The 121,896-nt window shown below is 41.5% G+C and overlaps 2 protein-coding genes across 5 annotated transcripts in view; one reads left to right on the forward strand and one right to left on the reverse strand.

The window, feature by feature from the left end:
* fah (fumarylacetoacetate hydrolase (fumarylacetoacetase)) overlaps positions 1 to 49,666 on the forward strand; it is a 105,591-nt gene extending 55,925 nt beyond the window's left edge. For 2 of the 3 annotated variants that reach the window (XM_060941107.1, XM_060941109.1), the window contains 9 exons: positions 14,303 to 14,400; positions 17,470 to 17,522; positions 20,773 to 20,872; positions 26,605 to 26,735; positions 29,143 to 29,218; positions 29,336 to 29,382; positions 41,763 to 41,864; positions 44,572 to 44,689; positions 48,192 to 49,665. In XM_060941107.1, coding sequence (XP_060797090.1) covers positions 14,303 to 14,400; positions 17,470 to 17,522; positions 20,773 to 20,872; positions 26,605 to 26,735; positions 29,143 to 29,218; positions 29,336 to 29,382; positions 41,763 to 41,864; positions 44,572 to 44,689; positions 48,192 to 48,268 — 802 coding nt within the window. In that variant the 3' untranslated portion in view covers positions 48,269 to 49,665. Of the gene's footprint in view, positions 1 to 14,302; positions 14,401 to 17,469; positions 17,523 to 20,772; positions 20,873 to 26,604; positions 26,736 to 29,142; positions 29,219 to 29,335; positions 29,383 to 41,762; positions 41,865 to 44,571; positions 44,690 to 48,191 lie in introns of all 3 variants that reach the window. The other variant, XM_060941108.1, reaches the window with a different exon arrangement.
* Positions 49,667 to 60,068: 10,402 nt separating this feature from the next.
* On the reverse strand, positions 60,069 to 119,184 carry LOC132898809 (cortexin domain-containing 1 protein). 2 transcript variants are annotated; one of them, XM_060940476.1, is made up of 5 exons: positions 119,091 to 119,184; positions 74,150 to 74,401; positions 73,703 to 73,729; positions 71,538 to 72,152; positions 60,069 to 60,119 (listed from the first exon to the last, which is right to left on the reverse strand). In XM_060940476.1, the coding sequence occupies exon 2, from the start codon at positions 74,339 to 74,341 to the stop codon at positions 74,162 to 74,164; it is 180 nt and encodes a 59-aa protein (XP_060796459.1). In that variant the 5' UTR covers positions 74,342 to 74,401; positions 119,091 to 119,184; the 3' UTR covers positions 60,069 to 60,119; positions 71,538 to 72,152; positions 73,703 to 73,729; positions 74,150 to 74,161. The 2 variants fall into 2 exon arrangements, with proteins under 2 accessions (XP_060796459.1, XP_060796458.1); XM_060940475.1 differs by lacking the exon at positions 73,703 to 73,729.
* Between the last annotated feature and the right edge of the window lie 2,712 nt (positions 119,185 to 121,896).

Consider the following 121,896-nt stretch of genomic DNA (forward strand, 5'->3'; position numbering starts at 1 on the left):
AATCAATTTAATCTTTCCTGAAACATGCGGCTTCTCAGATCATTCTTAAGCGCTCTGCTGTTGGCTTGTGCACTGTTAGACATGAATAACTTTCCAAAGTAATGTAATTAGACTGACCATTTGCAACTTCTAAGTCACCTGATGAAATCAGATGCATCCTATTGAATATATAACATTTCACAGACTGCCCAGATCTCTATGAAATCAGGAAAAGCATTGATTACTTTTCCAACTGCATAAAATTTTAGCACAAAATAGTGCAATATTTCATGAGGAAATGGTCTCGGTTGAATGTAACATTGATGCTTAAAGGAACAGTCCACCGTACTTCCATAATGAAATATGCTCTTATCTGAATTGAGACGAGCTGCTCCGTACCTCTCCGAGCTTTGCGCGACCTCCCAGTCAGTCAGACGCGCTGTCACTCCTGTTAGCAATGTAGCTAGGCTCAGCATGGCCAATGGTATTTTTTGGGGCTGTAGTTAGATGTGACCAAACTCTTCCGCGTTTTTCCTGTTTACATAGGTTCATATGACCAGTGATATGAAACAAGTTCAGTTACACAAATTGAAACGTAGTGATTTTCTATGCTATGGAAAGTCCGCACTATAATGACAGGCGTACTAACACCTTCTGCGCGCTTCGGCAGCGCATTGATATCTGAGCTCCGTATCAATGCGCTGCCGAAGCGCGCAGAAGGTGTTAGTACGCCTGTCATTATAGTGCGGACTTTCCATAGCATAGAAAATCACTACGTTTCAATTTGTGTAACTGAACTTGTTTCATATCACTGGTCATATGAACCTATGTAAACAGGAAAAACGCGGAAGAGTTTGGTCACATCTAACTACAGCCCCAAAAAATACCATTGGCCATACTGAGCCTAGCTACATTGCTAACAGGAGTGACAGCGCGTCTGACTGACTGGGAGGTCGCGCAAAGCTCGGAGAGGTACGGAGCAGCTCGTCTCAATTCAGATAAGAGCATATTTCATTATGGAAGTACGGTGGACTGTTCCTTTAAGGTACAACAGATTATTCCGTGCGCCATATGGAGCCCCATTGGACTCCCAAGGGGACACTGTGGAACAGAATTTCTTCAAAGGAATGAAATTGTTAACCGAAAATCTCTCCTGCTTATGCGTACTCCTTGTAGACATGCTCCATATACCGATATAAAAAATGACAGTGTATGTTAAATACATGTAGTAATTTGGCATTATTATCCCCCTGGATAATACGGGGGGATATAGCGATCGCTCTGTCCATCCGTCTGTCTGTCCGTCTGTAAGCATTTTAGTTTCTGGAGCATAACTCAAAAACTATTAGGAATTTTTTTTTTTTTTTTTCATGAAACCTGACAGTTATGTTAAGTGACCTAGAGGAGTTGTGTCTTTTAACATTTTGGGATTTCTGTGATTTTTATTTTTTCCATATTTCCATGGCACCCAATTCAACTTAGGAAAATTTGGAGTGGGGTTTCCTGTAGGGGCCGGAGGGATACATCGTCATCTGATGACTGTTTTCTTTTATTCCAAATCACCAGACTTTACACTTGACCTGGCTTTCAAGCATTAGACAAATACGTATGAAGATTGTCTGTGCTGCATTAGAGATTTCAGTGTATGTAATTAACAGACTTTTTTCATGTTGCTTAGGCAAACAATGAAACTGTCAAATGGTGCAAAAACCTACTGTTTTTAAAATGAACATTGTTGTGCACAATGCAAGACTTCAGGTTGCCAACATTTTTATAAACGTTAGCTACTGACTAATATTAATTAAGGGTTAGGTACTGAAGTGCAGAAAAACACACACACACACACACACACCATTCACTTCATTAAGAAAACCTGTGCATCTGCTCATTTGTGCAGTTATCTAATCCAGAGGTGGACAAAGTACCCAAGTTCATTACTTAAGTCAAAGTACAGATCCCACTGGTTAAATATTACTCTGATACAGGTGAAAGTTGTACAGTCAAATTTTTACTTAAGTACTTGCTTTTAAAATACTTAAGTACTAAAAGTACATTTTCTGTCAATGCATTGTTGTATTATTGCCACAATGCTTACAAAACTGAATGCCTCTGAAGCAACCAACTGGATTTACTGACTAACTTGTAGAACCTGTAGCGCTGAAGCTCCACCTGACATGCTAGCAAACTCTTTTCGTGATTTTATACAGTCTATGGACGTGACCCTAGTGATTACTGATAGACTGTCTCAGTGTCACATGCGAAAAAACCAATCACGTTTTATAAAAGAAAACAAAAAACATCCACTTTCAAAGCTGCTTCAGAGTAACGAGGAACTTGATAGAAATGTAGTGGAGTAAAAAGTACGATATTTGTCTTTCAAATGTAGTGAAGTTAAAGTCATAAGTTTCCAAAAAAATACTCAAGTAAAGTACAGATACTCAAAGTGTACTTTAGTACAGTACTCAAGTAAATGTACTTCATTACTGTCCACCTCTGATCTAATCAGCCAATCTGGTGGCAGCAGCTCAATGCAGACACAGTCAAGTCAATTTTATTGTCAATTCTGCCATATATACAGGACATGTACGGGACTGAAATATCATTTCTTCCAGACCCTCGGTATAAACATAAATGCACAAACAAAACGAGTATAAAAAAAAAAATCTATATGTAATAAAATACAGTTCAAGAAAGGCACACACATACAAAAACCACACAAGCAGAAATAACTTGAATTAGAATTGTTTTTAATGTACTTAATATACTATATTTTCTTTCTTTATTTATTTATTTATTTATTTTGTTTGTTTGTTTGTTTATTCATTTTTAACTTGTAAAGATTTACAATATTTTATAAATTTTAGGATCAATGGCAAAGCTAATAAAATAAAAAATAATAATGGAAATGGTGCAGAAGGCTGAACAGATATGGGAATATCTACCATGTGCAAATAATGTTTCGTTTACAGGTTGAGTCGTGAGCAGATGTTTTAAAATAAAAAAAAAGGTAAAATGGCAAGTGCCTGATTTATTTAACAAGAGTACAGATGAATTGCAGTAACAGTCTGTGTTATTTTGAGGTGGGGGGAGAGAGAGAGAGAGGTCAAGCGCTTCACTTCACTTTCATGTCAAACATCTGGATGAAGAGAAAATGTAATCTCTGTGAATTTAATCCTGGCATGGTTGTTGGTACCAAATGGGCTGGTCTGAGTATTTCATAAACTGCTAATCTCCTAGGAATTTCATACACAACAGTCTCCAGAGTTTATACAGAATGGTGCAAAAAACATTGAAAATAGACAGAAGGATATAGTAACTCAAATAATCACTCTTTACAACTGTGGTGAGCAGAAAAGCATCTCGCCATGCACAGAATATAAAAATTTAAGGGGGATGATCTTCAACATTAAAAGAAATCATCAGGTTCCAATCCTGTCAGCTAAGGACAGGAATCTGAGGCAATGACGGACACAGACCCACCCAAACTGGACAGTTGAAAAGTAGGAAACAAATCACCTGGTCTTTTTCCAGTCTTCAACTGTCCAGTTTCCCTGAGCAAATCTCAAATTACTGGAAAAAAATTTACTTGGGTGTATAACTGTTATTTGCTGCTTTATGCTCCCTTCACTTACAGTGGTGCTTGAAAGTTTGTGAACCCTTTAGAATTTTCTATATTTCTGCATAAATATGACCCAAAATATCATCAGATTTTCACACAAAGTTTTTTCACAAGTCCTAAAGGTAGATAAAGAGAACCCAGTTAAACAAATGAGACAAAAATATTATGCTTGCTCGTTTATTTATTGAGAAAAAGGATCCAATATTACATATCTGTGAGTGGCAAAAGTATGTGAACCTCGAGGATTAGCAGTTAATTTGAAGGTGAAATTAGAGTCAGGTGTTTTCAATCAATGGGATGACAATCAGGTGTGAGTGGGCACCCTGTTTTATTTAAAGAACAGGGATCTATCAAAGTCTGATCTTCACAACACATGCTTGTGGAAGTGTATCATGGCACGAACAAAGGAGATTTCTGAGGACCTTAGAAAAAGCATTGTTGATGCTCATCAGGCTGGAAAAGGTTACAAAACCATCTCTAAAGAGTTTGGACTCCACCAATCCACAGTCAGACAGATTGTGTACAAATGGAGGAAATCCAAGACTGTTGTTACCCTCCCCAGGAGTGGTCGACTAACAAATCACTCCAAGAGCAAGGCGTGTAATAGTTGGCGAGATCACAAACGACCCCAGGGTAACTTCTAAGCAACTGAAGGCCTCTCTCACATTGACTAATGTTAATGTTCATGAGTCCACCATCAGGAAAACACTGAACAATGATGGTGTGCATGGCAGGGTTGCAAGGAGAAAGCCACTGCTCTCCAAAAAGAACATTGCTGCTCATCTGCAGTTTGTTAAAGATCACGTGGACAAGCCAGAAGGCTATTGGAAAAATGTTTTATGGACAGATGAGACCAAAATAGATCTTTTGGTTTAAATGTGTAGCATTATGTTTGGAGAAAGGAAAACACTGCATTCCAGCGGAAGAACCTTATCCCATCTGTGAAACATGGTGGTGGTAGTATCATGGTTTGGGCCTGTTTTGCTGCATCTGGGCCAGGACGGCTTGCCATCATTGATGGAACAATGAATTCTGAATTATACCGGCGAATTCTGAAGGAAAATGTCAGGACATCTGTCCATGAACTGAATCTCAAGAGAAGGTGTGTCATGCAACAAGACAACAACCCTAAGCACACAAGTCGTTCTACCAAAGAATGGTTAAAGAAGAATAAAGTTAATGTTTTGGAATGGCCAAGTCAAAGTCCTGACCTTAATCCAATCAAAATGTTGTGGAAGGACCTGAAGTGAGCAGTTCATGTGAGGAAACCCACCAACATCCCAGAGTTGAAGCTGTTCTGTACGGAGGAATGGGCTAAAATTCCTCCAAGCCGGTGTGCAGGACTGATCAACAGTTACCGGAAACGTTTAGTTGCAGTTATTGCTGCACAAGGGGGTCACACCAGATACTGAAAGAAAAGGTTCACATACTTTTGCCACTCACAGATATGTAATATTGGATCATTTTCCTCAATAAATAAATGACCAAATATAATATTTTTGTCTCATTTGTTTAACTGGGTTCTCTTTATCTACTTTTAGGACTTGTGTGAAAATCTGATGATGTTTTAGGTCATATTTATGCAGAAATATAGAAAATTCTAAAGGGTTCACAAACTTTCAAGCACCACTGTATGTTGCTAAGGGTGGAATTGGAAGTGGTACTGCAGCCAGCCTCTAGATGGGGTCAGAGACATTTTAGCCATCAGTGACAATTGCTGTAATGTCCATCACATGCAGTCACTGACAAGAATAAAACGATACAAGAACAATACATATAGCAAAGTAATAAAACAGTAAAAAAAAAATATTAAATACACTCACCGGCCACTTTAATAGGAACTTGTTCTTGATTCAAAGATTCCTGTTCTTGGCTGGCAGGAGTGGAACCCAATGCGTTCTTCTGCTGTTTCATGCTGAGATTTTTTTCTGCTCACTGTGGTTGTACAGAGTGATTTATACGAGTTACTATATCCTTCTTGGCAGCTTAAACCAATCTGTGGTGGGTTTCCCAAAAGCCTCTTAACGCTAAGAGCATCTCAACTAGGAGAGAGAGTGTGTTCATTATCCTGCTCGCACTACCATTTAACGATGATCTTTGTGCTACGGTGCTTTTGGGAAACTCGGCACTGGCCATTTTCCTCTGACCTCTCATCAACAAGGTGTTTCCACCCACAGAACTGTCGCTCACTCACTCAGTGTTTTTTGTTTTTCGCACCATTCTGTGTAAACTCTACAGACTGTTGTGTGTGAAAACCCCAGGAGATCAGCAGTTTCTGAAATACTCAAACCAGTCCATCTGGCTCAAACCAACACCCATGCCACAGTGAAAGTCACACTTTGAGATCACAATAATTTTTCCCGTCCTGATGTTTGATGTGAACATTAACTGAAGCTCTTGATTTGTATCTGCATGATTTTATACATTGTGCTGCTGTCATGGGATTGGCTGATTAGATAACTGCATCAAACAGCAGGTGGATGGGTGTGTATGAATCATATCAATAATTTCAAATATATGAATAGGGTAGTATCTGAATATTTTTTGTTTTTAGCCTGGATAAAAAAATTGTCAGTGTCTGAATTTTAGTTAGTAGATTGTTCTATCATTTTGTAACAGACGCCCAAACTGCAAGTTTAGTTTAAAAAAAAAAAGTGCATTATATTATTATTTTGACTGAATGATTTATTTCAGGCGGCACGGTGGTGTAGTGGTTAGCGCTGTCGCCTCACAGCAAGAAGGTCCGGGTTTGAGCCCTGTGGCCGGCGAGGGCCTTTCTGTGCGGAGTTTGCATGTTCTCCCCGTGTCCGCGTGGGTTTCCTCCGGGTGCTCCGGTTTCCCCCACAGTCCAAAGACATGCAGGTTAGGTTAACTGGTGACTCTAAATTGACCGTAGGTGTGAATGTGAGTGTGAATGGTTGTGTGTGTCTATGTGTCAGCCCTGTGATGACCTGGCGACTTGTCCAGGGTGTACCCCGCCTTTCGCCCGTAGTCAGCTGGGATAGGCTCCAGCTTGCCTGCGACCCTGTAGAACAGGATAAGCAGCTAGAGATGATGAGATGAGAGGATTTATTTCAAGATATTGTCATTATTCCGATTCAAAATCTTCACAGCAAAATTCCCCCATGTTGAATTAGCATCCAGAGTGTTGATTTAATACTTTCATGGTTCATTTGTACCCAGTTGGACATATATAAACACTACAGGGTGATAGATACTTCAACATCTGGGTGTTAATTCAATACTGAAGATTTTGCTGTGTTGGTATTTTAAGATAGTGAGTCCTTATTTTTGTCTTAATATCTTATTTTAACTTAGTAACACATTATTTTAAGATATGAAGCCATTTTGAGTTATTGTCTCATTATTTTTAGATGCTATGTTAATTTATTTCTTATTATTTTGACATAAATCGTAATTTCTACTTCATATATTATTGTGATTTATTATCTCATTATTTTGACTTCACATTTAACACCTTATATTATCAACATGACTAATTTATCGAATATTAGCTGATAGTAATAACGGTTGCTATTCCTTAAAATTAAATCCATACAGTTCTTTCTGTATCCCTACAGATCTTTCTGGGCCAAACTGCATCGTGTTCAGGTTTTTATCCCCATCGTTCTGTCATTTTAGGTGTTTGGATTTAAAACCTTGACCATATATTGAATTACCAATCATTTAACTATAGATTAATTTATCACAAATTCCCCCTTTCTGCACGTGGCATGCTCCTGAGTACAGCAATTCATGCTTTGTTTTGAGTCCCTGTCCATGTTTTTTCATATTGTCATGTGTTCTTTGGTTTCATGCAGTCCTTGTCACTGCCCCTGTCCTGTTATTGGTTTATCTCTGTGTCATTATTGTGCCCACCTTTTCCCCGTTTAGTTCATGAAGAGTTTGTCTATTTACAATTGTGGTCAGAAGTTTACGTACACTCATCGTGTACATGAATGTCATAGCAATATTGAGCTGCCAAAGCTTCTGGCAGAATTCTAGTTGGACATTCTTGGTAGAGGAGTGGATATGACTACTCTTCTTGGCAAAATTAGTAAAGTACAATTTGTGTGTTTCCTGGTTTGGCATGGACCTGACTTTTAAGCACAGTCCATATATTTTCAATAGGGTTGAGGTGAGGACTTGAGGAAGGCCATTCCAAAAGCTTAATGTAAGCCTGCTTTATCCATTCCACAACCAGAGTTGATGTGTTTGGGGTCATTGACTTGTCGGAACACCCAAATATGTCCAAGTTTCAGCCATCTTGCTGATTGATTGATTGAGGTTATGCTGAAAAATTCTAAGGTAGTCCTCCTCCTTCATTATTCCATCCACTTTTTCACAGTTGCTGAACAATTCTTCAACAAGTGTTCTTGGGGATGAAGAGGAACCCTTGCTTTTACTCCTCCAAACATACCTCTGGTCATGGTGGCCAAATAACTCAATCTTGGTCTTATCTGGCTGTAAGATTTTCCACGAGAAGGCTTTTTCTTTGTCCATGTAGCCAGCTGAAAAGTTTAGTCAAGCTTGAAGTTGTTGATTGTGGAGCAGGAGCTTCTTCTTGGATCGTAGCCTCTCGGTCCATGGTGATTTAAAAAATGCTCGGCTGTAGACAGCGACACTGGTGATCCAGCAGCTTCCAGTTCATGGCAGGCCTGTGCTTTTGTGGTTCCTGACCATCTGAACCAATTTCCTCTCAGCTGAAGGTGACAGTTAGGATCTTCTTCCAGACGTTGGCAAAGTAGTTACATCTCCAAATAACTTGTACTTGTCAAACAAACCTTTGTTACTGATTGCACAGAGAAGCTTCCAGCTGTGGTCAATCATGATCACTAGCAGGAAGTTAAGAGGCCTTGGACTTGGCAAGTTAAAGGAGAACTGAAGTCATTTTTAAACTTGCTTTATTTCTTAACGTGTTATTCAATTACGTTTTCGGTTTTAGTAACCTTTATATCGTGACTCGTATTGGCAACTAATTGCAATTAAATATTATACTTATCGGCCTGTTTGGTTTTTAGCCATGTTGAATTTAGTTCGTTTGGTCCACGGCAGGCGTCGCTTATCCACGCGATCTTCACGAGACTTCGAAACGTGAAGTGTCAGCCAGGTGTCGGTGCCGCCATTTTGAAAACCATTTTCCAAATGAAATATTGCACAAAAACGAGTTTAAATGACGATTACTGCCTACTTTTTCAAACTTTCCTGATCGCTATTAAAACAAACAAAACTTCCGGCTTGATTATATCAGCATTCAAAAGAGGGCGCGCGTGTCTTTTGACAACCCCTGTGTCCAAAATCACTCCCTACTCACTATAGAGGGCACTATATAGTGGCGACGCCATTTTGTAGTGCTGTCCGAAACCTCATTGAGGATTATTTACACCCTATATAGTGCACTCAAAGTATCCCACAATGCATCACGAAAAGTAGCGTACAACCAATGGTCACTAGCCAAGCAATATATCCCATCATGCATTGTGGTCACGCTGAAAGAAATCAAATTAAAAGCATCAAATTTGATTTAATAAAAGGCAGCGGCAAAGAAGAAATTATTCAGCCTTGGTTTTAAAAAAGCTGAAAGATGCAGCTACTTTGTATTGATTAATGTGGGAAATATGCTCAGTATAATATGGATTTATCACAAAAAATGCATGCATGTATTTATTATTTTGAAAACCCACCAGCCGACTGATCTGGCAAGTTTTAATTGTGTGACAGTAATGACATAAATACCAGCGCGACGGACTAGTGTCCAAAAGCTTTTTTTTTTTCCATTTTACCAATGAGCTCACTATATAGTCCTCTATATAGTAATTCCCTATATAAGGAGTAGTGAGGAGTGAACAAGTGAGCGATTTCGGACACAGGGAACATTGGCAGATGTTGGTCGCTTTGAGTTCCGCTGTAAGTTTTACTTCCGTCCTACGATGTCTCGCACAGGTCTCAACGAATCTCGTTTATGGCCATTGCTTTGACATATGGACTGATATATCACATAGCATATTTCAAACACTCATAACTTGCTATAGCAGTGACAAAATAGCTGTCAGAAATGCATTCCTGTATTTAATAAAATGAGAAATAGAATTTCGATAATAAAAAATTTGCCTTCAGTTCTCCTTTAAAAGACATTTTGGGACTTTCAACACCACTGAATTAATAAGTAGCTGTGCATGTGCAGTATACAGTATTTTTGACTCTATGTATAATTTTGACCTTGTGTTGACTTCAGAAAACCCACAGTAATTAAAACTTGTGCACCAAATTCTTTTTTTTTTTTTTTTTTTAAATTTATGAAAGATGTATGTTGTACAATTATTCTACAATAGAGAAAGAACAGTTCAAAGAAATCAATGACAGCAATCATGTCCACGATCATCTGCTTCCTTCGGCTGCTCCTGTCAGGGGTCACCACAGCAGATCATCATAATCTGCATATTTGATTTGGCATAAGTTTTTACACCTTCCTGATACAGCCCTCCCCAATCTATCCAGGCTTAGGACTATGCACTGGCTTGTGTAACCTCAGTGGCTGGGTATTTAACCAAATCTGCATGTCTTTGGATTGTGATGGAAACCCACACAGACACGGTGAGAACATGCACACTCCACACAGGAAGGCCCCTGCTGGCCATGAGGCTCGAACCTGGAACTTTCTTGCTGTGAGGCAACAGCACTAACCACTATGCCACCGTGCTGCCCAATTCATGTCCGTGATGAGTGTATGTAAACCTCTGAGCACAACTGTATACTCTTCAATGTCTTTGTTTCATAGTAAAGACTCGTCATTATATACATGCGTTCCTAAGCTTGTGATCTTCATACATATAGATGCGTTCCTAAGCTTGTGATCTTCATACATATAGATGCGTTCCTAAGCTTGTGGTTTCTGCATCTCCTGTTTCCTAGTTATTTCCTGGTTTTGATTTTTACTCATTTTTGCATCTCCGATTATAAATTACTCTGGTTTTTTTGTTGTCTGCTTGTGATCTAACCCCTGCTATGGACTTTGACGATGATTTATGGATCGCTCTTAATAGACAGCATGCTTACATCCTGCCTCTCATCACCACATGTTACAGTATTAATTCCACTGAAGCACTGAAGTCTGGCTTACTTACTATCTGAGTAAAAAACATGCAGAATAATTTAGTATTGTTTTCATTATTAAGTTTAAACAAGGGCGGCACGGTGGTGTAGTGGTTAGCGCTGTCGCCTCACAGCAAGAAGGTCCGGATTCGAGCCCCGTGGCCGGCGAGGGCCTTTCTGTGCGGAGTTTGCATGTTCTCCCCGTGTCCGCGTGGGTTTCCTCCGGGTGCTCCGGTTTCCCCCACAGTCCAAAGACATGCAGGTTAGGTTAACTGGTGACTCTAAATTGACCGTAGGTGTGAATGTGAGTGTGAATGGTTGTCTGTGTCTATGTGTCAGCCCTGTGATGACCTGGCAACTTGTCCAGGGTGTACCCCGCCTTTCGCCCGTAGTCAGCTGGGATAGGCTCCAGCTTGCCTGCGACCCTGTAGAACAGGATAAAGCGGCTAGAGATGATGAGATGAGATGAAGTTTAAACAATGACATATTAAGTCAGAGAAATGGCGTTTTTATTTTCACAATTTCAGGGCTTGCATATTTTGGGGCTCTGTAAGAAAATGTCTAACATTGCTTGAGAGTTGTTTCCACCTCACTAAAAATTTCAGTCTTGACGTAGTCTTGCTGCTTTGAGAGAGAGAGAGAGAGAGAGAGTGTGTGTGTGTTCCATATAATATACTCGCATATTTTCCCTGCTATGACAAAATGTCACCCTGCTGTGACTCATACCCAGGAAATGTGCAACACTTTTTGGTGTTATTTACATGCCCCAGAGCCCTTTTGCAGTTATTTGATGTAGACAGCAAAATTATGGAGTGATGAAGGAACAAAGGTTACTGAAATAATTTGGTTCTCTTTTGGGTCTCAGCACCCACTGTGCCAACCCTAGGGGCCAGTAAACCTGCCAGTGTTTTTGAAAAGTGCAATGTTTCATTTGGAAGGAAAAAGTCAAGGTGTTTCTCAGTATGTCAGTCGATACTTGTTCTTTTTCTGGACTTGCTTTTGCACTCACCAAGTTCAGTGAAGTACCACAAGCATTCTTGATACTCCAGCAAAGCAATGACTGACATGACGAGTCCATGCTATGCATGTTTTCAGTTCTAATTTTAACTGCATGGTCCTTTATTTATACCAGAAATTTTGTTGTACACTGATCAAATATTTGGTCCAAGCAACACCTCACTGACTTTTATTCTTTTTCTAATTTGACAGTTATTCCATGAAATTGAGTCGTACATGACCTTATAAGCCATGTACGATGAGATTGAGTGGAATAACTGTTGTATTCTATCCACATTCACTGGATATTGAGAAACGGAGCATTTTTATTTTTTGCAAATTTGATAACTTTATACAAAACGTCCAACAAAATAATTTCCACTTCGAATGTAAACAAACCAGCAAAATGACCGTAGCAATTTGATGATGGTTTATTTCGAACATGTAAACAAACGATGAATAAATAAGCAGAAAACAAGAAAAGCAAAACAGCATTTGCAATAAGAACACGTAAAAAGCCACTAAATTAGAAAATAAACCATAAATAATATAGGTAATAATAATATATCAAAACAAAAGAAAACAAAACAAAAATACAAACAAGGACGTACTAAGCAGTTTTGAGTTTACATGTCTGAAAAGGAGTGGGCTGAAGTAAAAACTTATTTAATCCCACCCCTCTTCTTTAGTCAATATAAATTGATTATCTAGCTTCCTTTTTATTTATATATATATATATATATATATATATATATATATATATATATATATATATATAACTATTCAGATATCAATTCTCTTTGACTATGTCATATAATTAATTATATATGTCTATCCATATGTCTACACAAGTTTACTACTAATACCACGCTCACAATGGAGAAGAACAAGATAAAAACAAAACAAATAGACGATGACTCAAAAAAGAACAAAATTTAAAAATATACAGTAAACAGCCAGTTATGATTAATCCCCTTCATCCTTACACCTTGTGAAAATAAAATTTTTATACATCTTTTTAAACTGCTTCATGTCTGGACATCCCTTGAGCTCTTCATTTAAACTGTTCCACCGCTTCACCCCACAAACAGAAATGCAAAAACTTTTCTTGGTTGTGCACACCCTATCATTTTTTAATTTAAATAAACCCCTTAAATTATAACTCCCTTCTCTTTCAGTGAACAGTTTTTGAATATTATGTGGTAGTTGATTATTGTTTGCTTTGAATAATATTTGTGCCATTTGATAGTCCACCAGATCTGCAAATTTCAGTATTTTTGACTGTAAGACTAATATATTTGTATGATCCCAATAACCAGCTTTGTGTATAATCCTTATTGCTCTTTTTTGGAGAATGAATAATGAATGTATTGTATTTTTGTAATTATTGCCCCATACCTCTGCACAGTAACTTAAATAAGGTGAAACCAGGGAAATTTGTGACAAATGCTATTATCTCATCTCATCTCATTATCTCTAGCTGCTTTATCCTGTTCTACAGGGTCGCAGGCAAGCTGGAGCCTATCCCAGCTGACTACGGGCGAAAGGCGGGGTACACCCTGGACAAGTCACCAGGTCATCACAGGGCTAACACATAGACAACCATTCACACTCACGGTCAATTTAGAGTCACCAGTTAACCTAACCTGCATGTCTTTGGACTGTGGGGGAAACCGGAGCACCCGGAGGAAACCCACGCAGACACGGGGAGAACATGCAAACTCCACACAGAAAGGCCCTCGCCGGCCACGGGGCTCGAACCTGGACCTTCTTGCTGTGAGGCAACAGCGTTAACCACTACACCACCATGCCGCCCCTAATAATAGTAGTAATAATAATAATAATAATAATAATTCTTGAAAAAAAGATACCATCAAATACTTTCATTCCATTTTTTGTTGCTTTTTTTTGTATTTTTGGGGGGTTTTGTTTTCAAGTAGAGCTTTTATTTCATCCTCGGTTGGTTCAGCAACATGCTCTGCCATTTTGTTTTTCTCTACTCACGGTATATGAGCTGATAGCCTCGTAGTAGAGTAGCCGATCAGAGCGTGCGATTGCACATATCCAGTGAATGTGGACAGAATAAATTAAGTTAGCTAGTTATAAACAGGTTGCAGCAACTTGCTGTGGTTATTTAGCTAACTAACCAAGTTAGCATTAAGCTCTTGCAACAGAAGTGCCAAAGTAAATACAGAGAAGCACAGAGATCTCATACTCTGTTCTAGTGTCCTGGTGAGTTTGTTCTTACAAGGTAACTTTCAATCATATGCAGTCATTGACGATACCCATAATCCTTTTTCTCTTCTATTAATCTCTGAACATCCAGGCACACTGCACTGTTTCCTTCATTGTAGATAGCGTTCTTAGTAAATCTGCCAAGCGCCTACAGCCTCAGGCAAAACCGGGTCTCTGTGACACTGGCACAAAATTTACTGCTTGCTAACTTTAAGAGAAAGATGACAACAGATGGAGGAAGAAAGATTATTAGAGTGCATGGTCCTGTTCCTTGAACAAGCAAGAGTGGAAGGTAGAAGGACGAATAGATGGATGATGAATGTGTGGCTTAAAATAGCAGGATGGATGGATGGAGCGAGTGATGCTGTTTCATCTCCTCAGGCTGAGGCTGCCGGTTGGCTATCATGGCCGAGCTTCATCTGTGGTCATCTCAGGAACTCCAATCAGAAGACCTCAAGGCCAGATGAGGCCAGATGCAGGTAATTACACGTGTGTGTGTGTGTGTGCACGCGCGCACTGCCAGGATATCTTTTACTATTTTAATCATAATATTCAAAGAATTTGTCAATACAGTGGGACCACCATATCCACTAACTCGGCAACCATGGTTTTATTTATCCATGGTTTACGCCAGGCTGAAAATATTAAACAGAAGCATAAGACTCCTGTTAGAGAGAGAGAGAGAGCATCCACATAACAATATACTATAATAAAAGTTATAATTGTTTAATTGTATTTTTAATTCCTTTTTTTGATGTGTATAATTTCTAAATTAAACTTTATCATAGGTATGGATGTACATAAGATTTAAATATGGTTCTCTACTATCTGCGGTTTCGTATCCCCTGCAGATACAGCAGTCCCAGTGTACTATAAAATTCCAGAAAGGTCCGAGTCCTCTCCAGAGATCTGGGTGATTTCGTTGCTTTCGCTCTGTCGTTTTAACAAAAGGCTTCAAACATCTCAGTCATCTGAAATCGGTCCACACAACCAACCTGATCTTTTCTCATGAACTTAAAGAGAATCACAAAGTGTATCACAGTATAAAATACTTGCAATAAAGCATTTCATCCTGGCCTAACACACGCTCGTTCACTTTGAAATATTAGGAGTGATTTTCAGGTTCCTAAATAAATCTTATTAATAATCATCACAAACCGTTGTCTTGTAGTTTATATTTTGGTAAAGGAACCAATGCAGTAATGGTATTTTAATGTAATAACATGTCACAGTCAGGGATGGAGTAGTATAGGCTGAATAAACCATAAATGTTTGGGTAAACATACAAAACAAAACCTGTTTCTTTATCATTATCCCCCGCTGGCTGAAAGGCCCGAAGGGGGATTATGTCTTGGCGATGTCCATCCGTCTGTCTGTCCGTCCATCCCGGGAAGGGTACCCACCTTCTGAAATCAACTCCTCTCTCAATTTTTGGAGGAATTTCACAAAACTTGACAGGATTCTTTGTTACATGTTGGTAATACGCATATTGCAATTTCAATTCGGTCGAATTTTTTCCAGAGTTAAGGCCCATGATTACCAAACTTGTACTTTGACAATTTCATGAGAGTGTATTACGCATTTTTGCATAGATATAGTTGCCAGCGGGGGATATTGTGCTCTCAGCGCACTCTTGTTCTTTATCCAATAACATACCACAAATAGTCTGTATCTTAAATAAATAAGTAAAACACATTTCGCCTACAGTACCAGTCAAAAGTTTGGACACCCTTACTCATTCATAGCTTTTTTTTTTTCTGTATTTTGACTATTTTCTACATTGTAGAACAATACTGAAGACATCAATACTATGAAATAACACATGGAGCATATATGAATTATGTGGTAAACAAAACAGTGTTAAATAAGTTTCATACTTTAGATTCTTCAAAGTCGCCAGCATTTATGTTGGTGATGCTTTGCACACTATTGGTATTATCTTAACCAGCTTCATGAGGTAGTCACCTGGAATGCTTTTCAATTAACAGGTATGCCTCGTCAATAGTTAATTAGTGCAATTTCTTGCTTTCTTAATGCTGTTTGAGATTAAATAGTAAATAATAAAAATACAGTAAATAGCCCTATACCGCAATTGTAGTAATCCATATTATCATATGACCCGTACGGACCCGCGCGCACGCTCTTAATAAAACCATTGGGAAAAGTCGCATGACTGGGTAGATACGGATTTTTTTAATCCGGTCCGGAAAAAGGCGTATGCCGCCCCAGACCTGTTCCCTCGCTTCTGCTGTTTTCATTTTGCTCTGAATTGTTACTGTGAAAAATGAGTGACACAGCTGAGCACAGTGAAAGTGAATTTTATTATCCAGATGATTTATCAGGCACAGACTTGATGACTCGACTGCCGACTCGACTCTATTTTGTTTTCAAATCAGCATTCTTTTGTGTAGAATTAACAGGCTTGCACTGATGTCTCCATGACCTGACTCAAGTTTGAACTGACTTTTACTAATGATGTTATCTTAAAATCGTTTTCATTTCGAGAGAACGGTAAAGTCAGTTGTATTTTATAGAATTCGAACTGTTATTTCAAACTTGTGCAAAGGTGATTCAGCATATAAATGGCTTGCTGTCAATCAAATAAAAATTGATTGGTTCATTTTTCGCACACCGTTGTTCATTGTTTTCCACTGTGCATGTTAGTTTAAAAAAGGTCATACGATAAAATGCTTACTGACTGACTTGGGTTGGGCTGGATGGGAAAATATTTGGCTCGAGGTCATGCCGTACGGGCCAAGCACAGCGAGGGCTATACAAATGACCAAGAGCCAAATATTTTCCCATCCGGCCCCTTCACTCAGTCAATAAGCACATATTATGTCAAGAACCGCTCAACTAAGTAAAGAGAAATGACCTCCATCATTACTTTAAGACATGAAGTGTCTTTTAATGAATAAAAATAAAGAAAAAACATTGAATTAGAAGATGTGTCCAAACTTTTGACTGATACTGTATGTAAAAAGTTACCTAAACAGCACTTGCATGTGTTTGCCAGTTGTTTTGGTCAGTTGAGACCCAGTCACTTGATAAAGTGGCTCTTAAACAACCTTATATTATTACGAAGATGTACTTGCCAATCATCTGGATAAAATGAGGTGCTAAAGAATAAAGGTGACTGTAGTAATGATATAAGGTTGTGATTCTTGTATCTGATGTTAGCTTCTCAGATGCAGCACAGTCAGGCAGCAGCCACATCAATAGGCTTTAATTGCAATGACTGCAGTCGTGAGACACTGACTCATCGCAAGAATCTAAAGGAAATTTGCTCAGAGCACTTACATCTGAGGGTATTTTACTCATTACATACCATGATGCTTGCCTTTGATCAGCTTTTATTCATTGTGATCCATTGTGCTGACCATTAGAGGAGTCCTGACACTTCAGGACCGAGCGCCGAGTCCCAGAGAGGAACATTAATGTCCAGGAGATTTTCTGTCTTCTCAACCAAGATAATGTAAATGGTAGAAATGTTGTCATTTTTGTCATTTTTTTCCCTTCTCTTTCTATTTTTCTTGTCTGTTTTTCAGCCAAGCCTCCTGTGTTTGGGCCATCAAAGCAACTGGACATTGAGCTGGAAATGGTAAGAGTGCTTTTGTGTCAGCGATTGAGACTTTGACTTGGGTACTTCATTAAAAATACTTGTCTCGGGGGCGTCGTGGCTCAGGTGGATAAGGCGCCATACCATAAATCTGGAGACCCGGGTTCGATTCCGGCCTGAGGTCATTTCCCGATCCCTCCCCGTCTCTCTCTCCCGCTCGTTTCCTGTCTCTACACTGTCCTGTCCAATAATAAAGGTGAATAAAGCCCAAAAAAAATCTTACAAAAAAATACTTGTCTCGGTGGCTGTCAGAATGATGCTCTTAGACTGGGGCAGATCTAATGTTGTGTAAAACTTTTAACACCATTACAACTATAATTAAAAAGACAACACATCAATGATTTTTAATGTAACAATAATCAGGATTTGAATGGAAGCTGAAAGGGCTTCCTTCTATAAAGTCAATTGTTTAAGATTTCATGCCATTACAGTTACAATCTTTAGGTACTTTTAATATGAAATGCTTCATTTTAATGAATAGAATAGGCATTTCGACACAAGTAATTTCTATTATGATAATAATTGTTGCTGATAAATAAGCGCCAGTGATTTTGCTAAGTTCATATCGTTCAGTTTAAAGAAAGAAAAATCGACAATCCTCTGCTTTTTGTAATGCTTGGCATGTTGTATAAGAAATATGACTGGGTATGTGGTTATAGGGAAATAATCAACCTTGTAGTTGATTATTTTCCAATAACCACATGCCCCATGATTTATAGCGCAGTACTTTGCTAACAGTTAACTTTTTGATTTATTAAAGATTGTCATATTTTTCCTACATTTGTAGTCGCATTTAATTTTGCGGAATGTCTGCAAAACAAATAGTCACTCGTACTGTAACAGCTATAAACAGTCATTCTCTCTCCAGCCTCTCTTTTCTTGATGTCATAAAGCTCTTCAAGCTAATAAGATGAAAAAAATGCAGCTCGATAAACAACTAAGAAACTGAGAACAGAGAGCAAAGCCATCCTTCCTGATGACATTCCCCACAGCTGAAAATGTAATTGATCAGCTTTATGTCAAAACACTTTCTGACTAAAGCCTTCTTTCATAAATATTAAATAAACTTATCCTTCCAGAAAGCTTCACTGGGGCAATCAGTATACATGTTTCATTGTTGAATATTGCTAATTAAAAAAAAAAACTTTGTTATAAGGCTTAGAATACACTGTGTGCACAATTATTAGGCAAGTGAGTACTGTGACCCTACCATTATTTCTATGCATATTTTCCAACCCCAAGCTATATACACTTGAATGCTAATTAGATTTAAGCATTCTAAGATGATATTTGTGTAATGAGGGAGGGTATGACCTAAAGTCATTAACACCCTATATTAAGGTGTGCATAACTATTAGGCAGCTTCTTTATCTCAGGCAAAATGGGCCAAAAAAGAGATTTAACAGACACTGAAAAGATGAAAAATTGTAAAATGCCTATTAGAGGGATGCAGCACTCGTGAAATCGCCAAACTATCGAAACGTGACCACAGAACAATCAAATGTTTTGTTGCAAATAGTCAACAGGGTCGCAAAAATCATGTGGAAAAGAAAAGACGCAAATTAACCACAAAAGACTTGGAAAGGATTAAACATGAAGCTACCAGGAACCCATTATCCTCCAGTGCCACCATATTCCAGAACTGCAACCTACCTGGAGTGTCCAGAAGGACAAGGTGTTCGGTGCTCAGAGACATGGAAGGCTGAAACACGACCACCACTAAACAAGACTCACAAGTTGAAACGTCAAGATTGGGCTAAGAAATATCAGAAGACCGATTTCTCAAAGGTTTTATGGATGGATGAAATGAGAGTGACTCTTGATGGACCAGATGGATGGGCCCGTGGCTGGATAACTAATAGACACGCAGGACCACGTCGACTCAGACGCCAGCAAGGTGGAGGAGGGGTACTGGTATGTGCTGCTATTATTAAGGATGAGCTAGTCGGACCATTTTGGGTTGAAGATGGACTTAAAATCAACTCCCAAACCTACAGCCAGTTTCTAGAAGATACATTCTTCAAACAGTGGTACAGGAAGAAGTCTGCATCATTCAAGAAGGCCATGATTTTTATGCAGGACAACGCACTATCACATGCATCCAAGTACTCCACTGCTTGGTGAGCCAGCAAAGGCCTTAAAGATGAGAGTAATGACATGGCCCCCTTCCTCACCTGACTTAAACCCAACTGAGAACTTGTGGGCTCTTCTTAAACATGATATTTACAGTGAGGGAAGACAATACACCACTCGGAACAGCATTTGGGAGGCCGCGGTTGCTGCTGCACAAAAAGTTGATCGTCAACAAATCAAAAAACTAACAGACTCCATGGATGGAAGGCTCATGGCAGTTACTGAAAAGAAGGGTGGATATATTGGTCACTGAATATTTTTGAAATGCCAAAAGTGTTTATTTCTTAATTTTGAGTTGTTTATTTGTTACACTTATTCTAAAAATTAAAATAAGTGAGATGGGAAAATTTTAGCTTTTCATTTAGTTGCATAATTCTGCACACTAAATATTGCCTAATAATTATATATTCCCCTGAGAAAGCCTGAACTCCCTTTTCCTTTGTTAAACGTTCGGGTTTTAGGTTTATTAACAATTTGGATTGACTGAGAGCACTGTATTTGTTCAACAATAAAAATTAATCCTCAGGAATACAACTTGCCTAATAATTGTGCACACAGTGTATATGAAGCTTTGCCATACAAGTTCCCATGAGTGAGTTGTTACTATAGAAACTGTAATATATTATAATAGATTTATTAAGGTAAAATTACATGCATGCAGGACAATACTAATGTACAATTGAACTTAATGACATGAAACTAAAACCAAGGATAGCACAACAAAGTGTAAAACACTTATTTCCATTGTGGTCCGAAGAAAAGCTTCAGGAATGCATTAATATACCTGTTATTTGACCCACAGCCAGGATTACAATCGGAGCCTTCCTGTTCAGAAAATTAATCAACACCTTCCGACCAATCATGTTCAAGATTGGTATAAAAGGGAGATAATATACAGTTAAATAGTAGACTTTTCTTAATTTTGTTCAGTCTTTTAAAATATGAGGATACGCCATTGGTCATTTCCAATACTATCAAATTTTGTGCAATGTACTTAAACATAACCAGACATAATACTGATATCAGACTGTCTGGTCACTGTGTGTGTGTGTGTGTGTGTGTGTGTGTGTGTGTGTGTGTGTGTGTGTGTGTTTTGTAGGCTTTCTTTGTGGGTCCCGGGAACAGACTAGGAGAGCCGATTCCCATAGAGAAAGCACATGAACACATCTTTGGTATGGTGCTGATGAACGACTGGAGTGGTGAGTATCATTTTCCTCCCTCTTCCTTATCATGAAGACATGGCCAGGTTAGTAGGTCCACCTACCCTGTAGATACCTGTTAGTAATATCTGGTCAGTCATGGCCCTGAAATCCCTTTCCATTAAAGTGTAACATTAGATTAGTAAAAGATGGGCTACAATCAAACATTGTATACATATACAGTGACCTACGTTCTAGCTTTACCTGGTTAAATGACTAATAAATGTAGCTACAAGGTAGTATATGCCTTGCATCCTAGAGAGCTCAGAGGAGAATGCTCAGACTGGTTCAGGTAGACAGGAAGGCTACATTAAGTTGAATAACCACTCTTTAAAGTGGGCCAATTTCATGTTTTTTTAATATGAAAGTATGTCCCTTTACACACTCATCCAGAAGGGTAATTTTGCACAAGGCCATCTGTCTACAGCAGAAAAAAATAAAATAACAAAAGGCGTCTGGAAAAATCCCAAGGGAGTCTGGAGCCAGAATCGTGACGACATCTGCGGAAGCGCCAGCAGGCTGTGCGAGCTTTGCACGGTTTCAGTGCATAGCCTGTGTAGACCAAGCGCTCCCATTTCTCTCTCATTGTCCGGTCTTTTGGAAAATGATGAGTACTAATCTCATCAAGATTGGTGTTGCTACACCCTCCTACGATACATCTGTTAACCATTTTAATAATTACGCGATAACGTTGAAGAAATTTGCAGAAAACCACCAGGTCGTTTTCTCATAAACAAACCAGCACTGACGTAGGATTCAGAAGGAGGCGTCCCGCAGATGATGTCATGAAAATCAATGTTTCCCGGGAAATTCAAATGCCAAGTTTTTTCAGAGGTGGACCAATTCACCTCAAATGGCTTGATTTCAACTGAATTTTTCTGGTATTGCGCAAGGTAAAAAAAAAATTGCAGAGAATGCAGAATGTTACAGATATTTCAAGTCAAGTCAAGTTTATTTGTATAGCGCTTTTAACAATAAACATTGTCGCAAAGCGGCTTTACAGAATTTTAACGACTTAAAACATGAGCTAATTTTATCCCTAATCTATCCCCAATGAGCAAGCCTGTGGCGACGGTGGCAAGGAAAAACTCCCTCAGACGACATGAGGAAGAAACCTCGAGAGGAACCAGACTCAAAAGGGAACCCATCCTCATTTGGGCGTTATATTTGACAAAGTTTAATATAAAATAGGAGAAGTACATTGATCTTGCTCCTGAATTTACCCGTGATATGCACTTTAACCTACTCTTTACATGGTGAGCAGAAAAGCAGGAGTGGAACCTGAGATGGTATACAGGTGCTCCTATTAAAGTGGCCAGTGAGTGTATACACTGTGTAGAAGTGTAATGTACATATAATGAAAGTTTATTCATGCCAGAGTGATATTTTATTAATTTTATTTTTTTACCTTTATCAACCCTGTTGTCTTCAGGTGAACCACACAGAAGGGGAAACTGAATGTCGCCTCATGTTCATGTCTGAAATATAGACACAACTTCCTTCTCTTATGAAAGTTTAGAGAGGCCATCTGAGACGGCACTGACATGGGCTTGATTTAGTGCTGTTTCCCGGTCAGGGCAAAATGGCCATCTAGAGTAAACACTGCTATCAATTTTCTTTATTATTCTGTCACACCGCTGGTCGACGACGCTACCTTCCACAGCATGCTGCGACCCATATTGCTTTTTTATGAGACCTACACTGGGTTCTGTGGAGCATCGCATTCCTGATTGCTTGGCTTCTGTCCATAGCAGATTTGGATAATGTTGAGTTCAAATATTCACACAATGTTAGTTCATCTTGATGTGTGGAAGCTTATTCTCATCTCATCTCATTATCTCTAGCCGCTTTATCCTGTTCTACAGGGTCGCAGGCAAGCTGGAGCCTATCCCAGCTGACTACGGGCGAAAGGCGGGGTACACCCTGGACAAGTCACCAGATCATCACAGGGCTGACACATAGACACACACAACCATTCACACCTACGGTCAATTTAGAGTCACCAGTTAACCTAACCTGCATGTCTTTGGACTGTGGGGGAAACCGGAGCACCCGGAGGAAACCCACGCAGACACGGGGAGAACATGCAAACTCCGCACAGAAAGGCCCTCGCCGGCCACGGGGCTCGACCCCAGACCTTCTTGCTGTGAGGCGACAGCGCTAACCACTACACCACCGTGCCGCCCCTGGAAGCTTATTCTTATGATAAATTTATTTTGAAGGTTACTTACAATCTTGCTTCATTAGTTACCCCACATTTCCTGCTTTATCTGAACCAATTCATCTCATTCCCGTATAAGGCCAACATTCAATACTAGTGGTCCAAGAGTTTTCTCGGACTTTTATCAGGACCAGCTTCTTCTTTGTCTTCCCATATGGAAAAGAAATAGAAGAAACTTATTAAAAAAAATATAACTTTCCATCACCTTCATTTTATGTTTCATGTATTGTGCATCATATAAGGAATATGATTTACTCCTGAAAGTGGCCACTTTGCATTACTGTCATATATTGTTCTGATAAATACGCAAATCATACAAGTTTCATTTTGTTCAAATTTACTAAGGATCTTATATCTGGTTTCACTGTTGTATGCTTTACATACAAGTTTCAGACAAAGAACATACAAATTTTATAAGATTTATCTACATCTTTTCCATATGGGTTCATTCAAGTGTTCCAGAACATTCAGTGTTTAAAGACGACAAGACTGTCAGTTTTGCATTTTGTAACAGAAGTAAAGAGTCCTTTGAAGTTTTCTGACACAGGAAAGTCTTCAGGACGAAGGGCTTTGCAGTTTCTCGGTAGCAAGACAAGCTTCTTTTTTTTGTCTTATTAACTTCAAAAGAGGGGAAAAAAGAGGCTGGTGAGGATGTGATTCTTTATAGCTTTGATATTTTGAGTGACAATAGGAATGAACTTGTTTCATGAGGGACAGTGGCACGGTGGTGTAGTGGTTAGCGCTGTCGTCTCACAGCAAGAAGGTTCTGGGTTCCAGCCCAGTGTCCGACGGGGGCCTTTCTGTGTGGAGTTTGCATGTTCTCCCCGTGTCCGCGTGGGTTTCCTCCGGGTGCTCCGGTTTCCCCCACAGTCCAAAGACATGCAGGTTAGGCTAATTGGTGGCTCTAAATTGACCGTAGGTGTGAATGTGAGTGTGAATGAATTCAGTGGACACTCTGGACTCTTGCAGTGGTGCTTTTGTGGCTGGGGACTGCAGTTGACTTGCTGACTTTGGGACTGCGGTTGTCGTGAACGGTTTTGCGCTCGGGTTTCTGTCGGTGGTGGGGGGTTTATAGCAACAACGAAGCTGACTTTATGCTAAGACTGTTAATGTTATAGTCATGTTGTCTGTTGTTGCCCGGATGGGGATGGGTTCCCTATTCTAGTTAATCGGCTTGCATGGCCTGAATCCCTTTTCCGTAAACATTGTTGGAATATTTGTTGTTGACACAGCATCGGGTTTGATTCTAACGCAACCTGCATAGCCCAAGAGCTCGGCCTGTAGATTCCTTTTAAAGCAATCGGGTCCTGGCAAACAACAGCATTTCTACTAAAGCAGAGTGTTTCTAAAGTGTGACCTGTTCCCAAGTTCTGTAGCCAACGTTTAGCAAGTCGTTTACATTACTCAGTTGTCAGCAATGGAGCACAGAAAGAAAAAAAACGCTTTCCTGGTGCCCTGTGTCTGGTCGGAGTTTTATCGCACCGCTCCTGTGAAGGACGGCCCCATGAAGACAGTTGAGGTTTATACCTGGAGGATGCTCTGGACTCTTACAGTAATGCTTTTATGGCTGAGGACTACAGTTGTCTTGCTAACTTTAGGACTGCAGCTATCATGAACAGTTTTGCACTCAAGTTTCCATCAATGAAGAGTTATAACATCAACGAAGCTGTCTTCATGTTAAAACTGTTAATATTCTAGTCAGGCTGTCTGTTGTTGCCCAAATGAGGATGGGTTCCCTTTTGAGTCTGGTTCCTCTCGAGGTTTCTTCATGTCGTCTGAGGGAGTTTTTCCTTGCCACCGTCACCACAGGCTTGCTCATTGAGGATAGATTAGGAATAAAATTAGCTCATATTTTAAGTCATTCAAATTCTGTAAAGTTGCTTTGCGACAATGTTTATTGTTAAAAGCGCTATACAAATAAACTTGATTTGAATGGTTGTTTGTCTATGTGTCACCCTGCAATGACCTGGCAACTTGTCCAGGGTGTACCCTACCTCTCGCCCATAGTCAGCTGGGATGGGCTCCAGCTTGCCCGTGACCCTCCGCAGGATAAGCGGTTACGGATAATGGATGTATGGATTGTTTCATGGGCATTGCACAACATTAAATGTAACTATATATGAATAAAAAGTATGGCCTCTTGTTTAATAAATGAATTGTTCGCATTGTGCTGATATAAGAGGAATGAAACCCTTTGAGACACACTGCTATAGGAAAATAATCAACATGACCCCTTAACCCGGGAATAATGAGAATTTACGTTATAAAGTTCACCAAGGCAGAAGTAAATTGCTTTGTGGTGTTTTTTTTTTTTTTTTTGTTAACATAAATGTAATTCAAGATTGTGCTGTTCGTGGGGTTGTATATTCTACTTTTTAAATTCCTTACCTTGTTCTTTCTTCAATCCTTCATTTCTTCTGTTTATCCATTCCATCTCTGCCTCCCTCCTTTTCTGACATCTTCCCTCCTTACTTCCTTCCTTCTTTGTTTCCTGTTGTCCATTTATCTCTCTGTATCCCTCCCTTTTTTCTTCCTTCTTGTCTTCCTTCCATCTGTCTAACTAATGATCTTTCTCTCCCATCCACCTTCCATGCTCCCACTATTCATCCATCCCCGTTTTGTTTCCTTGCAATTTTCCTTTTTCATGGTTCTTTCCTTCCTTTATTCTGCCGGTCATTATCTCCCTTCTCCTTGTTTCCTTAGCTCTTTCTATCCATCTGTGTCTGTCTTTCCCACTCGCACTCATTCCCTTTCTTTCATTTTCATTCCTTCCTTCCTTTCTTGCTGCTTTACCCCTTCTGATCAGCTATCCATCTTTTTCTCTCGTCACCCTTTTCTTATTTATTTTCCACCTGTACTTCTTTCTGTCCGTCTGTCCATCTGCTCACCCATTAACTCTCTCCATGCTTCCTTACTTAATTTCTTCTTAATGCTTTCATTCTAAACTTTCTTCCTTGCCTCCACCATTCTGTCCATTCACACATCTCTCCTTCCTATGCTTCTTTTTCTTCCTTCTGTCTCATCATGTCTGTGTTCTTCCCTTTTCTTCTCTTTTTCCTGTCTTCAAAGACATGCGGTTAGGTTAATATGGGACGGCCTTGGGCTGAGGTGCCCTTGAGCGAGGCACCCCTAACTCCCAACTGCTCCCCGGGTGCTGTTAGCATGGCTGCTCTGGGTATGTGCGTGTGCTCATTGCTCACATGTGTGTGTTCACTGCTTCAGATGGGTTAAATGCAGAGAGGAATTTCACAAGCATGTGATGAATAAAGTTCTTCTTCTGATCATGTTGATTTCCCAACATTTTTTCGCCTACTCATTTCTTCTTTCCTCTTGTCCATTGTTGTTTTCTTTTCATCCTTTTTTCCATTCCTCCATCTCCCTCCCTCCCTTCTTTCACCCGTTTATTTTCTTCCTTATCCTTTCATGTATAATTGGCTCCTTAATTTCCTCCTACTGGATCACATGTAGACTGACACTCCTCTCTCTCTCTCTCTCTCTCTCTCTCTCACAGCAAGGGATATCCAATCATGGGAGTATGTGCCATTAGGTCCATTTCTGGGGAAAAATTTTGGGACCACCATCTCTCCCTGGGTCGTTCCTATGGAGGCTTTGATGCCCTTTGTGGAGCCTAACACAGTGCAGGTAAGTGGGATTGAGCTGAAGTGCTATCAGGAGGTATGTTCTTGCAAATAAAATAACCATTTGCTTTGGTTAGTGCCTTTAATTGGCTAGAAGCGTGGGGTAGTAAGTGCTGAAAGAAACTTCTAAAGCTAGCATGTTCCCCTTCAGTTAACGTTCCCCTTTAGCTGCCTTTGTACATATGACGCAATGTTTGTTATACTTTTGACTTAGACCGTATCAGCGGATCATCAGATTAACGTTTTTAAAACGATTCGCGTGCACACAGCAACGCCAATACACGGATACGCTTGGCTCCGCAGGCATCCTGCGCTCCAAATCACTCCGCCCTGAACAGCGAGTGCCCTCTGGAGGGTGCGCACTCCGGCCCTGCGCAGCTCACAGAGCGCGCGAGTGAAGCGCATGAGCAGTGATTTGGGACTGAGCCGCTGTGTGTGTGATCTCAGTGCATATCGGGCATGCGCGTCACTTACCACTTGCAAGTGGAAGGATGGCAAGCCTAAAGACAATCATAACTACACAATGGGCAGTATTTGCATCAGTATTTGCAGTATTTTCATACTTTTATACTCTTTAATGAAAGATGATACAAGGCGGAAGTCCGCGCCGTTTTTCAGCAGTCGCATCACATGACCAACGCCAGCGAATCAGGAAGGTGGATGTCACAGTGACGTTGTCCAATGACGACGCCAGCTAGAGCTCAGCACAGCGTATCCGTGTATTCTCAATGTTTACACAGCACCGGACCAGACACGATCTGGATTGAAGACGTGGACCCTGGCGGATTCCCGTTTCCCGGCGTTTCCAGGTGTTTTAATGTAAACGGACAGTGCATCCGCGAAGAAAACGAGACAGATACGGTCTAATGTAAACTTGGCCTAAGTCTCTCTCTCTCTCTCTCTCTCTCTCTCTCTCTCTCAAACCAGGGAGTGTAGTGTACGTTGATTGATTGATTGTCATGTGTATTGATTTTTGACTACTATATCAGGCAATTAAAAATGTGACTTTTTTTCTAATTTGAAGCAGATCGAGCTTTGTAAATCCATGTAGTTATATCGTAGACAGTTGATTTAACCATAGACTTATTCTTTACACCTTCATTATTTACTTATCAAGAGGATGTAGATGATAGGTTTGTAGCCTACATAATATTTTGCGATCGCCAACCATAATAAGGGAATAAAACACTAAAAGTTGATAGCAGTTAACACTAGTGTTGCCTATGTACTGTATATGGTATGAACATGGTATCCAACTTGATTTCAGGCTTTTACAAGATGTACCGTACTATTTTATCCTGTTTGTGTCAATGCCACGTTTTAAATCGAAACACATGAATCGGACCTGTATTTGTTGGTATAATTGGTTTCTGACCAGTGTCAGCATTATTCTGAAATACATATCAGACAGGAAGCTTTTATATTATATGGACATTAGGGTTTTACTGGGAAATACACCACTCGTATTTTTCATAAAAGCTACATCAAGGAGAGAACCAAAACTGTGACATAAATCTCTATATGTCGCTCGTGAGGAAATCAAGGAAATGTTCTGATAAATTTGGGTACTTTTTTTGTGAATGTGTCTATATAATAAAAAGGAATTCACACATTGGCTTGAAGATATGAAGTTTAGCATTTTTCATACGAAATACAGCGTAGATCTGATATTTCGCTCTAATGACGTCACTCCCAGTGTTTTCCCACTGACTGGATGCGTGTTGTTAATGGTGAACTGGTCCAAAATTAAAATTCTTTTGATTAACTTCTGTATTTTTTAATTATTTATTTATTTTTGTGGATGTGTCCATATAATATAAAGTACATTACATGGTGGCGTAAAAATATGAAGTTTATCTTCTCATGTTGAAAACATTTTCACTTGTTTGCTTCACTCACTTGTGAATATGTTCACCACTCGAAGATAAACTTCATATCTTCACACAACCGTATAATATCCTCTAAGTATGTATATATATATATATATATATATATATATATATATATATATATATATATATATATATATGATACTTTTGAGAGAAAACTGTGCATTACCTTTCTGCCTCATTCCCTCCCCTTTTGTATTTTCTTACAAGTTGTAATGAAAACCAATGAATGAACACCAATGTGGCTGAAAGATGGCTTAATGATGGCATGCAACTGGCTTAAAATTATAATCTGTCTCTGTTCTGCCTGACCAATAACATCACCGGTGTCGAATTTACACGCCTGTGTGTGAATGTGCATGCTTGTGCATATGCCTTGAACATGGCCTTGAATTGAGACATATATCTTATGCTGTTATTCTCAAAAGTGCTAGAAGTTTCCAAAAATCATATTTTTTCTACATAATTTATAATTTGGTATGATTGTGCTTTATCTCACTGTGGTACAAACTCTTGTTTTAGGACCCAGAGCCATTACCATACCTTCGCCACCAGGACCCATACACATTCAACATAAACCTCTTTGTCACCATTAAAGGTGAGCAATAAAAGTTAATTTAGCGCTATAAACCAGTCAATAGAGATAAAGTTGGTCAGGTAGGCGACCATCATGTCTCCCTAATAAAATTTTACTAATTATTTTACTGTCCGTCAGGCGAAGGCATGAGTGAGGCAACCACCATCTGCAAGTCTAACTTTAAGGTAAGTCCCTGGTTTGTATTGCGCACCACTTTTGAGCTCCTGTCTCTTAGTGGTTTTTGTACATCAGCCTCCTAGCGGATGATAAACCAGCAGAGCTGGAGAAATGAGTCCTCTGTTTGGTGTCACATGTCCCATTCAGATCTCTGCAATACACAGTGACGCATCCTTTCACACAGCAAGAGTTGTACAGTCCCCACTGCATAGACTGTGGTGTCCAAAAGTCTGAGAGCACTAGTGATCGGGCATCTATTTTGCATTATTTTCTAATTTAACACAACAGTTGTCATTACAAATATCATTGACAATAACTTGAGTGAAAAGTGGAATCTTTGAAATTTTGAGTTTCTTTGCTTTAAAATTATTGTGCACTCGAGCTAGCAACAGAGCACCCTGAGGAAACCCACGCAAGCACAGGGAGAACATTCAAATTCCCCAGTCAGCCGTGAGTTCAAACCCAGAACCTTCTCGCTGTGAGGCGACAATGCTAACCACTGTACCACCATGCTGCTCCTTAAAGCCTAGGTCACAACCGGCCGTACGTACTCCTACGGCCGGTCTACGTGCAAAAAACGCAAGAAATGCACGGAGGGCGCGTGTGTGATGTGCTGATTTTCGAACTGTAGACTGGCCGCAGACCGGCTGCAGAGGTTCTTTGTCATGTCAAACAAACTCTACGGGCGCTTACGTTTTTTTCAGGTTGCAAGACAAACTTACGGCCAACGTGCTTCTTTCTCCACGAACAAAAAAAACGCAGCGATTTGGGGAAACGGCAAAAATCGCACGGCCAAAAAATCGTACGTCCGGTTGTGACCTAGGCTTAACATGGTCCCTATCACAAATTTGCCTACGTTTAAATAGGGACCTAGAAACAATGCAGAGACTTGAATATTAAATATTCCGGATATGGAAAATTTAGTTATTTTTTTAAATTCTAAAACCATTTTAAACAGAAAAGAAAATCCCAGATTTTCACAGACTTTCAGATGCTTGGACTTTTTGCACTGAGAGCTTAAACTAAGGTCTCACATAGCTGGAATCACTTCACGGTAGACATCGGTAGATGATTTTGAGCCTTCCGGGGGTCAACCGGCACATGTTCCGTGCCCGGAGAGCCAGAGAGCTACCTTGACAATCGGGAGGGCGTAGCTTCCATCCCCGGAAAGTTTCGCTGTGTTGAAAATTGTCATGGGTCAAGTGCCAGATGAATTAATCTGTCGCAACCATGAAGGCATACATGAGCATCCTTGAGGCATACGTGGGCTACCAGAGGTTGCCATAGCATTTTGTCGCAACCATCGAGCTCAAAATGTTCACGGAGCAACATTCTGAAGAAATTGAAAAGTTTGCCTTGGGGGTGTGGCTTATTTTGTCATGCTGTGGCTATGTTGTATTGCAGCTGTGAAAACCGTACACACTGCCATCACTGCCATAAGGCCATATGTTGCTATACATCGTTGCCGCCATTGGTTTATTTGCATTGTAGGGCTGGGCAAAACGATTATTTTTAAAATGATTAATCTAGCGATTATTTTATCGATGCATCGATTAATCTAACAATTAATTTTTCGATTCGATTAACGATTATTTCCCCATTACTTCACTTATATAGCCATTTATACATGTTGATTTACATGTCTGAATGAAAAAAACACAAATTCCTTAACATTGCAATGCATGTTTATTGCTCTTGAACTCAAAATTCCAAAATAAAATTCAAGTAAGAATATATAAATGCAAAATTACGTATTCTGTGTCTGAGGTAGCATTCAATATAAAATAAAGAGGTCACCCAGAATACTTTCTTAGAGCAACTGGAAGAATACAGTAACTAATGTAAACTTGAGTGCTTTAAGCTAATACAGTAAGTGTTTTTCCAACAACAAAAAAATAAAAACAAAAATAGCGGCAGTGGGAGCCAGCAGCTTGTCATGGTGTCCTTTCTGAACCAACAGAATTTAACATTTATGTTGAAAACGTAGGTCTAGCTTACAGAAAATAGTGCATCTTAATTATTTATTCAGATGAAAATAACAACTTATAGTAATACACTCTGCCACTCACCTTTTTTCTTAAACTCAAAATTCCAAAATACAATTCAAGTAAGAGTCTACAAGTGCAAAATAATGCATTCTGATGTCTAGCATTCAATAAAAAATAAAAAGGTCACCCAGAATACTTTCTTAGAGAAATTGAAAGAATAGTCTACAGTAACTAATGTAAATTTGGGGGCTTTAGGCTAATACAGAAAGTGTTTTTCCAGCTTGCAGTTGCAGCTGGCAGCCCACCATTTCCTCAACCAACAGAGTTTAACACACAGGCCTAGCTTACTGAAAAAAGTGCATCTTCATTCACATGCAAATAACAACTTACACTCTGCCACTTTCCTTTCACCTTAAGAATACTATGTGTGTGTGTGTGTGTGTGTGTGTGTGTGTGTGTGTGTGTCATTCAAGACTTTTGAAACTTTGAAGAGCCACTCGTATCACTACTACTCTCCGGTGCCGCCATCTTTGTTTTGGGTCCGACACATCGGCACGCAAATCAATGACGTCGATGCATTGCCCCAGCTCTATTGCATTGTCTTCATTTGCATATTTACTCCACCCAACTCTGAGACAGCTCACCTTCAGAATCTGCCAGAATGGCCATGGTAGCCCCAGTCATGTGTCTCATGGATCAACCAGCTATGTGTAACCTTCGCTTTAAGGGCTCAGAAGTTAGCTAGAAAGGCCAGAGAAATTACCAAGTGAGAAATTACCTCCCCAAAGTACCAGATTTTACTGGTTGAGAATCACCCACCAGCATCATCAGTTGTAGAAAACATGGATGATGTGGCTTCATTGCCTCCCATTCTATAGAAATGAAGCCAAAGTCCTTTCACCATGTTGTCAGATTTGGAGCCAGAGTCTGTGCAGTAGGGATTTTCTGCTGTCAGAGTCTACACAGAAGTGACAAGAGTTGAAGTCTACACCCACTCCTTTGGTAGGCCCACCCCCTTCTCCCAACGTACAGTGGTAGAAATGATCACACGAATTTGGGCACATTCTCAAATTCTCTTTATTAGATTTATCCAAAGAGTTTAAATAGTTTCAGCTGGAGATATTTCATTAATATGGATGTGTCTCGGAAGGACATTTATCACATAAACTGGAAATTTGCTGACACTGATGTGATTACCCATTCATCACCAGTGAGTTAATAACTCATTACTTGGGACACACTGCTCGACAGAGTGCACTATATACTAATTAGAATACTCATAAAATCTGCTCTAATGTTATTGGTAATGTATGCGTTCACTGAAGAACAAATGCCTTTTGTGCAAATTTCAATAGCTGGCTGGCTGAATGTCATTAATAATGAAATAATATAGCTATTGAGGTGGCTAGGTAGCGAGCATGATTAAACTAGGCTTTTCATATTAAACCTCTCAATGTTTCAAATGTTTTTAATAGAAATGCCTAATGGTTTGTATGAGTGCATATGTTCTAAAAAGTTCAAATAAGTAGGCATATGATGATAAATTCTGTGGTGAAGTTAGCTGGCTGGCTGGAGCTGGTCTCTTCCAGCCAAGGCTGTCAGTCACTTTGTTCCCAAGCACATCCATGCCTTCTCATGATATAGTAAAAATAACATTTAAAAAAAATTCTGGGGGAAAATAAAAATATTTATTTTTTTTCGTGGTGTGGTTTCCATCAAATCCTGCGCTCTGATTGGCTGGCGAGAGGGTCCGTATCCTACGATACAGACCCCAGTTATGGACCCCGGTTATGGACCTCTGGCGACTCGTTTGTTCACAGCAACAAACGTAGTAGCATTTTTTTTCAACATTTATCTTATTTTTTTAAATAAGATTTATTTATAAGATTATCAAAAATCTTATAAATTTTTGCCAGCATTTCTCAGGAGAATAGCATTAATTTTACAGCATGGATAGTGATAACGACAGTCTTCACAGCGAGTTTTACTACCCTGAGGAAGAAGAAATAAAAGAAAACATTTCAGGAGAAAGCTAAAAACCTCTAACTTGCTAACACCGAGCAAAAACGTGGCTGAATCCTGAATGACTCAATTTTGTATAAATAGGGGACGACATAGGCGGCAAAATGTAGGGGGTTTTTTTTCTGCCATGGAAGTGCACTTGTATACCAAGGAGGAAGCCGTGCATTACAGCCGTGAATGAGGATTCAAAATGGCGGCTCGGCTCGGGTTTCCCTTTCGGGGGCTCTCGTTTTCTGTTAGAATTTGGTAAAGAAAAAATTAATATATTATTTACCAGCTTAAAGTCAGTCCGTGTGGTGAAATACCGTGACCTCGGCCTTGAATACTGACCTCGGCCCAGAGGGCCTTGCTCAGTACTTTTCAAGACCTCGGTCACAGTATTTCACAATACGGACCTCCCATAAAAAATGTGTTTGTTTGTTTGTATGTATGTATGTATGTATGTGCAGATATCAGTATAGGGGAAACTAACTGTCTGAGTTAGACACCGAAGAGTAAAAGATAGTTTAGACAAGAAAAGTGACATGAAAAAAAAAAGGTTATTTTGTCATTGAAACACATGGGGATGGGCGTGGCTAAAAATTGTACTGCAGCCAGCCAGCAGGGGCGCTAGACCTGTGGGGGCTTCGCTTTTTATAAAGACCATAATGCTGTCCATGTTTTCTACAGTCCATGACTCTACCCAGGCATAGGTGGGGTTGATTGCCTCAGATTATAATTAAGACGTGCTCTCTGGTTCTTCTGGGAGCAGAAGCTGGCCTACCAATGTTTCTGGTTGCTGGTGATGGCACAGGGCAGAACCAGCAGTCCTGTTATTTAATTGACAAAAAAAGACCAAGCCTTTTACAGCCTTCTAAGGTAACTGGGGGAGTTGGTGTGTCATCTCTGATTAGCAAGGAATCACTTTTGTTCCAGGTGATCCAAGCTGATGAGACTTTGGAGTTTGTGGAGAAATTCATTTAGGTGTCTTTCATCTGACAATACCAGTGACATCACCGTAGGCCAATAAGTTCACCATTACTTCCTTTCCTGTCATGAGGAACTGAAGAAGTACCATGGAGCTGTTATCTCAGGGCCACCAGCAGAGACTCTAATGCTAGAAGAGTATAGTAGCCCTGAGAGACCACAACCCTGATGTATTGCTATACTGACTGGGAAGGGTCTGGTGAGGCTTCCCTTTACTGTGAGTAGGCTGTAACTATCAGTGCCAGGGTCCCCCCATTCAATCCTGAGTTTCTCTACATGTTAGCCCTGTGTCCATGCGGCTTTCCTCTGGGTTCTCCGGTTCTTCCCATCTCCTAAAAACATGCCAGTAGGTAGATTGGCTTAGAAGAATTGCCCCGAGGTATGAATGTGTGCATGTGCATGGTACCCTGTCGTGAACTGGTGTCCTATCCACTGTGTATTCAAGAGAGCGTTATTGTCAATACATCTACATACAAGTACGCAGAGCATTGAAATACCGTTTTCCTCAGGCTCCCCATGGTGCATTTATAAAGAAAATAGAAGTTTACAAAATAAGGTGTATATAAATAACTATCTATAGCTGTCTAAGTTCGATAAACAACATAAATAACAAAACAAAGACCGGTGCAACGCGAGTATTGTGCATTGTGTACAAATGTTCATTTTAGTGCAAGAATACATGAGAATGCAGTTCAGTTTGAAGAGTTCAAGTTTTTCCAGGATATTAAAACACAACAAGAGCAAAGTCATGGGGAACCCATGGCCTAATGATTAGAGAAGCAGCTTTGGGACCAAAAGATTGCTGGTTTGAGTCCCTGGACCAGCAGGACTGGCTGAAGTGCCCTTGAGCAAGGTACTGAACCCCCAACTGCTCTGGCAAGAGTGGTGGCATACCTTATGCCTGACTAGCCAAAGAAAAGCTGATGATGTGATCATCAGTTCGGGTGGTGCCCGACTGAAACGGAAAAAAAAAGAGCAATGTGAGCATTGTGCATATGTGTGCAAATGGGCAGTGTAGTGCAAATGGATCAGAAGTGGATGAGAAACTGTAGTTTCAGTTTGAACTGTCAGTTCTTCGTGAATTTCTGCCTCATGCCCAGTTTTCCTTGGAGCCCCTGCAACCCTGCTGAGGATAAAGCAATTACTTAGTCAGTGAGTACATAAGATTGGAAATATCAGTTTTATGTGTAGTGGTGCTTGAAAGTTTGTGAGCCCTTTAGAATTTTCTATATTTCTGCATAAATATGACCTAAAACATCAGATTTTCACACAAATCCTAAAAGTAGACTAGACAGGGACACTCTAACGAGTGCAAACCCCGCCTTTTCCCTATTAAAATACATTGGGCGAAAATTTCGAAGTTCTGCCATGACCTTTGACCTTTGACCTCCAAAATTTAATGGTTTCCTTCCTGGGTGATTGGCAACACATGTACAAAATTTGGTGTCCAAATCGATCCATTGGTTCTTGAGATATCTTGCAGACACACAGACAGACAGACAGACAGATACACACACACAGACTGACGCAGGTGAAAATAATAACCCCTCCGACTACTGTCGGCGGGGTTAATAAGCCAGGATGGCTTGCCTTCATTGATGGAACAATGAATTCTGAATTATACCAGCGAATTCTAAAGGAAAATGTCAGGACGTCTGTCCATGAACTGAATCTCAAGAGAAGGTGGGTCATGCAGCAAGACAATGACCCTAAGCACACAAGTCGTTCTACCAAAGAATGGTTAAAGAAGAATAAAGTTAATGTTTTGGAATGGCCAAGTCAAAGTCCTGACTTTAATCCAATCGAAATGTTGTGGAAGGACCTGAAGCGAGCAGTTCATGTGAGGAAACCCACCAACATCCCAGAGTTGAAACTGTTCTGTATGGAGGAATGGGCTAAAATTCCTCCAAGCCGGTGTGCAGGACTGATCAACAGTTACTGGAAACGTTTAGTTGCAGTTATTGCTGCACAAGGGGGTCACACCAGATACTGAAAGCAAAGGTTCTCATACTTTTGCCACTCACAGATATGTAATGTTGGATCATTTTCCTCCATAAATAAATGACCAAGTATAATATTTTGTCTCATTTGTTTAACTGGGATCTCTTTATCTACTTTTAGGACTTGTGTGAAAATCTGATGATGTTTTAGGTCATACTTATGCAGAAATATATAGAAAATTCTAAAGGGTTCACAAACTTTCAAGCACCACTGTATATGAGAAAATTTGGGCCAAGGAAAAAGTATGAAGAATTTCAAAGATATATTCATAGATTAACTGTCAAATGCTTTTTCTTGGTGCAGAGAAACATGCAAAATGAAGATCTTGTGCTGTGAAAACATGAAAGCAGGTTCCAAACTACAAAAAGCTTTCAGAAATTGAGCAGCCTGGAATGCAGAAGGACTGATCAGCATGTCCTGCTTTCCTGCTGTCCTGGTGATTTTACCAGGAGACTGCTGCTGAACTGGTAGAGTGAGTTCATCAAACGTTACAAACATCTACAGTTCAGTCCTGATCATAGTCAAGCCTGCAGTCGATGGTCTGTTGTTGCTTTGTCAGGGTGTCATGCTATATAAAGGCTTTTGTTTAAAAAAAACAAAAAAAAAAACAGTGCATGTGATATACAGTAATTGCTTCTTTGTTTAAAGTGTTCCTGCCATCTGAGAAATTTGCTTTGACTAAAAATCAATTTCAACACCATGAACTGTATTAAATTTGAACAAATTAAATAATAAGAGCAAAAAAGGACAGAAAATTGTTTAATTTTGTGAAGATGCCTACTCTCTTTATATTGTTTGTTTTTTCAATTCTATTTTTATTTTTATTTATTGCATTGCCTGTTTGCACCGTGGGTCAGAGAGGACTGAAATTTCATCTGTGCTGTATGTCGAGCATGTATAGCATATTTGACAAAGTTGACATGACTTGACTACTCTCCAACTACCTGCTCTCACCACTATACCAGTATTCCTCTCTCTACGAGACAGAGACCAACCTGGAAGTGGTGGAAACAGGGTTGCACTTCTTAACACACTGCCCCAAATACACTTCAATTAGAAGCACATTCTACCAGATAATGTACACGATCGCTACTAAACTTCCATATAAAGTGGTGGAAGAAATGTGAAACAATTCTACAAGCAGCCAAATTTGTTGCATTCTGCCATAGTTTTCCAGACCAATAAGGCAAGTTTTACAAATGATTTGTTCACAGGTTATTTCCCTTTTCATCTGCCTTTTTTTTGGGGGGGTTGGTTTATCTTTTGCTACTCGCCCTTTCTGATCAATTGCTGTATACACCCACTGGTCCCTTTATTAGGAACACCCATACATCTGCTGTTTGATGCAGTTATCTAATCAGCCAATCCCTTGACAGCAGCACGATGCATAAAATCTTACAGATACAAATCAAAAGCTTCAATTAATGTTCACTTCAAACATCAGGACGGGAAAAATTGTGATCTCAAAGTGTGACTTTCACTGTCAGTACGTTTACATGCACATCCAAATCGAGCTACTGTCGGTAATCGAGCAAAGGGTCCCAGCAGGGGTGCCAGAGAAATCCAATCCTACATGCACACAAGGAAATCCAGCTATTGTGTGAGGTACATTGTGCACCCGAGCCACAGGTGGCGCTACACGCCCCATCGTGTTGGTACACTTCCGGTTGTCATCATGAAGAGGAGCTATTCAAGAGTGTAAACAAAGTTATCAGTTCCGTGTTCTCCATTGCGTGTTTTTCTCCCGTCCATGAATTTTAATATATTCAACTCCTTAAGCTGAATGAGCATGAACTCTGTCTCCTCATTGCTCCAGAAGTGCACGTTTCTGCTCGCCATTTTCTCTTCTTCGTTTGTTCCTCCTGACCTCTTCTGCTGCTCGCTACTACTGTTGTCATGCCGACCAAGGCTGTCGTGTTTCCCGCTTGTGGTCTCGTCACTCGTCACTTCCGGAAGGGGCAGTGCTGAAGTAAGTAGCTCGACTACGTAGCTCGATAGGGTTTACATGCACTAAGTAGCTCGGCAAAAATCACATAATCGTGTAGCTCGATTACGAGAAATCAAGTTCGGTTCAGTTTCAGCCTAGCTAAGGTGTTTCCATGGCATTTAGAACTTCAATTTCAGTCGAGCAACGGCAGAAATTCGATTTTCTCTATGTGCATGTAAACGCACTGTGTGGCATGGGTGTTGGTTTGAGCCAGATGGACTGATTTGAGTATTTCAGGAACTGTTGATCTCTTAGGGTTTTCACACAACAGTCTGTAGAGTTTACACAGAATAGTGTGGAAAAACAAAAAACATTGAGTGAGTGACGGTTCTGTGCGTGGAAACAAACGCTTTGTTGATAAGAGAGGTCACAGGAAAATGGCCAGATTGGTTCGAGTTGCCAGGAATGATGCAGCAACTCTTTACAACCGTAGTGAGCAGAAAAGCATCTCAGCATGTGACAGCAGAAGACCACATTAGGTTCCACTCCTGCAGCCAAGAACAGGAATCTTGGAATCAAGAACAAGTTCCTATTAAAGTGGCCGGTGAGTGTATGATATGTGTGATAAAGTAGAGGAAATATCATGCCGTCCACAGCAGTGCATTTCGGATAGGAGTAAGGAAACCAAATTAATTTAAATGTGCAGACTGGTCAGAGGGCAAAAACTGTAATTCCAGTGCTAAGAAATGTCACTGAAAAAAATCTGATGTATTATTGAATGTTTTATTAATAGGCACGTGACACGAGAGAGAAAGAGGAGAGAAAGGCAGGAGCACATTGGCAGACTTGGTGCGCTATACATGCACACACAGCACTCTTTTTAGTTTGCTAATCTATTACTTTTATCATTGTTTTCATTTCTCTTTTCCTCCATCTTCCTGCTTGCTTCTCCGTGTCTTTCTTGTACTGGGCCTCTGTCTCTGTAAGTCCTGGTGAGTGAGGCGTGGCCTTTTTTTCAGGCCCGGTAAAGGTGACGTGGTCTTTATGCTGAACTTGCTGACCTCTTCTGCTCCTCGGACCTGCCTGATCCATCCTGGTGCCCTATGTCTGGCTGGAGTCTCCTCACATCGCTCCTGTGGAGGACGGCCCCAGATGGACAGTTGAGAGTCACACTTGGAAGACGCTCTGGACACTTAAGGCCTCTGCATGCTCATGCGACAAGGCTTTCGCAGATAGCTTTTCGCAGACAGTTGTAATTTATCGTTGAGCGGGGAGTAATAGGCGTGCGCGATGTTATTCACCGGCACAACGCAAGGGGGCGCGAAGTCGCTAGGAGTAGTTGGTGGGTGTGGTTAGTGGAGTGTTTATCCTCCAGTTACTTATAATGACTAGAACTTTTTTTTTTTATAATGACTAGAACTGGAGTCGTATAGATGTACGTACTTCCTCACTTCCTCAATCAACCGCTCTTCATGCTGCTCCATCTTCGCTCGTGTTTTTAAAAATGCCGGTCGTGAAAACAAAACAAACCGGGAAAGTAGGGAAGCGGAAGTGCGTGTACAGCGGATGTAGAGTGGACCAATCAGAGCCCTCTTGTCTGCGACGCTGTCTGCGAGGCTTCTGCGGTGGTCACAATTTTTGGGAGGTGCGCGCAGAGCGTCTGCGAAGGTGGGGGGGCTACGCAGACACTGTCTGCGACACCGTCTGCGAGGACTGGGTTGTCAGCATAAATTGGCCTTTACTGTACAGTAATGCTTTTATGGCTGAGGACTATAGTTGACTTGCTAACTTTAGGACTGCAGTTGTCATGAACAGTTTTGCACTCTAGTTTCCATCAATGAAGAATTATAACATCAACAAAACAGACTTCATGTTAAAAATGTTATCACATTGTCTGTTATCACCCAAATGAGGATGGGTTCCCTTTTGAGTCTGGTTCCTCTCGAGGTTTCTTCCTCATGTCGTCTGAGGGAGTTTTTCCTTGCCACCGTTGCCACAGGCTTGCTCATTGGGGATAGATTAGGGATAAAATTAGCTCATGTTTAAAGTAATTAAAATTCTGTAAAACTGCTTTGCAACAATGTCTTGTTAAAAGCACTATACAAATAAACTTGACTTGAACCATGTAATGCAGCTTCAAATGGTATGATGTTTAATTAGCGGCTGGATACAAAATCAACTGTTAAACATCTGTAGTGGCCTGGAAGTACAAAACACCAAAGAAGCACAACAAATCATAAATCACGACAGCAAAACAAAGCAAAAATAAACCCACATTAACTAAAAGTGGAAAGGTGGTGCAGTCACAGCAAGGTTTTGAGTTCAAACCCCGCAGCTGATTGGAGCCCTTCTTTGTGGAGTTTGCATGTTTTTTTTTCTCCAGGTGCTCCGGTTTCCTCCCAGAGTCCAAAGATATGCAGATTAGGTCAACTAACTACTCTAAATTGTCCATACGTGTGAATGTGAATGGTTTCTGTGTTAGCCCTGCAACATATTGGCAACCTGCCCAGGATGTACCCTGCCTCTTGCCTGCAGTCAGCTGGGATTGGTTCCAGTTTCCCCCACGACCCTGACAGATAAGCGGTATAAATAATGGATGGACAGATGGAAAGAGCAGATCCTTATTGAACATCACATGCTCTTTGGTGATGTATCATGCGTCAGTCTGAGATTGCGGAACTTCTAGAGCCAGAGGTTGTTTAAAAGGATAAGCAGTATGAGTGTTAAATAAATCTCCTTTTATCTGGGCTTATTTTTATCAAGGGCATTCATTCATGATGTTATTTGAGATATGCTGTCAACTTTGCACATTAATATGAGTATGAGAATGCTGCAAACCTGTCTAAAGGGAGACAGGTTATTCAGAAGGTTAATCAGAAGAAATAGCTGAAGAACTAAAAGTTATTCAGAAGAAATACTTACTCCTCACTAGAATCCTATAAGTACATTCTCAGTAAGGGCAGCACGGTGGTGTAGTGGTTAGCGCTGTCGTCTCACAGCAAGAAGGTCCGGGTTCGAGCCCCGTGGCCGGCGAGGGCCTTTCTGTGCGGAGTTTGCATGTTGCCCATGTGGGTTTCCTCCGGATGCTCCGGTTTCCCCCACAGTCCAAAGACATGCAGGTTAGGTTAACTGGTGACTCTAAATTGACCGTGAGTGTGAATGGTTGTCTGTGTCTACGTGTCGGCCCTGTGATGACCTGGCGACTTGTCCAGGGTGTACCCCGCCTTTCGCCCGTAGTCAGCTGGGATAGGCTCCAGCTTGCCTGCGACCCTGTAGAACAGGATAAAGCGGCTAGAGATGATGAGATAAGATGAGACATTCTCAGTAAGTTGTCTTTGATAGGCTAACTAGAGAACAGCTTGAAAAAGTGCCATTCTTTTTCTTCGTGATAGTTCACATGTTATGTTTGAAAAAATATTGTGTTAAAAATGTTATAGCATTCTAATATGTTTAAGGTCACTATATGTATTGTTTATCTCCTCAGTACATGTATTGGACCATGAAGCAGCAGTTAGCGCATCACACAGTGAACGGCTGTAACATCAGACCAGGAGACCTGCTGGCGTCAGGCACCATCAGTGGACCGGTCAGTGTGTGTGCGTGCATTACACTAGTTCTTGTTCATAAAAGTGAATTGTGCAGTTTTGTTATTTCCTGTTCAGTAGAAGGTTCTGGAAATGAGTAACGAGGACATTATTAAAAGAGTGAGGAGTCAAACACACTGTGAAAGGCTGCATCCAAAACCATACACAGTACTATCATCCTACCAACAGGATGACAGAATAATCTGCCTGTTTAGTTTAGTAAGGCCCTGGTCACACTACAGCTCACGATGGGTTTGCGAATACTTGGCGATGAAAAAATTGGTAGCATTTCCACCAATTGTGCGATGCACGGTGAATGTTCTCCACACTTTGCGAGTTGGTTTTAGGTGCGTCTCCACCTCATGAGTGGCCAAAAACATTGTGAAGAATTTCAGTACATGCATTGAAATTTGGTGGCAATATTTTTGTCAGCAAACTAAGCAGCAAATACTCACAAATGGGTTTGGAAATGCTTCTGGAAGCTCAGGGAACCTTCATCGAGCCTCTTGAAATGTATTTGTCTCGACTCCATGTCCCTGATGCCCCCGGATGCCTCATCAGCACAGTGGCTCGGCATAACCTACCCTTCACCAAGACTTAAAAAGTGCATTTACATTCGGGGATCTTTCAGAGCACGTTGAGCGTGCACTTGAGACCCAGTCATGATAAGAAACACCTGATGCTGATTTGGAGAGCAATCAGCTTGCGCATATAAGGACACTGTTTTCACAGAGCCTTTGTGAAGTATTCTGTCAGGTATGTGGCAGTACATGGATGTAAGCGCAGAAAGAGTGTGATATTTACAGTAACAAAACGTGAGACGAGGTCAGAGTAACAAAACACAAACGAAATCAAAAGCAGAGTCATCAAGCAGAGTATTTAACCAGAGTCATAAACATGGCTAGAAACAAATGACAGTGATGACAATACTTTGCAAAGTCTCTGTGAAAATAGCGTCCTTATCTGCATGTGCCGATTGCGCTCAAATCAGCATTGGGTGTTTCCCATAACGACTGTGTCCCAAGCTGTGTCTCTCTGAGCGAGCATGGCTGCTTGAGCGCAAAGGCGTGACAGTCAAGTGTTCACCTGTTGCATGACCACAACTTTTAGCTCACCTGTATATCGCCACCAAAACACCTCATTTTTATCAATAACCCATCACAAAGCATCACGAGCTGTAGTGTGACCGTAGCTTAACGTGGAGATGTAGCTTAGCTAGTTAACTAATTGACCATAGCATATTCGAGTATGTGATGTAATATTTTGACACTGTGTAGTATGCCTGTTGTACATGATTCACCCAGTGGTAAGGCAGAAATTTGGGTGTCAAATTATTTACATCAGGAGGTTGTATTTGCAATAATTCTCACAGCACATTAAAGGTGATATATTATGCTCCTTTTCCACAAGTTGACACAGTTCCCCGAGGTCTTAAAGGGCATATTCTGGACCAATTTCGGGTGGTTTTTTTTATATGAAAGTATGTCCTTTTACACACTCATCCAGAAGGGTAATTTTGCACAAGGCCATCTGTCTACAGCAGAAAAAAAATAAAATAACAAAACGCGTCTGGAAAAATCCCAAGGGAGTCTGGAGCCAGATTCATGACGTTATCTGCGGAAGCGCCAGCAGGCTGCGCGAGCTTTGCACGGTTTCAGTGCACAGCCTGTGTAGACCAAGCGCTCCCATTTCTCTCTCATTGTCCGGTCTTTTGGGAAACGATGAGTACTAATCCCATCAAGATTGGTGTTGCTACACCCTCCTACAATACATCTGTTAACCATTTTAATAATTACGCGATAACATTGAAGAAATTTGAAGAAAACCACCAGGTTGTTTTCTCATAAACAAACCAGCGCTGATGTAGGATTCAGAAGGAGGCGTCCCGCAGATGACGTCACGAAAATCAATGTTTCCCGGGAAATTCAAATGCCAAGTTTTTTCAGAGGTGGACCAATTCGCCTCAAATGGCTTGATTTCAACTGAATTTTTCTGGTATTGCGCAAGGTAAAAAAAAAAAATTGCAGAGAATGCAGAATGTTACAGATATTTGACCGAAGTTTAATATAAAACAGGAGAAGTACATTGATCTTGCTCCTGAATTTACCCGTAATATGCACTTTAATGAAATGTCCATGACAACCTTTGGTCAAAATACCATAAGGATAAAGCACCTTCTCACCCTGTTTAAACAGCCCTGTTCAAAACGGCTGATTTGAGTGTCTGTTCCTTTAAATGATATTCACTGCTTATCCCTCCCCCTCTACCACTAGCCAGTCAGGTAGCATTTTCCTCATGAATATTCATTCAAAGTCAGTTCTCAATCCATGAGTAGAGATACTTTAAATAAGGGGGTAGTATAATTCTAATGCACTCCCCTTGTGACATAGAAAGAGGAGCCAACTCTGAACAGCTTGTTGACGCTCATGTTTTCTGAAATAGGTGGCCCAAAAGAAACTGACTGGGTGTTTTATTTCAGAGTTTGTGGGTTGGTAGGCTCCAGATACCCAAGTGTATGTGTACAAGCACCGAAAGTCAGTTTTTCATAATGTATCCGCTTTCAGGCAACTTTGGGAACTTGTTTATTATCTTAGATGCATCTATGTAGTAACCTTTAATCCATTTTTAGAGCTGGTGCATTGCGAGATGGGCTTCACACCTGCTGAACTCTGAATATGACCCACTTAACAGGACTTATTGTGTTCCTAGGATCCGGAAAGTTTTGGCTCAATGTTGGAGCTCTCATGGAGAGGGTCAAAGGTCATTGAACTGGGCAGAGGAGAGACAAGGACATTCCTTAAGGATGGAGATGAGGTCACACTCACAGGTGGGACTTAAGTGTGTGTGTTCAGTGTATTTGGGTATGTTTTTATCTTTTTCTGGGGACTTCATAGCCACATGCAGTGTCTTGCAAAAGTATTCATCCCCCTTGGTGTTTGTCCTGTTTTGTCGCATTACAAGCTGGAATTAAAATGGATTTTTGGTGGGTTAGCACCATTTGATTTACACAACATGCCTACAACATGAAAGGTGCAAATTATTTTATTGTGACACAAATGATAATTAAGATGGAAAAAAAAAACAGAAATCTGGAGTGTGCATAAGTATTCATCCCCTTTTGTATGAAACCCCTAAATAAGAGCTGGTCCAACCAATTCACTTCATAACTCACATAATTAGTTGATTAAGATCCACCTGTGTGCAATCAAAGTGTCACATGATCTGTCACATGATGTCTGTATAAATCAACCTGTTCTGGAAGGACCCTGACTCTGCAACACCACTACTAAGCAAGCAACATGAAAACCAAGGAGTGTTCCAAACAGGTCAGAGACAAAGTTATGGAGAAGTATTGATCAGGGTTGGGTCATAAAAAAATCCCAAACTTTGAATATCCCAGGGAGCACCATTAAATCCATGATAGCAAAATGGAAAGAACATGGCACCACTACAAACCTGACAAGAGAAGGCCGCCCACCAAAACTCACAGACCAGGCAAGGAGGGCATCAGAGATGCAACAAAGACATCAAAGATAACACTGAAGGAGCTGCAAAGATCCACAGCGGAGATGGGAGTATCTGTCCATAGGACTACTTTAAGCTGTACACCCCACAGAGTGGGGCTTGATGGAAGAGTGGCCAGAAAAAAGTAATTATTTCAGAAAACATGTTTGGAGTTTGCCCAACAGCATGTGGCAGACTCCCCAAACACATGGAAGAAGATGCTCTGATCAAATGAGACTAAAATTCATCTTTTTGGCCATCATGAGAAGTGCCATGTGTGGTGCAAACCCAACACCCTGAGAACACCATTCCTATAGTGAAGCGTGGTGGTGGCATCATCATGCTGTGGGGATGTTTTTCATCTGCAGGGACAGGAAAGCTGGTCAGGACTGAAGGAAAGCTGGATGGCACTAAATACAGGGCAATTCTGGAGGAAAACCTGTTTGAATCGGCCAGAGGTTTGAGACTGGGACGAAAGTTCACGTTCCAGCAGGACAATGACCCTAAACGTACTGCTAAAGCTACACTGGAGTGGTTTATAGGGAAACATTTAAATGTCTTGGAATGGCCTAGTCAAAGCCCAGACCTCGATCCAATTGAGAATCTGTGGCATAACTTGAAGATTGCTGTACACCAACGCAACCCATCTACAGTGGTGCTTGAAAGTTTGTGAACCTTTTAGAATTTTCTATATTTCTGCATAAATATGACCTAAAACATCATCAGATTTTCACACAAGTCCTAAAAGTAGATAAAGAGAACCCAGTTAAACAAATGAGACAAAAATATTATACTTGGTCATTTATTTATTGAGAAAAATGATCCAATATTACATATCTGTGAGCGGCAAAAGTATGTGAACCTTTGCTTTCAGTATCTGGTGTGACCTCCTTGTGCAGCAATAACTGCAACTAAACGTTTCCAGTAACTGTTGATCAGTTCTGCACACCGGCTTGGAGGAATTTTAGCCCGTTCCTCCGTACAGAACAGCTTCAACTCTGGGATGTTGGTGGGTTTCCTCACATGAACTGCTCGCTTCAGGTCCTTCCACAACATTTCGATTGGATTAAGATCAGGACTTTTACTTGGCCATTCCAAAACATTCACTTTATTCTTCTTTAACCATTCTTTGGTAGAACGACTTGTGTGCTTAGGGTCGTTGCCTTGCTGCATGACCCACCTTCTCTTGAGATTCAGTTCATGGACAGATGTCCTGACAGTTTCCTTTAGAATTCGCTGGTATAATTCAGAACTCATTGTTCCATCAATGATGGCAAGCCGTCCTGGCCCAGATGCAACAAAACAGGCCCAAACCATGATACTACCACCACCATGTTTCACAGATGGGATAAGGTTCTTATGCTGGAATGCAGTGTTTTCCTTTCTCCAAACATAACACTTCTCATTTAAACCAAAAAGTTCTATTTTGGTCTCATCCGTCCACAAAACATTTTTCCAATAGCCTTCTGGCTTGTCCATGTGATCTTTAGCAAACTGCAGACGAGCAGCAATGTTCTTTCTGGAGAGCAGTGGCTTTTTCCTTGCAGCCCTGCCATGTACACCATTGTTGTTCAGTGTTCTCCTGATGGTGGACTCATGAACATTAACATTAGCCAATGTGAGAGAGGTCTTCAGTTGCTTAGAAGTTACCCTGGGGTCCATTGTGACCTCGCCGACTATTACATGCCTTGCTCTTGGAGTGATCTTTGTTGGTTGACACCTCCTGGGGAGGGTAACAGTGGTCTTGAATTCCCTCCATTTGTACACAATCTATCTGACTGTGGATTGATGAAGTCCAAACTCTTTAGAGATGGTTTTGTAACCTTTTCCAGCCTGATGAGCATCAACAATGCTTTTTCTGAGGTCCTCAGAAATCTCCTTTGTTCGTGCCATGATACACTTCCACAAACATGTGTTGTGAAGATCAGACTTTGATAGATCCCTGTTCTTTAAATAAAACATGGTGCCCACTCACACCTGATTGTCATCCCATTGATTGAAAACCCCTGACTCTAATTTCACCTTCAAATTAACTGCTAATCCTAGAGGTTCACATACTTTTGCCACTCACAGATATGTAATATTGGATCATTTTCCTCAATAAATAAATGACGAAGTATAATAGTTTTGTCTCATTTGTTTAACTGGGTTCTCTTTATCTACTTTTAGGACTTGTGTGAAAATCTGATGATGTTTTAGGTCATATTTATGCAGAAATATAGAAAATTCTAAAGGGTTCACAAACTTTCAAGCACCACTGTAACCTGAAGGAGTTGGAGCAGTTTTGCCTTGAGGAATGGGCAAAAATCCCAGTGGCTAGATATGCTAAGCTAATAGAGACATACCCCAAGAGACTTCCAGCTGTAATTGCAGCAAAAGGTGGCTCGACAAAGTATTGACTGGGGGTGTGAATACCTATGCACACTCCAGATTTCTGTTTTTTCATCTTAATTATTGTTTGTGTCACAATAAAAACAATTTTTACCTTTAAAGTGGTAGGCGTGTTAAGTAAATCAAATGGTGCTAACCCTCCAAAAATCCATTTTAATTCCAGCTTGTAATGTTACAAAACAGGACAAACACCAAGGGGGAGGAATACTTTTGCAGGACACTGTAATGATAAGAATACAGTATACAACCTACACAATATGATCAAAGTATATGGACATCTGACCATCTGCAAGACAAGGGAAGATGAGATTTTCCTTCACTGGAACGCAGGAGCTCAAACCTCTTCCAGCATGACAATGCCATGAAGGCACTAATGACTCACTTTTTGAACTCTCTCTTTTTCTGTCTTATTTCCTTCTTTTTCCTCTCTCCAGGTTACTGTGAGGGTCACGGATACCGTGTTGGTTTCGGATCATGCCAGGGAAAAATCGTTCCTGCCCTACAGCAGTGATGCTCCCCATTCTTCTCCTCCCATCTGTCAGTCCGTCCCAAAACTGGCTCGGCTCTTCAGGCACCAAATAGTGCCTTATCAGTTATGTTTAATTATTCTTGACCTTTTCAGGGACACCTAATGGAGAGCACACAAGCTATTGTTATTCACTCATTGGAGTTTCACTGAGCCAAAGCTCTTCTCTGGGCAGAAATGATTATGATTGATTATGTGTGACAGCCAGGGAAATTGAACAGAGATTAGATTAAGCACATTGACTTTTGTTTAATAGTATGAGCATGTCCAGAAACATTGCATTGGCTTTTTTTTTATTAAATACTCCAAAAATGCAAGCAATATAGAATATGAATGTTTCATATATAGCTTTTTAAAAGTATGTATGTTAAATGTATTTTTGTTGTTTACAGAAAGGCAAATACAGAAAGATTCATATCCATTAATCAGTGGCAAAATGAATTCAATTTTGAGTATGTTTGAGTCAGCAGCGTATTACTGCCATGCCAGAAAAACTGAAATGGATCAGTATCATGTTATAATGCGAAAAGTTTGTGTTAAGATATTTCTTGTGTTATTATAACCTACAAACTTACCACATTATAAAAAGCTAAATTATCATGCTATGACATGAAATGTTTTTTGTATTATAACAAGATAAATAGTATATTGTTATATCAAGAAAGGTTTCTTGTTATAACATGATGAGCTTGTATGTTGTAGTATCATCAATATACTGTATCTTGTTATAACATGAAAATATCTTAACAATAAACTTTCCATGTTATAACATGATACTGATCTGTTTTTCTTTGTCTGATGTGTTTCAGCAATACGCTTCCGTAGTTTGAGTTTTAACTAATTAGCAATGTCTTCCTTTAAGTAGTTCAGTAAGTAGTTACTTAGTGACTAACTCCTTGACCTTTTATTTTAGTGCGAGAAGACAGGAATGCAGTAGTAGCCAGTTACCTAAACACTGAAACGTTAAACAGGCCGGCTCACCCTTCCCAGAAGTAGCGAGTCGCCATTTTTGCATCCACGGATATTCCACCGTTTGATCATGAATTGTAATGTGAAATTGAAGATACTTTGTCAAAGACGTCATATTTTAAATTCTTTGACGGATCGTTCTGTTTTCGTATGGTTATTCTGTTGTAATGGACCGGAGCCAGCCTCGGCTTTCTCGCAGGTGGCCACGACGGAAAGAAAATCTCATCTCATCTCATCTCATTATCTCTAGCCGCTTTATCCTGTTCTACAGGGTCGCAGGCAAGCTGGAGCCTATCCCAGCTGACTACGGGCGAAAGGCGGGGTACACCCTAGACAAGTCGCCAGGTCATCACAGGGCTGACACATAGACACAGACAACCATTCACACTCACATTCACACCTACGGTCAATTTAGAGTCACCAGTTAACCTAACCTGCATGTCTTTGGACTGTGGGGGAAACCGGAGCACCCGGAGGAAACCCACGCGGACACGGGGAGAACATGCAAACTCCGCACAGAAAGGCCCTCGCCGGCCATGGGGCTCGAACCCAGGACCTTCTTGCTGTGAGGCGACAGCGCTAACCACTACACCACCGTGCCGCCCCGGAAAGAAAATATCAGGCATATTCTGTTTAAAATGTCCTTGTTCACATGGAGATGCAGAAAAAGTCTGAGATGGATTTTGAAGGGATCGCTAACGGTGCATTTGCAGAGGTTTTGCTACACAGAAAGCTAGCAGAGTAGCAGTCACGTGGTTTCAAAACAAAAACAGCGAATTGGATTCTGGGAAGGGCAAATGACCCCCTTTAAACTGTAAAGAAAAAAATGCACAGGCCAGCTGGCTTTGTACCGTAGCTAAACACTATTCTCTAGGAACTAACAGATTTTTGCAGATATTTGCTGAGAGCAGTAACACAGTGCACGTTTCAGCTGGCTGTAGTAAAACTGAAAGGTAAAGGTTTCTAGCTCATCTGGCCATAAGGCCGATGAGCTGTTGCATGGCATGTCGTCCGTCTGTCCGTCGTCCACAATTCAGTTAAATCGTATCGCCACCATCAGCTCTCCACAGATTTCCGTTCTGATTGTTTTGTTTGAAAGAACTCATCACACTGTCGTTGTTTTGTCAAATTTATTGCTAATGAGGTAGTAATTAAGTCTCATCTCATCTCATTATCTCTAGCCGCTTTATCCTGTTCTACAGGGTCGCAGGCAAGCTGGAGCCTATCCCAGCTGACTACGGGCGAAAGGCGGGGTACACCCTGGACAAGTCGCCAGGTCATCACAGGGCTGACACATAGACACAGACAACCATTCACACTCACATTCACACCTACGGTCAATTTAGAGTCACCAGTTAACCTAACCTGCATGTCTTTGGACTGTGGGGGAAACCGGAGCACCCGGAGGAAACCCATGCGGACACGGGGAGAACATCCAAACTCCACACAGAAAGGCCCTCGCCGGCCACGGGGCTCAAACCCGGACCTTCTTGCTGTGAGGCGACAGCGCTAACCACTACGCTGCCAAATTAAGTCAAATTAACAAATTTTCCAGGCCTCTGATTAGAATTTTATCTCCTCTCTTATTTCTCATCCGATTCCAGTTCTGATTGATGTTTTGGGTCGATCTTCCCTCGAGGAACAAAACTTGGTAGTTTGTTTGTTACCTTTCCTGTTTTATAAACAATTTGTTTACAATTTTGTTTATTTTCAATTAAATCATATCTCCTCCCTCTATTCTCAATGAATTTCAGTTTGGATTGTTTTGTTTGAAAGAACTAGACCTTCTGCACAAAACGTGATCATTGTATTGTCAAATTTTTGCGAACAAACTGCTAATTAGGTCAACTTCGCAAATTTTTGGACTTTTCACACGAATTGTATCTCCTCTTGCAGTTCTCACCCAATTTCAGTTCTTCTTTAAGATATTTTTTGGGGGCTTTTTTTTTTTTTACCTTTATTGGATAGGACAGTGTAGAGACAGGACAGGAAATGAGTGGGAGAGAGAGAGACGGAGAGGGATCGGGAAATGACCTCGGGTCGGAATTGAACCCGGGTCCCCGGATTTATGGTATGGCGCCTTATCCACCTGAGCCACGACGCCCCCCGACTTCAGTTCTAATCAATGTTTTGGGTAGATCTTCCCTCAGGGAACAAAACTTTGTTTGTTTGATTTTCTTGTTGTAAACAATTTATTTACAACTTTGTTTGCAGCTTTGTTTATTTTCAGTTATATCATGTCTCCTCCCTCAATTCTTAATGGATTTCAGTTCTGATTGTTTTATTTTGAAAGAACTAGACCTTCTGCACAAAACTTGGTCATTGTATTGTCAATTTTTTGCGAACAAATTAATAATTAGGTCAACTTAATACATTTTCTTCTGACGAGAATTGTATCTCCTCTTTCATTTATCATGCGAATTCAGTTCGGACTGTTGGTGTTTTGGATAGATCTTCCCTTGGGGAGCAAAATTTAATCCTTTGTTGATTTTGCTGTTGATTTTCCAATTTATCATGGAGGTTGGTCCTTTCAGTTCTGTTTGATGTTTTGGTAGTCATGTTGTTTTGATGGCAGGCCAGATGAGCTACTACATCCTTGACGTTATGGGTGATTAATATCCGAGAGCACAGCTTGAGTCTCCCGCCGCGCTCTGTTTTCTTTGGCTTCATCATGTAACAATAATGACTCGGATAAGAACAAACATAAATTGGCACAATGTGTGCAATTTATGTCTAAATGACATCACAACAACCTCATTTGCTAATCAGGAAGACGTCAACACAACTTTATTTTAATGATCGTCTTTCTTCTTCTTTCTGCTGTCCCCAGAGTATAATGTGAGTTAAATCAGTCAGCATTTCAGCTTTGATGATTATTTATTTAATCTCCACACTCTCACCCCATGATGAGCAGATTCCATTCAAGTTCACACAAATATCCAGTGATTAATCGACCAGCTGGCAAAGACCGTCTATCAGCTCGGCCTGTGTTTTGGACACTGCTGGCTGGCAGTATCACACGACTGAATACAATCAGCAATTGAATAAACATTCCAACTTGTGCAATTTGCACACATTGGTTGGACATGCGTGTGCTAAATGGTCATACCTTTTCTGCCTTTAGAAGAAGCTTGATTAAGTAAAATTCCAAAGCTTTTTAATAGCCTCTGGTGCATCAGTTCTTTAAAGATACAATTTTGCAAAGGCATTACTTGTTTGTCAAAGTGAAGTCTAATTACCAAAGGCAGTGTTGTTTATTTCTGTTTGTTACCCAGAAATTGGTAATTAAAGTTACTGATGTATGTTAGCACTGCATGCGTGTGTTTAATCCATCAGCACTCACAACGTAAAAGAGCTGTGTCATTTGATTAATTACTCTGTCTACACTCCGAATTCACCTGCTGTGGTTTTATGACTTGTAATGATCTAGCTATCGGTGTTTCATCTCAGTGTTGGGCTGCATTTAAACACACCATAATCTCATTCCTCTCATTACATCATCTATTACTGTGAGTCGCTTTCTGCTCTTATTGCCCAGAGGTCATTCAGGTGAGAAATCTTTCCTTGATAAGGAATTAAAGAAAGTGGTACTGGCTAATATTAGGCATATCAGATGAAAATTCAATCCAAATTGCTTGAAACTGGTTTCACTGAATTCAGAATTGAATGCAGAACAAGATACTTTTTACGGAATTCAAATATGTTTATCCGTTCTTGAGATATTACAAATCAAAGATTGAACAAAGGGCTTAATTTTTAGAAAACTGCCCTAATATTGTGTATTAGGAACACATGGTCCAAAATGGGCCTCATTAACAAATGAGATCAAATGTTTTTTTCTCAATATTTTTTTTTTATTTTTGAAGATATTTACATGGAAATTGGCAGGCACATAGATGGTTGTGTACTGAATGCAAAGTCTGAAAAATTAGTGAAAACAAATTATGCAAGTTAGTATTTAATTAATATTAGTGATGCTAATTAGGGCGGCACGGTGGTGTAGTGGTTAGCATTGTCGCCTCACAGCCAGAAGGTCCGGGTTCGAGCCCCGTGGCCAGCGAGGGCCTTTCTGTGTGGAGTTTGCATGTTCTCCCCGTGTCCGCGTGGGTTTCCTCCGGGTGCTCCGGTTTCCCCCACAGTCCAAAGACATGCAGGTTAGGTTAACTGGTGACTCTAAATTGACCGTAGGTGTGAATGTGAGTGTGAATGGTTGTCTGTGTCTATGTGTCAGCCCTGTGATGACCTGGCGACTTGTCCAGGGTGTACCCCGCCTTTCGCCCATAGTCAGCTGGGATAGGCTCCAGCTTGCCTGCGACCCTGTAGAACAGGATAAAGCGGCTAGAGATGAGATGAGATTTTTTTATTTATTTAACCTTTATTTAACCAGGAAGTCCCATTGAGATTAAAAATCTCTTTTTCAAGGGAGACCTGGCCAAGATAGGCAACATTGAAAACTGTTACAGACATACAATATAAAAGAACATCAATAAATACATAGAGACAATATTACAACATTAAAATCGAAATTATACATTAAAAACACCGACATCTTAAAGAAGTCATCTCTAGATCCTTCAGTTTAGCTTTAAATTCGTTTAAAGTAACGAGACAATCTAATTTAAACACATTTTGCAGGTTGTTCCATGCCATAGGAGCTGAATAAGCAAAGGCCTTTTTCCCAAACTCAGTACGGACATTTGGGACTAAAAGCAGATAATGATCAAGGGAACGCAAGGAATATTGTCCCATAATCTTTGGCACCATGAAAACACACAAATAAGGTGGAAGCAAACCCAAAATGGCCTTGTATATAAAGGCGTACCAATGATGGAGCCTGCGAGTGGCCAAAGAAGGCCATCCCACCCGAGAGTAGAGGTCACAATGATGAGTCAAGCCTTTTGCATTCGTTATAAATCTCAAGGCAGCATGATACACTGAATCAATCTTGTGGAGATACTGAGCAGATGTATTTCTGTACAACAGATCTCCATAATCTAAAACAGATAAAAAAAAGTAGCAGCAACAAGTCTCTTCTTAACCTCAAAAGAAAAACATAACTTATTGCGAAAATAAAAACCCAGTTTAAGTTTCAGCTTTTTCACTAGCTGGAGCACATGTACCTTAAAATTGAAAGACTCATCAATTAAAACCCCCAAATATTTATAAGAGCTGACCATTTCTATGCATCTTCCGTCCAGAGTAACCACAGCAGAGGTTTGTGGTCTGGTCTTTGAATTGCTAAAAATCATACATTTTGTCTTTTCAGCATTAAGAACAAGCTTCAACTGGATTAAAGTATTCTGAAAAGCATTAAATGCATTTTGCAGGTGTTCAATGGCCAAAATAACAGTAGAGGCACAAGAATAAATTACCGTGTCATCAGCATAAAAATGAAAATTTGCATTTGGCACATTTTGTCCTAGGTCATTTATATATAAAGTAAATAAAAGCGGACCTAAGACAGAACCCTGTGGAACACCTTTATAAATAGATACAAATTTTGAACAAAGATCATCATATTTAATACATTGAGATCTATCATTTAGGTAATCTGAGAACCATGCTACTGCTTGCTCTGAAAGTCCTAAATTAAGAAGTCTAATCTTTAAGACACTGTGGTCAACGGTGTCGAAAGCTTTAGATAAATCAACAAAAAGTGACGCACAGTGCTGTTTCCTATCACGTGCAATCAAGATGTCATTTACTACCTTCAAGCCAGCAGTGATGGTGCTATGCTTCTTCCTAAAACCTGACTGATAAGTAGAAAGAACATCATTGTTGAAAAGAAACTCCTTTAGCTGATTACTAACCAGAGTTTCAAGTATCTTGGCCAAAACTGAAAGATTTGATATTGGCCTATAATTATTCAAACAGGCTGGATCACCTCCCTTCCATAAAGGCAGGACAAAAGCAGACTTCCACAATTTAGGAACAACCTTGGTTTCTATAGAAAGATTAAAAATATAAGTTAAAGGCCTCGAAATAAAATCTGATGCCAATCTCAAGAAATATGGCTCAATAAGATCAGGCCCTGGTGCTTTTCTAGGATCCACACCCTTCAAGGCTTTACAAACTTCCTGCACAGAAAAAGGTACAAAATTGAACACTTCCCCAGTATTCACTGTAACTTCAGCACAGAAACTCTCAGATTTAGAATGAACAGTATCAAACAAGGAGCCAGAAGATATAAAATGCTCATTAAAACAATTCAAAATCTCCATCTTGTCATGAACAGCAATAGCGTCTTTCATAACACAAGTAGGTAGAACATGAGCAGTTTTTTCCACAGAGAGTGATTTTATCATTTTCCAAAACCTCCTTGGGTCATTTAAACTCTCAGTGGTAACAGACAGATAAAATTCTGATTTGGCTTTCTTTATAAGAGAAGAACATCTATTTCTTAGTTGTCTAAAAACAAGCCAGTCTGAGGTACAACCCGTTGCCCTAGCCTTTGCCCAGGCCGAGTTACGCTCATGAACAGAGTCTGCACCTTCAGAGGAGAACCAGGGGTTATCACGACCTTTTACTCTGTATCTCCTATAAGGAGCATGAGTGTTAATAATATGTGTGAACTCATCTTTAAAAAAGTTCCAGGCTATCTCCACAGGAATCACAGGAATCAGCTCAATTCTACTCCAATCAAAGTGATACAAATCATGATAAAATCCCTGCTCATTAAAAAATTTAAGATTCCTCTTACAAATGATTCGTGACTTTTTTGTTTAGGAACCTTAGTGTTCCTTAAGGCAGCAACAACACAATGATCACTTAGATCATTACAAAATACACCGACACCTGAAAATTTATAAGGAACATTTGTAAGAATTAAATCAATTAAAGTGGACTTTTCTATGCATTTAAGATTTGGACGAGTAGGCGAATTAATCAGCTGGGTCAGATTCACAGAATCACAAAAGGATTTGAATTCATCAGATACTGGCTTTAGCCAATCCCAATTCAAATCACCAGCTAAAACAAGTTCATTATATTTAAGTCTGAGATGAGATGAGATGATGCTAATTAGGTAAAAACGTTAAATCGGTACACTATCTTCTTCAAAGTTTCACCAAATGGCTTCATTTGTGCAATATAAAGCTGATCTTAACTCATTTATATATCACAAAGAAGGAGAAATCAATGTTAATTATAAATTACAAGTACAATAATAAAATATGCATAAATAAGCATTGGATGTCATTCACAGCTACCATTTTTGTATCAAAATAAACGCGTGCTGTGAGAGCACAATATCCCCTGCTGGCAACGAGGCCAAAACTCTGGTAAAATGTGAGTGAATTGAATGAAATTGCAATATACGTATTACTGACCTACAACAAAGAATCCTGTCAAGTTTTGTGAAATTCCTCCAAAAATTGAGAGAGGAGTTGATTTCAGAAGGTGAGTACCCTTCCCGGGACGGACGGACATTGCTACGACATAATGCCCCCTTGGGTCTTTCAGCCAGCAGGGGATAATAAAAGAATATTTCTAATACCCTCTTTGTGCACTGTCAGCCTTTCTGTTTGTCAAAAGTAGGACCTACTCGTGTTTTATATGAAAGAACATAAATGATTATTTTGATTAATACTCAGAGTTTTCAAGGTGAACCCCTTAAAAACTGTGATTCACATCCAACAAACAATTCCATTTAATTGAATTGAAACTGACACTCGCGTTTCTGACGTCTGGGTTTTTTTAAATATCCTTCCGACCACAAAGATCTCAATATTTTTCATCAAAACAACTATTCGAAAAGTTATTTATTCACATGAATCATTTTTATTTGAAAAAATAAGTAGGTAAAACTATGAAAACTCACTTCAAAGTCTCCCATGAAGCGTAACATCAAAATTAGCAGATGGAAAATTTTGCTGAATACTTCATCAGAAACAGTGAGAGGGAGAGATCATCCCTCTCAAAGTTATCTGACTGATATTCATGAGTAATCCAGTCAGAAACTGATCAGAAGAGAGAGAGAGAACCTGAGCACCTTCCCGTGACTCAAAAAGCACCGGCAGTTTCCCGACGTCACACGAGCAGAGAGTGCACTCTGTTGTACCAACGTCAACCTACCATTACGCCCAAAGTACTGAACAGATCTTAACAAGATACATTTATTTGGAAAGCAGAAATTATAAGCTTTTTAATGATAGTATTCACGATAGAAAATATTCAAGAGTTAAGCAATGACTGATTTGGAAACTTAGATGAGCGTCTGCATGCACAATTTTCACAGCACGGCCAGCGAGCGTCTGATGTTAGTATGTTAAACATGCATGTTGTTATCAAGCCCTAGAGTTTGATGATGTGGACATGGTCCAGCTTGGCTGTGCATCATTTTACACTATAGTTCTTTTTAGCATCAGAATCAAGCTTATTGCCAAGTACGTTTTCACATACAAGGAATTTGCTTTGGTGATTGGTCCTTGAACAATGAAGACAGAAGAATTTAGCAAAGACTAAAGTAGCTAAATGCATAGAATAAAAACTAGAAGAATCTGAAATATACAAATTTGAAAAGTGGGCATGTTTAAGGGATATGTGAAGGAGTTGGAGTCTAAGCTGTACAGTATGTCCGGAATGTGCAAAAATAGGTCACATGATGAAGATGGAGAAGAGATATGAGAAGAGTGTGTGAGAGGAAGAGAATATGTGTAATGAGCAAAGTCCATAACCAAGCTGTACAGTGTGAGCCGGAATGTGCAATAAGGGTTCACAGAATAAAGGTGTAGGACATGACCTTGAAATGTGCAAAATCGCAGTTCAGAGATGAAGTGCATTAATGTTAGTTTGGAAGTGTGAGGTTCGAGTCAGTGGGGGTCTCTGACCTTATTGATGAGGCCAGCTGCAGTGGGGAAAAAGCTAGCCTTATGACATGAGGTTTTGGTTCTAATGGACCGCAGCCTCCTCCCAGAGGGGAGTGATTCAAAAAGTTTGTGTTACCAAAGTCAATGTGTGTGTGTGTGTGTGTGTGTGTGTGTGTGTATATATTTATACACACACACACACACACACACACACACACACACACACACACAAAATAATTTGTCTCCATTACTTGCTCCCTGAAGGTGAGGAAGGATTCATTTAGGTGGCATAAAACAAATCACAGGTATCAACAAAGGATTTATGTCTTTTAGTTGACTTTTTTTGTCGACCCTGAAGGACTAATGTTCTAATCTTACGTTCACACTAGCACGTCACTCATGGCATTTACTGGTGTGCACTGTACAGCTTTTTTTTTTAAAGTCCTGGTGACAAATGGTAATTATTGTATATAGCTTCTAAAACTAACGAGTTACACACACGCACACATCTGTGTGAAAGTTATTTTACATACCGTAACATGCTACTCTTCACGCTAGCTTCATATCAGGTTAACAAAGCAAGCTAACTCTATAAACTGCATACACTCACCAATGGCACCAACAATCTTCGCTACCACTTTCCCAGATTTGTTTTTTTTTTATGCCTTTTTTTTTTCTAATTTTTTGCATGCCAAACAATAAATGCAGGTAGGATCTAAAGCTGTAAGTTGGGAACTGAAGAAACTTTGGACCACAAGCACGTTAGAACTGCTCAGAGGAATCACTCAAACCGATCATTTGGATTTGTTGATTTATTTTGTTCGTATGGTCTTGAGAAAATGTATATTTTTTTCTTTAAAATGTTGTGGTATGGGGCGGCACGGTGGTGTAGTGGTTAGTGCTGTCGCCTCACAGAAAGAAGGTCCGGGTTCGAGCCCCGTGCCCGGTGAGGGCCTTTCTGTGTGGAGTTTGCATGTTCTCCCCGTGTCCGCGTGGGTTTCCTCCGGGTGCTCCGGTTTCCCCCACAGTCCAAAGACATGCAGGTTAGGTTAGGTTAGGTTAACTGGTGACTCTAAATTGACCGTAGGTGTGAGTGTGAATGGTTGTCTGTGTCCATGTGTCATGTGTCAGCCCTGTGATGACCTGGCGACTTGTCCAGGGTGTACCCCGCCTTTCGCCCGTAGTCAGCTGGGATAGGCTCCAGCTTGCCTGCGACCCTGTAGAACAGGATAAAGCGGCTAGAGATAATGAGATGAGATGTTGTGGTATTGTTTGTTGCTGGAACTGAAATTACAGCTCAATTCCATGTATATGTTCACCAGTCACGTTGCTATTTGCTAGTATAGGCTAATATGCTAATACATCACCCGAAAATGTTAAACTCATCAAAACAAAATCAGATATAAAAAGTTCCAAGTTCAATGTCCAATGACCAGAAATGGTCAAAGTACCTAAATTCCTGACCTTCTTGACTTATTCATATAAATAAATAAATGCAGCTTGAAATTTTTCATTCACATTAAAATAGAAAAATATAAACTCTTATATTTACTTCAAGGTATTAAAGAGTACAAGAAAGATTCACAAAATAAAAAGACATCTGCATTAAATTACACCCTGATTGTTTAGTTGTAAATGGATCTGGGGAACATGGGTAAAACTAGCAACATAGAGTAAATCAACAACAGCTTTATTTTAATCTCTCAGAAAGTAGCTAGTATGATAATCCAGGGGGGCGGCACGGTGGTGTAGTGGTTAGCACTGTCGCCTCACAGCAAGAAGGTCCGGGTTCGAGCCCCGTGGCCAACAGGGGCCTTTCTGTGTGGAGTTTGCATGTTCTCCCCGTGTCCGCGTGGGTTTCCTCCGGGTGCTCCGGTTTCCCCCACAGTCCAAAGACATGCAGGTTAGGTTAACTGGTGACTCTAAATTGACCGTAGGTGTGAGTGTGAATGGTTGTGTGTCTCTATGTTTCAGCCCTGCGATGACCTGGCAACTTGTCCAGAGTGTACCCCGCCTCTCGCCCATCGTCAGTTGGGATAGGCTCCAGCTTGCCCACGACCCTGCACAGGATAAGCGGTTATGGATAATGGATGGATGATAATACAGAAACTCTGATAATAACTTCCATAAATACAGTGTGTACATAGTAACATGCTGAGTACAGTGATAATTATTAAGTCTAATTCTGATTTAGATCAAATTCTTGTAACTGTCTGATGGTAGAAAGTCACCATATGATTTTACAAATATATAATTATCGAGAAATAGTGATGCAGTGTTTGGAAATGAAGTGAGGAGAAAATAGAGATTTTCTTTTTAAATGTAGGAAAGGTTAAAGGTACTAGGTGCATGAAAAATTAAGTAAAGAACAGATGCATAAAAACCAGACTTATGTACAATAATTAAGTAATATAGTGTTGTTAAATAATATAGTATTTGTTTACTAGCCATTTCTGTGTTGTGGACAGAGCTCCTAAAGTGAAGTACAAGCAAATCAAATGGCTAAACTTAAGAACCTGCTTGGCAAGTTTTCATTATTAACCCACAGGTTGTATGGAAATTTAACTTGTGTATTTTTGTAGTTTAAAAGATTTTAAGCTAAATGTTGACCATTAGGTGTATCTTCTTCTCTTGGCTTACAGCCATATTGGAGTGACATAATATCTCATCTCATCTCATTATCTGTAGCCGCTTTATCCTTCTACAGGGTCGCAGGCAAGCTGGAGCCTATCCCAGCTGACTACGGGCGAAAGGCGGGGTACACCCTGGACAAGCCGCCAGGCATAATGTCACTATCATAAACATTACACCATTACAGTGGTTGTTGATTTTGATTTCTGCTGTTTAAATGTTGGAACTTCAACATCCAGTGGCTTTTTGGGCGGCACGGTGGTGTGGTGGTTAGCGCTGTCGCCTCACAGCGAGAAGATTCTGGGTTTGAACCCAGCAGCCGGCAAGGGCCTTTCTGTGTGGAGTTTGCATGTTCTCCCCATGTCTGTGTGGGTTTCCTCCGGGTGCTCCGGTTTCCCCCACAGTCCAAAGACATGCGGTTAGGTTATAATGGGATGGCCTTGGGCTGAGATGCCCTTGAGCGAAGCACCTAACTCCCAGCTGCTCACCGGGTGCTGTTAGCATGGCTGCCCACTGCTGTGGGTATGTATGTATGTATGTGTGTGTGTGCACATGTGTGTGTTCACGGCTTCAGATGGGTTAAATGCAGAGAAGAAATTTCACAAATGTGTGATGAATAAAGTTGTGCTTTCTTTAAACTGAGCTTTTCCAAATCTGTTGTCTGGAATACGACAATTTACTACTTTTAGCTACAGCTCATAATTAAAGTTTCAACTGAAGGCCTTTTATGATTGCATTGTGTAATGGTACTGGCACAATAATTCAGATGTTTACGTGACATTTTATTGGTTTTATAGTTTCTGGTTTTATGAACGGCCCTAATGAATAAAAAGAAAAAAAGAAACCACAAGGGCCTAATAGGCATTTGACTTGTCATTTCTTTTTTTTCCACCTTTTTTCATCTCCAAGTTAAACATATAAAAGTTATAGCTTGTAAAGCTGTATACATTTATATTGTATAGTTGTGCATGTCACTGCCGACTGTGAGGACTTGGTAGGGGCTCGTCCTTTAATCTGGGTAACAGATGGCACTGAACTTGAGGTGGTGAAGTAAGGAGAGCTCACAGTGGGTTTCACCTTAAATTCACACAACAGAGAAAGACAAAGAGAAGGATGAAGTACAACCAACAGTGGAACACACTGGAATTTGCATCCATGCAACATACACTCAATGGCCACTTTATTAGGAACACCCATCCACCTGCTGTTTGAAACAGTTCTCTCATCAGCCGATCCCTTGACAGCAGCACAATGCATAAAATCCTACAGATACAAATCAGGAGCTTCAGTTAATGTTCACTTCAAACGTCAGGACGGGAAAAATTCTGATCTCAAAGTCTGACTTTCACTGTGGCATGGCTGTTGGTGCCAGATGGACTGATTTGAGTATTTCAGAAGCTGTTGATCTCCTGGGGTTTTCATACACAACAGTCTGTAGAGTTTACACAGAATGGTGCGAAAAACAAAATACACTGAGTGAGTTACGGGTCTGTGGGTGGAAACAAACGCTTTGTTGATAAGAGAGGTCAGAGGAAGATTGGTTCGAGCTGCCAGGTAGGACAGAGCAACTCATAGCAACTCTCTCCAACCATGGTGAGCAGAAACGTATCTCAGCATGCAACAGCAGAAGACCACATTGGGTTCCACTCCTGCAGCCAAGAACAGGAATCTTAGAATCAAGATAAGTTCCTATTAAAGTGGCCAGTGAGTGTATAATATGTGCGATAAAGTAGTGAAAATGCCATGCCATCCACAGTTAGGAGTAAGGAAACAAAATTAATTTAAGTGTGCAGACTGGTCAAAGGGCAAAAACTGTAATTCCAGCGCTAAGAAATGTCACTGAAAAAAAATCTCATGTAATCTTGAACATTCTGTCAGGAAAGGTTTATTCATCCATTCATCTTCAGTGACCTCCTGAGTCGATACTGCCTTTGATTGCAATTACAGCTGCAAGTTTTCTGGGATATACTGTCTCTCTGTCAGCTTTGCACATCTGGATTGTGATATTTTTGCCCATACATTTTGGGCTGAAATTTGTTCAAGCTCTGTCAGATTGGAAGGAGGCTATTTATTGTTAAACAAAAATGTTAATCTCTCTTGGGCGGCACAGTGGTGTAGAGGTTAGCACTGTCACCTCACAGCAAGAAGGTTCTGGGTTTGAGCCCAGTGGCCAACGGGGGCCTTTCTGCACGGAGTTTGCATGTTCTCCCCGTGTCCACGTGGGTTTCCTCCGGGTGCTCCGGTTTCCCCCACAGTCCAAAGACATGCAGGTTAGGTTAACTGGTGACTCTAAATTGACCGTAGGTGTGAATGTGAGTGTGAATGGTTGTGGGTCTCTATGTATCAGCCCTGTGATGATCTGATGACTTGTCCAGGGTGTACCCCGCCTCTCGCCCATAGTCAGTTGGGATAGGCTCCACCTTGCCCGCGACTCTGCACAGGATAAGCGGCTACAGATGGATGGATTAATCTTTCTCAATTGTTATGCGAATTACAACCCCAATTCCAAAAAAGTTGGGACAAAGTACAAATTGTAAATAAAAACGGAATGCAATGATGTGGAAGTTTCAAAATTCCATATTTTATTCAGAATAGAACATAGATGACGTATCAAATGTTTAAACTGAGAAAATGTATAATTTAAAGAGAAAAATTAGGTGATTTTAAATTTCATGACAACAACACATCTCAAAAAAGTTGGGACAAGGCCATGTTTACCACTGTGAGACATCCCCTTTTCTCTTTACAACAGTCTGTAAACGTCTGGGGACTGAGGAGACAAGTTGCTCAAGTTTAGGGATAGGAATGTTAACCCATTCTTGTCTAATGTAGGATTCAAGTTGCTCAACTGTCTTAGGTCTTTTTTGTCGTATCTTCCGTTTTATGATGCGCCAAATGTTTTCTATGGGTGAAAGATCTGGACTGCAGGCTGGCCAGTTCAGTACCCGGACCCTTCTTCTACGCAGCCATGATGCTGTAATTGATGCAGTATGTGGTTTGGCATTGTCATGTTGGAAAATGCAAGGTCCTCCCTGAAAGAGACGTCGTCTGGATGGGAGCATATGTTGCTCTAGAACCTGGATATACCTTTCAGCATTGATGGTGTCTTTCCAGATGTGTAAGCTGCCCATGCCACACGCACTAATGCAACCCCATACCATCAGAGATGCAGGCTTCTGAACTGAGCGCTGATAACAACTTGGGTCCTCCTTCTCCTCTTTAGTCCGAATGACACGGCGTCCCTGATTTCCATAAAGAACTTCAAATTTTGATTCGTCTGACCACAGAACAGTTTTCCACTTTGCCACAGTCCATTTTAAATGAGCCTTGGCCCAGAGAAGACGTCCGCACTTCTGGATCATGTTTAGATACGGCTTCTTCTTTGAACTATAGAGTTTTAGCTGGCAACAGCAGATGGCACAGTGAATTGTGTTCACAGGTAATGCTCTCTGGAAATATTCCTGAGCCCATTTTGTGATTTCCAATACAGAAGCATGCCTGTATGTGATGCAGTGCCATCTAAGGGCCCAAAGATCACGGGCACCCAGTATGGTTTTCTGACCTTGACCCTTACGCACAGAGATTCTTCCAGATTCTCTGAATCTTTTGATGATATTATGCACTGTAGATGATGATATGTTCAAACTCTTTGCAATTTTACACTGTCGAACTCCTTTCTGATATTGCTCCACTATTTGTCGGCGCAGAATTAGGGGGATTGGTGATCCTCTTCCCATCTTTACTTCTGAGAGCCGCTGCCACTCCAAGATGCTCTTTTTATACCCAGTCATGTTAATGACCTATTGCCAATTGACCTAATGAGTTGCAATTTGGTCCTCCAGCTGTTCCTTTTTTGTACCTTTAACTTTTCCAGCCTCTTATTGCCCCTGTCCCAACTTTTCTGAGATGTGTTGCTGTCATGAAATTTCAAATGAGCCAATATTTGGCATGAAATTTCAAAATGTCTCACTTTCGACATTTGATATGTTGTCTATGTTCTATTGTGAATACAATATCAGTTTTTGAAACTTCCACATCATTGCATTCCGTTTTTATTTACAATTTGTACTTTGTCCCAACTTTTTTGGAATCGGGGTTGTATTTTGGCACTGTGAAAAATCTAAGAAAATTGTCGGAGTCGCTGTATATAATATTTTAAATATATTTTCTTGATGTCTGTCAATAATGTTCGAATTGACAATAAATTAACACCTAAACACTTTAAATGAACAAAAATGTCAGAATTTTAGTGTCAAACAACATTAAAAATATAATCATGTTCATTTTTTCACACTACATTTCACCTTATGTTAGAAATTTTCAATCGTAAAGGTGTATTTCTAGGCTTCCAAAGGTTTTTTATTTTAATGCCACTTTGATGTAAAACTGCTGGCACGATCATTCAAATGCATGCATGATGTTTTACTATAAATAAAATTAACACCATAAGGCCAAACGCCTTTCTGACCTGCTTTGAGTTATTGATTGAAAACATTGAGTTGTGTATTGTGCGTCACACACTGTGCAAAACTGAAGCCAGTGTGTTTTATGAAACCTTGCTAAAGAATTATGTGACACATGACAAATTCCATTAGTTTTATACCAAGAGGCATGAAAGAAATCCATAGCTGTACACAGCCCTGAGCATGCATGAAGAATTGATGATGTACGCTTAAGGCTTATTGTAAAGGTAAGTTAGTAAAGAATCTATTCTTATTCATATAAGCCAATCTCCAGACAAAGTAAAGGAGGAAAAAACAATATAAAGTGTCTTTGGAATGTGTTCAGCCACCATGAGCCTCCAGAGCAAGTTCACTGCACTGTAGTATATTCAATTACTTGGAGTTATGAGGACTGTGAAGGTCATAGCATATGATTTTGATCATTTTCATCTTTATCAGATTGTTCAGTGAGCTCTCGTGCCCTGGGGATTGACCCAGCATAGAAATGGTTCATCATAGGATAAAAGTGATCAGTCTGAAAAATTTGTATTGATTTGCAGTGACTTTCCCCCCTTTAATTTGCCACCCATCTGTACTTCTACAGGAAATGAAATACTGTTTTCAGAAAACAAGACTTTCTTGGATATGTTTGATAAAATATTTTATTAAAAAGAAGACTTAGGCCGAATTATTTACTGATGTTGATCTGAATCATTGCACCTCTGATATTTCAGTCATTTATGAGTAAGAAATAATTATGATTCTCCATTACAGCCCAAAACGAGTCTTTCCTCGTTTTTCTTTCTGGTGCACATTACTGCTCCAGCTGCCCATTCGTCATTTTTAGACCTATTTGAGAATATTACCTCTTGAAGAAAAAAAAGCTGTATATCTGATCACTGAGGGAGTTATTTTAAAAATGACAGCAAAAGATGGGGTGCAAAAAGGTATATGTTTTCCAATAAGACTCTCAAACAAAATTTATAGTCCAAACAAACCATCTGTTAAGAAAAATGACGAATGGACTAAAAACTGAGGCCATCTTAACTTGATTAATTGCTGGATTGAGCAGGACAGAAGCACACACATCGATAGACAAGCAGCTGGCAAAAATTAAAGTGTGTACACGCAGCCCGATGCATCTGTCTAATAACATGAACCACAAAAAGAACTTTGGATTCATTTCATCAGCAAAGTTGAAGCCTTGAGTAGTTTTGCAATTTCGGGAAAGTTCAGGAGGTTTATGGGAGCATTAATGGGATTTTTAATGAAAAATAAAAAGATAGAAGGTTCATGTATTTGGAAGGTCCCTTATGGTAGGTCTTTGGTAGGTGGAAAAAAATTCCCCTAAAGGTAGTAGGATTTCAGCTGCTGGATGGAGCAGGTTGATTTTCACCAACAGAAGCTTTGCACCATCACGTGACCCCATAGCAACAGTAACTACGCCGCCATGACAGGGGGTACACTTGTAGTGCTTCATTCAGCCGAATTAGTTGCTATTGACCGGTATGGGAAGGTTTTGCTGCATTTTTGGATGTGCAAATAATTTTGAATGAAACAAAGACATCACATTTTTTAATTTACCAAAAGTAATTGGCGGCACGGTGGTGTAGTGGTTAGCGCTGTCGCCTCACAGCAAGAAGGTCCTGGGTTCGAGCCCCGGGGCCGGCGAGGGCCTTTCTGTGTGGAGTTTGCATGTTCTCCCCGTGTCCGTGTGGGTTTCCTCCGGGTGCTCCGGTTTCCCCCACAGTCCAAAGACATGCAGGTTAGGTTAACTGGTGACTCTAAATTGACCGTAGGTGTGAGTGTGAATGGTTGTCTGTGTCTATGTGTCAGCCCTGTGATGACCTGGCGACTTGTCCAGGGTGTACCCCGCCTTTCGCCCGTAGTCAGCTGGGATAGGCTCCAGCTTGCCTGCGACCCTGTAGAAGGATAAAGCGGCTAGAGATAATGAGATGAGATGAGACCAAAAGTAATTGATCACTGGGGGGAAAAAACAGAGAAATTTCTAAACGTAGAAGGGAAAATGGGGGGGGGACATTCAGTGGGACTCAATGTCAAACTAAGAGGTCAAAAAGCCTACAATATGCTCACTTCATTTCCACAAAGGTAACAATTAAAAAAAAAAATATTTCACAACTGCAGCAAGGTGCTCATTCTTATACAGTGACGTGAACATGAGCAGCACAGTGGATTTGCATAGTCTAACCTTCACCGAGACTTAAAAAGTGCATTTACATTCGGGGATCCTTTGGAGCGTGTTGTGCAAGAGCTTGGGACCCAGTCATTATGGGAAACACCTTATGCTGATTTGAGCACAATCAACATGCACGTATAAGGACACGGAGGCTTTGTGAAGTATTATCATTCTCACTGTCATGTTTGTTTCTAGCCAGGTTTATGACTCTGCTTTCAGTTTCATTTGTGTTTTGTTTTTGTCAATATCATGCCTGCTAATAAACACTCTTCCTGCACTTAGAACCATCTACCGCCGCATACCTGACAGAAGACTTCACAAAGTCTCTGTGAAAACAGCGTCTTTATATGCGCATACTGAATGCGCTCAAATCAGCATCAGGTGTTTCCCATCATGACTGGGTCCCAAGCGTGCACACAACATGATCCCCGAATGTAAATGCGCTTTTTACAGTGGTGCTTGAAAGTTTGTAAACCCTTTAGAATTTTCTATATTTCTGCATAAATATGACCTAAAATATTATCAGATTTTCACACAAATCCTAAAAGTAGATAAAGAGAACCCAATTAAACAAATAAGACAAAAATATTATACTTGGTCATTTATTTATTGAGGAAAATGATCCAATATTACCGTACATATCTGTGAGTGGCAAAAGTATGTGAACCTTTGCTTTCAGTATCTGGTGTGATCCCCTTGTGCAGCAATAACTGCAACTAAATGTTTCCAGTAACTGTTGATCAGTTCTGCACACCGGCTTGGAGGAATTTTAGCCCATTCCTCCGTACAGAACAGCTTCAACTCTGGAATGTTGGTGGGTTTCCTCACATGAACTGCTCGCTTCAGGTCCTTCCATAGCATTTCGATTGGATTAAGGTCAGGACTTTGACTTGGCCATTCCAAAACATTAACTTTATTCTTCTTTAACCATTCTTTGGTAGAACGACTTGTGTGCTTAGGGTCGTTGTCTTGCTGCATGACCCACCTTCTCTTGAGATTCAGTTCATGGACAGATGTCCTGACATTTTCCTTTAGAATTCGCTGCCATAATTCAGAATTCATTGTTCCATCAATTATGGCAAGCCATCCTAGCCCAGATGCAGCAAAACAGGCCCATACCATGATACTGTACAACTTAGAAAACTTTAATGTCCCCGAAAGGCAATTTGTTGTACAGTACAGTACAGGCATATGACAGAACAGACAAAACAGACATTTAGTAGACATCTGCAGCACTATTCATCTAACACATAACATACAGTACAGTAAAATGGAGTATATTGCACTTCCTTACAAGGCCTAATATCATAAAAAAATGCATAACATGCACACATCAATGAGTGGAATACAGTAAGGAGTAAGAAGGAGTATATTGCACTTGCCTAAGGGCCTACTACCACCATGTTTCATAGATGGGATAAGGTTCTTATGCTGGAATGCAGTGTTTTCCTTTCTCCAAACATAACGCTTCTCATTTAAACCAAAAAGTTCTATTTTGGTCTCATCCATCCACAAAACATTTTTCCAGTAGCCTTCTGGCTTGGACACGTGATCTTTAGTAAATTGCAGATGGGTAGCAATGCTGTTTTTGGAGAGCAGTGGCTTTCTCCTTGCAACCCTGCCATGCACACCATTGTTGTTCAGTGTTCTCCTGATGGTGGACTCATGAACATTAACATTAGCCAACGTGAGACAGGCCTTCAGTTGCTTAGAAGTTACCCTGGGGTCCTTTGTGACCTCGCCGACTATTACACGCCTTGCTCTTGGAGTGATCTTTGTTGGTCGACCACTCCTGGGGAGGGTAACAATGGTCTTGAATTTCCTCCACTTGTACACAATCTGTCTGACTGTGGATTGGTGGAGTCCAAACTCTTTAGAGATGGTTTTGTAACCTTTTTCCAGCCTGATGAGCATCAACAACCCTTTTTCTGAGGTCCTCAGAAATCTCCTTTGTTTGTGCCATGATACACTTCCACAAACATTGTGTTGTGAAGATCAGACGTTGATAGATCCCTGTTCTTTAAATAAAACAGGGTGCCCACTCACACCTGATTGTCATCCCATTGCTTGAAAACACCTGACTCTAATTTCACCTTCAAATTAACTGCTAATCCTAGAGGTTCACATACTTTTGCCACTCACAGATATGTAATATTGGATCATTTTCCTTAATAAATAAATGACCAAGTATAATATTTTTGTCTTATTAACTAGGTTCTCTTTATCTACTTTTAGGACTTGTGTGAAAATCTGATGATGTTTTAGGTCATATTTATGCAGAAATATAGAAAATTCTAAAGGCTTCACAAACTTTCAAGCACCACTGTATTTCCCCTAATTACACTAGAGACCCTTTTATCTGTTTTTTTACTGCTGTCAAACTGAAAAAGAAGACAGACCTCAGTTAATTTCAGCAAGTAAATTCTCACTGAAGCTCTGGGTTCAACGGCTACATGAGGTGAGAGTCTTGATTAGATCACGGATTGAGGTTCATCGACACTGGCCTCAGTCACATATCATTGCCACTGGCCAAATGCTTTATTTAAACCTGTGCTCATATATCCTGGAAAGAGTGTGAAATGTCAGAGCCCCTGTGGAGCCGTACAAATTAACTTTCCTCTTTTTGCCATGGGAATGAGGATTCCTGAGTAGGACAGATATCAAGTACTATATCCTGTTGAAGATTGTTGCCTTTGAAGTGTGCACCCTCCACAGAGACTCAAATGTGTGCAAAGGGATGATTTGACAAATGAGGCAAAAGGCAGGGAAAATTAATGATGAAGTGAAAACTGCACTAAGCAGAGATGGTGAAAATACACAGCTTTTGGCACTGGGTGCATCCCATTAGTCATCTAACTAGATGCAAAGCAATGTAAATGATGCTAATTCTTTTTAATTCAGTAACTCCAGCTGTACGGTGCCTTGCCTATGGTGAGTATTCACCACTCTTTTACTTCACTCTTGTATGATTATTCACCACTCTTGTACTTCACCACATTTTGTGGTGTTACAATCTGGAAATGAAATGGACTAACTTTGGGATTTTATTTTCATGAGTCTACATAAAATAGCTCATAATATTGAAGTGAGGGTGGAATCATCCATACAGTTGGGAAAATTATTTAATTATTGAGCATCCCATGGAGCACATGTAAATCCATCTTTAAAAGTACTGACCGGGGCGGGTGTTAAATACTTATGCAACCAACAGATTAGATTGGATTCACTTTGTCACTGAGCAGAGTACAAAGCCAACAAAAAGCAATGGGATAGGGGGTTGGGGTGTGGGGGGTGGCATAAATTCTTTATGCAAGGCACTGTACATCATGTACCACAAGTTGGCCTAGTGGTTAGCGTGTCTGTCTCTTGATCGGGAGGTTGTGAGTTCTACTCACGGTCGGGTCATACCAAAGACCATCATAAAAATGGTACCTACTGGTGTCTGGCAAGGCACGCTGCAATACAGATGTGAGTGGGGAGTCAAACTCTCGCAGTTACCAGAGGACTAGCCCCCCCCCCCCCCCCCCCCCCCCCCCCTGTAACCCTAGCTATGTAATAGATGAGAGGCCAAGGGCTACAGAAACGGAGATCAGCGCCGCCCTATGCGCCACATGGCGTGGGAAAGACTTTGATTTGATTTGTACATCATATGGACATTGCACATCATAAACACACCAAAGAGGATTGAAATCATTATTAACTTTATTACGTGTAAGAAGATGCAGGCTAAACATAGAACAGTTGTGGCTTCAATCAGTCAAGACATTATTGTTTGATCTGCTACACATTATTCTTGATTGTGTGCTGCTTCAAGACAATCTTTGTGATTTTGGCTGAGGCACTTGATAACATGCAGTTATGGTTATAATTCTCTGCAGATAAATATGCTATATGCTAATTGACATGGCTCAAGACAACAGAGGAGCAAAGGAAGTGGACTTTTAAGTCGTGGCCAAAGGCAGTCACATTTAAGAATAAAGGGAATTCCACTGAACCTCAGCTAAATGGCTTGATCTGGAGTTGAGTATCCTAAACAGCCGTGTGCCAGTAATAAATTTTCAACATTTTCTCACAGTTTATGACATTACCACAGTACCGGTATATAAAAATGACAATGTTTAGCAGGACCTTTTGTCATCGAGTGACATTTTAATCAAAAAGCCACTTCAGAGCTACAAATCTTTGTTTTTCAAAATGTAATACTGTACCTTCAAGGAGAAAGATATGGTACTGCCTTCAAATGCTAAAGCTTCTCCCCCAATGAGACAGACCAACAGCCCAAAAGTGCTGCCTGCCCAGGCGGTCTCCTGCCAAATGGAAAATTAATGATATTGTGCATGTTGATTATCACGATATGTTGTATAACTGATTATTGGCACAAGCCTCACCCTGAATTGCATTCAAGCTAGCATACTTGTATTTTGCCACTTCACTGTAAATGGATATAAATTATGATCATTTCAGTGTCAAGTAGTTCTTATGAGTAGCTTTGTCAGCATGCCTTCAAGCCAGGCTTCATTTCAGCAAACAGCATACATTAAATTCACACACCCCATCCATCATGATTATTAGAAAAATGTACAAAACCTAAAAGGTTCCCCCAAAAATATAACTTCCACAGGCCCATTCTCAAACTCATTCAGTGATCATTGTCCTAGTGTATTCAATATTTTGTTCTGGGAACAGATTTGTCCAGTGTTGAGTTGTTCTGCCTGGTCCTGGTGCTGTAGGTAGTTTCAGAGCTTGTAGAGTCTCTAGATGGTGTGCTTCAGTGTTGGGGTAAGTCCATTTAACCTGTCTTTGCATCCTGGATAGAGGTTTATCTGAAAGACAAGAGAAGAAATATTTTGAGGGATTCTAAAACTTACTTCCTCGTAGACATATAAAGTCTGAGTCTGTCTTTTTAAACAGTAGAGGTAAGTGCAGGACTGTTTTTAATCCCACTCCCATATGCTCCTGCAGAACCTTTTGACCAATCCTACCTGCTTCTGCAGATACTCTTGACCAATCCCTGCCATTCCTGCAGAAACTCTGTCCAATCATCCCTGCTCCCAGAGAAAATTTCACCAGTCTTGCTGAATCCCTCAGACCAGTTTAACCTCTTATGCCTGCTTCTGCAGAAAGCTTGAACAATCCCACCTGCTCCCTCAGAAAGTTTGACCAATCCCACGTGCTCCTACAAACACTCTTGACCAATGCTACCTGCTTCTGCAGAAAGTTTGACCAATCCCACCTGCTCTCTCAGAAGGTTTGACTATTACCGCCTGCTCCTACAGAAAGTTTCATCAATCCTGGCTGCTTTTTTGTTGGGTCCAGCAGATCATCAGGATCCCAGTCCCAATGCACACCACTGGCTAGAGCTGAGGTGCTTTGAAAACAACACTAATGCTAGCAGTGGCTTTTCTGTTCACATGAACGTGTAGACCCCTACGATTTGCTTGTGTTGCACGATACATCCCACAATAGCAACATAGCCAATTATGCTTTGGTTTCCAATTCACAATCTCCAAATAAACCAACAACAGATCAAAACCTATTACGATTACATCATTCAGGTGCCAAGGGTGATGTTGATAATATGCTGTGAGAAAGATTTGCAAGTTGAAGATGTCTGGTGGCAAAATATCAATAATGTCTCATTTTAACCCCTCATTTCCCTCAGCATAAGGTTACAGCGAGGGGTGTGGTTAGCACTTGTGGATTTTCTTATTATTTTATTTATGACAATTGCTTTTACTTCTTAATTTGTGAGAAGTTTTTTAGCACAAGACTGAGTTCAACTTCTTGTTTTCATTCAATGATAGATTAATATTTTTAGTTTCTTTTGCTTTTAGGTACAAAAATATAGTCTTTGAAGTGAAGCAAGCTCGTAATTATGTGTTTCTGTATGTTTCGGTAAGTCTTTGTGCTTTACTTCAGATTACTAATCTTGTATTATAACCTATATTATTCTATCCACATTCACTGGATATGAGCAATCGTGCACTCTGATTGGCTACTCTACTACTAGGATATCAGCTCATATACCGTGAGGAGAGAAAAACAAAATGGTGTGGTGTGTTGCTGAAACAACCAAGGACGAAATAAAAACTCTACTCAAAAACAAAACCCCCCAAAAATACAAAAAAAGAAACAAAATATGGAATGAAAGTATTTGACGGTAAGAACATATCTTTTTTTTCCAAGAATTATTATTATAGCATTTTTCACAAATTTCTACCGTCATTTTGCCAGTTTGTTTACATTCTTCATCTTTAAGCATTAAAATTTGTTGAATTTTTTTAGACTGGTTTAAAAGCTCAAAGAAGTTTGAAAACTACATAACTGAAATGTCCAAGGAAGAATTGAATAAATGTCTAAAGCTATTACATACCTCATCACGACAGCAAGACGGCACTTTCTACAACAAAACAAAACCAACACTAAAGTCAATTTGTGCAGCCATCGATAGGGTTTTAAGAAGTCTGCCTGAGTGGAAATGATTTTGTCAGACGTTTTGTATAAAGTTTTCATTTATAAAATTTGTAAAAAAAAATAAAAATGCTCTGTTTCTCAAAATCCAGTGAATGTGGATAGAATATAACAGTGATTCCACTCAATCTCATTGTACATGGCTTATAACCAACTCAGCTAAGCACCTCGTCGGCTATCGGCTCATGTATGACTTGATTTCATGGAATAACTGTTAAATAAGCTGATATGAGTTCCATGTACTTCAAGTACCATATGTATGTGTTTCGAACCAAAAGTCACAAAAGTCCTTGAATCTGCATGAAGTTGAGGAGCTGCATCTGTAATCTGACTGCCTATGTGTGCAGACCTGCAAATCATGCTAGTCATCTAGATGCTGTTCCTCCCAGGTGGACGTGGGGATGGCGCTGTACGGGTCCATGATGACTTTGGCACAGCGGATGATCATGGCCACCAGTAGCAGGCAGAGGAAGGCAATGCATGCCAGAGTCAAGCCCTGGTCCACATCCACAAACGCGGGGTCTGGCGTTGTCTCCTCCATCGCTTCTGCTTCGGTCTGTCCACATCGAGATGGACCAGTGCTACCATCCTGATCATTTATCTGAGAGAGGGAAGAAAGAGAAAACAGTTAACAGGACACACATCTGTCTCACAGTGTATAAACACTTAATATTGGTCCACTTTAAACAATAATAATAAATGTCTCTCAGAGAAATACAAATGTGCCAAGACTGGAGATCATGTTAACAGAGGCAAGTTATCCATTTGTAGCCCAAGTTGACCCCATTCTGGATACTGAGAGGAAATGGACTCCATCAGAAGCAACTGAGCAGGCAAAGGTGGCATTCAAGCACAGGGACATCGTGGGCTGAGTCCAGCAAGGGAGAAGTGGTCTTGGCCACACCAGTCTGGAACAAGGCTACTCGGTCTCAGAGATGCAGACTCATAATATAAGAGCTAAGTCAGCAGGAGGAGGCAGCAAGATGCACAAAGGCCATGGCTCAGGCAAGCCAAGGGCAATGGATGAGATGAAGTATGATGAAAGGCCCGCCAGCAAGCAGTCAAAGACCTTGCCAGAACTGCTGAAAAGGATAGTCAGTGACTCTGGATGAAGATGAAATACTCCATCTGGGCCTTCAAGTGAGTGAATGGCATTGAGGAGGTGAGCCCAGGACACCAGGATTCATTGCTGAACCCTCTGGAGCTGTTGTGGGTCTATTAATGAACCATCAAGGAAATAGGTTGCCCACTTGATAACAGTGAATATGAGGAACACATATTCACTAGTGTCATTGAGTGTCGTTGCTTTCCATGATGCTTTCATTTGGCTGAAAAGCTATGATTTGGCTGAAAAACAGAGCAGGCAAAACAGATTTGAAGTGAAATACAAGAAGCATTTTTGATGCTGAATAATAATCAACTAATGTTTCACGTCATAGAGCTACTGACTGTAGTACTGGCTGTTGTGAGTGGTTGTACGGTAATAGCAGTGCTTAATTTGTGAAGTGGGAGGTCCCGGAATGCAGGAGGTGGGTGGGTCTGGTGACTCAAAAAAAAAAAAAAGGCGGGGGGCGGTTTACTATAACTTTACGCACACACGCCTATTGCATGACATGTGTTGCAACAGCACCAGTTATCAAATCCTGGACAACAATGGACAACGCTCAGAATGTTCTCCAAACAGGCACTCAAGTTCACTCTCGCTCTCCACACATACATTAAAGCAGGGGTCGGGAACCTTTTGGCTGAGAGAGCCATGAAACCACATATTTTCAAATACATTTTCGTGAGAGCCATATATAAAAAGTGACGCTGAATACAACTAAAATGCATTTTTACGTATGACCAACAATTTGAGTGTAATATATTCTTTTTCATAATGAAGAGGCTCTTGACATGCTGTCTTCCTCCTGTCTCCCGCTGAATATTTTGATGCAAACATAGCTTAATATATTAAATTATATATTACATTTATCTTCTAAAATAACAGCCTGTACTCATATCACAACCGGTTTATTTCACCATTGGAGATCAGATCACACAAGACATGAGTTAAATGATTCATTTTAAGGATTTAAGTAGGGTATTTAAAAGCATAGCCTAGGATTTCAAGCATATTTCAAGTTTAAAAGCAGTGCCAGCAAACATAAGTGCCAGCAAACATAAGTGCAATCAATTCAAGTAATAGTTAAGAAATAAAGGGTTTACAAAACAAGTTGGAGAATTCATTTTAAAAATTTTAGTAAGCTTTCTTGTTTTTTTTTTTGCCATTTTTTCCACAGCGCAAGCTAACGGCTACAAAAAACCCGGTGTTCTATTGAGGTATTTCACCTGACGTCACAGGGTCACGTGACGCCCCGGTGTCCGCCATTTTGAAGGTCAAGCTAGCTAATGTCAACAACATAGTAGCTAGTATGTTACTGTAGCAATGTTTACGTTCAGTCATTTGGATGACTGTTAAAACCTTTCAGTCTCAAGTTTTTCCTTTACTGTATTTACTAGTTTACTGTAATTATGATCCGGCAGCTATTTACACCGGATCCAGTGTAAATAGCTGCTGGAGCGCGCTCTGGCTTGCTCCCCCTCAAATTAAGCAGCGCGCTCCGGCTTGCTCTGCGCTGCTTAATTTGAGGGGGAGCAAGCCAGAGCGCGCTCCGGAACCTCGGCCAGAGCACTCCGGGAGCAAGCCGGAGCGCGCTGCTTAATTTGAGGGGGAGCAAGCCGGAGCGTGCTCCAGAACCTCGGCCGGAGCACTCCGGGAGCAAGCCGGAGCGCGCTGCTTAATTTGAGGGGGAGCAAGCCGGAGCGTGCTCCGGCAGCTATTTACACTGGATCCGGTGTAAATAGCTGCCGGATCATAATTACAGTAAACTAGTAAATACAGTAAAGGAAAAACTTGAGACTGAAAGGTTTTAACAGTCATCCAAATGACTGAACGTAAACATTGCTACAGTAACATACTAGCTACTATGTTGTTGACATTAGCTAGTGCTAACAGCTAGCTGCTAGTACACTGCTACAACACAGACACCAACCCTAATAATACAGTTCTTGGTCATTGCCTGGTAACAGCAAATTTATAACGGGCCATGTCTCAACAGACTAAGAAGTTATTTCAATGACATTTAATAACATTTTGTTTATCCTGAGGACCAAAAGTAAATGAAAATGTGAACAAACCTTAGCTGTAATAAGATGGCGACCACCGGCTCCAGGGACGACCCACTGATGTAGGCATGTTACCCAGTCTGACACAAAATATTTGTAGGCATCCAAACTCTTATATGCTTTCAGATCAATACCTGTGTATGGCGATGGGTTTTGAACGACATAGGTATACAGATCATGTGGGCCGAAGTCAGGTAAAGACGAGGGCTTCGTGTACTTCCGTACGTCAGTGAACAATCCTGGTGGAAGCAAGTAAACGTCGTTCTCTAAGCCTGCTAACCTCAATTTTTGCAAATACCTCTCCCTCTGCTCGCCCTGTAAATGCCCTACGTCGCTGGATAGTGAAGGTGTTTTCTGCATCTCGCTCCTTTTTCTTTTATGTTTTTCGTTTGTCGCCTTCCTCGCATTCAAACTGATTCGAGCCGTGACGTCCAAAATGGCAGCCTAACGATGCATCACATGACTTGGTCACGTGGGTGAAAAACCTCAATTGAGCGGAAGTATACACCCCATGTCCCCCCCCCCCCCCCCCCCCCCCGCATAAATTTTGTGGATGTCATAGAAGAGAAATCAACAACAGATATCAAAATCAAAACCGAACACTAAACAAATTTTTATTTACTTATTTATTTAATTTATTGTTTGATTTTCTTCCCTTTGTGATAGCTGCCGGAACACCGAATGAAATGAAAATAGCTGCCGGATCCGACGACGGAGGTTCCGGATCTTGTTCCATCATGTTCCGGCTCAAATTAAGCCCTGGGTAATAGACAAAACACATACAGTACATACAGTACATATATTACCCATGTACTGTATGCTAGTAGCATTATACAGTAAGTATTCCTGTTCCTGGCACTGATAATACTATTATAACTGCTGCATAACAACTTAAGGTCTATAGCATAATTGCTAGTGCCACAGTGGCTCTGTTAGCTTATCTGTCATGTTGCTACCCAACACTGCTGACCTTGTTGTGGGACCACATAAACCATTTGAGTTGTTTTTGGCTCAGCCTTTGGCTGAAGGCTATCGAGGCACCTGTCTGTATGTGTATGTTTAACCGAGTTTAAGCATGTTTAAGAATGTAATTGACGTGCCAGCCTCAGGTAGCGATTCCACAGTTGTAGTGTGGCGCCACTGTGTACTGACTATATAAGTGCCATGTTACATAACATCAGTTCACAATGTAATCCTCCATGGCTGAGCGGTCTAGTGCGCTATTCAGGATAGGAACAGATTTTGCAACGTCAGTTCAAATCCTGGCATCGATGTAAAAGGCTGGGTTCAGACCTGTACAGGTCTCTAGTTCTGTTAGGTGACGGATAACTGGAGCTATGTGTGTACAGCAACTCTCTAGCTCTTTATCTATAGAGCAAAATATGAAGTGGACTGAGGCCACTCAGTTTTCACAATGAACCTCAAACAAAATGTACTCAGAGGACCTCCGAAGGACCTCATGGTCTCAGTACACTTTACTTGTTGGTCATTTAAGAGGGATCTGAATTCATTTGGCATGTGCACAAAAAACGCTGAGTCATGGACCTGAGACTACTCAGAGCACTGAAATGGACCTCAGACCATGGAGGATGCAAACTTTTTGCAAACCTAGAGAGATGTTTAGTTGTCAGGCCTGCGATAACTTGGCGACTTGTCCAGGGTGTACCCCGCCTCTCGCCCATAGTCAACTGGGATAGGCTCCAGCTTGCCTGTGACCCTGTAGAACAGGATAAAGTGGCTTCAGATAATGGATGGATGGAGATGTTTAGTGTTAGGCTGCCTGTACAATGAGTGTCTGTGTGTGTTTGTACACAGTGTTAAGATACTGAGCCAGATGAAGTGCATAAAAACTATCCATTTAACATCAGAATGTCTTTCTGAATAAGGAGTCCTGTGTACTCAGAGATTTCTGCAAAACCTCCTCCCTAAATGGCAAGTGATCAGTCAACAGAGGGATCGTGAGCAAAATACAAAATGGCCCAGTAAATCCTGGCTGCTTTCTGAAACCACTCTACACGCAACAGTGCTTGAAATTGCCACTGTTTCAATTTGTATCCATATTTTATACTTTACCACACAACCGGGATCTTACTTCCATCCTCTCAGGACATAACTCAACTTCATCTCATTAAACTCTGTGCCTTCAGACTATTAGAATTCCATATGGCTACTCCGCTTAGCTAATAGAGAATTTGTTTGTTGCTTTAGATCAATTCATCCATACTGAAAGGAAAAGAAGAGAGACATTGGACAGATGGCCTTTACACATCCAGCAGCCTGACTCGGTTCAAGTGCAATTTTTGGTAAAGCCGATTCTCGAGGTCCTCACTACTGTGCAGTCGACACTCTTAGAGGGTTCTTAGGATTATTAGCTTCCTGAAAGGGTTCTACTTTTTGACAAGGAAACGCTTTCTAAAAGGGATTATGCTTTCTGACTAAGAAACATTGGGTTGTCATAGAGCCATGAAAGGAAAACGACACCATGAAATGCATTAAGTAGGTTTATATTAAAATATTTGTGATGTGTTTAATGACTGATGATAATTTGGTGGTTGATCAAGTATTTTCATTGTTTTAGTCTGTCTTATTGCCGTCATGGAGTTATATTCTTTGACAGTTACAGTTGTGTTAAACAGGAAAAGAAAATTCACCAATGTCAACCATAAATGATAGTGATCAGGTTTCCCTTTTAACTCCGAAAAGTAAAAGTGTGAGAGCTTCACTCACCCTTTTCCAGAGACATTGAATATCGTACTAATGAGAAAGCCAACAAAGAAATAGTGAACAGAAAATGCTGGAGTCCAGTTCCAGAATGCAATGCAGCTATATAGTATTTAAGAGTCATAAAGTCTGAGAATGTATTTTATTTCAGCTGCATTGTTACCAATATCTCATCTCATCTCATTATCTCTAGCCGCTTTATCCTGTTCTACAGGGTCGCAGGCAAGCTGGAGCCTATCCCAGCTGACTACGGGCGAAAGGCGGGGTACACCCTGGACAAGTCGCCAGGTCGTCACAGGGCTGACACATAGACACAGACAACCATTCACACTCACATTCACACCTACGGTCAATTTAGAGTCACCAGTTAACCTAAACTGCATGTCTTTGGACTGTGGGGGAAACCGGAGCACCCGGAGGAAACCCACGCGGACACAGGGAGAACATGCAAACTCCACACAGAAAGGCCCTCGTCGGCCACGGGGCTCGAACCCAGAACCTTCTTGCTGTGAGGCGACAGCGCTAACCACTACACCACCGTGCCGCCCGTTACCAATATCTCATCTCATCTCATCTCATTATCTCTAGCCGCTTTATCCTGTTCTACAGGGTCGCAGGCAAGCTGGAGCCTATCCCAGCTGACTACGGGCGAAAGGCGGGGTACACCCTGGACAAGTCGCCAGGTCGTCACAGGGCTGACACATAGACACAGACAACCATTCACACTCACATTCACACCTACGGTCAATTTAGAGTCACCAGTTAACCTAAACTGCATGTCTTTGGACTGTGGGGGAAACCGGAGCACCCGGAGGAAACCCACGCGGACACAGGGAGAACATGCAAACTCCACACAGAAAGGCCCTCGTCGGCCACGGGGCTCGAACCCAGAACCTTCTTGCTGTGAGGCGACAGCGCTAACCACTACACCACCGTGCCGCCCGTTACCAATATATAAATATTTATTGAAATACGCACATAAATGCCCTTTATCTGCATGAAGGATCCTCTTGATGGCTTTTTACTACCTCTGACAACTTTGTTGGAGGAGGTTATGTTTTTGTCTTCATTTGTTTGCCTGTTCCCAACATAACTCAAAAAGTAGTGAATGGATTTTGGAAATTTTGAGAAAAAGTGGGCCATGGGCCAAGGAACAATTGGTTAGATTTTGATGCAAGTCTGGATGTGTATGTGGATTCAGGATTTTTTTTTTTGTCTTTTCCCAACATGACTCAAAAAGTAGTGAATGGATTTTGATGAAATTTTGAGGAAAGCTGAGCCATGGACCAAGGAACAATTGACTAGATTTTGATTCAAATCCGAATATGTGGCTTGGCTGAGGTATGCACTCTACCGAGTGTCATTTTACTTTCCACTTGTTACCCTCTGGTGAAAATGATCGAAACATAATCTTTGTAATATAAACATGATGTCAAAAAATGATTTCCATATCAATAAACAAAAAAGAAAAACTAAACTCCCCTCACATTTTCTTATTAGGGGAAAACAAATGCGTATGTAATCAAATGGTACAAATGTACAACACATATTGTCAAAAGATCATACGGAAACAAAATTCTTTTTAAAGTTTGTTCTTGTATTAGTGTGTAAATGAAACAAAAAAACAACTTTTAATTAGTTTGTGCTTGAAGTAGAATAATCTACATGAGGCCAGATATACTGTACAGCTTGAAATAAGATGACTTTTTCTTTTTACCTTCAGATAAAATGGCTGCTTTTATTTTTTTCCACCAATCCTGGTTTACTTCACTGTCCAGCACAATTTGTCCTTGTTTACAGAGTTTGCCTTTCTTTTTACACCTTCGGGATCCTAGCAACCTTCTCCCCTTGAATAGGCACTGTCGTTGGCACTTGTGTCCTTATTTCTCCTCCACTAGGCATATTGTCACAGATGAATTGTTTAAATCTGGCCCTCGGGGCTAGTAACGAATCATTCAGGTACCACTACTTGTCTTTTAAAGCCTATTCAGGGAACAGGACACTCTTGCATCAGCAGGTTTGAGGATTTTCCTCACACATATAGAGCTCTGTCTTTTGAGGGAAAAACAAAACAAAAAGTAAGGGCTCATAGCAACAGTAACCTTGGTGATGCCATTTGCAATTTAATGAAGAGTTGACCAAAAACATGAAGCTGGAAACCTTTATTCTTTGAACAAATTTGAGCCCAGAGCCCTGTTCACTTCAAGACAGACTTAATGGGCTTAGCATCATACTCACACTGAGAATTAAATTAAGGAAAACGCTTAATCAAAGCTATGTGTACAGATAATAATAATAATAATAATAATAATAATAATAATAATAAAACCCCAGTTCCATAAATTTGGGACGCTGTGTAAAACATAAATAAAAAAAAAAACAATATGACAATTTGCAAATCATGGAAACCCTATATCTCATCTCATCTCATTATCTCTAGCCGCTTTATCCTTCTACAGGGTCGCAGGCAAGCTGGAGCCTATCCCAGCTGACTACGGGCGAAAGGCGGGGTACACCCTGGACAAGTCGCCAGGTCATCACAGGGCTGACACATAGACACAGACAACCATTCACACTCACATTCACACCTACGGTCAATTTAGAGTCACCAGTTAACCTAACCTGCATGTCTTTGGACTGTGGGGGAAACCGGAGTACCCGGAGGAAACCCACGCGGACACGGGGAGAACATGCAAACTCCACACAGAAAGGCCCTCGCCGGCCCCGGGGCTCGAACCCGGACCTTCTTACTGTGAGGCGACAGCGCTAACCACTACACCACCGTGCCGCCCGGAAACCCTATATTTCATTGAAAATAGTACAAAGACAACATATGACGTGTTGAAACTGAGAAATTGTATTGTTTTTTGAAAAATATATGCTCATTTTGAGTTTGATGTCAGCAACATGTTTCAAAAAAGTTGGAATGGGGCATGTTTACCACTGTGTTGCATCACCTCTACTTTTAACAGCACTCTGTAAACGTTTGGGAACTGAGGAGACCAATTGCTGTAGAAAGAGAAATGTTGTCCCATTCTGGCTTGATATACAATTTCAGTTGCTCAACAGTTCGGGTCTCCTTTGTCATATTTTGCGTTTCATAATGCGCCAAATGTTTTAAATGGGAGACAGGTCTGGACTGCAGGTAGGCCAGTTTAGCACCTGGATTCTTTTATTACGGATCCATGCAGTTGTAATATGTGCAGAAAGCGGTTTGGCATTGTCTTGCTGAAAGAAGGAAGGCCTTCCCTGAAAAAGATGTTGTCTGGATGGCAGCATATTGCTCTGAAACATGTATATATCATTCAGCATTAATGATGCCTTCCCAGATGTACAAGCTACTCATGTCATGTGCACTAATGCACCCTCATATGATCAAAGATGCTAGCTTTTGAACTGTACATTGATGATAAACCTGATAACTGATAACGTTTTACAGTGTCCCAAATGTCAACAGGGAAAATGATGAAATTCAGGGTGTGGAAAGTAACAAAGTAGATTATAGTACATGGTTCATTTTACTTTCAGTTGAGGTTTGTTTTGTTTTATTTATTTATTTATTACAAAAAAGCTATTCAAATTTATAATGCATTTAATTCAGAAAGAGTCTAAGCCCATTAAAAACCAATGTTTTCAAATCTCATCTCATTATCTGTAGCCACTTTATCCTGTTCTACAGGGTCACAGGCAAGCTGGAGCCTATCCCAGCTGACTACGGGCAAGAGGCGGGGTACACCCTGGACAAGTCGCCAGGTCATCACAGGGCTGACACATAGACACAGACAACCATTCACACCTACGGTCAATTTAGAGTCACCAGTTAACCTAACCTGCATGTCTTTGGGGGAAACTGGAGCACCCGGAGGAAACCCACGCAGACAACATGCAAACTCCACACAGAAAGGCCCTCACCGACCACGAACCCGGACCTTCTTGCTGTGAGGCGACAGCGCTAACCACTACACCACCGTGCCGCCCGATCACCTATATGTGCTTTTTAAACATCTAGCTCCAAAGTTGGTCTAAACCCCCACCCCAGCCCTCATTTGCTGTTATAATAACCTGTTCAGTGGGGTTGAAGTCAGGGCTCTGTGCAGGCCACTCGAAATCTTCCACACCAAATTTGGTGCTAGGTATCCAGATGCATGTTATCTTAAGATGTCCCTTCATTTGGAAACACATACAGTATTTAAATAAATAAAACATATTTAAAGTGCTGCTACAGCCTATAAGTAACACCCAGGATAATGTATAATATCTAATTCCTCAGATATATTATGTTTTACACAACATTTTACATATAATAGAGCTATAACATGGGTAGCCATGGCCTAAAGATTAGAGAAGCAGCCTCGGGCCCAAAAGGGTTGCTGGTTTGATTCCCTAAACTAGCAGAAAAGTTCATGGCTGAAGTGCCCTTGACCAAGGCGCCTAACGCTCAACTGATCCCCTGGTGCTGTGTGTGTGTGCACGCGCTCATTGTACATTGCTCTGGATAAGCAAGTCTGCTAAATGCCCATAATGTAAATGTTTTAATTAGTTGTGTTAGCTGTAGACATATGAAAAAAGCTATTTTTAAAGTAACTTAGTTATTTTTCACCCTGTGACTTTTTTCCCTTTTACTTGAGTAATTTTCTTTATGACTGCTTTTTCATTTTACCCAAAAGACTTATAAATACAGTCGCTGGACTTTTACTCCAGTCAGTATATTTCATCCTCTTTCCACCACTTCTGAATTTATAGTGGATTTACAGTACATGCCCACTGTATTAGTGACTGGGGCACACGATGTACTTTTAAATTATTCCATTTCACACCTTTTTTCATTAGTTCTATCAAGTGAAGTCTTGAGAGTTTTTTGCTTTTGAAAGGTGCTTTTCATGATAACTGCCACAGTTAGCCAAATGAGCAGCAGGCTGTAATTGTGAAGACATTTTTACAAGACAGACAATAAGACTAAGACATGCTGTATTTCCAAACTACAAAGACATTCACTCTTGTGTGTCAAAATAAGAATGTTTGTAAAGTTACAACACAGTTTTGTGGTTGTATATGTGTGGCAGCGGGGGCGTGGTCAAGCGCCGGTCTGTGACAGGAGGGGGGAGTCAGGGAAGGTAAGTGGCAGGATCACTACACCTGACGGCAATTAACCTGTGTTTGTGTGTGTCTCCCCAGTGACCGCGCCCTATTTAAGGAGGGAGAGTGGGAGCGGAAGAGAGCTTCCCCGGACGAGAACACTCGAGTGTGTGTGTGTGTGTCTCTAACGTTTAAATTGTCAGACTGAAAAGTGCGGCAATAAAGCTGATATTTAACCCTGATCTCTGTCCTGCTGTCCTCTGTGCTCCACCCCCACGTACGGAATGTTTACAGTGGTGCCGAAACCCGGGACCGTGGAGCACCAACCAAGCAGCCCCATGGAATCCTCCCCGTTCGCCGACCTGGTCCACGCCCTCGCCACGGCCCAGCAAAGCCAGCACCAGGCGCTCGTCACACTCCGGAAGGAACAAGAGCGGCGCTTTGAAGCCCTGGTGCTGGCCCAGCAGGAAGACCGCGAGGCGTTCCAGCACCTCCTCGCGTCGGCGGGGTCCACCAGCGCTCCGGCCGTGGGCCCGTCTCCCCTCACCGTCACCAAGATGGGCCCGCAGGACAACCCCGAGGCATTCATCACGCTCTTTGAACAGGTCGCAGAAGCCTCGGGGTGGCCGATTGAGCAGCGCACGGCGCGCCTCCTCCCCCTCCTAACGGGAGAGGCACAGCTGGCCGCGCTACAGCTCCCCGCCGACCGCCGGCTGGCCTACGCGGACCTCCGCCGGGCCGTCCTCCAGCGCGTGGGGCGCACACCAGAGCAACAGCGCCAGCGCTTCCGTGCTCTGCGATTGGAGGAAGTTGGCTGGCCATTCGCGTTCGGCCAGCAGCTCCGGGACGCCTGCTGGCGGTGGTTGAGGGCCAACAACCGCGACGCCGAGGGGATCATCGACCAGGTGGTGCTGGAACAATTCATCGCCTGCTTACCAGCAGGAACCGCGGAGTGGGTCCAGTGCCACTGCCCGGCGTCGCTGGATCAGGCAGTGGAGCTGGTGGAGGATCATCTGGCGGCTGTTCTGGCGGCAGGACAGGAGACTACGTCGACCCTTCTCTCTTCTTCTCTCTCTCTCTCTCCCCCTCCTTCTGTGTCCCATCCTCGCCCCATCCCCCCACCGCAGAGACAGGGGCCGGCTCCACCCCAGCCGGCCCGCCGCACCCGCGGTGCCCTCCCGTTTCTCCCTTCTGTGTCTGTCTCTCCCCCCCCCCCAGGTGAGTGAGCCCCAGAACACCGGTGCAGAGGGAAAGCCTGGGCCGGTTTACTGGCGCTGCGGGGAGCCGGGCCACCTTCAACAGCAGTGCACGGCAATGGAAGTGGGCGCGGTGGTCCGGATCCCCGACGCGCCAGAGGCCGCCCTCGATCGGGCCGGAGTGTATCGCATACCGGTGAGTATCCAAGGGGCTACATATCAGGCGTTGGTGGATTCTGGTTGTAATCAGACCTCAATCCGCCAAAGCCTGGTGCAAAACGAGGCATTGGGGGGAGCACAGGGGGTGAAGGTGTTGTGTGTGCACGGGGATATTCACAGCTACCCTTTGGTGTCGGTCCACATTTTTTTCAGAGGGGAAAAAATTATAGTGAAGGCAGCGGTTAATCCTCGCCTTACTCACTCTTTAATTTTGGGGACTGATTGGCCGGGATTCCGGGGGTTAATGACATGCCTAGTAAAGAGTGGGTCCTGCCGTTTGACAGAGGGAGGTCCCGGTGTCGCTTTGGCGGGAGCAGCTGTCACAGGGCCGTCTACATCATCTCCGCGTCAGTGTGAGGAGCCGCCGGCTCCTCCTCTCTCTATTGGGGAATCCCTCGCGGATTTCCCATTAGAACAATCATGAGACGAGACTCTGCGACATGCGTTTGACCAAGTGAGAGTAAACGATGGTCAAACGCTCCAGCCAAACGCCACCCCGTCCTTCCCCTACTTCGCGATTATTAAGGATAGATTATACCGAGTGATGCAGGACACTCAAACTAAAGAGCGAGTCACGCAGCTGTTGATTCCAAAGAGCCGCCGGGAATTGGTATTCCAGGCAGCTCACTTTAATCCCATGGCTGGACACTTAGGGCAGGATAAGACACTAGCCCAAATAATGGCCCGATTCTATTGGCCGGGGATTCGCGGCGATGTTCGTAGGTGGTGTACGGCATGCCGCGAATGCCAGTTAGTAAATCCAGCGGCCATTCCAAAAGCGCCTTTGCGCCCTCTTCCTTTGATCGAGACCCCGTTTGAGAGAGTTGGGATGGATCTCGTCGGGCCATTAGATCGGTCGGCACGAGGGTACCGCTTTATATTAGTTCTGGTGGACTATGCAATGCGATACCCGGAAGCAGTGCCTCTGCGCAATATCTCAGCACGCAGTATTGCAGAGGCACTCTTCCGCATCATCTCCCAAGTCGGAATCCCGAAAGAGATTCTGACTGATCAGGGCACTACATTTATGTCACGAACACTACACGAACTGTATGGGTTATTGGGGATTAAGCCGATCCGCACCAATGTGTATCACCCACAAACAGACGGTTTAGTAGAACGGTTCAACCGCACCCTCAAAAATATCATTAAAAAATTCGTCAGTGAGGACGCACGTAATTGGGATAAGTGGCTCAAGCCCTTGTTGTTCTCAGTGCGAGAGGTTCCCCAAGCCTCCACGGGGTTCTCCCTGTTTGAATTATTATATGGGCATAAGCCTCGCAGCATCCTAGACGTGCTGCGGGAAAATTGGGAGGAGGGACCTTCACAAAGCAAGAATGAAATCCAATACGTTATGGACCTGCATGCAAAACTCCACACGCTCACCCACCTAACCCAGGAGAATTTGTGGCAGGCCCAGGAACGGCAATCCCGCCTGTACAACAAGGGTACGCGCCTTAGGGAGTTCACACCGGGAGATAAAGTACTCGTACTGTTGCCCACGTCGAGCTCCAAATTGATCGCCAAGTGGCAAGGGCCCTTTGAGGTCACACGGCGGGTTGGGGACGTCAACTATGAGGTTAGGCGAACGGACAGGGGTGGGGCACTACAAATTTACCACCTCAACCTGCTTAAACTCTGGACTGAGGAGGTCCCCGTGGCATTGGTGTCGGTGGTTCTGGAGAAGGCGGAGCTGGGACCGGAGGTTCAAAAGAGGGCATTGGCATCCCGCACCTCTCCGGTCCCCTGTGGAGACCACCTCTCCCCAACCCAACTCACAGAGGTCGCCCAGTTGCAAGCCGAGTTTTCGGACGTGTTCTCGGCCCTGCCTGGTTGCACCAACCTCATAGAGCACCACATAGAGATGCCCCTGGGGGTGGTAGCGCGTAGCCGCCCTTACAGGCTCCCCGAACACAAAAAAAAGGTGGTTCGGGAAGAACTTGAGACCATGCTCGAAATGGGCATCATCAAGGAGTCCCACAGTGACTGGAGCAGCCCGGTGGTCTTGGTACCCAAGGCCGACGGGTCGGTCCGGTTCTGTGTGGACTATAGAAAAGTCAACGCGGTGTCTAAATTCGATGCGTACCCGATGCCTCGTATTGATGAGTTGCTCGATCGACTTGGCACTGCTCGCTTTTATTCGACGCTGGATTTGACGAAGGGATATTGGCAGATCCCCTTGACTCCACTATCCCGAGAGAAAACGGCCTTTTCCACACCATTTGGTTTACACCAATTCGTCACCCTTCTGTTTGGGCTGTTTGGGGCGCCCGCTACGTTTCAGCGGCTGATAGACAGAGTCCTCCGCCCGCACGCCACTTACGCGGCCGCATATCTGGATGATATTATCATTTATAGTAATGACTGGCAGAGGCACCTCGAACATCTGAGGGCCGTCCTTAGGTCGCTGAGACGGGTGGGGCTCACAGCCAACCCAAAGAAGTGTGCGATTGGGCGGGTGGAAGTACGGTATCTGGGCTTCCACTTGGGCAACGGGCAGGTGCGTCCCCAAATTAATAAGACTGCAGCAATTGCGGCCTGCCCGAGGCCCAAGACCAAAAAGGGGGTGAGACAGTTCCTGGGGCTGGCTGGCTATTACCGTAGGTTTATACCTAATTATTCGGATGTCACCAGCTCGCTGACTGACCTCACTAAAAAGGGGGCACCAGATCCGGTCCAGTGGATGGAGCAATGCCAGCAGGCTTTTTCTGAAGTGAAGGCTGCACTGTGTGGGGGGCCACTTTTACACTCCCCTGACTTTTCTCTCCCCTTTGTGTTGCAGACCGACGCGTCGGACAGGGGGCTGGGGGCTGTTTTGTCCCAGGAGGTGGAGGGGGAGGACCGCCCCGTCCTGTACATTAGCAGGAAGCTGTCAGTGCGTGAGGGGCGCTACAGCACGATTGAAAAAGAGTGTCTGGCGATCAAGTGGGCGGTCCTCGCTCTCCGTTACTACCTGCTGAGGCGCCCTTTCACCCTCTGTTCGGACCACGCGCCCCTCCAGTGGCTCCACCGCATGAAAGATGCCAATGCGCGGATCACCCGTTGGTATCTGGCACTCCAACCCTTCAATTTCAAGGTGGTCCACAGGCCGGGGGCGCAGATGGTCGTGGCGGACTTCCTCTCCCGTCAAGGGGGGGGGCAGTCGGCTGCAGGCTGGACGGCCGCCTGGCCTGAGTCGGGCAGTGGGGGTATGTGGCAGCGGGGGCGTGGTTGAGCACTGGTCTGTGACAGGAGGGCGGAGTCAGGGAAGGTAAGTGGCAGGATCACTACACCTGACGGCAATTAACCTATGTTTGTGTGTGTCTCCCCAGTGACCGCGCCCTATTTAAGGAGGGAGAGTGGGAGCGGAAGAGAGCTTCCCCGGACGAGAATACTCGAGTGTGTGTGAGTGTGTGTGTGTCTCTAACGTTTAAATTGTCAGACTGAAAAGTGCGGCAATAAAGCTGATATTTAACCCTGATCTCTGTCCTGCCGTCCTCTGTCCTCCACCCCCACGTACGGAACGTTTACAATATGATATAAGCTCTTGATTAATTGATTTATCGATTGATTGGTTGATTGATTGATTTTATTGAGGTAAAATAACATGCAAATCAGCTATACCGTACGCATATACACCACAACTGAAAAACATGAAACTAAACCAAGGATTACACAAAAAGTGTAAAATACATTTATTTCCATTGTGGTCCCACAGTAAAGTTTCAAGATGGCAGGAACAAGGTAAAAAACAGACCAGAAATACCGACAATGGAAATCGCTCATGACTAGGACATCAGCAGAAATATTACTAAGAATGATAGCATAAAAAGACAATTACGGATGACATAAAAAGTGCCTTTTAACAATCCTTTTAAAACTCTGAATTGACTGTATCTGAAGTGGCAGACTATTCCACTGTTTCACAACATTGTAACAGTCAAGCCTTTCTACGTACTGGTTAAAACCTTATGTGTGCCTGAAGTATGCAGAGTGGACTACAAAAAGTAAAAATAAAGACAAAGTCACCTTCCTGTAATAGCCCAATAACTCTACTCCAATCATCATCTCTTTAAACCGAACTCATTTATAGTGCTACACAACTACAAAACTCTTAATCACATTTAATCACACCTCTTAATCATACCTCCATATTTACACACACCAGGAAGATCCCTGAGGACGGGATGGGCTCATGAGGCTAAACATAGCAGGTAGACCAAGTACACCCTTCACAGCAGTGGTATTCTCTAATGGCAGTGGCCTCATTCAACAGGATAATGCACCCTGTCACACTGCAAAAATTCCTCAGGAATGGTTTGACGAACATGACAAAGAGTTCAAGGTGTTGAACAAATTCCTGAGATCTCAATACAATCAAGCCTCACAGCAAGAAGGTTCTGGGTTCGAACCTTGCAGTTGACTGGGGCCTTTCTGTGTGGAGTTTGCATGTTCTTCCTGTGTTTGCATGGGTTTCCTCTGGGTGCTCCGGTTTCCTCCAACAATCCATTGTTAAATACGCTACAAATAAAATTGACTTGGCTTACCCTGCCTCTTGCCCGAAGTCAGCTGGGATTGGCTCCAGCTTCTGCTATGACCCTGATTCATAAGTGGTATAAATAATGGATGGATGGGTGTTTATATTGATCATCACCCGAAGAGAAGATAGCTTGATGATCAGGTTTAAGGTGTGATTTCCAATGACTGCAAATTTAAAAACAATAAACTCATCCAAGATGTTATTACCTGCCTGGTGTTTTGAACTATCTCTTTTGTACAGGACACCCATGGTAGCACAACATTTAAGGCTTCTGGCTAATGATCAGAAGGTTAGGAGTCCAAATCCTGGCTCTCTCAAAGCTGCTAACCACTCCAAAATCACTCCAGAATTACCATTTGATGGAGAGAACTGCTGGAAAAGGATATCTATTTTTACTTCAACTATTTTATATCTATCTTGAATCCAGCAAAAAAAAAAAAAAAAAAGATCCTGAAGATTCCTGGCCAGACTGGCTGACCTCCCTTCACCATCCTTCTATTTAGGTAGTGCTTGCTCAGCAGTTAAGGTTTTGGCATAGTGAACACAAGATCATAAGTTCACATCCCCAAAATACAGGACCTCTATACTCACAGGAGTGGCAGGAAGACCTTAAGGATCATCAGGGATCCCAGCCACCCGAGCCATGGACTGTTTACCCTACTACCCTTCAACAGGAGGAACAGAGCATACAGACCAGAACCAGCAGGCTGAGAGACAGATTTTATCCTCAAACCATCAGGATAATGAACTCTATCATCAGCTAGGGTATCAGATTGGACATTAAACATAGTCTTCATATTTTATCCTTATTATTAATAACAATGTTTATACAGGAGGCTCTCATCACCATGGTGTTTTTCAGGGAGGTCCTGCACAAATCCCCACATTTATGGAAGAGTGAGAAGGTTAAGAATTTCACTGTATACAATGCTGCCTTGTGATGTTGTTGGTTATGCAACAATAAAGCCTTTGAATCTATTATTTCTAATTGATGATAATGTTCCAAATACCTGAAGCATAAAGTTTTTTTTTAAGCTCTAAAGTCTTTTAACCGGCAGCTTTTGACACCAGAAAAGAAAAAAATAATGAGGAGTCAGCAGTTCTGCTTTTGCTGCTGAAGGAGATTTACGTTTTTCCTACCTCTTATCATTTAAGCTGTATTACTGCTCGACACCTTCACTGTTTTCATAATTGCCTCTGGTGATTAACGGCCCAATCACTGACGGCGTTCAGGAAGGGTCAGGGCTGGCTCAAAAGATAACGGTGTGCTGCCGTGTATTTGCGGAACAGAGAGAGAGAGAGAAAGTTTTTGTGGTAAGAAAGTGAAAAAGATGTAGAGTGAGAGATAAAAAGTGGGAGAAGGGTAAAAGTGCATGGGTGAGAGAAAGAAAGTAAGAAAGAAAGTATATGATTGATTGATTGTGAATAGTCAGGTTCTGCTGATGCTGTTTGTGCAACCAAAACAACAAGAACCAAAGCACAAAGTTCTGCTGTTTCATGGTTTAGTCAGTTCTTTTGAATTTGAGGTGGAATGAAGAAGAAGAAGAACAGCAACAACAAATTTATTCATCGCATGTACACTCGTGAAATTCCTCTCTGCATTTCACCCACCTGAAGCAGTGAACACACACATCCACACACACGTGAGCAATGAGCGCACACACATACCCAGAGCAGTGGGCAGCCATGCTAACAGCACTTGGGGAGCAGTTGGGAGTTACTGTAGGTGCCCCGCTCAAGGGCACCTCAGCCTAAGGCCGCCCCATGTTAACCTAACTGCATGTCTTTGGACTGTGGGGAAAACCGGAGCACCCGGAGGAAACCCATGCAGATATAGGGAGAACATGCAAACTCCACACAGAAAGGCCCCCGTCGGCTACTGTGCTCAAACCCAGAACCCTGGAATAACACGCTTTTTATGTTCTTCAGTTCAAAATGCAGACAAACCTTAATGAGTATGTGAGGCAGATGACTCTCACTCAACTCATAGCTGACTGTGTGTGAGACAAAGAACATTTCATATCTTAGCTGGGGACAAAATTCCCCTACCGGGATAGGAATATCTGATGAGTTTTCACCTTGTGGGGACATTTAGTTGGTCCCTGTGACAAAAACTGCATTTTTATTACCTTGCAAAAGGTGCAGCTTTTATTTTAAAAACTACACGAGCCAACCCAGATAGCAAATGATGTTATTTCAATGTTGATATTTGGTCAAGATGGTTGATTTACAGTTATAGTTGAACACTGATGGTGGCTCAACCATTAATCAACCACTGATAAAATAAAAAGTTGAAAAAATGTGTTCGAATCAATGTAATGGTTGAAGGAAACATTTGATCAATGTTGAATATATGTTGATTTTGTTGTCATCATACAGTGGTGCTTGAAAGTTTGTGAACCCTTTAGAATTTTCTCTATTTCTGCATAAATATGACCAAAAACATCATCAGATTTTCACACAAGTCCTAAAAGTAGATAAAGAGAATCCGGTTAAACAAATGAGACAAAAATATTATACTTGGTCATTTATTTATTGAGGAAAATGATCTAATATTACATATCTGTGAGCGGCAAAAGTATGTGAACCTTTGCTTTCAGTATCTGGTGTGAACCCCTTGTGCAGCAATAACTGCAACTAAACATTTCCGGTAACTGTTGATCAGTCCTGCACACCGGCTTGAGGAATTTTAGCCCATTCCTCCGTACAGAACAGCTTCAACTTTGGGATGTTGGTGGGTTTCCTCACATGAACTGCTCGCTTCAGGTCCTTCCACAACATTTCCATTGGATTAAGGTCAGGACTTTGACTTGGCCATTCCAAAACATTAACACTATTCTTCTTTAACCATTCTTTGGTAGAACGACTTGTGTGCTTAGGGTCGTTGTCTTGCTGCATGACCCACCTTCTCTTGAGATTCAATTCATGGACAGATGTCCTGATATTTTCCTTTAGAATTCACTGCTATAATTCAGAATTCATTGTTCCATCAATGATGGCAAGCCGTCCTGGCCCAGATGCAGCAAAACAGGCCTAAACCATGATACTACCACCACCATGTTTCACAGATGGGATAAGGTTCTTATGCTGGAATGCACTGTTTTCCTTTCTCCAAACATAACGCTTCTCATTTAAACCAAAAAGTTATATGTTGATCTCATCCATCCACAAAACATTTTTCCAACAGCCTTCTGGCTTGTCCACGTGATCTTTAGCAAACTGCAGATGAGCAGCAATGTTCTTTTTGGAGAGCAGTGGCTTTCTCCTTGCAACCCTGCCATGCACACCATTGTTGTTCAGTGTTATCCTGATGGTGGACTCATGAACATTAACATTAGCCAATGTGAGAGAGGCCTTCAGTTGCTTAGAAGTTACCCTGGGGTCCTTTGTGACCTCGCCAACTATTACACGCCTTGCTCTTGGAGTGATCTTTGTTGGTCGACCACTCCTGGGGAGGGTAACAATGGTCTTGAATTTCCTCCATTTGTACACAATCTGTCTGACTGTGGATTGGTGGAGTCCAAACTCTTTAGAGATGGTTTTGTAACCTTCTCCAGCCTGATGAGCATCAACAACGCTTTTTCTGAGGTCCTCAGAAATCTCCTTTGTTCGTGCCATGATACACTTCCACAAACATGTGTTGTGAAGATCAGACTTTGATAGATCCCTGTTCTTTAAATAAAACAGGGTGCCCACTCACACCTGATTGTCATCCCATTGACTGAAAACACTTGACTCTAATTTCACCTTCAAATTAACTGCTAATCCTAGAGGTTCACATACTTTTGCCACTCACAGATATGTAATATTGGATCATTTTCCTCAATAAATAAATGACCAAGTACAATATTTTTGTCTCATTTGTTTAACTGGGTTCTCTTTATCTACTTTTAGGACTTGTGTGAAAATCTAATGATGTTTTTGGTCATATTTATGCAGAAATATAAAAAATTCTAAAGGGTTCACAAACATTCAAGCACCACTGTACACTGCACCACTGGACGGGAGCCTGGGGTGCACTCTGGGTGAGACCATTTTGTGGGAGGGGGGTTTCCTATATTTCATTGAATTTCATTTATTTAATTTAGAATTTTAATAGAGCACAAGGGACTATGAAGAATAGATTATTATTTATGGTTATGTGCAAATCTTGTGTGTGCAACATGTAAGGAAAAAACGAACAGAAAAACAAACATCTCCGTTTTCTACCGTACCGGCCGCTATTTGGAATGGTCCAAATAACCGTCTCTCAGAAGAACTTTTACATAATGGTCAAACAGATATCGATTCAGTGTCATGACATGTCAATTTCCATTTAGATTATGGTTGAATCACCATTGATTCAGTATATTATTTCAACATGAAATCAACGGAAATTTAAATGCAAGTTTCTATTTAGATGATGGTTGAATCACTATTGATTCAATGCTGATGGGGTTGAAAATTCAACGTTGATTCAACCCAAATTCAAGGGGACACTTTCAATATCATTTCAACATTATTTCAATGTTTTCTGCCAAACGCTATTTCAATGTTGATTCAACTGATTTTTGCTATCTGGGAAAGGTATGGAATTGGATTTCAGTGTAAGCTTCAGTTCGCTGCATTAATAATTATGTCAGGGGAAAGTTCACAAAGGGAAACTTTCATTAGGGCCCATCTGTCACTGATGCAGTCTGAAGACAGCACACAGGCTTAAGCCACTTCAGGACAAATATCTCATGTCACTCATTCTCTCTCTCTCTCTCTCTCTCTCTCTCTCTCACTCACACACACACACACACTCACTACTTCCAGATGGAATTCAGAGATCTACAATGGCACCTCGAATCCAGATCCATTTATTTATGTGTTTGCGCTTCACTCCAGTGGGCTTTATCTCTCTCACCCCTTCCACAAATCCTCCCATTCTGATTTTTATTTCTCTGTAGCCTCTGGCTTTTTCTCTTTTCTGCTAAGGAAAAGAACATACACCCCAAAAGATCCAGCCCACAAATCCCAGACAGCAAGAATGCCCTGACACAATATTAAGTACTTCAGAAAAGCTGCATGGGTGAAAACTCTGCGCTCTGATCACTGGTTATGGCTTCTCTTACAAATTAGTGCCAACCAAATGAAAGCTGCTCTATGTGTGTGTGTGTGTGTGCGTGTGATAGAAATATGTGTTTGGCATGCTTGCAACTGGAACAGGCTGTTCTGATTGCTGCTTGTTTTGGTTTAGTTAAATCCTTAAGATTTATCTTTGCTCGCATATTCTGCTCTCTGCTTAATGAAAGTTCTTTTGACCAGTAATGTATTTCTTCTTTCATAAGATTCTGATCCTGACAGGTGATGTAATGGTACATAATGTCTCTCTTCTTTCATAAAGTAGTGTCGTCTAAACCAGTGATGTAATGCTTCATCACCCTTTTGCGTTTTACATAGATAGCTTAGCTTCGTCAATTAAATCACCATCGTAGGTGCAATAGGCTTACCGAATCAGTCTCATGTAAAAAGGGATCAGTCTCAAATTCATTAATCATTAATTCAAGTGTCTAATAGTTTATAGCTAAATCAATGGAATAACTTAGTGGTGATGCTGCTATAGTTTAAGTGAGTATTGTAGCTCTAATGTAATATGTTTACTCTAGATCTATAATATTCATATAACAACCAAATGGGCGAAGGCAATTAGAATACTTGTTGGCAGCGGTTGGCACTCAGTGAATGTTGTAGCAATAGACAGGACACAGTTTACTCCAAAGGTACCATTTATTGAAATAGCTGACACGAATTAGCAAACTAATACTGATCAGATATAGCAACAATAGCAGCCAAGGAATAATTCAACATAAATGTTGATACAATGTATACAAGTCATAAGCAGTAGTGTATAAAGCAATAGTCAGTAGTAAGTAGAATAATAACCAGCAGTAAACAGGATGAGAAATCAGCAGTGAATATGATGATAACCAAGGCACTAATGGTGATCAGAAGTAATGGGCTATATGCAAGTGTTACAGTGTAGGGGCGAGTGAATGTTAAAATGTGAGAGGGAAATCACGTGTTTGTGTGTCTGTGTGAGAGTGTGTGTTTGAGAGTGTGTGTGTGAGTGCTAATGAGATGAGGAGGAGCTAGGGAGAGAGAGTGTGCGCAGGCGCACGACAAAGAGGAGGAGAGTGAAGGAATGAGGCTGTGTGTGGCGCGCGGGCGAGAGATAGGTGTGGTATGTGAATGTAGTGTGTGAGCCTTTGTGCTAGGCACCGCCTAAAGGGGGGTGGGCAACAAGGAGAGCGCATGAGGGAGAGTAACAAAGGATCTGTAACTTAAGCGCTAGTCTCACCTAGGCCTTAAACCTAAACTTCTACCCAACCCTTAGCTACTTCTGAAATCCCAATGTTGAGGGGTGTAGTGCGACGGAGGGAGTTAAAAAGAGAGAGAGAGAGAACGCATGCACGATCTAACGAATACGAATAGTAAACAAAGCAAATCAAACAACACGCGGTCTAAGACCGACTTTCATGTGAACCAAAATGCATACATTTAAACCATGAATGAATTCAAAAAAACAACACTCTTTGCATTAACTAGCCACAGCTAAGACTAACAACTGCCCAGATGCCAGCCTTACTTGAGATCGCTCTTGCTTGGCGACCGAAGGTGAGTTGTCTGTTATCCGAAGACAGCGCGGAGTGCAGGTCCAGGGATAAAACAGTTCTGTTCCTTTTGCTTTTACAGCTTGTCAGCTGAAGATCTTCGGTGTCCCATCGGTCGTCCGATGATCTGGAAGGAATCTTATTTGTAGTTCGTCGATGTTGCGAAAGGGAAAAGGGATCCGGTCGCCTTTTCTCTTTTAAAATACTGTGTGGGCTGCAGTAACTAACCGGTTCAGTTATTATTACAACTATGCAAAGATCAAATACATTGAACTTTGGCTAAAAGGTCCGGTATCAATAGCTCGTTCTTTGTTCTTTGTTCTTCTTGAGCACAGATGCAACGATGTCTCTTTCACGTGTGGGGATCCACCACCAGAGAGAAAGAATTTCGATTCCGCTGCAGGTTTTAAAGCACAGTCGTGTCATCACTGTATCTGGTGTCCATTATCATCTCTGTACCCAATACCGTTACAGTGAGTGTGAGAAGAATGGCCAGAGATAGAACATGGCATCGAGTACAGGGATTGTTGTGTTCAATGCTGTAACAGTGAAAGGGGAGAAGGTGGGCCATAAAGTGAAGCAGGGAATTGTGGGTACTATGGCTACGGCATGGCAGCCCCCTACACCATCATCCAGTCACATTGCTACAACACACTCTTGAATGTGAATATATATATACTCATGTTTGTCCTCCAATAAATGGAGAAACATCTCTGAGCAGCTGTGTCTGTATCAGTGACTGTTTGCTCCTGGATCGATCCATGAGGCAGTATCTCTTAGGCAGCAGAGGTCTACATTCCTAGATCATACTTTGTCAATTCAACCTCCTTCGGTACAGACAGATCAAAACCTAACAGTATGTTTGGGGGTTAGGGTCACACTACAGAGAACTGACACTGGTTGTATCACATAAGCAATCACAAAGTGTGAATCTGCGCCTTGCAAATGGACCACAAATATTTTTTTTTTCTTTCGATTACGTTCATTATGTCTTATATTAAATAAGGTTAGTTTTTTCTTTTTTATCAGACATCTAGTTTTTAGGTTTGTTTACCTGACATGTTTCGATAATTGTTAAATGTTTCTGCAATAATTACAGATCCACAGGACAAAGAACAGGAGGAACAACATATACAACATGCACTGAAGGCATGTCAATATCCACAATGGGCAATATCCAAAGGGGCAGAACAGGTCAAGAACAAAAAAACACAGAAGAAAGAGACAAAACAAACCAACAAACAAGAACACAGGGGAGTGGTAACATTACCATACATCAGAGGAATAACAGAACGCATTCAAAGAGCAATGAGGAAATACAACATTAACACACCTGTCAAACCACACACAACACTCCGTCAGATCCTGGTTCATCCCAAAGACAGAATACATCCGGAAAACAGATGCAACATCATATATGAGATTCCATGCCAATTACGCAATAAAACTTACATCGGAGAGACAGGAAGGAGTTTCAACACAAGGAAAAATGAATATAAGAAAGAGTACGAAAAGGAGACAACTATAAGACAAACCCGAACAATAAAAGAAAAGGCACAACAGGAAAATTATAAATCAGCCATAACAGATCACTGCAAAAGGGAAAATCATATTATGGACTGGGGGAATGCCAGAGTCATCCGCACAGAAGATAATAAACATCAGCGCTGGATCAGGGAGGCCATGGAGATCCGAAAGCAGAGCCCGAGGACCATCAACTAGGATGAGGGAGCATACATGCTCTCCCATACCTGGAGTGCCATCTTGCAGGGGACGAACAGACAGTAGTAGGTGTGATCGACCTGTCAAACCAGACAGGAAGGTCATGCCTTCGGAAACATCAGCTGATAAGATGCGTCACCAACAACATCCGGTGACACTCTGAGGAAGACGACAGTCGTACGTCAAAACATGTCAGGTAAACAAACCTAAAAACTAGATGTCTGATAAAAAAGAAAAAACTAACCTCACAAATATTTTTGCCAGGACAGAAGGCCATGGCAGTGTATGTTTATGTAGGAGGTGACAGATGAATTAACCAATCAGATTTTGATTTATAGTGGGAGGGACCAAAAATTTATCGCCCTAGGCATTCTCGAAGGTCAATGCTAGCTTAACTGCGAGTCAGCACCGTCAGCACAGCAGTGAAGTCACTTTCCAGCCGGTGTAGTGTTCATCAGTAGTGTTAGCGAATGCTAATAAAGCATTCAAGCCAGTGCTAGCGAGAGCAAGTAGCACAGGACCACAATGGAAATAAGTGCTTGCGCTTTCTTGTGTAATCCTGATTTTAATGTATTTTGTACTTCATTTTACATTATGATCGAATAAAATCAAATCAAAATCAAATCAGGATAACGACCGAGAAACTAAGATTTCTGTCTCCAGACTCTTCTTCCATGCACGCTCACTACAGTATTTTTCACTCTTATTTAAGTATTCATTTCCCTGTGTAATTTACTTAGTTACTTTAAAATCAACATCAACAGCTACACACAACGGAGCAACCTGGCAGCCTGCTGCTAATCCCTTACAAAATCCTTTGCCCTGTTGCTTTTTTGGTGTCTGGCTAAGTTTTGGCTGAGCTGAAGTCCCAGCTCTAATAGTAACAGTTCGCCACTGAGAAATACAATACAATCTCATCTCATCTCATCTCATCTCATCTCATCTCATCATCTCTAGCCGCTTTATCCTTCTACAGGGTCGCAGGCAAGCTGGAGCCTATCCCAGCTGACTACGGGCGAAAGGCGGGGTACACCCTGGACAAGTTGCCAGGTCATCACAGGGCTACAATACAATAAATATAATATATTATGATGTATAAATTATAAAAAGCAAGAAAAGATACCAAATTAGCAAAAAGGAGATAAAGGCACATTCTAGTGTAATGTTAAAAGCAATGGAAAAAAAAGGAAAACCATAGGAGTTGCTAGGTCAAGAACAAGCTGCCATCCATGAAGACAGCACACTTTAATTTTGCATGCTAACTTAATAAGATAGATGAGTCTGCCAAAACGCATCTCCAAAACTGACTCCAAATCTATCCTGATATTAAGGCAGCACAGCTTTACTGTGGTCTATTTGGAAGCATAGTTGGTTTTATTTGATCTTCTTAAAGACGGGAGCAGCCTACAGCAGTAACTACAGTGGACACTTGAACCTCAGCCGCATGCATTGTATTTGGATATTTTTGAAAATGTAATTTCTAGCTCTCTGCTTCAAACAAACAAACAAAAAAATCCTGTCCACATGAACAGCGTTTTTAAACTATCTCTGTTCACATGAAAATGTAAAAACAACACGGTCAAACATTTTCATCATGGTCTTTATCCTGGACAGGTTTGCATTTGGCCTAAAATGAAAAATACAAGGAAGGACTCATTTGTGTAGCATGGAGATGAGATGGAAGTACCGCTTAATGTTACACTTAGTTCGGACGGAGCATATTGTATTCTGGCGTGTAATAATAAACCGAAGCAAAATTAAATTGTAAGAATGTCAACCAATTTGAAATTGCAGACCACAATGTAACATCCTGGTCTGCAGCCAAGATAAACACATCCCAGTGCATTAATAACACGTAAAACTGCACTGGGCATGTGCTGGTTCATGCTCTGGAGTCGAGGATTTCAAACATATGTGTCTTTTATGTCCACATACATGTCAGCATTGTAAAGAATGTTTGTTTTAAAATTCTTCCACACTGGAGGGTTTTTAAAAAATGTCTTTCAGTGACCTAACTCTTGTGTGTGCACTGTAAAAGCATCCAGGCCAACTGGAAGCCCAGGACACTAGGAAATCTCCTGGTGCTCTCTGGATACCTTCAGGACATTTCTTGCATCCCAGAATGCAGAGAGCATGAAAAAAATATTGCAGAATTTCCATCAGCTCCTCCTCATTTTTATTTATTTATTTTTTTGACCCACGTACATAGCCTCAATCTCATTCTCACCATAAGCAAAAGTGCAGAACATGCACAACTGAAAATTGCGGCAGCATTGCACTTATTTCCAGTGATTCATTTTAATCCATTAAATGCATAGCTGCATTTATTTGTGTTGTGAATCTTCTTTTTTTTTTTTTCAATTTGATGAAGCTGATGCTTCCACTTTGAGTTTGTTTCTCATAATGACCAGGTTGTGAATTTTGTTGATTGTGTTTTTTAACCATGAGTTGGCCAAGTGGTTAGAGCATCTGCCTCTTGACCAGGAGATTGCAAGTTCTACTTGCGGTCAGGTCATACCAAAGCCCATTTCCAAAATGGTACCTACTACCATCTGGTGAGGCACGCTGCAATGCAGATGTGAGTAGGGGGTTAAACTTTCTGGTTATCAGAGGACCAGCCCCCCCCACTGATACCCCAGCTATGTAACAGGCGAGAGGCCGAGGACTACTGTAACAGAGATCGGCACTGCCTGATGCACCTCAAGGGCCTGGTTAATACTGGGATAGGAGGCTGCCTGGGAAGACATGGTCCTGGCACAGGAATGGATTATTGTTTTTATTGTGAAGTGATTTAGAATGTGATAGGTTTTGGTTTGTCTGTACTGAAGAAGGTTGAATTGAGTAAGTATGAGCAATCTAGAAATACAAGTCCTCTGCTATGCAGGAATATATATCCACATTCAAGAGTGTGGTGTAACAATATAATTGGAAAATGTAATATCATGAAGCAGAGTTGGCTGAGTGGGATAGGGTAGCTTTCAACAGGTGATGGAAAATTACTGAGTAGGTAGCCTTGTGAAAAACAAAGAGCATACGTGGTATGTGTGAGCAAAGAAAGATTTCAAGGATTTATTTGAAACTAGCCTGAAGAGCAAAGTTTAAGCAAGGTCAGGAAAACAAGTTGCAAGCATGCCAAACAAATATCTCTATCAGAATGATACTTCAATTTTATGATGTCATAAATATTTCACTGTATTTCCACAGACAGCTCAGATGAGTTGTTCAGTAGGACATATGGACTCTTGTGTGGCTTCTGACTCGATAATAGAGAGACAAATTTCACTTGCAGAGGACGTTCGACAGAAACATCTGTACTCCCTACAATCCTAATTGACTCGTAATGTTCCTACTAACAATGAATAAGCTGGATAGCTGAAGAAAGCCCAGTTTTCTGCATGATGAACTAGCAGTGTTCAACACGAAGCTCTGCAGTAAACTTGTAGGACTCTGCAGAGTGTGCCAAAACATATGAAATGCTGCTGTTGGTCTTTCTTACAATAACTTGTTTCATAATATCATATTTAGAAAAAGGGTGGCACGGTGGTATAGTGGTTAGCACTGTCACATCACAGCAAGAAGGGTCTGGGTTCGAGCCCCGTGGCCGGCGAGGGCCTTTCTGTGTGGAGTTTGCATGTTCTCCCCGTGTCCGCGTGGGTTTCCTCCGGGTGCTCTGGTTTCCCCCACAGTCCAAAGACATGCAGGTTAGGCTAACTGGTGACTCTAAATTGACCGTAGGTGTGAATGTGAGTATGAATGGTTGTTTGTCTCTGTGTGTCATCCCTGTGATGACCTGGCGACTTGTCCAGGGTGTACCCCACCTCTCACCCATAGTCAGCTGGGATAGGCTCCAGCTTGCCTGCGACCCTGTAGAAGGATAAAGCGGCTAGAGATAATGAGATGAGATGAGATGTACTCAAGCCCAGTGAAATTCCTCCTCTGCATTTAACCCATCTGAAGTAGTGAACACAAACATGCACACACAAGTGGACAATGAGCACACATACATACACCCAGAGCAGTGGGCAGCTATGCAACAGTGCCTGGGGAGCAGTTGGGGGTTAGGTGCCTTGTTCTAGGGCACTTCAGCCATGATACAGAAGGAGGAGAAAGCACTGTTCTTTCAACTTCCCTCACATTTTTCCTGGCAGCCCTTTGGGCCCAAGACTGCTTCTCTGACCTTCAGGCCATGGCTGCCCCCAGGGCAGCATGTTGGTGCAATGTGCATCATTCTCGGGTGGTGAGCACTGTCATCTCACAGCAAGAAGGTTCTGGTTTCAAGCCCAGTAGATGACGAGGGACTTTCTGTGTGGAGTTTGCATGTTCTCCCCGTGTCTGCATGGGTTTCCTCCAGGTGCTCCAGTTTTCTTCACCATCCAAAGACATGCAATTAGGTTAACTGGCTATTCTAAATTGTCCATAGGTGTGAATGATTGAGAAGAGTAAACCTCTATAATAATCCGGTAGAAGGCAATGGGAACCCACTACTATAATATTCCAGAGAAACTCTGATGGACATCAGAGCCGGACCTGCCCATCAGGCAGAACACTGAAGAAGAAAAAGAAGAAGTATCATTCTCTCTCTTCAGCTCCAGGGTCTCTGGTTTAGTCTCGAGCTTGTGTTCTCTCTGTGTCCATATGGGTTTCCTTCAGTTTCTCTGGTTTCCTCCCACCTCCCAAAAATATGCCTGGAGATTGATCAGCAACTCAAGATTTCTCATAAGTGGAATGATTTTGTGAATATCTGTGTGCACATGATGCCTTCCAATGGACTGGCGTATTCCCAGCTCTCACCAAGTGTCCCTGGTTCAGGCTCCAGATCCACTGTGACTCTGACCAGGATAAAGCAGCTAGGGAAGATGAATGAATGAGTGTAAACTTCTCGCTACTAGCTTATTAGCTACTTCAAACCCGGGAAGACCAAATATTGTGGATATTAATTACTTTTTTTTTCATGTTTAACTGAAAAAATCCCTACTATTCCCTACTAAATCTACTGCTATAGATCTGACTTTTACTATCTAGCCAATGTTATCTAATGTCAGAGTGGTCATGTGAATACAGGTGGCTATGTTTTTTTCCCCTATGCTAACTATTTCCTATCCATTTTAGAGCAAAGTTAGTTCCTCCATTTGCAGCTCTCTGGTCTGCTGCAACTCATCACAATAGACTATTAGCATCTTTAGATGTTGGGGCAGAAACATGGAAGAAGACACGTTGTTGTTGTTCACATTTTGAATGGATGTGGTTGCTCTACCGGTACTTTACTTCATCCATATTTAATCTGAGCTAACTAGCAAACCACATTGCCAGGAAATCTTCTGGAAATCTTCAAGTACTTTCATTGGTCAGTCTTGTGGCTCATCATGCTAAATCCTTCGGACTGTTATTGTTCAGTCTTGTTTGCAGGACATTTAGATAAGAGAAAGTCTTCCTGTCTCTTATCTGCTTCTTTATATCAGCCTGCAGCTACAGAACAGGCAGTGTAGAATGCATCAGCATTATTCTCTATTTGATGACCCCTTTAATATGCCTTCAAGTTGCCAAAACAGATCTGATTACTGACAATTCTCCTTAATCGGTTCGTAAACTGTTAGCCTTAAACTTGAATTGTTTTAAAAACCAGCAGTAAATTTTTTAAAAACCAGATGGTAGCTCAGCAAGCAACAGAATCTTCGTATTTTAGAGAGTTGTAGGCGTTCTTGTGTGTTTTTTTAATTTTACCAAAAAATTGTTCAGCAATGATAAAAGCCAGTTTAGTGTAACTTCAAAACATATTAACAATGCACAGTAATGCTGTTGTTAGGATGGTTAAAGTTGGACTACATAGATGCTGTCAGCTATAGCAAGTAAAATTATGCTTTGGGTGCCAAATAGTCCAGGGTCAAAACTGATGACATGTGAAAGCAGCCGACTGTATTTTTTTTTAAATCATTATTTTAACTGCTGCTCATGCTGGAGTTTGCATGTTCTCCCCGTGTCTGTGTGGGTTTCCTCCGGGTGCTCCAATTTCCCCCACAGTCCAAAGATATGCAGGTTAGGCTAACTGGTGGCTCTAAGTTGACCGTAGGTGTGAATGTGAGTGTGAATGGTTGTTTGTCTCTATGTGTCAGCCCTGCGATGATCTGGTAACTTGTCCAGGGTGTACCCCGCCTCTCGCCCACAGTCAGCTGGGATTGGCTCCAGCTTGCCTGTGACCCTGCATAGGCTAAGCGGTTACGGATAATGGATGGATGGAGGCTCATGCTGCACCACAGAGCTCTATCTGCCTTCTTCTACATACTTGAACTCACAGAGTAGATTGACTGGTGTCACTCGTGATTGACTGGGGAAAGAGCCACCCAAGCAAGCACAGACAATTTTGCTTTCTTGGACTCCTGGCCATCAATAGCTGTGACATCATTGAGATTTGAACTTGTGATCTCTGGACAATAGAACCACATGCGTTCGTATTGCAACTTTATTATAAGCACTTGTTTATATTGAAAGAGTCATGGTATGATGACCATACAGCCTCAGACCAAGAATCTTGTATGTACATAAAACATTGTTTAACTTTCCATAAGTACAATATATACAGTATATTTTTATTATTTAAAGTTGGTGTCTTAGATTAGAAGAACAATGTTTGATGCTGTGAAATTAAATTATACAAATGAGTAACAGGGTTATAGGGTCATCTGCTTGATTATTAGCATGTCACATGATCATAACGGATGTAAGCTATCCCACGGGCGCAGATAGAGGGGGGGACGGGGGGGATTCGTCCCACCCAGATTTAAATTCACCTCGTTCGGTCCCCCCCACTTATAGGGAGGAAAAAACGTCTATGTTGTCTTTCTTTGCATAAGGCAAACCTCACGGAAAAATCAAAAGACTAATTACCATTCGGTTTATTGAGGTGCACAGCAGTACATACATAGTTGCAACTGCGCAGACTGCACGGGTTGCGAGCTCGAACTTGGTTGCTATGGTTACCCACAACAAGTTTGACAGGCATATCGGGGACAGCTCCTCCTAGTTCAGGACCCCAACACGGCATGATGAAGGGTGACAAAAGGCAGAAAACGATTGCATCGTTTTTTCAAAAAAAAAAAACGACTGTAAGTAAACTGTGCCTTACTTTATCATATCACCTTGCAATTTTTTGATAGTCTGTTCAAAGTAATGTCGTAGTGAAAGTAAAATCGTACGGAGTAGCGATGCCTTTCTGGTAGCCTCCTTCTTTCGGTGGCAGCCTGTAGATACAGTGCTCAGAAGGCAGTTTTAATGTTTAATCTGGCGTTCCCTGCCATAATTTCAGCGAGCATATTGTTTCATAAGGAAACTTTGCGAAGAGTTGTTGACTGACTGCCGCTCACACAACACACAGGCATAGTTAGAAAGTCAGGATGCACTGGTTTACACACACACACACATGTAGCCCAGCCTCTCGCTATGTTTAACAGTTGGAACTTAGCGGTTTTAAAACTAGTTTTGCAGTTTTGCAATTTCTGTGCGTGATGATAATGTGTAAACTTTGGATTTCCATAGGCTATGTTAAAATGTTATCATTGTCCTGGCCTGCAGGTAGTTCCTGGTGATGGCAGTGAGGGAGGTGAAATAACATGTATACACACTACCGTTCAAAAGTTCGGGGTCACCCAGACAATTTTGTGTTTTCCATGAAAAGTCACACTTTTATTTCCCACCATAAGTTGTAAAATGAATAGAAAATATAGTCAAGACATTTTTCTGGCCATTTTGAGCATTTAATCGACCCCACAAATGTGATGCTCCAGAAAGTCAATCTGCTCAAAGGAAGGTCAGTTTTATAGCTTCTCTAAAGAGCTCAACTGTTTTCAGCTGTGCTAACATGATTGTACAAGGGTTTTCTAATCATCCATTAGCCTTCTGAGGCAATGAGCAAACACATTGTACCATTAGAACACTGGAGTGAGAGTTGCTGGAAATGGGCCTCTATACACCTATGGAGATATTGCACCAAAAACCAGACATTTGCAGCTAGAATAGTCATTTACCACATTAGCAATGTATAGAGTGGATTTCTGATTAGTTTAAAGTGATCTTCATTGAAAAGAACAGTGCTTTTCTTTCAAAAATAAGGACATTTCAAAGTGACCCCAAACTTTTGAACGGTAGTGTGTGTGTGTATATATATATATATATATATATATATATATATATATATATATATATATATATATATACACACACACACACACACACACACACATATACACAAAATGGAATCATTTGCTGACAGCTCAGTCCCCCCCAGTTCAAAAATCCCATCTGCGCCCCTGAGCTATCCTTTTGCTAGGAACTCAGTAACTTAATTAAAATCCCTGGAATGTCACTTCGGTAACAAGTTATATTTTATTGTTCAGCATTTTGAATTTGCCCAATACTTGGTTTCATGTTGGTTTCACCTGAAATTGATAGGAAAGGCTGCTTACCTATGTGTCTTTACACTGAATAAAAAGCATAGATCTTATTTTCACACACATATTTTGTCCTATTAAACATTTTGGTTCTTTGAAAAGGAGCACAAGAAGTTAGTAAGTTAGTTTCATGCTTCAGCCTGTGACCATTCAGTCTGTAACCAGAAGGAGGCAAGTTTAAATCCCTGAACTGCCAGAGAAAAACTTAACACTTAAAAAAAAAAAACCTTACTGCTTAACATCTGAGCTCTGCATTTTGATTATATGTAACTCTCTTGTCAATTTGGGTAAAAAATAATCTGCCACATGCAAAATATTTTTTGAAACCCCAATACTTTTGACCATGATCACATGATATTCATTTTTGACTGGTTGGCAGATGGTCATTCTTTATGATTTTCTGTTATTAAGATGCCTCAACTTAAATCTGGTCAATTTTTTCACCACAGTTCCCTGAAACTATAACCATGGCATTAAGCATACAATATACAACAGAAGCTAGTATACCCCTGTGCAATATCACTTAAATATCAAATTATTCAAAATTGTATCACCTTACAGTAATCACATTACTTCTAATTTGAACAGTAGGGTATTTGCACATCTCATCTCATTATCTCTAGCCGCCTTATCCTGGCTAAAGGCGGGGTACACCCTGGACAAGTTGCCAGGTCATCACAGGGCTAACACATAGACAACCATTCACATTCACGGTCAATTTAGAGTCACCAGTTAACCTAACCTGCATGTCTTTGGACTGTGGGGGAAACCGGAGCATCCGGAGGAAACCCACGCGGACACGGGGAGAACGTGCAAACTCTGCACAGAAAGGCCCTCGCCGGCCAAGGGGCTCGAACCCGGACCTTCTTGCTGTGAGGCAACACCGCTAACTACTATGCCACCGTGCCGCCCCAGGGTATTTGCTATTATATAAAATTAAAAACTAACAGTTTAGATTTCTCATCTCATCTCATTATCTCTAGCCGCTTTATCCTGTTCTACAGGGTCGCAGGCAAGCTGGAGCCTATCCCAGCTGACTACGGGCGAAAGGCGGGGTACACCCTGGACAAGTCGCCAGGTCATCACAGGGCTGACACATAGACACAGACAACCATTCACACTCACATTCACACCTACGGTCAATTTAGAGTCACCAGTTAACCTAACCTGCATGTCTTTGGACTGTGGGGGAAACCGGAGCACCCGGAGGAAACCCACGCGGACACGGGGAGAACATGCAAACTCCGCACAGAAAGGCCCTCGGTGGCCACGGGGCTTGAACCTGGACCTTCTTGCTGTGAAGCGACAGCGCTAACCACTACACCACCGTGCCGCCCCCAGTTTAGATTTACTATATAAAAAACCACAGCCCCTGCAATAGTTCAGACTACAAATGCACTTCGAATGCAGTGTTTGTGTATGCATGCGTGTGTTTCAGGGCTGCTTTGCTCCCTTCACTCTTCTGGGATTTGGGACAGAGCCACTGAAATCATAAACATCTTTATTGTATATTCATATTCTCTCTCTCTTTTCAGAGGCGCAGGACAGTCTTCGATACGTCAGTGATGAGACACCTCAAACTCTAGAGAGGTGCTGTCACAGCGAGAAGAAAAAAAATCCATTTGGCACTTTATCACGATGCACCCAAAGTCAATTACCAGACTGTTATTCTTTTTATCGGCAAAGCAATATTTAATTTGAGCCTCAGAACAGCGGCCAAAGGTGCAGTTCAGAGTTAATGGCCTGACCAGACTGTACCGGGTTCTCATTCAAATTGCATTTGGTGTCATATTCTCCACCAAGTAGTGATTAATGATACTGCGCTTCATGATCGTAGTCATCATTTAACCAGTCAGAAGAGATTTCGACTGGTTTGAAAAAGTTATGATATGATGACCATACAATTTAATACCAAGAATCTTGCATGTACATACTTTGAGCATTGTAGTAGAATAAGGTTGATAAATACTACATTGTTGAACTTTCCTAAGTACAGTATATTTTTGTTCTTTAAAATTAAGCGTCTTACATTAGAAGAACAATTGACTCAAGGTTTCTGGCTACTAATAAGTCAATGCTCGCTAACACACAAAATAAGACAGACAATTCATATTTTCTTGATTCTGTGAAATTAAATTAAATCAGTGAGTACCAGGTCAGGTTGAGTTCAACTGGCTTTTCATCTCCGAGACCAGCTTACCCAGTTTACTTCTGCCATCATATTGGGGGGAGAGAGTCAAAGACAGATCATAATCCTTACATTTTATGAAACTAGGAGGAAAGAAAAGCATGTCTTGCCACTATTCCCTTTCACTGCTGATTGTAAATCAACACAATCTGGGATTTTCTTATGGAGTAAGGATAGTAGTGAAAGCTCCAAAGTGCTGACCCCTGAATCGGTTCCAAAGACAACCAATGTAAAAATTTGCTGAATGTATTTAGAAAAAGAAGAAGAAGAAGAAATTGGTTGGCAGGTAGCTTCTTATCATTTATTCACTAGTTGCACTGAGTTGCCTGAGAGTTACTTAACAATCTATGAGATGTTGAGCGTGATTCCATGGATGGATGGATGGATGGTTGGTAGGTTTTACTTTATTGATCCCAAGCTGGAAAATTGTGATGTTAGAGCAGCAAGTTATCAGATATGTGAAAAGAAAAAGACATTTGTGACAGAAATTACAACTTCATGGTGGTATTAGTGTTACAAATTGAAGTTTTAGACCCTGATCTGTTTGAGCAAAGTGTACACACGAGGAGGTGAGAGAGCTAGACAGACTAAAAAACCTAAAGTGCTCCTGCATCAGCCTCTTTAGGTAGAGATAAAGCAAGGGGTAATGCTGCGTTCAAGGTGAAGTAAAGACCGGTAAAAGCCGCCAAAAATGCCCCACGACTTGAAATTTCAACTTGTTAATGTGGGGTAGTCTTCTCAACTACCAGTTTCTTCCCTGTTTAAAGAGTGACGTCAAATCAACATGGCCGCTCAAACTATGAACAGTGTAAAGTCTGCCTTCTGTACTTTTAAATTAGTTGATAGCAGATATGGCTTTAGATAAGCTTATATACAGACACAGAACTTGGTTGAATCTGTAATACTGACCATACTAATAACTGTTTTGAGAAGGTAATTATCAATATTCTATTTATTACTAATGTTAACCAGTTAGCTTGTTGCTAAGGGTACGTGTCCGCATAACATTTTTATGTTAGAACACTAGCACCTTTTTCCAATTATTCCCAATGTAGAGTGAGCGTATGCCACCGCATGCAGCCACCTAAAGAAAAAGCTCTGCACTCAGTGTCTTTTTTCATTGCACTTCGCCATTTTATGTGGCAAATTGAAAATCTCTGAAATTTTCAGAAAGGCACCAGTGTCGTCACTGCGCCTCCTTTTCAAGCAACCAATCAAACCGAAGTTAGAGTATTGACATGTTTCAAAATATTGTTGTCATAGAAACCAAACGAGCAATACAATGGTGCTTGAAAGTTTGTGAACCCTTTAGAATTTTCTATATTTCTGCATAAATATGACCTAAAACATCAGATTTTCACACAAGTCCTAAAAGTAAATAAAGAGAACCCAGTTAAACAAATGAGACAAAAATATTATACTTGGTCATTTATTTATTGAGGAAAATGATCCAATATTACATATCTGTGAGTGGCAAAAGTACGGTATGTGAACCTCTAGGATTAGCAGTTAATTTGAAGGTGAAATTAAAGTCAGGTGTTTTCAATCAATGGGATGACAAATCAGGTGTGAGTGGGCACCCTGTTTTATTGAAAGAACAGGGATCTATCAAAGTCTGATCTTCACAACACATGTTTGTGGAAGTGTATCATGGCACGAACAAAGGAGATTTCTGAGGACCTCAGACCAAGCATTGTTGATGCTCATCAGGCTGGAAAAGGTTACAAAACCATCTCTAAAGAGTTTGGACTCCACCAATCCACAGTCAGACAGATTGTGTACAAATGGAGGAAATTCAAGACCATTGTTACCCTCCCCAGGAGTGGTCGATCAGCAAAGATCACTCCAAGAGCAAGACGTGTAATAGTTGGCAAGGTCACAAAGGACCCCAGGGCAACTTCTAAGCAACTGAAGGCCTCTTTCACATTTGCTAATATGAATGTTCATGAGCCCACCATCAGGAGAACACTGAACAACAATGGTGTGCATGGCAGGGTTGCAAGGAGAAAGCCACTGCTCTCCAAAAAGGACATTGCTGCTCATCTGCAGTTTGTTAAAGATCACGTGGACAAGCCAGAAGGCTATTGGAAAAATGTTTTGCTGCCAGATGAGACCAAAATAGAATTAATCTCATCTCATCATCTCTCGCCGCTTTATCCTTCTACAGGGTCGCAGGCAAGCTGGAGCCTATCCCAGCTGACTATGGGCGAAAGGCAGGGTACACCCTGGACAAGTCGCCAGGTCATCACAGGGCTGACACATAGACACAGACAACCATTCACACTTACAGTCAATTTAGAGTCACCAGTTAACCTAACCTGCATGTCTTTGGACTGTGGGGGAAACCGGAGCACCTGGAGGAAACCCACGCGGACACAGGGAGAACATGCAAACTCCACACAGAAAGGCCCTCGCCGGCCACGGGGCTCGAACCCGGACCTTCTTGCTGTGAGGCGACAGCGCTAACCACTACACCACTGTGCCGCCCCAAAATAGAATTTTTTGGTTTAAATGAGAAGTGTTATGTTTGGAGAAAGGAAAACACTGCATTCCAGCATAAGGACCTTATCCCATCTGTGAAACATGGTGGTGGTAGTATCATGGTTTGGGCCTGTTTTGCTGCATCTGGGCCAAGACGGCTTGCCATCACTGATGGGACAATGAATTCTGAATTATACCAGCGAATTCTAAAGGAAAATGTCAGGACATCTGTCCATGAACTGAATCTCAAGAGAAGTCAGGGGGCGTCGTGGCTCAGGTGGTTAAGGCGCCATACCATGAATGCGGGCGACCCGGGTTCGATTCCGGCCCGAGGTCATTTCCCGATCCCTTCCCGTCTCTCTCCCGCTCATTTCCTGTCTCTACACTGTCCTATCCAATAAAGGTGCAAAAAGCCCAAAAAAATATCTTTAAAAAAAAAAAAATAAAAATAAAAAAGAATGGCCAAGTCAAAGCCCTGACCTTAATCCAATCGAAATGTTGTGGAAGGACCTGAAGCGAGCAGTTCATGTGAGGAAACCCACCAACATCCCAGAGTTGAAGCTGTTCTGTACGGAGGAATGGACTAAAATTCCTCCAAGCCGGTGTGCAGGACTGATCAACAGTTACTGGAAACGTTTAGTTGCAGTTATTGCTGCACAAGGAGGTCACACCAGATACTGAAAGCAAAGGTTCACATACTTTTACCACTCATAGATACGTAATATTGGATGATTTTCCTCTATCAATAAATGACCAAGTGTAATATTTTTGTCTCATTTGTTTAACTGGGTTCTCTTTATCTACTTTTAGGACTTGTGTGAAAATCTGATGATGTTTTAGGTCATATTTATGCAGAAATATAGAAAATTCTAAAGGGTCCACAAACTTTCAAGCACCACTGTATGTGAGTGTTTTTTTTTTTTTGGTGAAGTGCTGGGATGAAGTGTTCCCCAGTGCCCAGCTAGTGCTTTTCTGTCAGAAGAAGAAGAAAAAAAAGCCCACTATATGGACACACGCCCTCACACTACTCATAATTGTCCATGGTCTAGCTTGTTGCTAACCTACTCACTATTGTACAATATTGTTGCTGTGCTACAATTTCAGTCCACAATGTTACATGAATGTTTAAAGTTCACTGTAGTAGAACAGTACCGATAGCCATTCAGGCCTGTAATTGTGAAAGTGGGGTTAAAGATGATTTTTATGAGATTTACATATTCTGTGGACATGTTCTGAGTTTTTTCCCACTTCACACACTGAATGTGATATTATTACAATTTGCAAATTACGACATGCAAGGCACCAGGAATGCAGTATAAATCACATCTATCAATAGGTACTCAAATGGCATTGTGGGTAATTTAAGAACCCAAAGTTAACCAAAGGGGGTGACACCGTGATGTAGTGGCTAGCACTGTCGCCTCACAGCAAGAAGGTTCTGGGTTCCCAGCGGCCGACGAGGGCCTTTCTGTGTGGAGTTTGCATGTTCTCCCCGAGTCTGTGTGGGTTTCCTCCGGGTGCTCCGGTTTCCCCCACAGTCCAAAGACATGCAGGTTAGGCTAATTGGTGGCTCTAAATTGACCGTAGGTGTGAATGGTTGTGTGTCTCCATGTGTCAGCCCTGCGATGATCTGGCGACTTGTCCAGGGTGTACCCGCCTCTCACCCATAGTCAGCTGGGATAGGCTCCAGCTTGCTTGTGACCCTGCACAGGATAAGCGGTTATGGATAATGGATGGATGGATGGAAGTTAACCAATAGATTAATGAGAGAAGTTGAAACTAAAAACAAGCCAAATTTCATTACAAAATAATTGTCGGACGCCATTAAAGATTGCATGTTAATTGTATATATATAAATGCGCAAGTTGTTCAGAGTGGATTTTTCCCTGATGTTAGTGCCAGTGCTTGCCTTCATCTCTCTCTCTCTCTCTCTCTCTCTCTCCTTCTGTCACAAAAGATTTAAAAGCCTGATGTTCTCTTTCACAGCAAAGCTGAGCTTTCCTCTGTTGCCTTTTATCTATTTAAGTGTTCATGCTGAAAGGCAGGTGGACATCATGATCTCAGCACGGAAGAAAAAAGTAACAACTTAGAGAAGCGAAAGGAGAGAACAGAACATTCTGGATTATCTCATCTCATTATCTCTAGCCGCTTTATCCTGTTCTACAGGGTCGCAGGCAAGCTGGAGCCTATCCCAGCTGACTACGGGTGAAAGGCGGGGTACACCCTGGACAAGTTGCCAGGTCATCACAGGGCTGACACATAGACAACCATTCACACCTACGGTCAATTTAGAGTCACCAGTTAACCTAAACTGCATGTCTTTGGGGGAAACCGGAGCACCCGGAGGAAACCCACGCGACACGGGGAGAACATGCAAACTCTGCACAGAAAGGCCCTCGCCAGCCACGGGGCTCGAACCCGGACCTTCTTGCTGTGAGGCGACAGCGCTAACCACTACACCACCATGCCACCCCCATTCTGGATTATATTCACTTAATTTCTACGAAGCAATCATTTCCATACGTACAGCTTTCCCTATTTAATTGACTGGCAAAAAAATGTTGGAATTTAGATTAAAAAAAAGTTAAACACTTTCTTACTCGTAGAAAGCTGGCTGTCGCAACAAAATCTGATTAAATCTTTTTGTGTGTCATTTATTCTCACACTGTTGGTAACTCGGTCCTATCAACTGCCAAAGCAAGACATTTGTCACAGAAGAGACATCGTTCAGAATACAAATGACCGTATTAACTTGTCAGAGTCAGACTGATGGGGAAATACTGGATTAAATGACTTAAATTAGTCTCGGCCTTATAGAGGCTTATATCACTTATATAAAGTCATTTCTGCAACAAACTTTCTTCAAAGAAGCTTCAAAAGATTTCAGTCACACACTCATGGCTTAATAATGAATGTAGATCTGTATTCAAGAGAGTACAATCAATTCATCCAATTTTGGAACAAAATTGCATTTATTTATTGTGTTACATCATTTTAAATGAACACCAGTTAAAGGGGAGCTTGTGATTTAAAGCAGCAGAGTAAATGTTATCCAAGTGGCTAGCTTTAGCTAGCTAACTGCACTGCGTGCTAAGCTCACCAATAATGCAGTTGATTCCACTCACTGGCCACTTTATTAGGGACACCCATACACTTGCCCTTTTATGCAGTTCTCTAATCATCCATCCGTTATCTGTAGCCGCTTATCCTGTGCAGGGTCGCGGGCAAGCTGGAGCCTATCCCAGCTGACTACGGGTGAAAGGCGGGGTACACCCTGGACAAGTCGCCAGGTCATCGCAGGGCTGACACACAGAGAGAAACATCCACTCACACTCACATTCACACCTACGGTCAATTTAGAGCCACCGATTAGCCTAACCTGCATGTCTTTGGAGGAAATCGGAGCACCCGGAGGAAACCCTTGCAGACACGGAGAGAACATGTAAACTCCACACAGAAAGGCCCTCGTCAGCCACAGGGCTCAAACCCAGGACCTTCTTGCTGTGAGGCGCTAACCAGTACACCACTATGCCTGTACACACTAATATTTTGTTTAATTCATCAACTCTAAAACACATACCTTTAGTCAAGTCAGGTCAGTTTATTTGTACAGCGCTTTTAACAACAGACATTGTCGCAAAGCAGCTTGACAGAAAAATAAAGACTTTAAACATATGAACTAATTTTATCCCTAATAAATTTATCGGGCGGCATGGTGGTGTAGTGGTTAGCACGGTCATCTCACAGCAAGAAGGTTCTGGGTTCGAACACACTGGCCGACGAGGGCCTTTCTATGTGGAGTTTTGCATGTTCTCCCCATGTCTGTGTGGGTTTCCTTTGGGTGCTCTGGTTTCCCCCACAGTCCAAAGACATGCAGGTTAGGCTAATTGGTGGCTCTAAATTGACCGTAGGTGTGAATGTGAATGGTTGTTTGTCTCTATGTGCCCCTTTTCCACCAAAGCAGTTCCAGGGCTGGTTCGGGGCCAGTGCTTAGTTTGGAACCGGGTTTTCTGTTTCCACTGACAAAGAACTGGCTCTGGGGCCAGAAAAACCGGTTCCAGGCTAGCACCAACTCTCTGCTGGGCCAGAGGAAAGAACCGCTTACGTCAGCGGGGGGGCGGAGGTGTTAAGACCAACAACAATAACAAGACCTCGAAAGATCGCCATTTTTAAGCGACGAGAAGCAGCAGCTGTACAAAAGCGAAGTCATCCATTATTATTGTTGCTGTTGTTGCCGCTGCTTCTTCCGTGTTGTTTTTGCTTTGATATTCGCGCCAAGGTTTATGCAAACGTAGTGACGTAACTGACGTATACAATGACGTAATGACATATACAATGACGTAACTGACGTATACAATGACGTAACTGACGTATACAGCGACGTAATGACGTGGCTCCGCGAGCTATGGAAAAGCAAACTGGTTCTCAGCTGGCTCGCAAGTTGAACGAGTTGTGAACCAGCACCAGCACTGGCCCCGAACCAGCCCTGGAACTGATTTGGTGGAAAAGGGGTAGTCGTCAGCCCTGTGATGACCTGGCAACTTGTCCAGGGTGTACCCCGCCTCTCACTAGTCAACTGGGATAGGCTCCAGCTTGCCCGTGACCCTGCACAGGATAAGTGGTTATGGATAATGGATGGATGGAAATATATTTATCCCTGATGAGCAAGCCTGAGGCAACAGTAGCAAGGAAAAACTCCCTCAGACTTCATTTAGTTGTGATTTTGGTGCATATTTTCCATGGCATTGTTTCAATAACATTCTGCAACATCACAGCATTTATTTCCATTCAGATTTGCATTAATTTCACCGAGGCCTTGTACTGACAACAGGAGAGACGAACCACTACATAAACTCTTCTCCAGCGCATCCCAAAGACTTTCATTAGAGTTAAGGTCAGTACTCTGTGATGGCCAATTCATGTGTGAAAATGATTCCTCATGCTCCCTGAATCACTCTTTCATAATTTGAACCGGCTTGTACAGTGGCCACTATGCATGATGGATGCATCGTTTCATGTGTTTCCTTTCTTACACTAATGTACCCATCGCTCATCTGACCACATGACCTTTTTCTCTTGCTCCAGAGTCCGATCCTTATGCTCCCCAGCAAAGTGAAGCCTTTTCTCCTGATTAGCCTCACTAACAAGTGGTTTTCTTATCGCCGCACAGCTGTTTAATCCTCATCCTGTTAGCTTTCATCATATTGTGCATGTACAAATGCTCTTACTCTCACTATTAAACATAGCCGTGAGTTCTACTGTCGATTTTTGTATGATTCGACTTCACCAAGGATTTAAGTGATCTCTGATTACGGTCAGTCAAGATTTTTTTAGACCACATTTCTTCCGCAATGTTTGCGGTTCACGACGATCCTTCCAGGTTTTAATAATGTGTTGGCCAGTTCTTAACCCAATTCAAGTCATTTCAGCAAACTCCTTGCTTTGCTTTTTCTTTGCTTGATGCAGGCTAATAATTTGACCCTTCTGAAAAACAGAGCATGGGATACATCTTCCCACATGGTTTTTAGACAAATGAGAAGCTACTCACTGTATCAGTTAGGATTGAAAGGATTGTTTGCTAGGGCGGCACAGTGGTATAATGGTTGGCACTGTTGCCTCACAGCAAAAAGGTCCTGGGTTCGAGCCCAGTGGCTGACAAGGGCCTTTCTGTGTGGAGTTTGCATGTTCTCCCCATGTCTGCTTGGGTTTCCTCCGAGAGCTACAGTGTCCCCCAAAGACATGCTAGTTAGGTTAATTAGTGGCTCTAAATTGACCGTAGGTGTGAATGTGAGTGTGAATGGTTGTTTGTCTCTGTGTCAGCCCTGCGATGACCTGGCGACTTGTCCAGGGTGTACCCCGCCTCTCACCCATAGTCAGCTGGGATAGGCTCCAGCTCGCCTGCAACCCTGCACAGGATAAATGGCTATAGATAATGGATGGATGGATGGTTTGCTAGCGGAAACATATTAATGACTGTACAGTAGTAATTATCCAATCAAAGGCTCATTTAAAGCTTATTTAAATCAGAACAGTGTGTTTGTCAATGCAAAACTGTAGCACTATTAGTTTGTGTTATTCTGAAGGTCGATTGAAATGAATACAAATTAAAGAATTTAAGCCATCCATAGAAAAAGACCAACAACTTACATTTGATAGTTCAAATAAATAAATAGATAGATAAATAAATAAAAGCAATGCAACGAGCTGAGCTGGCTCGCTGAAAAGACATCGCATCTCATCAGTTAGTCAGATTTATTCACCCATAAATTAACACTTGATCTCTGGAGCAGCACGCTGCTCACGTTTCTGAATTATAACTCTTTAATATTCTTTCGACTTAATAACTTGCACAATAAGTCAGTGTTATATTTATCATTCTGTCCTAAATGTATACATTAATAATAAATCAGCCCTTGGGTGCTCTAGTGTAATATATACACAGTATCCTGTAAATAAATGATCTAAAACCCTCGAGGAACTTCAGACTGATAGATCATTAATAACAGCAGTACAAACCTGACACAAGCGACATGTACAGTGTGTTGAATGAGCTTGTCTTGTGGACATACATTTGAAATGAGTTTTGAAAACTGAGTATAAGTTTATACAGTGAATTAAAATGGCTGAACATCCTAGTTTGAACTTTTGTCACTTCCTCAGAACAACAGTATCTTAATAACTTGTCTCATTTCTCAGCAGTGCTGGAGGTTTGAATGGAGTTCAGGACAGGATCGAGATGAAGCATGAAACATCTCATAAGAAATTCTCTTCCCAGCCAAAAAGCACAAGGCAAAAATGTTCCAATTTCACTTGGGACATGCATGATTATAATGCATAGAGTATGCGTATGTATCCAGGCTCGGTATTTCACAGAGGCATGAAGGGTTGTGTTACCATAGTGAGGAGAGGAACGGAGTGTCCTACCTGTTCTCACATCCTGTGGAGTTGAAAGTGGGGAGAGAGGGAGTCCCTGCTGCACGCCGGCTACGATCAGGAGACTTTCGCTGCTGCAGCATCCAGCTCTCAGTCTCACTGCATCAGCCAGAGAGAGAGTGTGTGTGTGTGTGTGTGTGTGTGTGTGTGTGTAAGAAAGAGAGACAGAGAGCAAGTGAGAGAGGGTGTGTGAGTGGGTATGAACAGTGGGGAGAAGGCAGAAAGTCTCACACACACACACACAGAGTAATGGCCCAATAGGATGAAGTGTGCAGCCACTTGTAAAAGCAGGATGAGACTCACAGACAGATATGTATTCTTACTCACAAACAGGGGGCTGCAAAAGTAGGTATACAGTAATGAAAACCAAACCATTCACACAAAATGTTAGTATTAAATGAAACCTAGCACCACTATTATAACACTGGAATAATCCTTACTGTATACCTACTTTTGCAGCCCCCTGTGTATACAGTATACATGCTGTATACGTTATCAAGGATTTTGACTTCTATAAATTGTAGTCGTTGGCGGCACGGCAGTGTAGTGGTTAGCGCTGTCGCCTCACAGCAAGAAGGTCCGGGTTCGAGCCCCGTGGCCGGCGAGGGCCTTTCTGTGCGGAGTTTGCATGTTCTCCCCGTGTCCGCGTGGGTTTCCTCCGGGTGCTCCGGTTTCCCCCACAGTCCAAAGACATGCAGGTTAGGTTAACTGGTGACTCTAAATTGACCGTAGGTGTGAATGTGAGTGTGAATGGTTGTCTGTGTCTATGTGTCGGCCCTGTGATGACCTGGCAACTTGTCCAGGGTGTACCCCGCCTTTCGCCTGTAGTCAGCTGGGATAGGCTCCAGCTTGCCTGCGACCCTGTAGAACAGGATAAAGCGGCTACAGATAATGAGATGAGATGAGATAAATTGTAGTCAATTCGAAAAACTGTTGAATCACACCAAAAGGCTTCTCCTTTCCATCAAGGGCTTTTTCTTGATATTTGCATTTATTTACATTTGTTATCATAATTATGTGGTATGTATACTTATTTGAATTGCACATATTGCACTGCATTTGTTATAAAAGTATATTGAACAGATATTCCATGAAATCGAGTCATACATGAGCCGATAGCCGACGAGGCATGCAGCGCTGAGTTGGCTATAAGCCATGTACGACGAGATTGAGTGGAATAACTGTTTTATTCTATCCACATTCACTGGATTTTGAGAAACAGCATTTTTATTCTTTGCAAATTTGATAAATATGGTACAAAACGTCTGACAAAATAATTTCCGCTTAGAATGTAAACAAACCGGCAAAGCAACAGTAGCAATTTGTGTAAAATGCTATTATTATTATTATTATTATTATTATTATTACAACCCTGATTCCAAAAAAGTTGGGACAAAGTACAAATTGTAAATAAAAACGGAATGCAATAATTTACAAATCTCAAAACTGATATTGTATTCACAATAGAACATAGACAACATATCAAATGTCGAAAGTGAGACATTTTGAAATTTCATGCCAAATATTGGCTCATTTGAAATTTCATGACAGCAACACATCTCAAAAAAGTTGGGACAGGGGCAATAAGAGGCTGGAAAAGTTAAAGGTACATAAAAGGAACAGCTGGAGGACCAAATTGCAACTCATTAGGTCAATTGGCGATAGGTCATTAACATGACTGGGTATAAAAAGAGCATCTTGGAGTGGCAGCGGCTCTCAGAAGTAAAGATGGGAAGAGGATCACCAATCCCCCTAAATCTGCGCCGACAAATAGTGGAGCAATATCAGAAAGGAGTTCGACAGTGTAAAATTGCAAAGAGTTTGAACATATCATCATCTACAGTGCATAATATCATCAAAAGATTCAGAGAATATGGAAGAATCTCTGTGCGTAAGGGTCAAGGCCGGAAAACCATACTGGGTGCCCGTGATCTTCGGGCCCTTAGACGGCACTGCATCACATACAGGCATGCTTCTGTATTGGAAATCACAAAATAGGCTCAGGAATATTTCCAGAGAACATTATCTGTGAACACAATTCACCGTGCCATCCGCCGTTGCCAGCTAAAACTCTATAGTTCAAAGAAGAAGCCGTATCTAAACATGATCCAGAAGCGCAGACGTCTTCTCTGGGCCAAGGCTCATTTAAAATGGACTGTGGCAAAGTGGAAAACTGTTCTGTGGTCAGACGAATCAAAATTTGAAGTTCTTTATGGAAATCAGGGACGCCATGTCATTCAGACTAAAGAAGAGAAGGACGACCCAAGTTGTTATCAGTGCTCAGTTCAGAAGCCTGCATCTCTGATGGTATGGGGTTGCATTAGTGCATGTGGCATGGGCAGCTTACACATCTGGAAAGACACCGTCAGTGCTGAAAGGTATATCCAGGTTCTAGAGCAACATATGCGCCCATCCAGACGACGTCTCTTTCAGGGAAGACCTTGCATTTTCCAACATGACGATGCCAAACCACATACTGCATCAATTACAGCATCATGGCTGCGTAGAAGAAGGGTCCGGGTACTGAACTGGCCAGCCTGCAGTCCAGATCTTTCACCCATAGAAAACATTTGGCGCATCATAAAACAGAAGATACGACAAAAAAGACCTAAGACAGTTGAGCAACTAGAATCCTACATTAGACAAGAATGGGTTAACGTTCCTATCCCTAAACTTGAGCAACTTGTCTCCTCAGTCCCCAGACGTTTACAGACTGTTGTAAAGAGAAAAGGGGATGTCTCACAGTGGTAAATATGGCCTTGCCTCAACTTTTTTGAGATGTGTTGTTGTCATGAAA

Source organism: Neoarius graeffei, chromosome 15, assembly GCF_027579695.1.
Source record: "Neoarius graeffei isolate fNeoGra1 chromosome 15, fNeoGra1.pri, whole genome shotgun sequence".
Lineage (NCBI taxonomy): Eukaryota > Metazoa > Chordata > Actinopteri > Siluriformes > Ariidae > Neoarius > Neoarius graeffei.

Excerpts from the sequence above, each read along its gene's own strand:
- LOC132898809 (XM_060940475.1), bottom strand. The coding sequence starts at position 74,341 with ATGGAGGAGACAACGCCAGACCCCGCGTTTGTGGATGTGGACCAGGGC.